The sequence below is a fragment of the Lytechinus pictus genome, chromosome 14, assembly GCF_037042905.1.
Source record: "Lytechinus pictus isolate F3 Inbred chromosome 14, Lp3.0, whole genome shotgun sequence".
NCBI classification, from domain to species: Eukaryota; Metazoa; Echinodermata; class Echinoidea; order Temnopleuroida; family Toxopneustidae; genus Lytechinus; species Lytechinus pictus.
The window spans coordinates 15246764-15390942 of record NC_087258.1 but is presented as its reverse complement, the minus strand read 5'-3'; the positions used below and the strand labels follow the sequence as shown (position 1 = coordinate 15390942).

Genomic DNA, 144179 nt, shown 5'->3' with positions numbered 1-144179 from the left:
CTATTGAGATTTCATTTCGAACAATAAAAAAGTTCATTAAATTTAAATTGAAATACTTTAGGGAATAATTGATATGAAATGGGAGGGACGAGACCAAATGGAAAATAGTAATAATAATATGGTCCAAGACCATCCATTTATACTGCGCAGTTTCTGTATACATGTACAGTATATTCATACTGCACTTGAAATGTTTTTTATACCATATAACTACCCCAGCTCTCACTGAGCCGCCTTATAGGCGCTCGTGCATTCAAGGAATTTCTTGCTACCAGGTACCCATTCACCTCACCTGGGTTAAGTGCAACACCAGGTGGGTTAATTTCTTGCTGATCTGGAAAACATGCCATGGCTGGGAATCGAACCCACATCCCTCACATTGCAAGACAAGTGTCTTAATAACCTCTAGACCACAGTGCCCCCATGGAGAATATACACAGCGGGCTAGTGTAGATCAAGTAACATTGTACCTATCCAGGATACAGTACTGAGTTTAAGTACATACACCGAATGGCAAACCTTTGCCTTTGAAATGTCAATAAGGCCGTTTTAAAACGTTAAAAATGTGAAGTACCATCCCTAACAGCTCAATCAATAGCATTTATTTACAAATCCTGCACGCCTTGCTTCTTGCTGTGAAAGAAGAGATAGGGAACATGAGATATTTCCTCCTCCCGCAGAGCAATCTTGGAGATTAAACAGCCGATCAATTAATGCTTTTAAATTCAAATTTATATGTGCTGGTGAGACTGAGAAGTGTGTTATATGTTGGCTTGCTGCTAGACGCCTGTGTTGACTCAAACCTGGTTGAAATTTGACTTGTATTTTATTCGGTTTTGTTTTGATGTGTCGTGAGAGAAACTGTATGGAGCAATAGAACTGGGTCTGAATCAAATAGAATGATGTATTTATAACAAAAAAAAGATAGAACAAGAGAGAGAGAGAAGGGGGGGGGGAGAAAGAAAGTGATTACCCGTCGAAAAGGTTATGTACAAAAGAGAAAACAAGAGTTGATAGATACATGTAGGTTATGATGTTATTTTCAAAATATCATATTTTGATGGGGGGGGGGAGGAATAAAGGTGGCATTTTTTTCAATTAAGTGAACCTGGTTATATACGGTTTAACATAGTTCTTTTTGATGCTTTTCTTTCTTCCCAGATGTTGTCTTGATATTTATTTTCCTGAAAAAAACAACAACACAGTAACCCTGCCCCCCCTGTAGCGCCCTCTGCCTGAATTGAATTCCTCTGTTCCATATTCTTTTGTGATGATGTGTAGAGATCATTGAGGGGAAGGGAAAGTGCCCTTTTATTTCTTTTAGATGTTCAGAATGATTGATATTTCCTGACCAATAAAACTATTTAGATGTAAAATTGATTGTCAAAATATTATTCAGTGTGGACTGGACGAATATTCTCTAGGAGCTGTTGAAACTGTCTAAAAACTACAATATTAAATCCTTGTACAAGCCCCTACACGTTGGTGGAATGTCATTGCTTTTAATTCTTTGGTAATAAGTGCTTTCAGTTTGATTGGCACCCTCTTTTACGGGTCTACGTAGTTGAAAAGAGAGAGCTCTCGTCAAGAGAACATCACTGCGTCACTGGCCTCGATGGATGGATATATAATGAAGAATACGTAGCATTCTCCAAGCTCCTGCATTGAGATCATTCATTTACTATGAACCCCCTACTCTGTTGATATTGTGTAATCTCATCATTGGTGATAACTGACAGCTATTGATGCTGACAGTAAACATTTTGTGATTTTCTATTTCCTAGTGGATGCTACGCGACAACGACTGAGTTGGAGAGTGAGTACATAATGTAGATTGCATTCATGCCGGTTTTTGCTATTCTCTCTTCCTCATCGTTGACGGCAAGGGGGATGAAAGACTTTAGGATGCACCTTTGTATGTATAATATACATGTATGTGTGTGTGTGATGTGCCATGTGTGGTTGTAATACATGGGTGCACATGTGGATCGAACCGTCAACAAGAGGAAATGGGTTCCTTTTTGAAGGCTTTCGTCTTCTGCTTTAGATGTAATCAAAAGGGATTCTTGCATGTGGCATGCCTCGGTGGCAAGTTTTGTTTACATTTTCGCATGCCTTGAAAGCACCAGGGATGATGTTTTATTGCCCTTAAATATATATAGGAGCCTACACTGTATCCTTATGACCCAGATATATGTAATGCATTGCGGAGAAGAAAACAACCAGTGGACCACTGTTCTAGATTTTGTAAAGTGCAAAGAAATTCTGGAAACCAAATTTGAAATCTTATCAATGTATTATGATAATACTGTCATATACATATATCTGTCTTTTATTGTTTATTACTAAATTATTACATCAGGGTGTTTTCATGGTTTTTAATTATATTTTTACTGATTCAGTTGCATGCATCTTCGTACTACCAATATAATTACAGACAAAATTGATTTATTGGTCTAATATTGATTGATCAAACACGTCCATACATGTAGATAGAATGTCATTGTGTGATGTTTATATTTAATGACCAAAATGATCTAAATGAAATAGCTTTCTCTCTCAGTTTAAGATATTAACTAATTGTTACTTGATTACACTGTACCTGAAGTTCTTGATCTACATGTAGCTAGTTTATCCTGTCATTTTACATATACATACTGGGCAATGTCTTATAATTTCAATTTAGAGACGTGAATGTCTAGTATTAAAAACTGTGAAATCCCTATTAGTAAATTTATAATATTTTTAATTTTTATGACTAATTTATTGAAGTGATAACCTAGATATACATGAAGGTTACTTTGTCTTCAAGTTGTATTACATGTTTTTAATTTCATTTTTTGTTTAAACAACTACTGTGGGATTCACATAGTAAACAGCGTTGTTATAAATTATTTATAACTCAACTGTATGTTTGAAATGGTCTGAACATCATTTTCTCAAGCTAGAATTGTTTAGGTGGGCGTTTCATATACATGTAGCTGTTTGTTGATTACCAGCGACTTTAGGAACGACTGGTGATCCTTTCTTAAGAACTAATCAACACCAATCAACACCAAAGAAAGGATCACCAGTTTTTAAAGTTGCTTGTAACTTAAGAACAGCTTTTATGAAACACCCACCAGATATATATTAATTTATCAAAGTTTGAATAATTAATCCTTGATTTGAGCACTTCATACCCCGTCAACCCATGATTATCTCATTACCATTGGATTGATGAATACTACAAAAATGCTCCCTATAAAATCGGCTAATGATAATTGCAATTTGTGTTCACATGATTATTTTAGCATTAAAAAATGCAACTTGCTATCATTGTATGTGCATCGTGATTAGATGGGCAACTGAATTATTAATCATTAAAAAAAATTACACAGAAACATATATCCATCATACTAACAGTATTACTAATAAACTCATAATTCTCTTTCTCTCTCCCTCTAACTTCTCTCCCTCTATTTCTATCATCCTTTCTTGCCTCTCCCTTACCCCTCTCTCTATCTGTTTAATACCTCATTGCCCCTCTCTTACTCAACTACTATATCTTTTTCTCTTATTCTGATTTTTCCCCTCTCTTGCTCTCTTTTATATTTCACTCTCTTTGTTTCTTTGTTTCTTTCTTTGTTTCTTTGTTTCTTTCTTTGTTTCTTTCGTTCGTTCGTTTTTTCTTTCTTTCTTTCTTTCTTTCTTTCTTTCTTTCTTTCTTTCTTTCTTTCTTTCTTTCTTTCTTTCTTTCTTTCTTTCTTTCTTTCTTTCTTTCTTTCTTTCTTTCTTCCTTTCTTTCTTTCTTCCTTTCTTTCTATCTTTCTTTCTTTCTTTCTTTCTTTCTTTCTTTCTTTCTTTCTTTCTTTCTTTCTTTCTTTCTTTCTTTCTTTCTTTCTTTCTTTCTTTCTTTCTTTCTTTCTTTCTTCCTTCCTTCCTTCCTTCCTTCCTTCCTTCCTTCCTTCCTTCCTTCCTTCCTTCCTTCCTTCCTTCCTTCCTTCCTTCCTTCCTTCCTTCCTTCCTTCCTTCCTTCCTTCCTTCCTTCCTTCCTTCCTTCCTTCCTTCCTTCCTTCCTTCCTTCCTTCCTTCCTTCCTTCCTTCCTTCCTTCCTTCCTTCCTTCCTTCCTTCCTTCCTTCCTTCCTTCCTTCTCTCTTTCTTTCTCTCTCTCTCATGAATCCCCTTGTTCCCCTCTTACTTTTTTTCTCCCTTTCACCCTCTTTCTCTCTATCCTAATCTCTTTCTCTCTGTCCCACTCTCTCTGTCTTTCTCTCTCTCTCTTTCTTTCCATTCCCATCTCCCTTCAATCTTCTTGGTTTTTCCGAAGGTCTTCCCCGTTTCGTTTTCACACTCTTTCATACTGCGTGGATCAGAGCGATCAATGGCTAAGTCAATGGCAGTGTCCATGTTCAAGCACTTTAACGACTACAAGGCAAGCCGAATGTGAACCTCCCTCATTCTCCTCTCTGTTTTTCTCTCACGCACATTGATGTCTTCCCATTATGCCCATCAAACTGCACGATTCAATGGTGTGTTTCCATTTAAAATCGCTTTCGATTTTCATTTTAATTTCATCCTAAGCTCATTTATGTACACATGCTATTCCGGGAAGTCGCAGAACTCCACGTGCCTTTTTATGGCTAATGGGGTGTTGCAAGAAAATATTTGCGATTAATTGCAAATGTTCTGTTGGAACTTTACAACTGAAAGATCAACGCTAGCTGTAGCAAATCAGATTAAACTTCTTGTTTTCAAGGAGCAGTTCAGTAATCAATCACTGATTTGCAATTAACTGCAAGACATATGATTGATTTAGGGACCAAAAATAGACTTGCAATTGATCGCAAAATTGATCGCAAGTTTCTTGCAACACCCCATTAGTGGCTGCCTTGCAAATTCCGTCCAAAGAAAATTGAAGTAAATTTTACTAAAAGAAAATTAGAAAAAATATGAATGATGGTGATGACAAGATTGAAAAATTCCTGGATTAAATGGTCCAAATTTAATTTCAAAGCAACATTTTCATTTAGTTGTTCAGCGAATGGATTTTTTTTCAATTTTACAAAAACAGTGTTTTCTAGCAAAAAATGTAATTCAAGTTAGATTCAACTTATTATTATTGTTGCAGGTGGAAGGTAAGGGAATGGTTAATTTAAATCTGCTCATACATTTGTTTTTGCTGGAACACACTGTACATTTAGTGGTACATATTATACAAAAATGATATGTTATGTCAACACTAGTGGCATGAGTGGTGATAAAAAAAATGATTCTTTTAATGTGAAGTTTTCAAAATACTTGTGTGTGTGTCTATTTGATTTATTAAAAAAACTTTATTGCTGCTCATTTTTGATAGTGATATGTGGTGCCTACGTGTAATTTCAAACTTGGAAACGATACATATATGTTTTTGTGTTTCTAGTGAATTTTGAGAATGTATATTTTGTACAAAAGGCAATCTCATTGTGAGAAAGTGTTCCTTACATTGAGCCATGGGCGTTCATTTATCATATGAATTCAACTGACATGTGTTTGGACATACATGTATAAGCCCTCCATACACTGCATAATCTGATACGATGCGATTTTTGAACAAATTACATTTTGCATTAAGGTTGAAAGTTCCAAGAAGTAAAATATTTTAAATTTGAAGTTCAGCATAATGCTCTGAATTAATACTAAAATGACAATTTACTGCAAGCCTTGTGGCTGGAGAAAAAGTCCAGATCTGCTTCAATTAAGATTTGGAATTTAGTTTGTTGTTATTCCTACAGGGAGTCTTGATTTGATTTCAGTATTCATCAGCTATTTAGAAATTTGATTTTAAGATTTTATAGATTGGAATGTCCATAATTATCAAATGCATTATATCACATTTTCTTTGAAAATCGGTTAGCAACGGATTGTGTAGTGTGCTCTGGGCTTTACTCTATTAAGAGAAAGGGAAAAAAAAGAAGCGAAGTTGAAATATTAATTCTGTTGTTTGTTTGCCTTTAGTTATTTTGATTTATTCAAAACGATATTATCAGCAAGAGCAATCACATTTGATATTTGCTATGATTAACTCATACATGTTCATGCTAGCTCTGTGGACTAGTTTCGTTAAGTTAGATCTCCATCAGCAACTCCAACGTCATTTTGTAGATTAACCCAATGCATGCCTCATAAAGCGAAATAGTCATTATTCAACAGTAATTATTTTGTTTAAAAATTCATTCTTTGCATGCAGTTGCCTGCCCTCATTTGCAACTCATATAAAATATTCATTATCATTGCATTTTTTTTCTGTATCAACACCTCTCTGCTCTGCATGGTTCATGTATGTTGATGGCTTTATGTAGCGTTTGACTTAAAACTGTGTGTTCCTTTTTGAAATAATTTAATAATGCATGTATTGCATGGGTCTAGTTTTCATGCTGTAGAAATGCTTCTTTTGGAGGGAGGGGCTGCTTAAAAACTTGCACGCAAGGATAGAATACATGTATTCCTATAGATTAAAATTATAGTCAATTTTGCAGATTAAATCTAATGTATTATGGGAGAAATGCTGCTACATTTCTTGATAAAACTTGCATGAAATTTTTATTTTTTGAATGCATGAAATGCAACTTTCAGTTTTTGCTTGTAGTTTTTCGCACATTGTGCTTTTGATTTTGTTAGTGTTTTGCGGTAGTGTTATATTTCATGTTTATACTGTGATATTTAGAAAGTTATTCTTTTTTAGTTTTTATATATTTCTTCCAATGTGCTTAAAAAAAAATTATAATCCTAATCTGGTCATTGTCGTGTTGACCACAAGATTCTGAAAAAATGAATATCACATTATTTTTCTGCTGATTTAACCTGGGCATTTATAGAATGATATATAATCCATCTTCAATTTAGCATTCCTAATTGCTTAACGTCTTATACAGGTGTGCAAATGAATCTATACAATTATTTAATCATTTATCTCCGTGGTTTAATAATTGCACCGATGCAATTGTGTTGTTTAACATATGGAGTTGTTATGAAGAAAAACAGAGTCTACTACATGTATTAGCACATTGTGGGACTATTGAAATCCATCCCTGCATCTTGCCTTCTGCGTTTCAAATTGAAAGTCTTCATGGTCTGATATGTCAATCTATGACGGTATCCTGGCACATGTGGGTGTGAGAATTAGATTAGCATTCATAGATCTTGACCGTAATGAATTCACGCTGAAAACGGGCATGAACTTGTGCGGCATTCAACGTGCATGATTAATGTGATCAGGGTCTCCCCAAGGAACTATGTTCTTCTCATTTTGATAATATTTTGTAGGTCTTGCATAGGTATAGGTGATTCCTGATAGGGAATGTAAAACTATTGTGTATTTTGGAAAAGAGGAGGTAAAGGATATGATTTGGGGGGGGGGGTTTACTATGGGATGCAATGAAAATTGAAAAAAGAAAAGTTATTAGGCAGAAATAAGAGAAATATAGGAATACAGAAAAGAAAAGACAAAAGGAGGGCAGTGAGGGAGAAATAAATTTGTTTACAGAATAGTGAGAGAAAAAAAAAATCGAGAGAGAAAGGGGGGGGGGGGCAGACAGAAGGGGGATGAAGAAAGAAGAGGACTATGTGAGAATTATTAAGATAATCTTTTTTACAGCATTAAACAAAGTTGAACAATGCCATTTTCAGAACAAATTTTTAAACAATTTGATGGAGGGTTGTCCATATTAAATTTGTGCATCACATTTTAGGAGATCAATATTAAAGACCCTGACCGGTGTAAAAACAATCATATATCAAAATAAAGGTAATGATTCATACAATACAAATATACCAAAAATATTACATATATCTCCTTCCAATAGTTAAAAATATAAAATAAAAATCAAAGAAACTGCTCCTCCAAAGTACGCTTCGATTGAGCACCCCCACGTCGCCTGGAAATGATGACATCACGTTGTGTCAGGAGGGTTGTGATTCCATAGGTTTGTGTACAAAAGCATTGGGTATTTTATTCCATTTCCATGTTATGAATCCATTATTTTTTTTCGTTTTCAGATGAAAATGGCACTCAAAATTATTCACTGTTCAAATTTTTGTAAACCTGCAACTATTCACTACCTTTTTTGTGATTTCTTTGTTTGGCTCTTATTGGGCCTAAATTGCTATGTCAGGAAAAGTTGTTATACATAATCTAAATGCAGATAGAATTGAAATCTGCGCCAAATAAGCAGGAAATAAAATATGGCAAAAACTAGTTTAAAACTGTAGATTTCATAAATTCAAGCTTGTGGGTAAAAATATATGTGATATCCCTCTGTGATAGAAGTGAAGAGAATGAAATGCGTTATCTGGAAAGCAAAAAAATCACCCACTTTTTCTGTGTACAAACCTATGGAATCACGACGCTTCTTACACAACGTGACGTCACGGTCTCGAGGCAGGTGAAAAGCACAATAAAGCCTATTTTCTAAGCGGGGTTCGAAGCCCGATAATTGGAATATTCTTAAGCAAAATACTCAGCTGGGAAGCGGTGAAAATGCATAAAGCATACCTTGCTGTATTTAGTAGCTTATAAGCTTTCGATTGGTATATAATTTATCAATTTCATTTTCGGGTCCGGTCTGGATCTTTAAAGAACAGACAAATACATGCATGCCAGACAGTGATTAAGGGGGGGGGGAGGGGTGGCCACATGATATCCATCGTCTCTTCAGGGAAATTATAGATGACTTTGTGGAGGTTGAAAAAATGGGCCGGGGAGATGAAGAAGGATTAAGCCTCTCTTGGCATACATCCACAGATATGGGCAACAATGAAACCTTAATCATTGGTGGATATGATGGAATAGATGCATAATTGCCAACAATCCATATTTTACAGGAGAAGTCCTATGGGGAAAACTTACGAAAGAGCATATCCCGTGCTTGATTATTTTGTGTTCCGATGTAGTTAAATCTGATAAATCTGATGGTATCTACTAAAGAGTAATTTTAATAAACATATTTTTTGTGTGGAGATTTCGTAACCACCTGTCCCTATTTTATGTGTTCAGGGGCCCAGGGCACATAAGGAAAACTTTGAATACCTATGGAGATTCAGAATTAATGAATAGAATTAGCAGGAGAAACAAGTGGGAAGAAGTTGGTCATATTTGATGAACAGCTGCTACAAATAGCTCATTAGAGAATGTAAACATGTCATGACCTGGTTTCATGGCACATGTTATCAATCATAAACAAAGGCACAAAGACTGAATTCTATGACAATATGGTTATCAGCCAATCAAATTGAATAATTTCTAGAGCTTGGTACAGATACTATGATTTTATTCTAGGAAGGGTAGGAAGAGTTCCCTAGATAGTTCACTAGATAGATGGTGCATAATAAATAAAAAAAATCAAAGCCTATTGTAAAACTCTTGAATGTGAGTCATGAAAGACTTGTTCAGATAGGGTGAGAAATAAAAAAATAAAGATGATAATTAAAGGTTGTTGCAAAAACTCTTGAAAATAAAGTCATTAAAGACTTTTATATACGGTGAAAAAAAAAAAAAAAGAATGAAAGTTAAAGGCCACTGCAAAACCCTTGAAACAGACTCTAAAAGACCTGGGGTCCGTTGCAGAAAGAGTTGCGTTTAAACGCAAGTACAAAAATCAATCGCAAGTCCAAAATGCACGCTGTTGATTGGTTGAAAATAAAGTTGCGCATGATTTTTAGAGTTGCGTTTGAATGCAACTCTTTCTGCAACGGGCCCCTGTTCAGATATGGTGAGATATAAAAAAAAAAGAATGAAAATTAAAGGCCATTGCAAAAGTCTTGAAGGTGAGTCATTAGAAGACTTCTTCAGATACGGTGAGAAATAAGAAAAAAAAAAGGATGAGAATGAAAGGCCTTTGCAAAACTCTTGAAAATTAGTCTTTAAAAGGCTTGTTCAGATACGGTGAAAAATGAAAAAAAGAAAGAAAATTAAAGGCCATTGCAAAACTCTTGAATGAGAGTCATTAGAAGACTTGTTCAGATATGGTGAGATATTATAAGAAAAGGATAGAAATGAAAGGCTGTTGCAAGACTCTTAAAAGGCATTAAAGACTTGTTCAGATACAGTGAGAAATTAAAGGCCATTGCAAAACTCTTGAAGGAGAGCCATTAAAGACTTGTTCACATATAATGAGAACAACTCCCTGGTGAGAAGTAATGCAGCATTATTGTTCACAGTGTTCATGTAATGATGCAACCAATTTTCCAACAGCGGGTAATGCTAAGAATGAATACTCACATTATTACTCATTGGTCCAAATTCACAAAAAGAGGTTTAAACAGGAATAGGTTTTTTTTACTGTACAGATTTCATGGATCTATTGCACAAAGCATTATTTGACCTTTTGTACACACTAGATAAAGCGTAATTATATGAAACTCTACTGTCTAAGACTACACTGTGAGAACACACTTGCAGCATTATAATGATATTCATGTATATTGTCATAAGGATTTCATCTATAGTTTTGAGGTTTAAAAAGGGCCAATTGTTCTTGTAACACAGGAATCAATTGAAATTGCACTATTTAAACTGTGATTGGAATGCAGTTTTCTGTAGCCAGACTTCAACAATATGTTTCTTGCATCTGTAACTGTTTGTTGGATGCCTCATATCCCATTGGTTAGGAATGTTGTTGAGCTTGTCACTGAGAGTTTTTGCTGAAATTTGTTGCTGTGAATCGTTGCTGAGAGTTGTTGCTGTGAATTGTTGCTGAGAGTTGTTACTGTGATTCATTGCACGCTTTGTTGCATCATATGTGAATGAGCCTTTGGGATCTTCAGAAGATATGAAGTAAGGGTGTAGACAAGTGTGTCGGTATCCAAGACTATGTCCTGCAGGAAAGTACACACAGTTACACAGTGTGTTCGCAGTGTGTTAACACATAAAAGTATGTTCACAGTGTGTTTACAGTGTGTTCACAATGTGTTCGCAGTGTGTTCGCACAGACCTGCCAACCAGTACGTTTTAGGCGTATTTAGTACGTTTTTGCAACCAAAATACGGCAGTACGTTTTTTCTTTCAAAAAAGGTTTTTGTAAAAAAATAAAATAATTTTATAATTTTTTTTTTTTTACAAAATCGTAATTTATTGAGAAAAATCATCTCTATATATCTCTATTTCATAAAACAAATATGGTTATTAGATCAATGTTATTTCAGGTGACTTGTTTTTTTTTCAATCATTTTGTTAAAACCATGGTGAAGATACATGTATACACATGTTTCAATGTCTTTTTTTCATCTGCAAGAGCATTGCGCATTTTAGCTTGCATGCAGCTTGAGCGCCGCGATGAGCGAGTGCGCCAAGCATTTTATTAAGAAATACACTTTTTTTGGGAAAAATACAGTTTTTGTCTCACCTGCATAGCAGAGTGAGACTATAGGCGCCGCTTTTCCGGCGGCGGCGGCGTCAACACCAAATATTAACCGAAGGTTAAGTTTGTGAAATGACAACTTAACTTAGAAAGTATATGGACCTAGTTCATGAAACTTGACCATAATGTTAATCAAGTATTACTGAACATCCTGCATGAGTTTCATGTCACATGACCAAGGTCAAAGGTCATTTAGGGTCAATGAACTTAGACCATGTTGGGGGTATCTGTTGAATTACATTATGACTTTGAAAGTATATTGGTCTAGTTCATAAAACTTGGTCATAAGAGTAATCAAGTATCACTGAACATCCTGTGCGCATTTCAGGTCACATGACCAAGGTCAAAGGTCAATGAACTTTGGCCATAATGGGGGTATCTGTTGAATGACCATCATAACTTTGAAAGTTTATGGATCTGACTCATGAAACTTGGACATGACTCATGAAACTTGGACATAAGAGTAATCAAGTATCACTGAACATCCTGCATGAGTTTCATGTCACATGACCAAGGTCAAAGGTCATGTAAGGTCAATGAACTTGGCCATGTTGGGGGTATTTGTTGAATTACCATCATATCTCTGTAAGTGTATTGGTCTAGTTCATAAAACGTGTACATAAGAGTAACCAAGTATCACTGAACATCTTGTGAAAGTTATAGTAGTTTTCAAAGTCAGCACTGCTGCTATATTGAATCGCGTGATGCAGGTGAGACCGCCAGAGGCATTCCACTTGTTTTTATCACAGAATACAGTTTTTCATTCCCAGAGTTGGCAGGTCTGTTTGCAGTGTTTTTACAGTGTCTTTACAGTGTGTTTACAGTGTGTTTAAAGTGTGTTCATAGTGTGTTCACATTCACATTGTGTTTACAGTGTGTTTGCAGTGTGTTTACAGTGTGTTTGCAGTGTGTTTGCAGAGTGTTCACAGTGCATTCAGTGTGTTTACAGTGTGTTCACAGTGTGTTTGTACTGTGTTTGCAGTGTGTCTACAGTAGTTGTAGTATAATTTCACACTGTGGATACCTCTTCAGTGAGACATCTTTACATTGTGTTCATATAGTGGACTGTGTGAATATGAGATTGGAAATGCCCAAATTCAACACTGAGTTATAAATTCACACTGTGGCTATCTTACAGTGTGAAGTGTTCAAAGTGTGTTCACATTATTGACTCAGTGAATAAGAGAGTCACAGTGTTAATTTAAGCCAGGGGTTCTCAAACTACGGCCCGCGGGCCGGATCCGGCCCGCACAGCTTCTCAATCCGGCCCGCGAGACTCTGCTGTTTTTTTTAATCACTTTTAAGTCACTATATATATGAAACATAGCTCAATATGATTACATTGTGTATCCATGAATCCGTTATAAAAGCAATGGCAGTCAAATTAATTTGACTTTTAAACGAAGTTTGGTGGAGTCTTTTCTGTCTATTCGATCTACTTTTTAGATGACCAGCGCTGTTCTCACCATGTTTGGATCTACATAATTATGGGTGCGAAAGTGCATTTTCCACAATGAACATTTTAAAGAACTAACTCATACCGAAGTACCTTAACAGGGGCCACGGAACGGTTTTCAAAGTGGGGGGGGGGGGGGGGGGGGAGGGTGGCCATGCAAAATATCACAATCATATGGTCATTTTTACGTTCCGCGGCCCCTGCTTGACAGGTGAACATTGCCTTCGTCTGGCAATTAGGCCTACATCTTTTGTGCCAAAGTTCAAGCAACTTGTTGCTGACAGACTGTCACTTTTCCCATATTGAAAGTGAACATCCTTGTTAGAGTCTACTACAGACATGCTCTATTATTCATTCTTCTTTGACTACAAAAATATATTGATACTTCAAGACATTATCTGTCTCCCCAATACCAGGTATGTATAGGTACAATCTAGATTCCTTTTAACAAAGTACGACAGTTTTGTTATCATTAATATTGACTCTCGCTGTATTTTGAAATCTTTTCTAATTTTGCCTGCGTTCCATATGAAACTGTTATAAATTTGTTGGATTAAATGCTCCCAAAATAAGGGTCAGATTGCACAAGAGAACATCTAAGCCTGGGGGGGGGGGTACTCACCAAAAAATTGGTAGGTGTGTGCCGCGGGCGAGAAAAAAACCGGGGGCCTTGGAGCGGACTTATTGTAAAAAGGAGGGTCCTCGGAACGGGCTTCGGATCTACAAATGTTTGTGGAAACGGGGGTCCTTGGAACGGGTCGCTTGCGTGTGCACTCCTATAGAACGGGCATACGTGTATGCAGCTAGCCAAGCGGCACGGCGGGCGCCGGATTCGCTCGCGCAGAGGCGATGGTCGGACAGCGCTCAGCGGCGCCGGCCGCTTTTCACCAAAATTGCAGCTCATTCTGGCGGATCAATGCGACCGGAACGGCGTAACGAAAAATATGCGAAGCTTTGGAGCGGATTTCTTTCTTCTTTTCTCTCGATAAGAAGAAAATGCTATGCTTCGGAGCGGCTTTCTTATAGTTCTTTTTCTTAATAAGATGAAAATGCTATGCCCTGGAACGGAAATTTGAGTGTAAAAATGGGGGTCCCCTCCGCGGCACATACCCACTATACATTATATACTGAGTGCCCCCCCCCCCGGCATCTAAGACCCCAACGCAAGGGTATTTGCGCTTCGCGCACACTTTTTTTTTAAGTATCCACTTCACCCTGGCCCTTTCAGGTTTACTTGGAGTCTCATCTGGCCCTTCAAAGAAAAAGTTTGAGAACCCCTGATTTAAGCAATAAAAACCTTTGACATCGTTATGCATTTTTCTCCACACAGTGAACAGTTCATTGTGAGCTCACAGTGCGCCCACTGAACACACATCGCCATTATTAAGAGACTACTACAAAGATGGACAACCCGTCACAATGGAATAATGTTTAAGCATTTATTCAACATCCTCACGCAACGCAAGCTGCCGGCCGGAAGGGGCGAATACTCTACCCGAATGAACAATAATAACATGCCTATAAAACATAGGCCGCAAGTGGGCGGCATACAACATAACACTATGGCGCATGATTTCACACCATTCTCCACACTCTGAGCACACTGAGCTAACATGGTTTCACATCGTGTTCACACATCAAACACACTGTTAACACACTGTGGAATACACTATGAGCACACAAAAACTGTGGAACACAATGGCCCAAATTCACAAAGGTGGTTTTGAAAACCCATTGTTGAGTCTATGGTTTATGCAGATTTCGTGTATTAATAAGCTTAATTTACCGTGTATATTAAAAAATGTCCAATGCTGATGTGCGCTTTTGTCACAGTGCGCCAAATTGATGCCTGTTGCCGTGGTTATCCACGCTATTTTATTCATGAGTCCACTGTTTCGAATTAATGAGTCCACTCTTCAAACAGTAGACTCATGAATAAAATAGCATATCTAACCATGATAACAGGCATCAATTTGGCGCACTGTGACAAAAGCGGGCATCAGAATTGGACATTTTTTATACACGCGCTCGATACGCGCTAAATTAAGCATAATTTATACAGGAAATCTGCATAAATCATGGATTCAACCATGGGTTTTGAAAACCTACTTTGTGAATTTGGGCCAATGTGAGAGAATGTATTCTTACAGCAGGGTAACCTCTTCTAGATAACATGGTTCATCATCGGCATCAGTTTGCTCAACCTTGGTGTTAATTTCATTATGGTTAATGGTGTTTGGTGTTAATTTCAGATTGTAGAAACTCCATCTCCATCAGCCCATGTGGGGATACTCTGTTGAGCAGGGAATATATTCTTAGGATACAGAAATTCCAACTTTAAGTTCCTTGTTTGTATAGAGTAGGTTGGTATGGTAAGTTATCATTAGCCCAAAACCAAATGCATTCCATGTACATTTCTTAGAAAAAAAAAAAAAATTCTGGGGCTACTTTTTGAGCCGCCTACTGATCGGTGAAAATTAATTACTATTAATTAATGTAAATTTCCAGGACTCATTTGGGCATTTCAGGGCCGATTCACTCCGACCCCCTGTGTAATTTTTTCCCTGGGAAATATTGCGAATTTGCAGATAATACAAAAGTTTAGTACAATATTTTACAAACTAGTGCATTGCATTAATTGCATCTTTATTTATAACAAATATTTTTCATGATTGTTTCTGATTGGGATAAATTAATGGATCAGAAATATATTTACTTTTTTTGCAGTTTTCCTCTTTGTAACAATTTGACACTTGCGTTCCAAGTGACATGTCTTAAATGTAAGTTGCATTAAAGGTATTATAATTTGTCCGACCTTATCCACTACCCATGTTAATGGGACAAATTTCTCTTGCCCCATCGACCCAATTATATACATGGCCTCATAACTGAAGCTTGTCTTTGATGAGAAGGCCATAAAGAAATAGAATTGCTAGCATACCCATGTCAGAGCAGTGTAACTCTAATTGTTTCTTGATTTGTGGGGCAATGCGGCGACTGCGACAGCGTGACATGTTCTCACATTTTTGGCATAGGATTCATTATGCCTCTTGCTCGATTTATTTATTGCATTTGCTGTTTCTAAACGACAACAACGCTTTACAGTGTACACGTATGTAGGCTTTTCTTGTAATTAAAGGTTAGGTTTCTTTTGTGGTGTGTGTGGGTGAGGGTGTGGGTGTGATATTAAGGTTGCTTTGAAGTGGGGTGTGAAGAAAGAACTGATGATAAAGAATGTATGTGAAAGAAATGCATACAATAATTTGTTATGGAATGCATGTACATGTAAAAGATCTGTTTGTTCTCTAGAATAAAAAGGAAAGTAAAAACATGAGAGAGAGAGAGAGATGGAATGAAGAAGAGAGAAATAGAGTGAAATCAAGGGAGGGACAGAAGGAGAGAGACAGAGGGAGAGGGGGATATTGAAATCATCAATTCATCTATTATAGAGATGGAAAAGAAAATGATTAAATAATAATTCTTTTACAGGAATAGAAGAAATGACAAAAACCTTTGAAATAGATGGAAGATAAAATGCTGTATAATTAAAGTAGCAAAAGAAGCAGGGTGGAGGCTTCCTTTGAATATTTGAGTAGTGGAATTGAAGAAATTATGGTTAAATGAAGCAGATAACAGTTTCACATGGCATTATATTCCTTGTATAATCAATCAATGAATTTTACCACTCATCCAATTTGCGTTGGGTGTTGTTTTGGACAGCCCCGGGTGACAGACGTCGATGGTGGTCTCAAGTTACTGATGACATTTGGAAATTTATTTTGCTTTGGCTGCGATGTATGCCGGCATCGACAATATTGTTCAGGATAATATCTTCAGAAACCTCACTGATCATCTAAGAAATAGCATGTCTTCGTCGTGAAACCTCAATGTTTTTAAAGGGATATGCCACCGATATATCTGCAAAGGTTTTCAACAATCATGACGAAACTAAATTATTATGAAGACTATACTGGGTAAATGATGTTGGCGGTGATGTTGGTGATGGTGGAGGTCTCAAGTTACATTGGATTTGACTTGGATATATGATGACATAATAATAATAATAATAATAATGATAGCGGCATATTTACCCAGGGTAGCCACTTCAGTTCCGAAAACTGTTCTCCCAGCGGGCCCTGCTATTATTAGACAATATTGTCAACAATAACATTTTCTAAACAGCTCACTTGAAACTCCAATATTTTTAAAAGGATTTGCTACCAAAATAATCATGACAAAAATAATTATGAAGACTGTTGTATATAAATGATTGATTGATTGATTGATTTTATTTGGCAAGTCACCATAACATATATACAGTAGCATTAAAACAACAGGCTTGCACAGGATGACCCACGAAAGCTCGAAAGCTTATTTCCAGTGGGGTCCTCGACAAACAGAATTAAGATAATAAAATGGTAAAATTATACTATTTACATATTAAAAAAGTGAAGAAAAATCAGAATATACTATTACCAATAAATAAGATATATAGATAATATATACAAGAATATAACGAAGAAGAAGAAGAAAAGAAGGAGAAGAAGGAGGAGGAATAAAAGAAGAAAGGGGAGGAGGAGGAGAAGGAGGAGACGGAAGAAAAGGATGAGGAAGAAAAATAATAAGGAGAACAACAGCAAAAACGTCGACAACAATAACAACACGAAGAGGAGAATAGAAGGAAGAGATCAAAGAAATATAAAGAATAGAAGAAATGACATATCGAAGCTTCAATCAAACTATGTAAAATAAATAATAATACCTGGTAGAGAAGAGAAAAGAACGTGGTCAGTATTCAGGCTAAATCAATCGTATAACATATCATTTGCATCTTCTCTTTGACTCTCAAGTGAAAGATATTCTTTCAATTTCCTCTTAAAATGCAAAAAGTTTCTTATTTCCTTTATATCATTGGGAAGGGAATTCCAATGTTTTATAGCATTGTAATAAAAGGAGTTACCAATACTACCTACCCTTTCTGGTAAGCAAAAGTTGAAATGACTTTTTCTTGTATTATAGTTACATGTATGTAATTCGGTAACTAGATTAAAGTTTGATCCAATGTAATGATTCGATCTATTGTGATAGATTTTATGCAAGTGGTGCAAAATAAGCTGTTTTGATGGGGATCATGGTGAAATGTCAGAATTGTTAAGGAAATCCCCAGAAACGATGGTTATTCCTGTCTAGGTAAGCATAGTCAAATAAACTCTGAATAAGAGCAAAACAGAGAATACGCCTTGCTTTTGATCCATACAACTTTGATGCCTGTACAGAAATTTCAAACGGGCATTCGCCTTTTTCACGATTGATTCTACTAAAGATGAAAATGAAAGGGATCTAGTCAATTCAATGCCTAAATACTTTACAGATTCTTTCCTCTGAATTATCTTATTATTGTATGATACTTCAAATTCAAATGAAGTTTTATAATTACTTTTAGAACAAAACAGAATGCTCTCGGTTTTGCCTAAGTGTAACGATAATCTATTATCAGTCATCCAATCGACACATGTAGACAGCTGTTCGCTATGTGTTTCCTCTTTGGGTTGGAATTTGAACAAAGTAGTACGCTATCATCTGCATACAATAATAATTTACAGTCAGCTTTTATACAAATAGACATGTCATTGATATAAGTTGAATATAGAATTGGGCCTAAAATACTTCCCTGTGGAACTCCACACGTTATAGGCATAATTTTGGAACGAATATCGCGAATAGCCACTACTTGATGTCGACTCGACAAGTAGGATTTGAACCATGCTACAGTAGCCTGGTTAAAACCCATTATTTGTAATTTTTTCAATAAGATGCCATGATTAACTATCAAATGCCTTTTGAAGATCTAGGAGTACCATCCCAACAAGTCAAATTGTCCCTTTATAGAAATATTAGTTCTCAGATAATCAGTCAAGTGAATAAGGCATGTCTCAGTCGAATAGTCATGTCGAAAACCAGACTGATATTCGTAAATCATATCATTTTCTTTAAAATATTTTTCGATCTGAACACATACCGCCTTTTCTAGAATTTTGGATACTATGCTTAAAACACTGATAGGTCTATAGTTTTCAACAGCAGTTTTATCTTTCTTCCTATGAATAGGAGTTACTTTTGCAATTTTCATATCCTCTGGGAAAGTGCTAGTAAAGATAGATAGATTTATCAAAAAATTTAATGGTTTGTACAAACTCTTTGCTCCTTCTTTTAGAAATTTAGCAGGGATCAAATCTAACCCAGTGCTTTTTGATACATTTAATTTACGTAGCTCATTAAAAATGAATTGATCACTAACAGGTAATAATTCAATAATAATGTTGATAGTGGTGGTGGTCTCGAGTTATATTAGGAAATATTTTTTTATTTGACTGGGATATTAGATGCCATTAGATAACTAGAATATCTTCTCAAAGCTTAGTGATCATGTCAGAAATAACAGCATTTACATCTTGAAGCCCTTATATTGTTTGATGAGAAATGCTATCAATATTTGATAAAAATAAAAAAAAAATGTCAAAACTAATTATGAGGACAATGATGTATATGATCAGATGATGATCATTGACGATAGTGATGATGATGACTTTGATGGTGATGATGATGACTTTGATGGTGATGATGATGACTTTGATGATGATGACTTTGATGATGATGATGATGACTTTGATGATGATGACTTTGATGGTGATGACTTTGATGATGATGATGATGACTTTGATGGTGATGACTTTGACGGTGATGATGATGATGATGATGAGGAGGAGGAGGAGGAGGATGATGATGACTTTGATGGTGATGACTTTGATGATGATGATGATGACTTTGATGATGATGACTTTGATGGTGATGATGATGATGATGAGGAGGAGGATGATGATGACTTTGATGGTGATGACTTTGATGATGATGACTTTGATGATGATGATGATGACTTTGATGATGATGACTTTGATGGTGATGATGATGATGATGATGAGGAGGATGATGATGATGATGATGGTAATCACTATCATTGCTTTTTTCAGAGTGACTTGACATTTCTTAGACACATTCCAAACCAAACAAATTATAAGAAACCTCTCAGTTTTTACAAGTCCTTGCAATACCTTTTCTTTGGTACTCTCAAAATCGAAATCTCTAGTAATACCCCTCTAGTCTGAACCCTTCACTCGAGTTAAGGGTCTGAATGTGCAGCCTACTCATGCCTAGTGTACAGAAGGCCCTCTCGCACACAGCAAGTTTTGTATGTGCTAGTCTTCGCATGGAGACACACTTGCTGATCAAAGTTTCAATCAGGGTCTGAGCCTGCAGACTAATCCCCCTCCCCATTGTCTGCCTCACTTTTGACAAGCATTTAAAAATAATCCAGATTTTTCTATGTGAAATGTCAGCTTGCACTTTTCCCTAGATTTAAAGCTTTTGTTTGTGCACTTTTCAATCCAGCCATATATCACTTCAGATCGGTGTGAAATCTAATTTGCTTTAGTCGCTTGTCTAGCGTGATTGATCTCGTGTACTTTCTTGATTGATAACCATACCTTGAATATTAAACCAAAGTTGTGTTTTCATATCTTTGAGGGTGTCACAAAAGCATCTTTGGTTTGTGAGTGCTTAAGAGTTGCGTAAATATTCAAGCTGAAAATTATTTGATTTGTTTTGTGACTGCCTAATTGTTGCATAAATTGTTACCCAGGCTGAAAATTATTTGATTTGAATAGATAAATATAACAAAATTATTTCATCAAAATCTTATGAAAAACATTTAGTTGAATTTTTAAGTTTTGCACTGTTATGGTCAAAGTGATTTTGCTAGTCTTCATATATGTAGATGAAGCATGTCATTTTCCCTTTTTCTTTTGTATAATTAAATTTACATGTAGAAATTATGACATTTCAAAGTTTTATATACAGTATCTAGGTGAATCAATTTGGTGCAAGTATATATGAATATGCAATGAGCAAGCATGTAATTACCCATCCCTTTAAATTTTTATTTGATTAAATTTTTTTTTTGTTATTGAATTTTAAAATTCATTTATTAATTTTTCAATTATTTCTGCCCAAAGAATTTTCTACCCAAAGCAAACATGTAATCACCCACTCTTTCAATTTGAAAATTTGATTTATAATTTATTATTGAATTTTAGAATTCATTCATTGAATTTGCTAAATTTTTTGCCCAAAGAATAAAACAAAATTGAATTGACTATTGACATTAGAAAATTGTGACTGACTGGTGTTTCATGTACAACAATTGTTCAACCTGTAAATTTTATTGTTATGATGACACCTATAATACTCCATTATGTATTTATAGTCCAAGGTATTTCTAGCATAATGCACAATTTACCTATTCTCATCAAACTGAGCAAGAGGCAGCCAGGCTTAATTTTTTTTTTAAATAATGGCAAATCTTTGAAAATCAGGTCATTTTCATCTGTAACAATTTTTTTTACTCAATTTTATACTTTCTTTTTTACTCAACTTATATATTGTAAATCTAACACAGGAGGTATAATTGACGGAACTCACAATCTGTAATAACTTCCATTCTCATGAGTGGTTACCAGATTTGCAAACAGAGCTCTCCAAATCCCACAAGTTTATGTCAACCTCAGAGTTTTTCATCTTTCAAAGCAGAGTGAAATGCAAACAAATTGTGATTTGCAATTTGTTGTTTACTACTAGTTAGTGTACATAATTATCAATGTATCATATAAATATGTATAGTATTATAATTCTCTAATTTTTTTAATGTCTTGTTTTTTTTCTCCATGTATTCATGTGGGGCCCCATTGTTAGTGCTCTGGTTCTTTTTATAATATATCCGAGTTTCAATTACTAGCTTGCATACAAATAGGATTGAAAATCTATGTTGATGCAATTGTTATTCAATTCCATAATGAGATACTGCCCTATTAGATGCATGATTTATTAATCCTCTTAAATCCGAGACGTATAGAGCTTTGAGACCATGCACTATGAAAACAATCATTGAGCACGAAGAAGTATGATCACCTTGAACACTCCGTCCTGTAAATTAGTTATGCAAGCACAGACGGCATTGTCGATCCGTGCTTGGCGATGAAAGTGACCCTGTCTTGTTTTACGGTGGCTGAGGAGCGAAGTTTCATCTCCCGATTCTGTTTGCGGACAACAATTATGCGCTCTACTTAATCTTCAGCGTTTGGTGTTGTGTTACCCATCTAGTTTAAAGGCCCAGACCACAAGAGTATCCGTTTGGTGATGGGAGGTGCAATGCTGTGAAAACCTGGCTGCATTATTCATGAATGCAGAATGCGAACAGGACTCTGTCTTTAAAGTAAGGAAATGGAAAAACAATCAAAGTTGTAAAAAATGTATTATAATTAGAATTGATATGTAAATATGCAAAAAAAATTGAGGGATGCAGTTTGTCTGAAAATTCAAAGTAAGTCTAATTGTAACTTCTTTCTATTGAATTCAGAATTGTTGTAAATAGAAGCAGCTCCCTTGACCTATTACAAAATCATTGAAATTGTTAGTTATTTTATTCATTGGCCTTATTGATGGAAGTAAGGCATTTCTTATTAATTTTTCTTGACTGATTTCATTCATTTTGTGAATTGTTGGTAATGCTAATTGATGTACTTTTTTTTTACTGGTCTAAAGAGAGTTTTGGGTTGTTGGAAGGGATGTGTTTTTTGTTATTTCTATGGTACCACACTGAAAATATAGTGGGTAGTATGGGGACCCTCTCTTGCAATTACCAGACACCTTAAAGTCTCATGAATTCTGTCATCAGTCAGTATCCATACAGCTTCGTAAAGATGGGTTTCTGTACTTCTTCTACAATCATGGGTGCTTACAGAGACTTCTCTGTCCTTTATACCATTCAAATGCCCCAGTTTTCCATTAAAATCTTATTGCTGCTTCCCAATCCTTTAAATCCAGTGTTGGATGAAGCCCTATCCATCATAGAGGGCAGGTATTTTATGTGTGCTTCTGTTACCTGATCAGTGCGATCTAGGTTCCCTAATACCTTGTCTGTGGTGGTGTTACCCATGGCAGGTGCACTCTCTTTTATACCCAATACAGTCTTCATCCTCAGCAGAGGGGGGGGGGGGGGGGAGGGGAGGGAGCATTTGGGATGGGGAAGAGGTTGAGGAGTAAAAGGCAGGGGGGGGGGCGGGGGATAGAAAGGAAGAGAAGGAATAGACAAAGAAGAGAGAGAGAAAGAGAAAGTATAGAGGAAGAATAGGGAGAGAAGAAGGGAGACAGAGAGAAAGATGGAAGAAGGGAGAGAGAAAGTGGTTAAAAATGAAGGAAGAGCTGTCGATGGAGTGAAATCCTGAAGTATTTTACGTTTACGTTCATGGTAACTCCCGTAGGAACTCGACAGGACAGCTTTTTGCTGGTAAACACCAGTAAATTTTCCTTTTGTAATACCCCAGGGGTTGTTGCCACTCACCACCACTAAAAACTGTTATAAGCTACTGACATCTTTGCATCTGATTGGCTGTTCAAAAATTTGTCTCTGGAATCTAACGACAAGACTCTTGGATCATGGAAAGCTCCCCAGATGTTGTACTATGTTACTATCTACTGTAGATCACAGTTCATAGTTCAATTTATTTATCAATTTTTTTTTACTTATACTATTCCAAAATGAAATAATTATTATTCATTTATTTAAATGGGGTAAAAATGATACTGTGATTCAATTTGAAATATGCGTATTTGGCAGAATTTGTATACTCATGTTATAACTTATATTTAGGATAAACGTCAAACATCATATATTTCATACTACATGAATGTGATAAATAGCAATTTACAATTTTAGAAGGAGCTAAAAATTGAAAAAAAAAGAGGAATAGTTAAGAGAAGAAAGTAACAGTTACAGTTAAAAAAAATTACTAAAGCGAAGAGGATAATAAAAATGAAACTGAATCAAGGAGTAGGAATGAAAAGATAATAATAACAATAATGATAATAATGATAATAGTGATGATGATGATGATAATGATGATGTGACTTATAAAGCGCCAAATCCACTCTGTGGAGTGCTCAAGGTGCATAAAGAGCTAAGTGTTAAATAAAAAAGTTTTTAGATTTTTGAAAGTCTCGACAGAGGTACATTTTTTATGTCTTCAGGAAGGCTATTCCACAAAGTGTCCCAGAAGATACAAGGAAGATACAACGAGATGCAAGGAAGATACAAGGAGATGAAAAATTAGTTTGACAGGTTGTTTACAGAAATGCTAAAATAAGCACGCAGAACATTAGCAAATGAACATGAAATATTACCCTTGAAATATTTCAGCTGTAAAGCGTCGATCATTAGGGGAAAAACAATCTAAAAGCATATCCTTGCATGGAGCTTATAAGAAAAGCCTCACGCTCAAGCTTTCTTACAGCGATGTGCATACATGTACCCATATTGAATGTTCACATCATTAATATGTAGAAGAACATGACTTGGCTCATGTGCGGAATTGCAAAGTAGGCGCAAGACATTCAACCACGAATCTAATCTGAGCCTTCAAGGGATTTCTACTTGCAACTGCAAGCAGGGTGAACCCTCGCATACATCAGATTTGTATCGATTTTTCCTCATGTTTTGTTCCTTTATTTTCCTCCATTTTATCCCCCTTGGCGTTTTGTAACTCTGTAGTGGATTTATTCAATAAATTCTGTTTAAATAGACCATGTAAGTATCATGCTATAAGGCAGACGATCATTGATTTGTTGGTCTTTTTTTTTTTCAGCCCCTTTTCTATTAGGATTTTGAAAAACAATTTGTGGTGGTTGATTGCTTATAAATTGCTAAAAAGTTATGTTGTACTCCAAAGCTGTTTTCAAATAGATAATCAAAACCTCCGGCATTTCCAGGAATACTTTTATGGATTTGATAGACCAGCTAGCATGGAATATCATTTCAAGCTGGATTCTGTGCCACAATTTCAATTTTATTTGGCATTTAAAATCATACTGTACTCCACAATACTACTACACTTAATCATTATTACATGCATTATTACATGCTCATCCAGTGTACTCAAGTATCAATGAAATAATTTACACTCCACCAATGTGTACAATAGCTAGTATTCTGTCCATTGAACGAATGAACAGAACATTCATTATTTGCTTTGTTTGACAGATAATAGATCCTTGTTATTTGACATTTATAAATTTGAATGTAAAAAATGCATTATCAGTGTGTGCGTGGTCTGTAGATTGTCGCATACACTGTACATACATCATGCGTACTACAATCACAAATGGTTATACGTGTAGCGCCTGTGGTGTTGGCGCGTGTGTGCAACGGTCAAAATTGTATGGAATCAAAAATTGCACGGATGATGATCTCATTGTAAAATGGGCTGAATGATTGATATCAATCAACCAAGCAAATGACAAGGATCTATTTAGGTGTCAAATAAATCTTTGATTGTAGAAATATGACATTACTGCAGGAGGGCCCACTAACCATTAAATATGAATTCCAATGACTGAAAAATCCAATTACCACTTTAAATGATTCACGTTTACCAATCCTTCACCAAAGATTTAGATAGGCTTTAGTTTAAGATTCATATTGACTTATTAAAATCTGATACTGTTTGACTAGCTCACTGTAAATACTTTAATGGGCTTTCGATGAGATTATTAAAACTTGGTTTCAGTTTCCCAGCAAAGTAGTAAAACCAATTTACATATTATTGCATCAAACACAATTGGTCGTACATACATGTATTTCTGGATAATACTGTTTTGATGAGTTTTGATATCGTTGATAATTGCTGTAAAATGATTTATGGTGAAGGACCTAGTAGCTTTGGTTTTGAGAAAGCCAAGCAATGACTTCATGAGGATTATATTAAGGAGGTATTTAATGCAATTGCTTGGCTTTAACAGTCTTTGGTATAATTTTTACATATTAAAACCCATTGATGGGTGATCATGCAACAATATATTACTTGGGGCCCTTTATGTGGATTTGAATTTGATCCATTCAGTTCCTACTGAATATTACTATAAAGTAATAAATGCCCGTGAATAAAGAGAAGAAGGAACTAAATTTACTTCCATAAGGAAGTAATTCTTTATGTCTCCACCCACTGCTTTCAAGTCATCCATATAAACATGTATATAATATCAGCCCTAATCAGTAAAGAGTAAAGTCTCGCTCATCCCCCCCCCCCCCCCCCGAGTTTACAATTGTCTTTATTTGAGATGAATTACAATTTTGATTTCACACTGTTGTCAAGTAGGCAATGCCATGAACAAAGAACTTTACAGACAGCAGGCTTTAAAAAAATGGCTGACGTGAAAGTCATATGTGATTTATTTGTTAAAATCTTGATATTAATGTCTATAATGTTGCATTTTATTCTATTGCAAAATCTATCTCTTGGACAAATTTTGCTTGGATAAAACGGTAATTCTGGTATGTTTTTTTTAATAGATTTTATTATAAATCTAGTTGTTGCTGGGAGGGATTTCAAGGAATAAAAAAAATTATTCATGTAATAATATTTTTTCAATATGCTTCTAAACGTAGTTGTGTGAAAAATTGGTCCGTTTTGCACGTACATCCAGTTTACAATTCGTACCGTAGCTTATGTCTTGCACTAGCTCTGATTCACCACTCATGTTTACTCAGCAATATAATGCACATTGTAATGATGATGCTGCTGATGATGTGCACTTCCTTTATCTCCAAACCACTGTAGCATGCTAGTGTGTACCGATAGACTCTCTTTCAATGTTGAAATATTTCAGAGTCTTGAGTATCTTTAACTCCCAATTTCAGGCTAGAATTTCAAAGAGTTGTTGATGTATTGTGTGCATGGATGAAGGAAAAAAGTAACAATGTATGTGATCAGTGAATGCAGAGGGCTGTGTACATGTAGTCTATATTTTGTAATCATCCAGACCCTTTGCTTTTGATTAAAGCTGACATGTGGACAGTTTATTTCTAGACTAATCATATCTCCGTCCAGATGTCAACGCAAATTAAGTATGGATCGAACTCCAGACTGCCCCAGAGTTAGATTTATTCTGCACGCATCAAAGACAATCAAGTATCGTTATATCCCCCGGGCTTTGTCTCCTTATTAAGCGAGGAAGCGCAAGGAATCACGTCTGCATGAATAACCTCCTTTCAGACCACCTTTATAGTTCATTGTGCACCTATGTATATGCACATGGACTTTATACATACTGTACAAATATTGTAAGTTTAAAAATAAAGATTGATCAAGAGCTGTGAAAAGTGAATTTCACTTTAAATTCCTATTACATATGCAGGTTACTCTGCCTATTAAAAGTCAAATCTTTTTGGACCACAGAAATCTGTTTGACTTAGGAGTTGACTTAAACAATCTGGTCTGAAAAATTGCTTCGATTTAGGTAATTATTTGACTTGTGGCAGATTGACTTTAATAGTCAGAGTTACCACCTGTATGTTCAGTGTACAGTAATTTTGAAAATCAGACTTGCATTATAATATTGACCCACTGTTTCCCCTATACAAGTATTAATACATACATTTATACATATTAAGAATGAAATAATATCTATTTTGTATGAATATGCATATTTTTTTTTTTTTTTGGGGGGGAGGGATGTCACATTTAGTATTCAACCATTAACAGGTTTGATTTCAATATTTATTTTCCATAGGGTCACGTCAAGTGAAAATATGATTTTTACCCAAAGAAATCAGAGTTGCACTAAAATTTAGGGAATATTTCTCTCCATATGAACCAGACAGTAGTCTATTGGGGTTCTCCTATGTTTGCTGTTGGAGGCAGTGGATACTAGTGGAAGCTGGGGGAGGGATGGGGCTCAGTGAAGATGGCAAGCTTTTAGAAATGCATTTACGTGCTCACTGTGATGGTCGAATCGATGATTAATTCTGACAAATGCTGTGATTTATTGGATTCACATTTAGGATGTCAATATTTGAAATGTTGCCTTATCTCTGATAATGTGGGCGGTGTGCTGATAGAATAAAGTAGAGTTTATACTTACATGTACATCTTTAACTGCAGACTGATTTATTATCATGCAGTGTGGCTCCCGACTTGTTTTTGCTTTATTGCTTCCATTTGTGGAGGATTTTCGCTTGAGTATGATGTACATTTAGTGTTGATAAAGGTATGTTTGACATTGGAAGTCTATGAACGTAATCAGTTGAATTTTAGAATCTGTGGCTATACAGATTTGAAATGTCATTTACAGTCGATACACATGTCTTCAACTCTTTAACTTTTTCATGAAGACTCGATAAAGGAAATATGATTGGAAATGTCATTTGCAGTTTATGCACAATCTTCATGAAAATGCAATTTTAAGAAAACTCTATTATGATTTTATTTGATGTATACTTAGTGGTCTGGGCTTCATATGAAACAAAATAATTCGATTTGAAGAGATCATAGTTTTCCTTTTCCAAAGTGTTAATGATAAGTTAATATAGTAATCCAAAATGAATTAGGGTATTAAAAATGGTCTTCTTTAGATGTTGAAGAAGTAGTAAAATAAAGATATGGTGATCACAATTATTGCTTATCATGCTACATGTATATCACTTGCTATCATTACAGGTGATTGTATAAGAAGTGAGGACAAATGATTTGTGGAATTCTCAAATTCAAAATTATTTTAAGACCTAGAGAGAATATATCATGAGAAGATGTATTTCTGTGTACATTTGAGACAATGAAATCGATTATAGATCTTCAAGAATATCGCTAATGTGGAAAGTGATTATTTAAAAAACTATTTCATTTTACAAAATGTAAGATTTAAAAATAACTTTAAATACAAATCGAATTCTTAATTTCTCAGATTCATGGAATAAAACGGTTTTGTATTATTTAGATCCATTCCTTTCTTGTTAATGTATACAAAAATATGAAAGTTGCAGTTTATCTCTTGAAGCTGCTGTAAGCCAGAATCAAGTAGGGATTTAGTTATTGTCGAGTTGGAAGACAAGGACTAAGTAGATGAGATAACAAGGTGATGGCCATTGCTTGATCCCCAGGGATATGGCAAATCAGTGGGTATGTCGCCATTAGCCCAATTCACTCTGTTTAGTTATTCATAACAGGCTTAGCAGGAGTCCCATTAAATGTATGGTGAATCAGTGGTTGTATCGCCATAAGCCAAATTTAATCTGTGAAAGTTATCCTGAGCAGATGAGAGTGGGATGCCTAACAAGGAGGTATTGCTTGTTTTCAAATAGGGATTTATTTATTACCAAGATGTAGGACAAGAAATGATTTGTAAACCATCATCATCACCATCATCATCACCATCATCACCATCATCATCACTATCATCATCATCACCATCATCATCACCATCATCATCATCATCATCACCATCATTGCCATCATCATCATTATCATCAGCTTCATAATTTTGACCATGAATTTTATTATGCTTTCATAAAAGTTAATCATTTGTTACTTTTAACTTATTAGCATCCCACGAAGATGGAATTGGATCTATTTCTTTTAAGAAGAACGATTGGTACCGCATTTTGGAAAACCTGTGTAATTAGAACTGACTTGAGAAGAAAGAGTTGATTGATGCAGGGTCTGGGTGTAGGTGTTGCATGAAGCTATATCTAGCATCGTGTAAAGGTCAAGGTTCTTAATGTCCATACTGCCTGTTTGTGTAGCTCATGTAGGAGGGCTGTACAATCAAGAGAACTGCTCTAGATGGATGATCTCCGAAGGAGTAGGGGCAAGGAAGGGTTGGGAGACGGGACAGGATAAACATGAAATGGGACGAAAAAATATTTGTAATTATCATTGTTGTCATTGTCATCATCATCGTCACTATCATGAACATTAAACACCATCCTAAGTATTAGCTTTCGTCATTGTCACCATCAATTTAAATACAGTAATATCATAATCATATTCATCATTAACACCATCATCATCATTATCACCATAATCCTTGTTATCATCGTTATCATCATCATCTTCATCATCATCATCATCATCACCACCATCCTCATCATCATCATCATCACCATCCTCATCATCATTATAATCATCATCATCAACATCATCATCATCTTCATCACCGACATCTTCATCACCACCATCATCGTCATAACCAGCATGTCAAGCATCTTCCACATTTTTTCCCACCATATTGAGACTTCTTTAACATCTAAGCAAGATAAATCTGACTCTGTCTTAGAAGATGTGGAAAGTAGAATGCTGCCATCTTGTGGTTGGATCATTTTATTTTTATCATGTAGAGTAATGATTTTATTTTCTGTTCAGAGAAGCTCTATTCTAATGAGGAAATGTTTAGTGACTGGCTTTGAGGAAGACACCATACTGGATATTTCCTGAAGTCATTTAGCCCGAGTCTTGGAAGAGGGCAATATAGGTCTACTGAGGGAAAGATAGTGTGGTATCTCCCTAAGTCATATTGCCCGAGTCTTCGAAGAGGGCAATAAAGGTCTACTGAGAAAAATATAATGTGATATCTCCCGAAAATTAAAGCCAGTCAATATTATTGTTATTGCCTATAGGCCTACACCTGTATTATGTGTAATTCAAGTTGTTCTACTTTTTTGTAACATTGTATCTGTTTGCCTTTTGGTACTTCTCATTTGAAGTTATTCCTGAACTTGATGAAGTAATCCTGGGCCCCGTCTTACAAAGGGGTTGCAATTGATCCGATCAATCGCAACTATGGAAAGCCAGCAACGTCGACATCTATTATGCATGTTTGTTCAAATAATTATCTTCTAGCTATGATGTATATTCATGCATTCATTGTTTTCTTGAAAATTCACTTCGATTCTCTTTGCATACAAAGGACATTGTGCAAGTTTTTCGTAGATAAAAATTATGGCACTGATGGATTTCCATAGAGTTACGATTGATTGGATCAATCGTAACTCTTTGTAAGATGGGGCCCTGGCTAACTAATTGTGGCTTAAAGTGTGCAATGCAAATTGTGTGCATCATGCTTGGCATTTACATACACTTAAAGCGTACGCAAAACTTGCACTTGGGTTTGATGAAATGGGAATACATGCGCACAATATAGGAACATGACATATTCGCGAAGGAAGGGTGTATGAATAATATGGTCCCCAGTCATTCAGCTGAACCCCGGCAGGACCATTGTGACGCATTTTGTGTCAAGTTAAATCAATCAGACAGACAAAATAAGTGTTTTTATAGTGTCTCCAAAATGCTTCATTCAGGTAATAATCATGGTCCAGTCTTTTGAGAAGATTCCTTTTTGTTATTGAGAATGGCTTCATACCAAAATTGTTGTCATCTTTGCAAATTTGATAATTTACTTCCCAACAACTACATAAACATGCGCAACTAGCATCAATAAATCAATGGCTCTTTGAGAAAGATGGTCACAGCGCCATCTCTAGTTTAACATCTGCGCAACTTATGAAACCTCCGACAATTACAACCTTGAATGCCCTGGATGAGTGAAACTTGAAATTTGCAGCTGTTTGTAGCCCTGCATTGCCGTGAGCCCTTTTGACCATTACACTCAAAGTCAGTTGGTAGTGATTCCAACCAGCTATCATGGAGCTCTGACATTTATACCCCTTTCATAAACCCAATAAAACCCAATTATGCGGCTAATAGCAGCATAATTTGGTCGTAAAATCAGAGGAGGACAAGAGTTATCCGCATTATTCTGATGCTGCTATTATCCGCATAATAGCGGCATCGGGACAAGATTTTGAGTTTATGAACGTATTTCCAAATAATGCGGATAATTGCCATGGTGCGGTCACAAGGTCACCCTTTTCCAACACAACCGCATCGGAGGGGGCGTGTCCAGTTGTCATGACGATTATCCGCCTTTTTCAGGACGGGCGCTCGTAAAAATAATGCGGATAATTTTTGGAGTTTGTGAACGCAATTTTTATTGAATTATCCGCATTACTCTTAGGCGGTTAATTGGAGGATAGATTTTATTGGGTTTATGAAAGGGGTATTATTGGATCAGATTGAGGATCCTTTCACTTTGGCGGTTGAAGGAGGAATGAGATAAAAAGCAATTGAATTGTAGGCCAGGGATCCTGTGTATGGGTGTTAATATATCATATAGGCCTACTGAATGTTAGATTTAGATCAATTTTATTATTATAGAATGAGAGGTACCCCAAGATTTTTTTCCTACTGTATGAAGGGGAGCACACCTTACAATTGAACTTCAGATTAAACGTGACTTTCATTAGTTCCCATATAATTTTTTTCTGCATGTACTATATGAAGAGGGGGGGGGGGGGTATCCAATGTCTGCACACCTTTTGAACTTTAACTTTGAAAATTACTTATATTGATTTTCTATAAAATTTTCAGTTAATATTGTTCCTCATATATATGTTTTCCTAAAAGTAAGTTTGCCACTAATCTGAGAATTTTCAGCCAAAATCAGTTGTAAATATTTAATCATATCTCTTTTGGGGTGTACATCTGGGGGTTCATTTCTCTGCAGCAGTGAATATGAATAAGGCATATCACATATAAATTTCAATAGGTGGTTTCAGACCGCCTCGAAGTTCGTCAGTTCCAGGTATTCTCTGATCTGGAAATTTACCCCAATCAGAAAATACCAGGTATTTTGGTAATGTGAAAGCAAACTATGCGTAATTTCCCCGAAAGAAAATACCCGCTAAATAGTATGTACTTGGCGAAATTACGAGAACTTTCGCGGGGATTTTTCCAAGGTCGCAGGTATTTTGGCAATGTGAAAGCAATTTACGGGAACTTTGAGCCCAGCGTGTAGTTGGGCGCGGACGCCGTGGGTGGCTGCTGGGCTGGTGATTTTGAATCTCGCGCCTTGCCTGCTTATACAGACCATACTGCGCATGCTCGTAACTTCAGGAACTTATCCCGAAGGGTGTGTTTCGGGGCGGTGTGAATGCAGGAATAATTAATGGGTATTTTTTAGCCTAAAAAAGTTCTCATAATTTAACGGGGATTCTTATGATCGAGGCGGTTTGAAACCACCTAAAGTTGCCCAGCAAGGTTCAGATTTTGAACAGACTTAACAGCGACCACAAAACTCATGTGTGGATAGCGAATCAGCTCCCCTAAGGGTCGGAGGTTGGGGGACAATCTGTTGAGGGATGAGGTGCAAAGCCAAGGGCAGCATTTGACAGTGTGGGAGTTTGCTGGGGTGACACACATTCTCTCTCTGTCAGGCTCTCTCTTTTTCAAATTTTCTGTTTCACTTTCTCCATGTTGGGTTCATTCTGTTGCATGTGTATATCTCTCCCTATTCTGCCCCTCTATCCATGACAGTGGCTAGTCTGCAGGCACAGACCCTGATTGAAACTTTGATCAGCAAGTGTGTCTCCACGCAAAGACTAGCATATACAAAACTTGCTGTTTCAATTCAACCCTGAGCAAGAGGGCCTTCAGTACACAAGGCATGAGTAGGCTGCACATTCAGACCCTTACTCGAGTGGAGGGTTTGCACAGCAGACTAGACAGTGGCAGAGCAGGGGGGGGGGGCATTTCCGTCCCCCTCCCCCCTTTTGAGAGTCATAGTCAATATTTTTAATGTAAATATGTTGTTCATACACAAGTGTGCCCCCGTTTTGAGAGTCATAAGTCAATATTTATTCATACAATAGTGTGCCCCCCTTTTGAGAGTCATAAGTCAATGTTTTTAATGTAAATATGTCGTTCATACACAAGTGTGCCCCCCCTTGATAGTCATGGTCAATATTTTCAATGTAAATATGTCGTTTATACACAAGTGTGCCTCCCTCCAAGTGAGAGTCACAGCAAATATTTTTAATGGGAAAATATGTTGATACCTTTTTTTATTTGCTTGTTAAATTTTACGTGGGACATAATGACCTTCATTTATTGTGACAACCTTTTTGTTTTTGGTGGGGGGGGGGGGGGCTCGTCAAATTTTCCTTGGGAAAATTTGCCTCCCCTCCTTTTTGGAAAATCCTGGATCTGCCCCTGATCCATGGACCTGCTTAATATCTCTCTCTCTCTCTGTTTGCCCCCTTCTCCCCCATCCCCTCTCTTCATCTTTCTCATTCTACCCCCTCTCTCTTTACAAATATTGTCCTCTATCTATTAAAACATAAAAGTATTTTGTTTTTTGTTCTCCCTTGTTTTGTAGAATTCTTTTGTACTCCAATTATTTAAACTGATCTAGGTTTACAATCGTATGATTTGGGTATAAGAAATTGAAATCTCTTTCTTTTTTTTGTTTAGGGGGGGGGGGAGGAGAATGAAAAATGTTCTTTCCTCATTTTTGTCTCACCTGCATAGCAGAGTGAGACTATAGGCACCGCTTTTCCTACGGCGGCGGCGGCGTCAAAGCCAAATCTTAACTGAAGGTTAAGTTTTTGAAATGACAGCATAACTTAAAAGTATATGGACCTAGTTCATGAAACTTGGCCATAAGGTTAATCAAGTATTACTTAACATCCTGCTTGAGTTCCATGTCACATGACCAAGGTCAAAGGTCATTTAGGGTCAATGAACTTAGACCATGTTGGGGGAATCAACATCAAATCTTAACCTAAGGTTAAGTTTTTGAAATGTCATCATAACTTATGAAAATATATGGACCTAGTTCATGAAACTTGGACATAAGGTTAATCAAGTATTACTGAATATACTGCATGAGTTTCACCTCATACATGTATGACCAAGGTCAAAGGTCATTTAGGGTCAATGAACTTTGGCCAAATTGGGGGTATCTGTTGAATTACCATCATAACTTTGCAAGTACATGTAGATTGCTCTAGTTCATAAAACTTGGACATAAGAGTAATCAAGTATCACTGAACATCTTGTGCGCATTTCAGGTCACATGACCAAGGTCAAAGGTCAATGAACTTTGGCCATAATGGGGGTATCTGTTGAATTACCATCATAACTTTGAAAGTTTATGGATCTGACTCATGTAACTGGGACATAAGAGTAATCAAGTATCACTGAACATCCTGTGCGAGTTTCAGGTCACATGGTTGCGGTCAAAGGTCATGTAAGGTCAATGAACTTTGGCCATGTTGGAGGTATTTTTTTTAAATTACCATCATATCTCAGTATTAGTGTATTGGTCTAGTTCATAAAACGTGGACATAAGAGTAACCAAGTATCACTGAACATCTCATGCGAGGTTCGGGTCACATGACCAGAGTCAAAGGTCATTTAAGGTCATTGAACTTTGGCCATTTTAGAGGTAATTATTAGATTGCTGTCATAACTTTCAAAGTTTATAGATATAGTGTATAAAATGTGGATATAGGGGTAATCAAGTATCACTGACAAGTTTTAGGTCACATGATCAAGGTCAAATGTCAATGAACATAGTATTGTATCATTATATGAATGGTGTTTTTTGTGAATAATTATGTTATAGTAGTTTTCAAAGTCAGCACTGCTGCTATATTGAATCGCGTGATGCAGGTGAGACCGTCAGAGGCATTCCACTTGTTCTTAAACAAATACTAAAACCCAATCTACCCCCTCCATCAGTTTCGTCTCACCTCCCTTCTGAGTACTTTTTTTATTTTATTTTTTTCCCTCTCTATCCATCTCCTTGCTTTGATAGGTAAATCGCTTTCATGAATATATTGATTTAATACTTTACAGTCTACAAAGATATATATATATGTATATCATGGTTATGTTGCAATAAGGAAAGACATGGAATCCTGCAAGGGATTTTCTTCTTTTATCTGTAAAGGTTTCTTTTTTTAACCACAAAACCTTCATAATTTCTTTTCGATATGGAATTGAGGCAATTTCACCACAAATTGTCCCTTATATAGTTTCTTCTTCATTATCAAGTATGAGAAGGCTTAACCACAAGATCTGTAAGTTCTGTATTACAGTTTATTTTTAGTTTATAAAGCAATAACTGAAATCAGACTTGTGTATTTTTATTTTTAAAGTATTTTTCCATACAGAGGATCAATCGGAATAGATCTTCATTTTGAGTTTTCATCTATTTACTTTGAAATATTATTAGAGTACCTAAAATTTCAATTTGATTACATAAAAAGGTTTTTGTAATTTTGTTTTATAGGGACGTTTCCCCACAATGTTTTGGTGTATAGAGCATCTTGGGATAAAAAAGACCCCCCTGTATACCTTTTGGTCCAGGGGGGGGTGGGGGTGGGGGGAGGGGTCTATGACAGCACAAGGAAACAGAAATCAATATAGTTAATGAGCCCATGACTCTGTATTTTCCCTCCAAGGTGACTTGATTATTCAACATGTTTACCATTTTAACTAGCATGAAGATGTTCTTGCAATTAATGTCTTTTTTTTTAGTTTTCCACAAAATGTCCCTTATTAGAAAAAAGCCAATCATAGGCCTAGTGTGAGCTTGTTTCCAATTTTCTTGAGAGAGAAAAAAAAAGATTCTTAAAGGCCAAGTCCACCCCAACAAAAAGTTGATTTGAATAAAAAGAGAAAAATCCAACAAGAATAACACTGAAAAGTTTATCAAAATCGGATGTAAAATAAGAAAGTTATGACATTTAAAAGTTTTGCTTAATTTCACAAAACAGTTAAATGCACATCCTGTTGAATATGCAAATGAAGAGACTGATGACGTTATCCACCCACTATTTCTTTTGTATTTTATTATATAAAATAGGGAATATCCTATTTTTCTCCTCATTGTCAAGTGAAACAATGATTAATTCCTCCCTGAACAATTGGAAGGAACATTGTTTAATACTATATGATTCAGTCCAGTTGGTCCTTATTGTCAAATCTATAAAAAATGAAATATTGTATAATTCAAACAATAAAAAACTAAACAAATAGTGAGTGAGGGACATCATCAACTGTCTCATTTGAGTTATGCATATCACTGTTTTGTGAAAAATAAGCAAAACTTTAAAATGTCATAACTTTCTTATTTTACATCCGATTTTGATGAACTTTTTAGCATTTTGCTAGTTTGATTTATCTCTATATTTATTCAAATCAAAATTTTTGTGAGCTGTACATGATGTATTTATTTTACACATTTCAGAATGCATATTTTGACCCATGGGCCCGTATTCTGAAGTCAGGTTTAACTTAAGGCGACCGCACACCTTACGATTGGTCTGCGACCCGATTTCAGAATAGAATGTAGTAGAGTTTGATGCTAACATTGAGACTTGGAATATCTTACTGTGTAATGTTCTAAATCATCGTATGAATACCTATGTTCAAATCTGTGACTATGCTATCATCCTTCTTAGAATAAAAGCGAATTTAATATCTAGTCGTAATGACGTCATAGCAGTCGTACGAATGGTCACGATTTGAAACTAATTTGGCCTTTACTCCGAAATAAAGGCTTGCAATCTTTCCAAATGGTTATATTAGTATTCTTTCAATTTATTTAAACCTCAAGTAAAATGATATGTTCCATTCACATTTTCAGAAAATTAGCAAAATGCGATATATTCTAAAATCGGATCGTGAACAGTCGTAAGGTGTGCGGTGGCCTTTAGACCATGGTCTATTTCTGTGCTAAAATTATGGGAAACCAAAAGTGTCAAAATTTGTATGAAGTTGTATGTTCCTTATGTTTACATGTGCTCTTTCCTGATTCATGATGGTGAAGACAATCATCTATTTATACTTCCTTGACATTTATGAATGATTTGAGAGTCAAATGAGCTGAAATATAATATCTCTACTGTTAGTGATTTATTTAACAATTGGCTGTCCATACTTAAACTACAACTTTAAAACTGAGTTTAAGTTAAACCGACTTCAGAACACGGGCCATGAAGTTCAGCATATATTTCAAGAAACCAAAAATCAGTATCAATGCTTGGACAAGGGAATGATTTGTGAGACCATGATACACGTTGAAAAAGTAAGCAACCATGGTTGGAATCAAAGTCTGAACTAACCAATGATTACCAGCTGAAATCGTTTCAACCAGGAAACGATAGAGGAAGTTTTTTGAGTTGTGTTTAAGAGGCCGTTCTCATTACGCTTTCTAAAACTAGTTTACTGGAAACCGATTCAGGAAACCACTTTGGAAGATAGCTTCGCTAGCGTTCCCACTTGATCACACGAAAGTGGTTTTCAAAATCACTTCACGTAAAGCGCTCTTGTTGCTATGGAAACGCTCTCGCGCGAAATTCGAAACCGCAGCATAGGCATTCTACACCTGTCGTGTGGAGTAGCGCGCTCATAATGTGCGAAGATCGCTTCCCGAAGAACGGTTGTGTCCTCACTTACGCTAAAACCAGTTTAACGAGGCAAAGCGATCTTGAAAACTACATCGCGAGGTGGTTTTTCAAACTGGTTCGGAAGATCGCTTCCAAGACCGCTTTGACCGTTCTCACTACGCGTTAAACTAGTTTCCACTTAACTAGTTTCCAGTAAACTAGTTTTAGGAACGTAGTGAGAACAGCCTCTAAGAGAGACTTTTCCAAATAAAAGTCTTGGCAAGAAAAACCCCGGAATAGCTCCTGCATGTATTTTGCAAGGTCAGTGGGCGGTTCACCAAATTTTCCTCTTGAATAAACTGTTGTTTTCTTGAGATCGAAGTACAACCTGCTTTATGACACCAAGGATTTAGATGTTCATGTAGATGCTGGTAATTATTTATGAAATCAAATCTCTGTTGTAAGAAGTGGAGTCATGTTTTCGTGCAGGAGACCATGTTGATGTGTTTGTGATTTCCACTTGCTGCATGCTGTTGTACCAACTTAAAGTATTGGATATCATATGGACATTGAAATACGATCTGATATAAAATCTGTTTCTTCAAAAAAGTCAAGGTATGTTTTCTTGCATCCCATTCTTATTACCATCCTAAAACTAGTTTAGTGGAAACAACGTGTAATGAGAACGTTCGAAGCGGCCTGGGAAGCGATCTTCCAAACTGGTTAGGAAAACTACCTCGCGATGTAGTTTCAAGATTGCTTTGACCCATTAAACTGGTTTAAGCATTAGATAGGACACAACCTTTCTTCAAGAAGTGATCTTCACACATTTTGAGTGTACTACTCCACACAATAGGCGGTGCTGCACCAGCCCGAGTTTGCTCAATCTCGAGATTTTAGCCCGATCGGCCTTCGCGATTAATCTGGAGATTCAAGAAGCCCCGTCTCCACCATCGCAAGAAAAGCGATTCCTGCTCGAGCGAGGCGTCGATGCATTATCGTCTGATGCCGTGAATAAATAATCCCGAGTGCGTCTGCACTTGCGTATTAGCGGGATAATTTGTAAAATAGCGCGCTATTTTGCAAATAATCCTAAGTTGACTTGGGATTGCAATCTCAAGATTAATCCTACGAACTAGCGCGATAATTGCGTCTCCATTACAAATAATCTCGAGATTGTTCAGATCGGGATAATTTGCCGGATCAGAAATAACGCGCTAATTTGAAAACTCGGGCAGACGGCCCTGATGTGTGTAGAATGCAATGTCTACGCTGTGGTTACAAATCTTGCGCGAAACATGGCTGTGAGCATTCCCTTAGCAACAGAAATGCGTTATGTGAAGTGGTTTTGAAAACCAATTTTGGGTGATGAGGTGGGAACACTAGCAAAACGATCTTTCAAACTGGTTTCTGAACCGGTTTCCAGTAATCTGGTTTTAGAATGTATAACGAGAACGGGTCGAAAAGAGATCTTTTATTGAAGAGTTTTTTTTCATCTTGATTTCCTTGTTGATGGAGAATCATTTCTTGAAGCAAATGTCAGTGTTCAGAACTGGCTATCGTTATAAGCTACTGCAAATCCTTACATATGATTGGCTCAGAGCAACATAGCCTCTGAATATCACTTGCAGAAGTTACAATGTAACATTATCTTTTTTCAGAAAAAAGATAAGGGTATGCTTTCTAGGCAAAGATCCTTGTGTTGGGTTTTCCCATGTTGTTGGAGGATCAAATAGTCCAATGTCAAATCTTTCTTTTAAAAGATTATGTTTTCACATACTGAGACTGAGAGTCTTTGTGTTGGCTTATCCTCTTGTTGCTTGCTCATTCAATGTTGATGATCACAGGAAAAAAGAGATAAGAAGAGGAAGTTTGTTTTCAGTAATCAAGGTAAGAAGTTGTTGTTTCTCTTCGAACTGTCAGGCCCACAGTACGAAGATATAATAATGTATGCATGTGTGTGAAGCATCAATGTTTTTTTTTCCTTTCAGAAAATTTGTAAATATTTGAACCACATACTAGTGTACTATAGGGCACACTTTACCCCTGGGGGGTATTCTTACATTTTATGTATTTCTCTTAAATTCTTCTTGTTGAACTTTGCAAATTTTAAGAATAAAAAAATGTCAAGAACCAATGCTTATCAATAAAACACTTTGAATGTATGAACTGGTCAGAGATTGCTCCTAAATATTAGTAAAAATCTTGAAATCAATAATTTTGATATCATTGTCTATTATTATCTAGATCATTTCACTTGTAAAGGAAGCTGTTATACCAATGCCTTTAGTGTGTAATTTCACTCCATGGTTTATGTTAGAGCACTCAGTAATTAATCTACATTTTAAACAGCTATATCAGTTTTATTGAGGTTGTGCATTGGCGAAAAATAACCAAGGAATTAATCTAATTGAACGTATTAACAGACCAGTGGCCCGTAACAAAAAGCTTAGCAATGATCGTAGAACATTTTTCTATGATTGATTGCATTGACTACAATGTACAATCAATCGTAGAAATCAAGCGTAAGATTAATCGCTAACCTTTGTATTACGGGACCCTGGAAATGATATCTCGGCCCCATCTTTCAAAGAGCTGCGATTGATTAAAATCAAACTCAAATTGCAATTGATCTAAGTTTATGTAGTTAAGATCTTCAAGCTCATTCACAATTCAAATCTATCGTAACTCTTTGTATTAAAGGAGAATGAAACCCTTGAAACCAGCTGAATCCATATCAAAGAGAAAAATCAAAGAAACATATTGTTGAAAGTTTGAGGAAGATTGAATGAATAATAAGAAAGTTATGAGCATTTGAATATTGAGATCACTAATGCCATGTAGATCCTCCCATTGGCAATGCGACCAAGATCTGTGATGTCACACACGTACAACTCCCTCATTACTTTAGTACTTATTTCACTTATATTCTCACTTTTATAGAGTCTATCACAAGGTGAGGTGTTCTCTTTATGAGAGGACAAGTACAGAGGTTTCACAACATTATATCATTGATGAATCGTTTGTCATATGATTAGAATGAGCAAAAAGAGATGAGATGTTTTGGGATATATTTTCAGTGTCCAAAAGGGGAGAGTTGTTCATCTGTGACATCATAGATCTTGGTCGCATTGCCAATGGGTGGATCTCCATAGCATTAGTGATCTCGACATTCAAATGCTCATAACTCTTCTATTGCTAGTCCTATTTTACTCAAACTTTTGTTGATCTTATTCTTTGATTTTTCTGCTTTCACAAAAGCTAACTTGCTCCAAGAGTTTCATTCTCCTTTTAAGCCAGGGCCCTGATTTGTTTTTATCGCAAAATCAATACACGGATGAAAAGACTTGTGTGGGTGTAATGTTCATTTGATCATGCCATCTTAGACGGAGATCTATTCCCTAAACAAGTGTTAACAGACAGAGACAAATAGAACCCCCCTTAAACTTATTCATTGAGTGGAAGAGGAATCGCCATGGCAACCATTTGGACCCACGCAAATTCCTTTACTCTACTGAAGCCTTGCTGGATTACGATTAAAGTTCACTCGAAAGGGGATTTGTGTTTCTCTCCAAGGCCCAGCGACATCTGCATGTCCTGCAATGTTGCTGATACTTTGGTTTCTTCAGTGTATTATTCGCTCCCTGTTTATCAAGCATCTCAACGTTGCCCGCCATATTGCTTAAACTGTTTTAAGATCATTTGGAATTTCGTAGGCGGTTGCGCCTTATTTCTTTGAGGAAGCAGTTTTGGGGTGGAAAGCTTTATTATTTTCTTGTTCTCTATTGAGTGAGGAAGAAATCAACCTACAAATTGTGAGTATACAAGACAGCCTATGTTGTAATTGTAATGTGATGCGAGATGTGTTAAAGTGTACCTTTGCACAAGTTCAATGATGGGTATGTGTATCTCTCTCAGAGACAGTTGGTTCTTTTATTAGAATTGAGATTAGTGCCATTTGTGGACTTGTGTATCATAAATTCAATGCCATCAAAGTCCTTTATTTCTTTTCCATTAGTATTGGTGTGCATAGTCCGAACCCTAATCGGCAACAGGTTTATTTATTGGTGGCCCTCTATTGTTGTGTATATTGTGATTGAGTATCTTCGACCCTGATTCATTCATAGCTGCGGCTGTTTTGCCTATGCAGCTGTTATAGGGGGGGGGGCATCTTTCCATCCCTAGAAATTTGAATGTTTAAAATCTACCCATTGTTTTCTAATTTTCAAAACAAAAAAACAAAACAAAACAACTGGGCACCAGGTTCTTTTAATTTGTAAACTGAACATCCGAAAAACCTTTGTATAATCGACTCAAACGTTGTGGTCTTTTCATTGTGCGCATTTGAAAATTTTCTTTCAGATTTCTTCAGATTTTCTTTCAGATTTGAAACATAGGGCCTCTAATTTTATTTCTAACATACAAATACTTTGCTGGTCATTTAATTTGATTCTGTTCTAACTCATCGTAATGACCGCGTTTACTTTCAATATAGAGGAGAGCTTTATGTCTAGCTTTAGAATCTGTAAACGGTGCGAAAGGTGTATTCAGACCAACTCAATCACCAGAATACCTGTTATATTACAAGAACTTGTTCAGGCTAAAGTTCTTGAAGTTACAAGCAACCGCAGTATGGTCTGATTAGCAGGCAAGGCACAAGCACCCCACAGTGCCAGCACCCAACTTGGCCCACACCCTACCTCTCACTTGGTTGAGATAGGGCTGGCAATTTGCTCTCACACTTCCAAAATACCAAAGATCTTGGCAATCTCCCTGCAAAAGTTTAGTCATTTTGGCTAGTACTGACTCTATGTAGGAATTTCTTTGGGGATGTAACAAGTATTTTGCTTTCACATTGGAGAAATTTCCTGGTATTTTCAAACTTTGAGGTGGTCTGAATACACCTTATCTTGCATGGGTTGATAAAAACTACCTGCTAAGGTTCAACCGCCCGTCACTCATAATAAACATTCCACTATTATACTTTTCACACTGCATTTTCTTAACCCCACACTATCCTTAACCCCAGACCATCCTTAACCCCATACTATCTTATTTTGGTTTCACACTGTCTTTCTAAACCCCATACTATTTTCTTAGCTGGGGTTTACGCCTTAACCCTGGAGTACTGCACACCACAGGAATATTAATGATCTTGCCACACAGCGTGTGATTAACGTGCAATTTCACCTTCTGTGATTGGCTAATGCTTATAGCCCCACTTTTCCTTAGCCCGGTTTCGTTTCACACTGCATCTCTTACTCTTAGTACCACAATAAGCTGGCTTACCCTGCTTTTTAGCAGGGCCAGATAGTACCGTACTATTTACCGTGCTAGCCCAAGTGACCTAGTGTGAAACCAAAGTAGGATTAGCTAAGACTCCCCCCCTTAGCCCCACCTAAGGAAAAAAAGTACAGTGTGAAACCAAAGTAGGCTAAGCTAAGACTCTCCCCCCCCCCTTAGCCCCACCTAAGGAAAAAAAGTACAGTGTGAAACCAAAGTAGGCTAAGCTAAGACTCTCCCCCCCTTAGCCCCACCTAAGGAAAAAAAGTACAGTGTGAAAAGCATATAGTGGGCCTATTACTGACACTTTGTCAGTTCTGTGTTCACTCTTTCAATATGTAATCAGATGGTGTGGTGAGATCAGCCGTAACACACTGTCAAATCAGCAGCAATGCTATCAGGCGAAGAAGAATAGAAAATCGGAGGGAAGTGTATGAAACAAAGCAATGTGCATTGATTATAGCTTTCATGCCTCCACCCTCTACATTTTTGTTATTACCTGAGGTATTAGCAATTAAATTCAATTGTTTTATTTTCCTCTTTCAATTTGTCATTATTATACAGTTGAAAATCGTTTGAAGTACATATACAAGATTAACCTAATATTACAATAAATATTTACCAAAATAAAATATAGGTTGAAAGGGGGGGGAGGGCCAACTGAAAAGCAGAGCTTGTATAATGTAGCCATGGTAAGAGTAATTTCACGTGTCTGTAGTATCTGAATTGTTGTTTTATTTAAAAAAAGGCCAAATAATATTTACAGATCTTTTGGAGTATAAACATGTAATACAAATCATTGATGTGGAATAATGATATGAATATGATGAGGGTTGAAATTGGAATAATATGAAATAAGTGCATTGAAATCTAATCATTTTCCCCAAATTTTATACATCTGGATAGGGAAGGTCATGTTCATGCATGTGTAAAAAAAACCTTTTTATAAGAGATCTGAATATATTGAATTGTATTCCTCTGTAGAAGATGGGGAGAGAGTAGAGAAGAAAGGGGAGAGAAGAGAAAAGAGGAGGAGGGGGGGGGGGGGGTGGGAGGCGAGGAGAAAAGGATAAAGGTAAAGCAGATACTAGAAGAAGAGAGGAGAGAACAGAATAGAAAGGAAGATATAGAACAAAGGAAGAGGAGAAATAGGTGAAAGAAGAGAGAAGAGTAGAGGGGGAGGGGACAGGCAGGGAGACAGAGTGAGAGAGGAAGAGAGAGAGAGACATGGTGAGAGACGAAAGAGAAAGGATGATAGGTACTTGACATCTCTTGCCTTGTTTGTTATGATACCAGGCTCCGTACTCTCTAGCTTCCCTTGGTTTGCATTTACTCCAGCACTTCACTAGCGTATTTAACATCACTTTACTGGATTGATCCATTTCTCCCAGGGGGGAAACCCCGTCTAACAAGCTATCCAGAGGGAAATCATCTTGCAAATAGTACCGCCATCTCCCCTGCTACTCCACAGAAACGACGCGTTTGTTTGATTACAACCACAAAATGCATGACCCCGTAGTTGAAGTGATAAGATGCAGGGACCCTTAGGATGTTTTCACATGTGGAGACCAGGTAGAGATCATTAAAATCTTGATTGGTGTCTAAAGCTCGAGCTGCTTGAATCCCCGCTAAACAATGTATCGTCTCCTCTCTATCTCCCCTTTCCTGCCCTGTACAGATGGTGAAGTATGAGCGCTCATCGCTCAGCGGTGGGGACGATGTCTTTGAGGAAGATCCGTCGTCACAGACGCACGCAGCCAACAACGGGTCGGCGGCGAACGCTACCAACAATTCTTCCACCACTCACAATCCATCAGGAAAAATGGAGGTAGCTTCAAACGCCCCTCCCGAGGTCCGCTTCAAGCATCTTAAAGGGAGAGGGGTAAATGAGACGAAATGGAAGGGGCAGTCGGTGAGCGTCAAACTCTGGTGGGAAAGGAGCACGTTAGAAAGGATACTTCTTGTCGTATGTCTTCTTCTCTTACTCACAGTCGTTATCGTCGCCATCGTCTTGGCTACCACAAGAAAACACGGTAAGTTAATTACTCTCGATATCTTCTTATTTTGTTTAAAGTTAAAGGGAGCTGTCAGGAGTGACATATTGCAATATGCTTACATAATGAGATGTTTATTGAATGTGCACAATACAGCAAGTCCATGATGTGTGGTGATTTTGCCTGTTAGTTTTTAAAGGGATCCATCAAAATGTTGAAAAAAAAGAGCAATATGTTTTTCATATGTGTCCTCTGATTATCATACATTTTTTTTCTAGCAAAAACTTAACCCCATTATTTTCATTTACTTTGATTTATGTAACAGTTTGAATTAGAAGCAAACATGCATGTTTGTACACATGCTTTAACATGAATATATTCTCTGCTAATTTCTGTGCTGAGAGATTCCATTAACCATTGGTAAAAAAGCTTACTATATTCTTAAAATAGAAACAAATTTCTAACAATGTATTTTCATATGGCAATAATATCTGACAAAATATCTCGACCTCCCTAGACTTTTGTCCAAATCAATTTCCGTTAATTCACCACTGGTCTTTTAATTTTCTGATGATGGTCAAATCCAGCCCAGAGATTGATGAATTGTATTCTTTAATACTTAATCAGCCATCAAGCTCTCTGAGAGCCCTTAGTGAAGGTTTCATATTCTTAGAGAGGATATATACAGACCTTAAGAAGTGCCTTGAGGTTTAGGCATCATGATTTCTTGTATTCAATCGTCTTCCTGTTGCTATTATTCTTTGAATTTTAAAGCTACTCTCTACTTTCAATAAAGAGTTGTGATATTGATTTTAAAACTCGACATACAAAAGTATTCTCAAATCAGGCAGTGTAATAATAATTTTTTTTAAAATCAAACAGTAAGATCATATTTAGTGACCATGCTCTCTCTGTCTCTGTCTCTTTCTCTCTCTTTCTTTCTATGCCATGTTATTTTTTTCTTCACTTTTTCCTTCTGTAGTTTCTGATATTAAATCAATATATATTCAGCTAATAATGTCACAAAGCTCAAGAAGATTTTATCTTGACATTTTCTGCTTTTGGAGTAGTTTTAAACATAAATAAAAGAGCTTAAAAGATCTGCGGGATATGAATAAAAATCTCAATTTTTTACATGGACCCCTCAGCTTTATCGAAAAATTTATCAGCCTTATGACAGGAAATGAATCGATAAATTTAGTAATATTGTGTAAACTGCCTATTTTTATTATTACTTGGAATATGCAATATTCAATTTTTGATAAGATGTTTCATTTTATTTTAAAATAGACATTGGGAACAGGGGCCCGTTTCGTAAAGCTGTTCGTAAGTTACGAATAACTTTACGCACGACTGGTGACCCTTTCTTGTGCTATATGATATATCCATATGTAGCTGACGTATGTAATAAGAACAGGTTCCAGTCGCTCGTAAAGTTGATCCTAACTTACGAACAGCTTTATGAAACACAACCCAGGTCATATTTGTCGAGTCCACCAAAGGTGAGGGGAGATTAAATAAATCACAGTTGTCCGTCCATCTATCACTCTTAGTTGAATGACTATTCTTTAAATCTGAAGAATGATGATACAGATATCCAAAGTTAGTCGAAAAAAATTATAGGTCACCTCAAGGTCAAAGGTCACCAGCAGAGGTTAATGACCTTTACAACCCAATGTTAAGTTTTTATTACCCCCCCCCATTTTTATTTTCTGTATTATGACAAAATTTGGGTAGCAAATATAGAAGATGAAGGTTTGTATATGTAGGCATATTCGGCTTTTTATAAATGGCCGTGTGAGTTGTGTGTAACTTTCAGGTAAATTACTATGGGCAGCTGTAAGGGCCAAAATTAAATGGCCGAGTAAGTGGAGTGTAAGCTAGGCAGTTGGTCAATTTTTCCTATGGTTTCTTTTGAAGTACAAAGCTACCAAGAATTTACACAAGTGATAGAGATCCATAAAAGATAAGATACTGTATAAATATTGAAACTGATTATTTGAATCAGAGTAAGATCAGGGCCCCGTCTTACAAAGAGTTGCGATTGATCCGATCAACCACAACTATGAAAAGCCAGCAACGTCATCATCTAGAATGATTGTTTGTTAAAAATGTTTTCTACATAGAAGTATATTAATAAATTCTTTGTTTTCTTGACAATTCGGTATCCTTTTTCCTTTTTACAACAGGACATGCGCACATTTCTTGTTGGAAAATTATGACATTGATGGATTTCCATATACTTGAGGTTGATCGCATCAATCAAAACTCTTTGTAAGACGGGGCCCAGATACTCTATTTAAGAGTTAGATTAAAAAAACAACTTTTGGCCTTTATGGCTGCCCTTAAAAATTCACCCGAAACTTACGTGCAACGCCGCAACTCTACACGGCCTTTTACAATAAGCCACCTATTCTTAGCGAGTACAACCTAACCTAAAAATTTGTAGACAGAGTCATGGTGAAAGGGCTAACCCAGATTTGAATGCTGCGGTATATTTTGATATAACGTTGGTGGAAGAGCCGTGGTGTAGTGGTTCTGACTCTCGCCTTGTAAACAGAGGGTTGTGTGTTTGAACCCCACCGCGGTCTAGCGTCCTTTGGCAAGGCGTTAATCCACACTTTGCCACTCTCGACCCAGGTGCTAAATGGGTACCCGGTAGGATGCGAAAGATATTGTATGTTTGATTTTGCCAGCGCCATAATGAGGCTGCGATGAATGCAAGGAATGCTCCCCAGGGAGTGGAAATTGTGCACTTTTCGTGGGGGATAGAAATGAATCCAATGACCGGGGTAATATGCTGTAACGCGCTTTGAGCCATTCTGGGAAAAGCGCTTTATAAAAATTGGCTATTGTTATTATTATTATTATATAACGCCATGGCCAAGCCCAGTGTCTACATGTATTTCTAACAATGTATGCCTAATGAAATTACAGTATTAGTGAGAGAGAGATAAAAAAAAACACTTTGCAATTATGAATTTTCATTTTTTTCTTTACTTAAAATAATTACTTTCATTTATCAACAAAATCCCAGGCCCAAGAATTCTTTCAAATGATGTACTTTCCATAAGATGAATTATAATTTTTTTGCGCATATGAAACTCAACAGGGTATATCGGGTCAGTGTACTTTGAAAAACACAAGTCCCCTTGCTCTTGGGACTGGGTAACTTGGAAGTGGCTTTTGTTGTCATGTTAAATGCTTTCTCGGATGGGGAGGGCCTTGCTGTTTGTGTACGTCAGAAAAATATTATCTTCTTATTCAACCAGCCTCCTTGATGACGTCAGTGCTTAAAAATTCCAAATGTCATCCTGGGTCTGTCTAATTTGGGCTATTTCTGGGTGTTTTGATTAGAAATAAAAATCTAAGATCTGGGTTTCTGCTTTGTATTGGTTGATGTAGGGCTCCATCCATTTCCTATTATCTAGTATTGAGAATGGATTATCGTAGACTTGGATTTGAACTTTTGAAAGGACATTGTCGCTTTAAAGGAACAATTTGTTGTAGAGTCAGAGTGAATGAACTGAGACCTATAATATTCATGATCTCGGTAAATTTCATTCTGTGATAGGAATAGCATTAGATTGGTATAAGTGAACATAAATTATATGTAATTTCCCAATGGTTTGGGCAAGTTGTTTTGATTTTATGGTGAGTAAATAATTTAACAGGTATATGCCAAATCAAGATGAAATACAATAGCATGCTAAAAATTCCTTTAACCTGAAACCACCCCCCCAAAAAAAACAGAGTAAGGAGAAGAATTATGATACCAGGTGAGTGTTTCATAAAAGCTGTTCGTATTAAGATAAAAGCAACTTTAAGAATAAATGGTGAACCTTTCTTACACGCTAAATAATCACCAATGAACATTTAATGGTGAATATCAGGGCCCTCTGCACCAGCCCGAGTTTTCAAATTAGCTGCTATTTCTGATTGAACAATCTCAAAATTATTTGTAATGGAGACACAATTATCGCACTATTTCACTGGATTAATCTCGAGATTGCATTCCCAAGTCAACTTGGGATTGTTTGCAAAATAGCACGCTTTTTACAAATTATCCAGCTAATTTGCAGGTGCAGATGCACCTAGGATTATTTATTCAGACCATAGTGCATCGATGCCTCGCTCGAGCAGGAATCGCTCTTCTTGCGATAGTGGAGACAGGGTTTCTTGAATCTCGAGTTCAATCGTGAAGAGGGCCGATCGGGCTAAAATCTCGAGATTGAGCATACTCAGGCTGGTGCAGCACCGCCGACTGTACACGAGTACACGACAACAATGAATATGCTTAGACCAAGTGGCAGCTCAACACATTGACTAGTGGCATTGGCAGAAATATGTACCTTTAATCATTAACTGAAAACATATTACTTTTAAGATTGGGGATAATTGATAGGGGATCAGTTTTTCTGTAAGAAGTAATCAATCATGTACATCTACTTGCTTATAAGAGTTTCACGATTTCCCTTGCCAGAAGGCTCTTTAAAATATTGATGAATGAAGTTGAGATTTAAAAAAAAAGTTTATTCTGTGCAGTTACTGGAATATGATAGGATATTATTGGATCAGTTGATATGGAACAGTTAATATTTTACATTATTTTTAGTACTTCTTTCTTGGATAACAATATATAGCTACATGGTACATGTAGGATACAATCGGACCAATAAGGACCAATTAATGTTTGAAAAATTACATGTATATTAAATCTAAAACTAATAATTTTATGGTGATCAACTTTTTTGTGACATATAAGGCAAAGTAGGAGTAAAAAAAGGTAGATTTGCAATTTAAGTATGTACAAAGGTGTTTATCTCTCTGAATACTATCGCAATTCAGCTTATTTCATAAAACATGACTAGCAAATGAATAGGGTGTTCTATGCATAAAAGACCCATAAAAAAACCATAACCACATCTCTTACAAAAGTGAAGAATAATAGGTCAATTAAGTTTTGGGGCAAGGGGGGATGCGCCCTAGCCTAGATCCAAGCCTGGTTTAAAAAATCATCTTCGAAAAATTGGAATACTGGAAAATTATATTAGGAGAATGAAAAAATGCACACTTTATTACAGTACCAGAATGGATCTTTCATCACCCACACGTCTTGTAATGTGTAGGACTGTACTTAATTCCATCAAGTTGAGTAAAACCTAACCACAATAGAGATTCATGTTTTTTTTTCTTTCTGTATATACCTACATCCAGTAAGGTGTGATTTATGTCTAAGACAAATCCGGCTTAATCTTTCATCGTCTCGAATTAGTGCCGCTCAAATACATATTGATTTCTTTATACCCTACCCCTGCATCAAATAATCTACATCAAACATCTAAACAACATCAGTTAGATATCCGGGGGGGGGGGGGGTGACAGGGCAGACGTTACCAAGGGCTTGGGGTGATTTCGCCCCCCAAAAAAAAATTCACAAGAGCCCTGGCAAGTCCTTATTCCCTGCAATGTTGAAGCTTATCTAATTTTGCAGATACAATCCGTAGGCAGATTTGATAGCCCCCCCCAAAAAATGTCTTCAACTGAAAACTTGGGTGACAAATGATGATCTGAATCATGATAAGTTTTGGCTATTGAGGTCAAAGTTTAAGGACATAGAAGCATTTATTTCAACTGCATAGTTAAGAATCTACACGTAATGCATAGTTTTTTTTCTCCCTATTTCACTCGTTTCACACCAATAGTGTCAGGGTAACCTTCCCCTTTAACTTTCAGATGCACTTGTATGAAGCTAATGTCCTAGAAGTAATTTCAACAAATGCTTGGTATTGTGACATTTCCACTGGTGGTAGGTGTGAAATTTGATTTGCTCTATTGGAAGTTGGAGCTCGGTTATAAAGTAGTATTGTGAGAAAATTGATGTACATGAAGAATATCATACATGTATAGACCTACATGTACATTTCTTATATATTATGGCTTTAGCATGATACCATATTGCTCGCATTCCCTTTTCATTGTGCATTTAACATTAAATTTAACATAAAAATGAATTCAAAGAGAGTCAAATTTTAAAAAGCCACATTTATTAAAGCTTTACTACTTTTTTTCAACAATATAGATTTGTTGTTGGTTTTATAGGCTACTTTAATGTGCACTTGTACCTTACTTCATTCTATTAAGGACCCAGGCTTCTCTTTATTACAAGTATATTCCAATTTCCTGCTTCCTTTCTTTTGTCATCTTCCCTTTTTTTTTGGTACTACCTGAAATATCATGGGGGGGGGGGGGGGGTCAGTTGCCCCCTCCCAGTCCTCTTGTAGATAAAAACCAAATCCTTGGTCGCAGCATTTCATAAGCCATTGTCCTCAGCTCTCTCCGCATTCTTTTGACTTTTGCTTATTTTTATACCTTGTATTTTTGTAATCGTTTTTATTTTGAATAAAACAAAAGCAAATGAATGGAATTGAATTGGAATCAAGGATTTCACATAATTTGTAGATATTTCTTGATTCCTGTCTTGTAGTAACACCTTTCGGATAATTGCTGGTCTAGACCTGGGCAGCGCTTTAATGTTGTAAAATTTTATTGAATGACGCAAGCCAAATATTCGAGAATATTTGACGTGCAGTTCTGGTTTTACAATGTAAGAGCACCAGGTTGGGCAAAGTATCCCTTTTCTTTGCGTGAAAGTGTTTAAAGCCAATCAGGCAAGAGTACACACAAATAGACATTTGTTTTATGATATACATGTACTTGTGGTTGTTCATTTTTAGGTACCTACAATGTATTTGTCAAACGTAGCATGTGTGGTTTACAGCGCTATTTTTAGTGGATTGGATGTGATGATTAGAAACAAGATCTCAAAAGTACAAGTACATCAAGGTTCATGAAGAATATAGATGTACTATCTAGATGAATTAATGTGCATTGTTTACCATGCAACCCACCGGTATTCCCAGATCGATGCACCAGGCATACCTCTTACAAGTGCTTCAGTATTGCAAGAGAATTATTCATAGATCTTATGAAGGACAAGGCTGTGTACTTTGCATCAGTGCTATTGTGTACAGAAATGTTATGCATTAAAGGCCGTGTTTACCGGTATGCTTCCACTTTTCAGGCCAGAATCAGCGTTTCCATACGTGATTAGTGCAAAACACGGTTGCATCCATGCTTACTCTCATTTAAACGACGTTTCAGAACGCCGATCATAAATTCACAGAAAGGTACGTTTGTAAGTATCTTGACCAGAATCAGGCATTCTGGGGAAGTATAAACAGCACTCCCTGAACCACGTTTACGATCGGCGATCTGAAACAACGTTTGGAAACACTGATTCTGTCTACGCAAAGGAAGCATAAACACACCCAAAGAACCCTAGAATCACGAACTGACTAGCATTGCTTCTGTGATAGCTTGAATGAAGATTTAGTATTAAACAGTGATTGTACTGGATGCCAACACAGTGATCATGATTCAAAGCACTGTTACGTACTTGACCATTTCCGTACGTGATTCTGCAAAAACATGCTTTAAAACGCCTCTTTATTCTAAGTTTCATATGTCTATGATTTGAGACTTTTACTCTCATGTAAATGGAATGTTAACGTGTTTCAAATCATGATTCTAGAGCCTTTTGACATGGCCTTGTGACTTGGCTTCATTCTTCGTCAAGTATAGTGGCTGAAACAAGACAAACTGTCAAAGAGACCTGGCGAAACCCGGGTAAACACAAGATCGAATGACGAGGCCTATTGGAACCTGGCTTTCATTGCTTGATATTAATTATTCATGAGCTTGCCGATGCGCCAATCCGCACTTTCGATGCCTGATGATGTCGTTGGTTCATTGATGCGAATGATGCGTTCCGTGATTGGTTACTACCTCTCAGGTAGCGGATTCAAGCCTGAAACAATAATTAAAGATAAACCAGTTGTGGTAACAAACTAAAAATGAGTTCGAACAGAAATGACCACCCAATTGTTTGTATGTATAAATAAAAGATATGTGCCAAATGGCTCTGAAAAAAAAATTGTAATTACTGAGAAACAAGCAAAATAAGCACAGAATTCCATAATATGTCGGGTATTTTTCCAGACAATATTAATACATTGTCCCACATATGCCTTTTTGTATTAATTAGTGATCATCAGAATTATCGATTTTCGGCTAATATTTCATGATTTCACAAAGATAAGTTTATTTCAATGTACCAGAACTAGATCAATGATAATATGGTAGCATTTTATCTTGATTTTAAAGACTTTCTCATGAAAGAATTGTTTGCTGCAACTACTTTCTTTAATACCTAATAAACATAACATATTTAAGTTAGATTCCAAGGCCCAGTGGATGGCTTGTTCGCCCTGGGTTGAGCGATTAGTCTTTTCTTTATACTAGTCGCTTGGTATCTGCTAAACATGCCATATCAGACCCCCGGGGGGGGGGGGCACTCGACCAAAAAAGTAGTGGGTATGTGCCGCGGGCGAGACAAAAAACGGGGGCCTTGGAGCGGGCTTTTTGTAAAAAGGAGGGTCCTCGGAACGGGCTTCGGAACAACAAATGTTTGTGAAAACGGGGGTCCTTGGAACGGGTCGCCTCCGTGGGGTTGCGTATTCATCCCTATGGAACGGGCATACATGCATGCAGCTAGCACGGCGGCACGGGCGTCGGGTGCGGTAGCGCAGATGCCATGGTCGGACAGCGCTCTCCGGCCGCTTTTCACCAAAATTGCGGCTCATTGTATAGCAGATCAATACGGCTGGAACGTCGTGACGGAAAATCTGCGAAGCTTTGGAGCGGTTTTCTTTCTTCTTTTTTCTCGATAAGAAGAAAATGCTATGCTTTGGAGCGGCTTTCTTTGTTCTTTTTCTCAATAAGACAAAAATGCTATGCCTTGGAACGGAAATTTGAGTGTAAAAATGGGGGTCCCCTCCGCGGCACATACCCACTATGCATTATATACTGAGTGCCCCCCCCCCCCCCCCCCCCCCCGGGATCAGACCCGGCCTTGTCTAAAGGCTAAATGAGGTGTGGTAATTTTTTGTGATTCTTCATCACAAGGGGAGGCAAGATGGCCCTCTCCAATGGGTTATGGCCAATTCATCATTAGCCCACAGTTTATTATTAATATCATAATTTGCTGTGCTTTCTTGTTGGTTCATTAATAGTTTAAAGTGCTCATCAAATTTTATCTTCTTTGTTATGGCTACGAATAACCCATTCTCATAGGTACATGTACTGGTTTAGAATAATTGTATCTAAAAAAATAAAATCACTGAGCAAAATGCTGTCAAATTCATTAAAATCTGATACTAGATAGAGAAGTTATTGAATTTTAGAGCTTGGCAATATTTTGTGAAAACAGTTAAATGCACATTGTCATGAATATTCATTAGATGGGCTGATGACATCACATCCCCACTTTCCCTTTTCATATGTTATTACATGAAATCTTAATAATTTCATATTTTCATAGACCTGTGTAAGACATGTCTCCCTTATAATAAAATAAGATACAGCAATTAATTAATGCATTAAATCAGTTGTCGATCCAAGTTTTTTAGTTCTTGGGGGACAAAATTTGAACAAGCATAATTTCATGTAATAAAATACAAAAGAACAAGATGGGATATGATGTCATCAGTTTGCTCATTGAATATTCATGAATTCTGACACATGCTTGTGTATGCTTCAACTGCAAGAAAAAATTTAAAGACTTTAAAACTTAATCTTGTTCAGTGTCGCATTCACGATTCTGGAGGTCGTAAAAATCACATCTCCGAACCTACCCTTTTCAGCTTTTAAATTTTCCTCTGAATCGTGATCTAAAAGACGTTTAATAGGGGACATTGAACACACCCTTTGTTTCTCATTATTTATATCCACTTTTGTAATTTCATTTTCAATCATGATTCATGTTGCTGTTTAAATTTGAAAATCGACATTGAACACATCCTTTGATGGTCAGATATAGGAAATGACATATTTTTTGTGGAGTTGCACTTCACAGCGTTACAGTCAATGGCCGCTAAAGAGCATTTAATGTCTATAGATGTTAACAATCATCAAAACTGAAATGCCAGAGTTACTTGCATTGTTGTGCAATTCTCTAGTCTTTACAAACGTCGCATTTCCGGATTGATTCCACTTAATGATGTTTCTGTACAGCCTGTTTCTGTATGTAAGAGCCATCTTGGGAAAGAACGTCTTTTAACTCAATTAATGCGGGATTGGAAATGTCACTTCCTTCCAACCGTTCTCTTTGAGGATTGATTTTATTCAATTAATGCAATGGAGGGAAAAACATCATGGTAGATCCATTTGTGGTCTCACCTCTATCTCAATCTGGTCTCTGATTTAAGTCTGCTTTCTAAAACCTTAAATGTTAAATTACCATTAAAAGGCTGCGAAATTACCACCTCTTCAATTACAGGGATTGATTGAATTCTGACCATGTCCTTTACCACTTTTGTTTTCTTTTTGGTGCCCGATGCAAAGCTGTCTCTGAATCTTAAATATGATGATGATGCACAGCATTTGTATAGTGCCATATATCTGTCAAAGACATTCAAAGGCGCATTGGAGGAGCCAGCCAATCTGGGTCGCCTAGAAGGGCGCGCATACAGAACTGTGACCAGCAGGTCTCTCCTCCCGATATGATAATGATTTAATATGACCTGCAGTCTTATTGACCATCAATACGTCACTCAAAAATAATCATGAGATTTTTATCGAGCTTGAGAAGGCACATCCCAAGCTTTCAAAATGACATATAACTTGTCCAAATTGATCACCAAAACCCCTAATTGAATGAAGAAGAAATTCAGAGAGAGATTTATGAAAGGAATAGGGAGAAAACAAGTTTAGGGTTCACTCAAGCATGACATGCGCATCCTACAATCTCAGTGAAATGTCGAAGGCTGCGTTTATGCGACCTCAAGCCAGAATCATGATTTGAATCATGATTCAAAACACAAACATGAATCACAATACCACAGAATCAGCGTTTTGACGACCTTCATTCCAACGCTGTTTCTCCTCGGATTTGGGCCGATCTAGTACGCATCACAGTGGACAGTTTGATAGCGGAAGTATAGGTCAACTTTTATAGCACGCGCCTTGAGCTTGGCAAGAGTCAAAACAAAAGTAGCCGGACACAGTGACATCATAGAATCATTCAAATCACGATTGCGTTTATACGACCTTATCGTTCGTGATTCTACAGAAACGTCTTTCCAAACGCCCCTTTTTCCGTATTTCATGTTTGTGATTTGAAAGACGTTTATTTTCAATTTTGACTAAACGCAATCGTGATTCTGCAGAATCATATAAACGCACCCTAAGAAGTCTAGAAAAAGTGGCTTCAAAGAAACTCTTGTATCTCATACTTTATTTTACAACTTCAAATGCTTACAGTATGAAGAAGAAAAATCATTTTTTTTAGATATCAAAAGCTGATTTTCTAATATTCATTTTTGGTAGACCAAATCAATATTTTAACAATTTACCGAACCTTTCCAGTGACTTTATTGTTGGTTTGGAGGGGGGGGGGGGTGGCCAGTCACAAATACATGTAAGGTTTATAGTCTGAAGTGAAAAAATTATATCACCCTATGATTCTACTTTTTATGGTATTGTGGGGAATTAACTTTTTTCAAAAACAATAATCAATATTGGAAATTAGTCAAAAAATCTACCAGGGGCCTAGAGAGTATCCCACTCATTATTTTTTAATAAATAATGCAGCTATTAGAGATCGCCATCTGTAAAATCCCTTCTCTCTTTTTAATCATCGTCTCTCTTAAGCTGATGCAGATCTTTCGTTGGATGAACAGATTTATATTATAGATTAGTCCTGTCAGTGCCGAGTGTACTATGCATTTAATATGCAGCCATTCTCGAGTGTTGATTTGAGTTTTGTAGAGGGGATGGGGGGGGGGGTAGTTGAAAAATTGCCAGAAATAGATGAGCAATGATCAGTGAAAGAAGTGGAAGCCAGCCACAGGACAGATGCTATGTTACAAGAACAGATGGGAAAGTAGCAGGAGTTGGGGAATGGGACAGAGACAGGGTATGGGGGGGGGGGGGGGACACTTGCTATTATTACCCTGACTCTAGCTTGAGCTACCATCAACATTTGATGGAATTCCATGCTTTGCTCATTATTTCTCAGCAATTACATATTTTTCTTCAAGAGCCATTTCTCACATATTTTTTTAATTTTATGCACTTATACTTTTTGGTGGTAATTTTATTGGATTCTGTTAGAACTCAGTTTGAGATCGTTACCACAAGTGGTATTTATCTTTAAGTTCTAAAGCAACCTGGCAATGATGAGGTCTGTGTTCCTCACATATATTCACGAACTATTGCCATGATCTTTTGTGCAATCACTTTTACAAAATCAATTGTTTCATCAATCTTTGAGCTTGTTGTTACAGGTTTTAGATATTTTTTAAACTGTACATGTATATAGGCCTCTAAATTGGTAGATACATATAACATGCACAAAAGGAATTTTCTTCTTTTTTGATAACTTAACAAAGTTGGGTGTGATACATTAAAAAAAGTAATGAGTAAGAATTATGAATATGAGTCACCGAGGGATTTATTCCCAGTCTTGTTTCCTATACAATTCTAGATAAAAGACAATTGAAATGGTGTCTGAAAACTAGAGCAGGATATGATCTCATAAATACAGCCAGCTCAAGGTAGTATGACGTAATGTATTGAGAGTGATGTAATCATGAAACCAGTGGCATTGGGTGTCCATTAGGGTTGGTCATAGGGAGGTCAAAATATGAGGTTAAAATGGAGATATAGAATCGAAATTGATTGAAATATTATATTTCTGGAAAATAAGATTATTGACTATCCAAATTAAAGGGATAGGGGTAGGAGGATGATAAGGCTTAAAAATAAATAAGATTGTATGAAAATGAAGAAGTCTAAAACAGCTAGACAGCTTCAATAAATCATGCAGAATAAGAGGAATACAGAGTAAATTAAATGGGAACTTAACCCTGACAAAAAATTTGCCATAAAAATAGCAGGAAAAATAATTAAAAATATTTCTGAAGGTTTAAGAAAAATCCATCAAAGAATAAAAAAGTTATTAGAATTTTGATTATTTGATTTGTGACATTATATATGAGCAGCATTCCTACATGTCGAATGATAAAAAGTCAATGAAATGTCATTTTCTAAGAAAATTGAAAATGGTTTTTACTGGACATTCAGTGTATCAATAGACAAATCATTTCACACCCGTTCCTAAAAAGAAAACAAAAACAAGTCATCACGAACCATTTCATAATTTGAATTTATGCATTTTATATTACATAACATATTAGGCAGCTGCTCATTTATGATGTCACAAATCACAAACTTAAAATTTGAATAATTTTCTTAATCTTTGATGGATTTCCTTAAACCTTCACCAATATTTTTTGATTATTTTTTCTGCTACTTTTCAACAAACTTTCCTTCAGGGTGAACTTCCCCTTGAAAGACATAACACAGAATAAAAAAAAAGCTAAATAAGTTAGGAATTTCATTAAAGTATGATTTACAAACTTGTACTGCATGTATATATTCTTTCTGTTTTCAATGCCATTCTTTTGCGCACTGAACAATTATGTTATGATTGAGATTTTAACTTTTGTTTTAAAATCACTCTACAGTGCTTCCCACAAACAACGAAACCAAGATTTAGCGATGATTTATCATAACTTAATAATCATAAATACAATAGACAAATGACCTACCAATGTAAACCTTAGAATCTCCTCTTTCATCTGAAGTTATGTAGATTATTCCTCATTCATGCATGATTTGAAGAAAGGATACCAAAAACTCATTTGGCAGGGGGTATCTGAATTTCAAAAAGAAAATCATGTGCCTAAAAAGTTCAATATCTGCTCTTTTATTTGATACCTTAAATGGTCAAGAAATAAAAAAGTTCTGTTCCCTTGAAACAATGCTTGTATTTCCATAATTTCATTAAATAGACATGTTTTCACCGGTTTTCCACAGAAGCTATCGCACGGTTAACAAAATAATAATGATAATAATAATAGCTGGATTTATAAAGCGCTTTTTGCCTGAGGATACAAATACTTTAATGCATGGCTGATCGTCAACAAATCGGAGTGTCGAGTGACTCAGAACGCTACGGTAGCCTGTAAAACCTCTTCATTGTATGAAATTATTGAAATTCAATCCTTATTTCAAATAACCAGAACTTTGTTATTTCTTGACCATTTTCTTAAATTGAGGTATCAAATTAAAGAGCAGATATTGAACTTCATAAAAATGTGGTTTTCTTTTTGAAACCCAGATATAGCCTGCCAAGTGACTTTTTGATATCCCCTCTTCAAATTGTTTTGCTCACTCATGCGTGCATAAGAAATAATCTAAGTAATTTTAGATGAAAGAGGAAATTCTAAGCTTTACAATGGTAGGTCAATTGTCTATTGTATTTGTGATAAATCTTGGTTTCGTTTTTTGTGGGACGTACGAGATTTACAAGAGAATTGCAGAACCATTAGCTTCATCAAATTTCCAGATTTTTTGTGGGACGTACGAGATTTACAAGAGAATTGCAGAACCATTAGCTTCATCAAATTTCCAGATTTTGAGAAAAATACAGTGAAGTTCCCAAATGGTCTTTAATTATATGGAACAATTTCCCTGTCTTCTCTTTTCAGAGTTTTGTCTAACGGAAGCCTGCATAACAGTAGCGAGTAGTCTTCTGATGTCAATGGACAAATCAGCAGATCCTTGTGAAGATTTCTACGAGTACTCATGTGGGACATGGGACAAACATAACCCTTTACCAGAAGGAAATAACAGATGGAGCACGTTCGGTCTGCTATGGCAAGAGAACAGGCTCGTTCTAAAGAATGTTTTAGGTAAGTATTCTTTGAATGGTCATGGTATATGTATGTAGTGTAATTTAAATTAATAGAAACAACTTTCAGTCAAGAGTTGTGTTACCCTTAACATATCTGAGCTTAAACCACCTTTCCATCACGATTAAGATTTGAGCCGGTCTGGGGCAGACCTTTTTTTTTGTATTTATGAAAAGTTTGTTGGCTTTATTAAAACCAGTTTGCTATATTCTTTAATAAATAAATAAGAAATGATATGGGATTTGTATAGCACATGTTTGCTATATTCTTTAATAAACCAGTTTGCTATATTCTTTAATAAATGAATAATATATGATAAGATATGGGATTTGTATAGCACACCTTGCCTAGGTGCTCAAGGCACTCCTATATTGCCCCGGCTAAGCTATAGTCTACCGATTCCGGTGTGCACAGCTTTTTGAGGAATTACTTCCTCTCAGTACCCATTTACCTCACCTGGGTTGAGAGCAGCACAATATGGGTAAATTTCTAGCTGACAGAAAACACGCAATGGCATGGAATCAAACCCACGTCCTTCAGATTGAAAGATGAGTCTTAACCACTAGGCCACGACGCCCTGGTCCTCAAATTCTGGTCCTTGTGCAAATAAAATATACTGGTATGTGTCTTCAGCAAATAAGACGAAGGACAAAAGAGAGGAAGATTCAATAATGTCAATAATATAGAATAAAATAAAAGTGGGCTTAAAATTGAACCTTGAGGAACACCACCCTAAACTGAGTCTCAGAGTCATAATTGTTAAAAATGACATATTGCCTTGGATTATTTAAGTAATGTTTATTACCATCAGAGGGATGACCTTGTATTCCATAAATACCTTTACATTTTCCAGGGTAGCTATGGCTTGTTAATGGTTGTAAAATGTTCAAAATGGTTGTTGGATGCAAAAAATTGGCACCAAGCATATTTATTTATCTATTGATAATTAATTAATCTATTCATTGATGTATTTATTTATTCATGCATTATTATATCATGTGGGGGCACCGTGGTCTAGTGGTTAAGACTTTTGCTTTTCAATCTGAGGGACGTGTTTTCGATTCCAAGCCATGACGTGTTTTCCTTCAGCAAGAAATTTACCCACACTGTGCTGCACTCAACCCAGGTGAGGTATATGGGTACCGGCAGGAAGTAAGTCCGCAAGAACCTGTGAGCACCAAAATCGGTAGACTAGCTTAGCTGGGGTAATATAGGATGGATACGTGTGCTATACAAATCCTACATTATTATTATTAGTACATGTATCTGTATATTCAAGAATGTAAAAGATCAACCAAATGTTGTTTTTCATCAATATATAAAGGATATTTCATATCTCTTTATTCTGAGTTGCCACCATTGCGTTGTTAAAAAAAAACCCGGATCCATTACAATTTCTTAAACATGTAAACTTGAACCCACTTTTATGACCTACATTCCTGTGCCTCTTTCACATTCGGGTGCATATAGTAGCTGAGCAAATCTGCTATTTTGGAAAATGGTATTAAGTTTGTATCTTAATCTCAATATACTTTCTAAAACTGGTTTACTAGAAAATGGTTCAGGAACCGATTCAGGAAACCAGTTTCGCTAGCATTCCCATGTGATCACCCGAAAGTGGTTTTCAAAACCACTTCATGTAAAGCGGTCTTATTGCTATGGGAACACTCTCAGTGGGTTGACATGTTTCATGGGAAATTTGAAACCGTAGCGTAGGCATTCCACATACAGTGTGTGGAGTAGCGCACTGGAAATTGTTATGATTGGGAAATCATAGTAATACTAAAGTGGAAGGACTTTAGATGATTTCTGTGAAACTTCTTTGTGTGAGACATCACAAGATGATGACTCAGGTAACCACACATTCCAATGAGATGAAGTACTCTGTACTACTCTCTCTATCCATGCTAAAATGAAAGTTAATTGTACAAATGAATTTAGTTCCAATAAAGTAGTCAAACTATACACACGTGTCTCTCAAGCCTCCTAAATATTGTGTAACTGGAACTCTACATGGTGTCAGAAGATAAAAAACTGACTGTTATCTAGTGAAAATGGATGGCATGCGACCACCAGAAGCCTTTTCTCTACAGGGCAACATCACAGATAACTGGAAGAGGTGGAAACAGCGTTTTGAGCTGTATTTAACAGCTAGTGGACTTGACAAAAAGGACTCAAAAGTACAAACAGCGACACTGCTTCACATTATTGGTGAAGAGGCGTTAGAAATTTACAACACATTTTCTTTCGAGCAGGTAATTTCATCGTCAGGACAACCTGTAGCACCGACATTAAAAGACTTGCTGGAGAAATTCACTGTACATTTTGAGCCACAGTCCAACGTGACTTTTGAGAGACATGTATTCAACACAAGATTCCAACATGAAAACGAGTCATTTGACCAGTTCGTCACAGACTTGAAGAAAAAAGCTAAATCATGTGAATTTGAGCATCTTCGAGACAGTCTGATAAAAGACAGAATTGTTGTTGGAATACGTGATGATGGTACCAGAGCACGACTACTCAGAGAAAAAGACTTGTCTTTGGAGAAAGCAATAGACATTTGCAAGGCAACTGAGATAACGTCACAACATATTGCAGAGCTGAAGCCCAAACAGAACATTCATGCAATGCAGGCGACATCGATGAATAGGAAGACATGCCCGAAGTGTGGAAATAAGCATCCACCCAGAAAATGCCCTGCATATGGCAAAGAATGCCATACCTGCAAAAAGAAAAACCATTTCAGCTCCATTTGTAGAGATCAGGATCGAGATAATGACAGAGACCGATTATCAAGGAAGGTTCCATTTGGAGGACAAACTCGCAACAAAAAGGGTCATCGCCCCAGCAAAAGAGGGATCCATGACATCAAACAGGACAGTGAATACAGTGATGCCGACAGTGAAGAGTTCCACGTCGACGCCATCAATGGAGTCCAGCAGAAAGAGGAGAAATCGAAAAAAGAATGGTATGTCAATCTCACATTTCTTTCTGACAAAAACAGGCATAAAGAAAAAGCAACAACCAACAGTGCTCAATTCAAAATTGATACAGGTGCTCAATGCAATATACTGGCTGCTAAGGCTTATAAAAAGCTAGGGATGCCAAAATTTGGCAAGTCAAAAGCAAGATTGATGTCATATACAGAACACGTTGAAAAATCACATTTGGGAAAATGTACCCTAACATGTGTGAGGAAGAACAAATTCCATAACATTGAGTTTGAGGTGATTGATAGAGATGCCCAATCCATACTTGGACTTGAGTCATCTGAATTACTAGGCTTTGTAAAGAGGGCAGATTCAATCAAAGATGATAATTTGGCAAACCAATACACAGACGTGTTTGAAGGCCTTGGATGTATGGGGGAACCACAGCATTTAGATGTTGATAAATCAATCAGTCCAACAATCCATCCTCCAAGGAAAGTCCCAGTAGCAATAAAACAAGGTGTGAAAAATGAGCTCAATAGAATGGAAGAAATGGGTGTGATAGTAAAGCAAACAGAACCAACACAATGGGTAAGTTCGATGGTCACAGTAGCAAAGAAAGGGAAAAATAAGGTAAGAATATGTCTAGACCCTAGGGACTTAAATAAAGCAATAAAAAGACCACACTACCCGATGAAGACAATTGATGACATTACCGATAATCTAGCCGGCGCACAGATCTTTAGTACATTAGATGCTAATTGCGGTTTCTGGCAGATTCCTCTTGATGATGAGAGTTCAAAACTTCTCACATTTAATACGCCCTACGGCAGATATAGATTTCTTAGATTACCATTTGGAATCAACTCTGCCAGTGAGATATTTCAAAGAATTATGACCGATATGTTTAGCGACATAGAAGGTGTAGAGGTTCTGGTAGATGACATTCTAATATATGGCCCCTCAGAAAGTGTCCATGATCAAAGGTTGAAGCAAGTACTAGAAAGGTGCAGAGAAAAATGCATCAAACTCAACCCAGACAAATGCCATATCAGGCAAACACAGGTCACATACATGGGACACATAGTATCTACAGAAGGACTAAAACCAGACCCAAAGAAAATAGAGGCAATCACAAAGATGCCTACCCCACAGAGTAAAAAGGGTGTTCAACAATTCCTAGGAATGGTAAACTACTTAGGCAAGTTTATCCCTAACTTGACAGAGAAATCAGCACCAATTAGAGTACTGCTAGAAAAAGATGTGGCATGGCACTGGGATGACAAAAAAGAAGCAAGTTTCAAAGCGCTTAAAGAAGCGGTAACAAATGCTCCAGTGTTAAAGTACTACGATGTAAGTAAACCAGTCAAGTTAAGTGTAGATGCATCGCAAGCAGGCACGGGCGCAGTCCTACTACAAAATGGACATCCAGTGGCATATGCGTCAAAAGCATTTACCGATGCTCAGACACGATATGCCCAAATTGAGAAGGAGCTAGCCGCGATTGTATTTGGTTGTAAGAAATTTCACCAATATATATTTGGACGCACAGTGGATGTCGAAACGGATCATAAACCACTTGAAACGATATTCAAGAAACCACTGCATGCTTCCCCACCGCGACTCCAAAAAATGCTCCTCAATCTGCAAAAATATGATCTGCGCGTAACATATGAAAAGGGCGTCAACCTTTTCATATCCGACTGCCTCAGTAGAAATTTCCTAGCCAATCAAAGTGATGATGTTGATGTGGAAGAGATACCCATATGCATCATTGACAAACTTCCCATCGCAGACGAACGAATGAAAGAAATAAAAGATGAAACTAAAAAGGATGAAACGCTACAAAAGCTCCGTAAAGCAATCCTAACTGGATGGCCAAATGAAAAAAGGGAAGTCAGTGAAGAAATTCGACAATACTGGGAGTATAGAGAACTACTAACAGTAGAAGATGAATTAATATGCAAAGATGCGCGAGTGATAATACCAAAATCACTTCGAAAAAAGATGATCGGAAAAGTACATGGTCATGCACACCAAGGAATAGAAAAGACTAAGAAATTGGCACGCGACATCATGTACTGGCCCGGCATGTCAGCGCAAATTGCAGACATAGTTGCTTCATGTGAAATATGCAACACATATAAGCAAAACAATGCAAATGAACCAATGATTGGTCACACAAAACCAGACCAACCATGGCAAAAAATAGGCTCAGATATCTTGGAATTAAATGGAAAGTACCACTTAATACTTGTAGACTATTACTCTAGTTTCTTTGAACTTTGCGAACTAAAAAACATGACAACATCAACAGTCATAAAGCACTGCAAAGAACATTTTGCTAGATATGGGATACCGAGCGAATTCGTATCAGATAATGGGCCATGTTATGCTTCGAGCGAATTTAAGAAATTCAGCGAGGAGTATAAATTCAAACATGTAACAAGTTCCCCTGGATATCCCAAATCCAATGGGAAAGCTGAAAGCGCTGTCAAAATAGCAAAAAATTTGCTGCGCAAATCTAGCGATATACATCTAGCACTGCTACAATATCGCAACACACCTCTGGAAGGTTTAGATGCTTCTCCTGCCCAACTACTAATGGGACGAAGGACAAGAACACCCCTTCCAACAAACAAGAGGTTACTTAAACCTAAAACGCAACAGAACATTAACACAAAGCTCAAGAAACAACAAGAGAAACAGAAAATGTTCTATGACAAAACAACACATACTCTCCCCAACCTGGTTATTGGAGATGTTGTTAGGATGCGAAGTACAAGAAATCCTAAAATTTGGCAAAAAGCAATCGTTGTGAGGATTTGTAAAGAGCCACGCTCATACATTGTACAAGCTGAAGGCGTAGACTACCGTCGAAATCGTAAAGATCTCAACAAAACAAAAGAAAGTCTGAATCCATTACATCAAAATGATGAATACAATAATCAGACTCAAACTTCTCATGACAACCCACCAAATACCCCTCAAAACACATCTCAACGCACAACCCAGCCGAAACAAGGTTACACTACCAAATATGGCAGACATATCAAACCACCAGAGAGATATGGGACATAAACTAAAAAAAAAAAAAAAAAAAAAAACATGAAGAGAGAAGGGAAAGTAAAGTGATTAAAATCATTCAATGAAAGTTTAAGTTCTGCCTGACCCAGCCAAGTTGAGCATTGTTTACTTTGCAGTTCTTAATATTTTATGTAATGTAGTATTAGACTATTATTATTTTGTTTCTTAGTTTGGAAATTATTTTGTTGTAAAAATAATGCCTAAATATGTCTGGAAGGAAGTCTGAGTATGACATATTATTATTATCTGAATAGTTTAAATGGACACTGAATTCAGCCATGAAGAACCCTATGGACGATATACAGAAGTTGAAGAAATTTGAACAATAATTATTAAGAAGAATAAATTGGACACTGATTAACAAACTTCATCTCAGGATAAATGTATGCATGTTTATGTTTTACCAATGCTATGTTTATATGATTCTTTGTATTATTATATTGAAGAATAATCTTTTATTGTATGCTCTTTTATTCATCTTGAGTGTACAATCATACAAAATCAAATTTGTTGAAATGAAATGAAATGTTAATAATCACAGCATCAAATTTCTTTGAAGAAGATTTAACAAATCGTTTCTAAAAACCTTATTGATAATTCTGAATTTTTTAGTTGTGAAAATTCATAACTGAAAAGGGGGATGTTATGATTGGGAAATCATAGTAATACTAAAGTGGAAGGACTTTAGATGATTTCTGTGAAACTTCTTTGTGTGAGACATCACAAGATGATGACTCAGGTAACCACACATTCCAATGAGATGAAGTACTCTGTACTACTCTCTCTATCCATGCTAAAATGAAAGTTAATTGTACAAATGAATTTAGTTCCAATAAAGTAGTCAAACTATACACACGTGTCTCTCAAGCCTCCTAAATATTGTGTAACTGGAACTCTACAGAAATGTGCAAAGATCGCTTCTTTAACTCTTAATGTGCCATTCACTGTAATCAGTGAGTGCCATTTTTTTCAAAGAGTCTATATTTAATTGAACATTATATTTATTGAAAAAAGGGAATCACTCCTGAGACAATGTTAAACCTCTTGACCATAAGCTGAACTGAACAATGGAATCACTCATGCATGCAATGCACTCCTCAAATTGCAATTGGCATAACAATAGCTGTATGACCATTGCACGAAAATTTGTTCGTGGCACTCCAGTGGATGCACAGATACATGTATGTGTTCATGGCACGTTAAGGGTTAAGAACGGTTGTGTCCTCACTTCGCTAAAACCAGTTTAATGAGGCAAAGCGATCTTCAAAACTACATCGCGAAGTGGTTTTCTGAACCGGTTTGGAAGATTGCTTCCAAGACCGCTTCGACAGTTCTCATTACACGTTAAACTAGTTTCCAGTAAACTAGTTTTAGGAAGGTAGTGAGAACGGTTTCTAGGACCCAGTTGTTTCAATCTTGAAGGGCCTATATGTAGATGGCCTTATCCTGTTGGAATCTTGTTTTCAAATTGATCGCAACATGGCACTCTGGTCTTTGTTTTTATGACTGCAAAGTAAGTTTTTATTTCCACAATATGACTTACATACCAACCAAATTGATCATTATATCATCCGTCGTATAAGCATCATCATCATCATCTGATACAGGAAGAAGGCGGTGGCCTGTAATTCCCGGTCACTCCATCTATGGTTTTAGTCTGGTGAATTTATTACTACACGCATGCAGAGGAGCGGTAGTCATGGTAGATCAAAGCGATGATCCCACCAATATTTATCTACATGCCTTTTAAATGATTCTGTTGTTGGCAAGAGACTATACTTTCAGGTAGGCTATTCCAATCATCTATCACTCTTCTGTTTAAAGACTTGCTGCGAACGTCCAATCTACACTATTTCTGAAGCTTCATTTTTATTTCATTGTATTATCACCAGCAATATATCGCTGATAATACAATATATCGTCTCGTGTGAAAACTCATATACATTCATTATTTATCAGCTGCCATTCTGTGAGAACATGAAAGGGGGAAAGAAAGCAAGGCGTCCATCGGCTGTCTGAAAAGCGGGCATTTGAGTACTAACTTATAAAGTTCTGAGTTGGTCTTGAAGCAATACAGGGCAGGAATAGTAGTTAACTTTTCATCCTCAACAATATTTTCGTCATCTCCTGTTCCCGCACCATGTAAACATAATCATAAAACCATTTTGAATCATTCAATATTTTTCAATATGGCATAATTTCTATGATAATCAAAATCTCGCCCAGCGGCCAGCACTGTACGTGTCACTTACGTATTATTAACATATATGTGAACAAGCCTTGCCCTGGGTTTTGACCATATTTTGACCCACACCAAATGGAGTACCTGGGACCCTTGTACATGTCAAGGTACTTGATTTGTAGGACTTACGTGAACGTGTTTGATTTGCGAGCTAAGTGAAATAGGACGCTACTTTCCATCAGGGAGAAGAGCTTGTTGTCACCGTCTCGGAGAAGCTAGAGTGAAAAAGATGACTCCACGGAACAAGGCAGACAGTCAGTTTACTGGAGAAGGGTCTTTATGGTGATCTAATCTGAGGCATGAATGAAGACCGCAGAGATACACCACGTCTGGTGTATCACGCTCTGGCGAAATGAGAAAGAAGTGTCGGGTGATCGATGGTTGCGCTAATCAAAGCATTCACTTTGCGATCACGTTTAATTGGAAAATACTTCCAAGGGAACAACACTGAGATGAAGACAACTGTCTAACTCAAGAGATTACATTGGAACTTAAAGGGAATCTATCTCTGGTGGAAATGATATCCCCCAGTATGTGTTTGAGCATTCTCGTTTGTATTACTTTCACCTTTAATATTCCACATGTAATTGCATTATATCATATCTTGGAGATGGTATTGACAAAATTCAGACAATACAGGGCTTCATGCTTCTGTAAATCTCATTTGCTATTTAAAATATTGTGCTTTTCAATTTTGAATTAAAAAGAATGGAACTAAGAAAACACACAATGTATCAAGAAACAAATCAGTCTTTTTATTACATACGTGTAGGCACATGTTATATCCTATAAACTTAAAAAAAGTTTATTGGGGAAAAATGAGAAATGGGATAATCTTCTAAAATTACAGGAGAGGTAACACAAGTCGTGGTTCAGTTCCTATGCCATAAATATGAGCATACCATTTAAGATATTACATCTTGATCATACACTGCAAAAACTCCGGTGTTGATTTAACACCAGCCCGGAATCTATACCTGTATGTCCACACCAGAGAAGTATTGAAACAACACGAGTTTGGAATCAAACCGATGCTGTTTTAATACTAATTGGTGTTGTATAAACACCTATCTGGTGTTAGACCAAAACGAAACTGGTGTTGTTTAACACTTCTCTGGTGTGGACGTATATAGATTCTGGGCTGGTGTTAAATCAACACCAGAGTTTATGCAGTGTATTGATACATCATTCAGTATGAAATATGGCATTGAAAGGAGAATTTTTGTTTGTTGTAATTGTCTGACGCCCTTTTTAACAAGTTGATATATCGGTGTTAAAAAGAGTAAATTGGCTTGGAATAAATCAAAGGGAATATTATGTGAGAGATAACTTTGGAATTCATTATCAGATAATTGTGCACTTTTTCCTTTGTTGAATTTTATATGTAAACCTGTCTTTGAAACACCCTTTTGGATAAAAGGCATTCACACCTCTTTATTTACCTGACTTTTCGTTTGGATGATTGATTGAGAATAAAAGTTACGGTTGGGTAGATGGGTAGGAAAGGGGGCGCCAATCATTGCTGCTAAAAAAGAAACAGAATTTTTGAAGATATATTGGGTACTATCGGAAGGAAGAAATGGTAAGGAACGGGACAACTTGTTTGGATTTGTCAATTTTTTGAGAATCCTTATCTCAATGATTGTGTGCTTTCCTTTTCCATGGAATGTAAATTACAGCTGTTTAGAGTATCCTAATGCAAGCTTTCAAGATCAAGATCACGTTGAAGCAGAATAAATCACCACTTTGAAAGATATAGCCTTGTCCAGAGTAATGCTTCTCTCTTTGATTGATTATATCTTTGTCCCTTATTTAGAAATGTCTAAGGTTCTTCAAAGGAGCAGAAATTGTTCTCAACATTACTCTAGAACCAGTTTTATTTATTTCATTTTTTTATTTTATTGATATATTCATGTTCCACAAATCCTCAAAGTACATTTCATAATAAATCATTTTTACAATGAAAAGATGCATCAACTGCATAACATACATGTATGCAGGGTAGAACGTACCAATGAAATGAAAAAAACGTGGAGGGGTCTACTGATAAGCTAAGCTTACAAGTAAGATGTAGACCCCCTATCAAAATTTTATACAAGGGTAATATGATATTAGTAGAGTAAAATAATCGGCAAAATTCTATAAATATGTATAGATATGAACACTGTAAAACGAATGTATATACACTATATACAAATTTATAGATTGACTTTAAAATAATCAACATTACCGTGGATAAGTATGAAGTTCACAAAATATTTCATTGAATCATTTAGAATTCAGAAGATTTTTTTAAATTCTATATGGAACTCTTTCTTAAAGCCGAAGTTCACCTTGACAAAAAGTTTATTGTAAAAATAGCAGGCAAAATAATAGAAATTATTGGTGAAGGTGTGAGGAAAATCCATCAAAGAATTAAAAAGTTATTATATTCAATATTTTTATTTGTGATGTCATGTGCGAGCAGCTTAACGTGTAACATGAATCTTAGAAATCAGTTAAATGTCATTTTCTCAAAAAAAGGAAAATTGGTTTTGCCTTAAAAGACAAGTCCACCCAAACAAAAAGTTGAATCGAATAAAAAGAGAAAAATCCAACAAGCATAACACTGAAAATTTCATCGAAATCGGATGTAAAATAAGAAAGTTAAGACATTTTTCACAAAATAGTTATATTCACATCCTTGTCAGTATGCAAATGAGGAGACTGATGACATCGCTCACTCACTATTTCTTTTGTATTTTATTACATGAAATATTCAAATTTTCTCCCTGTTCTCATGTGAAACAACGATAAATTTCTCCCTGAATATGTGCAATTAGCATTGTTTAACACTATGGTTAAATCAAGTTGGTCCTTATTGTCAAATCTGTAAAAAGTGAAATCAAACAATAAAAAAAAAAAAATATATAGTGAGTGAGGGACATCATCGAATGTCTCACTTGCATTTCACTTAGTTGTGCATATCACTGTTTTGAGAAAACTCATAACTTTCTTATTTTCCATCCGATTTTGATGAAATTGTCAGTATAATGTTTGTTTGATTTTTCTCTATTTATTCAAATCAACATTTTCTGGGATGGACTTGACCTTTAAATTTATCAACAGAGAAATTATTTCACATCTGCTCCTGAAAGAAGAAAAAATTTAGTCATCATTAAACCATTAAAACAACTTAAAATTTATGCATTATATTACATAACATGAGGCTGCTACTCATTTATGATGTCACAAATCAAAAACTTAACATTTTAATAACCTTCTTTATCTTTAATCTATTTTCCTTAAACCTTCAACAATATATTTTATTATCTTTTCTACTATTTTGACTTTATTTTGACAATATACTTTTCATCAGGGTGAACTTCCCATTTAAAGTTCTTTATACAACTCATGGTGTTTCTTGATGTTATAAAGCATATTGTAGGGTCCCATTATTGTTAAAAACCTCTTAAAAGGTCCCTTGTAAAACCCTTCATGATATTTTTGTCCTCCTTCACATTGCTCAAAATCATTTCTAATTTAAAGTTTGAATGTTTATTGTGCACCTTTAGATCAGAAATAAAAGCCCACGATTATTCATTTGTTGCGTGAACAAAATGTATGAAAATATTAGGGCTGTCCTCACAATACTATGAGATGATCAGACATCCGTAGAAAAATTTATTACCAAAACCATCCAGTCGTGTCTCCTCTCCCTAGATTGGTGTCACAGCGCATCAAGTTTGATCTTGTTTTCAGGAATTATAGAGTCATGTGACCAAAAAGATTTGGTGGCGCTGTGCTTGGGTTACCAATTTAAAGAAATCCTGCCTCTTATCCATTCTACCCCCAATTTTCTCAGAAAAAGGCTAGAATTGCAGGTTTTGGTTGTTGAAATACTGTACATTCCTATAGACTGTATTTTTCCTGCTCTTGAGCATATGTTTATAATTAGAAAGTCCATTCCTAGAGTTAGTTTTAAAGATAAATACCAGTTATGGTAACGATCTCAAAATGAGTTTGAACGAAATGCAATTAAATGACCACCCAAGTGTTTGTATCTATAAATAAAAAAAAAATTGTGGCAAATAGCTCGGAAAGAAGATGTGTATTTGCTGAGAAATTAGCAAAATAAGCATGGAATTCCGTCAAAGGTCAGGCATTTTTCCAAGCAATATTAATAGACTGTCTCAATCCCACATATGCTTTTCTGTGTTAGTGATCATTCGAATTATCAGGTTTTGAGCTAAGATTTCATGATTTCACAAAGATAAGTTTAGATCAATGTACCAGATCTAGATAATATGGTGACACTTTACCTGGATTTAAGACTTTCTCATGAAATAATTGTATGCTGCAACAACTTTCTTTTACCTTTAAACCTGATTTGTGTAATTATTATGTGGAAAAAATATCTTTATGTGTACCTTGTAGAAATTATTGTGTATTCTTAAAATATTCAGATTCGTTTTTGGGGGGTTTTAATAACCAAATGATTTCAGAAATGTGAATGGTTGGTATACTGTACAAGTAATATTTAGAAATACTATATATTTATTAAATTTTACAATCAGTCATACTCATTACATTTAATAGCCAATAGGCTGCCATTGACCCGTGGGTGATATCAATATTAATCAGATATATCACAGTACACAAGGCAAAGAGGATGTTTCACTTTGCAAAATTGTAGATCATGGTGAAAAAGAAAAATTACATCCTGTATATATTAAATCATTTGTGACTATGATTTGCCATTAAGACTGATATTGAGGGTGAACAAAGGGCATTGATGGCCTGCCATAATTGAGAGCAAGTCCAGTTAATCTTTAGTATTAGTGAAATGCTGCATTGCTTTGTGTCAGAAATTCATGGTTGAGTACTTACTACTAGAGCATATCGGGTCATTATGGAATCTTCATGTCTGACCTTGGCCTCATTAAACAGTGTTGTCCACAATTACTTGTATGAACAATCTGTTCTTTACGGTCTATACCAATTATAATTTACCCTTGTATATTGCGATGTAAACATAGCCTACATGTACATGTACTATTTTGTCATATAAATGGCTTATAAGGTATCCCATGTTATCTTTATCTGATGTGAACATAGTGGATCATATTCTGAAGTCGGGTTTAATCTAAACTCTGGTCCAAAGCTGTGGTTTAACTATGGATAGCCAATTTAGTTGCATAAATACCTAACAGTAGAGGTTCAACGTATCAGCTCATATGAATCTCAGATCATTCTCAATAGTTTATGAAGGGTAAATAGGAAAGTTGTCTTCACAATCCAAGACTTAGGAAAGGGCACAGTAAACATAAAGCCCCCATCAGACTTATTCCGAATCAAGCAGGATTGGCCGGAATGAAAGGACTTCTGTCCGACCACCAGTTGGTCATTTAAATCTACTTCGAACACTGTTTGAAAATACCCCTCAAATGTTTTGAACGTGACCAAAACCTTCGGGAAAGAAATGACAAAAATATTTCGAATGCACTCAGAATTTCAAGAATGCGCCTAGAATGTCCAAGAATGTAGCAAGGATTATCAATCTGACTCCATTGCAGTTCATTTTGACTAGTTTATGATGATTCACCTGGTCAATTTACTGAATTTCAACTCCAGTTTGGTGAGTTCATAAGTTCCTCCAAAATTTTTATAGATTTTTTGAATATTTTTTTCGTTCCAGCTTCTGCTTGATTCCTGATAAGTGTGATGGGGCTTAAGACATGTACAATGTAAACAAAATTTTGACATATTTGGCTTCCCATAATTTAAGCATGGTCTAAGTTGAACCTGACTTCGGAATACGGACCAGTGTCTTCTCCCCAATCCATCTCCTTACCCTGTTTTGCTGAGTTTTATTTTTTAAATTAATTTATGATAGGAATGATGAGTACTTGAAGACTTTGTTTGCTCAGCTTTCTTTTCATCAGATTGGCTACAGTTGCATTTTCATTATCATGTACATGTACATGTCTAATTATGTAGGCCCGAAATGACTGTACATGTACAAGTAATAGTAATCAAGTTTATTTTTTAATTACATATCCAAACACAAAGGATTACAATCAAAGAAAATATAAAAAAAAATACAAATGATTGAAAAAAAGAGTTACATTGATAAAATAACATTTTTTTTAACAATGAAAAAAAAATCACAATTTAAACAAAACAAAACAAAACAAACAAACCAAAATAAAAACATTACTAAGTGCTGTCAAAAGCTGTAATAATGAACATTGACAATTCGACATTAAAAAATCAAGAAGACAAGAATTTGCTCAATTTGCCAATTTCAGAAAGTCATTGCAATTCTTCCATTTTATTCTCAGTTTTGTCATATCACAATCCTTATTTCATGTATTTGTAAAGTTTAGAAAATAATGAGAAAAAGGGAAATTGGTGATTGGTAGGCCAGAACCTGGCATTTTACTATCATAGTTTGCTATTCTTGCTTGGGTTGATTTCTTTTATTTCCATTTTTCATCACACCAAATCCTAAGTGCTCAAAAAGAAAGGAATAATTTATAAAGGCCATATCCCTTGTTCCTTTGGACTTAAAGGGCACAAAATCTCCTGTGAAATATGTGAACTTTCCAAAAATACTGCAAGTTTTATGGAAATGCAGATTTTCTCAAAAATTATACAATCCATTTCCAACAATCAAAATATTGTAGAGGCATTAGAAGTAGGTTACTTGTAATAAAAGCAATAATGATGATGATAATAATGACAATAATAATGATAATAATGATAATATGCAACAATTACATGTAAGATTGGCATTACTTGATACAAGCAGATTACAACATATTGTAATAGGGTGAATGTACAAGTCGTTTAAGTCCGCAGAATGCTCTAAAGCAAGTACATGGAGTATTGGCTTCTATGATGTGCATTTATAATTGCAGTTGCCAACTCCGACATCCAATTTGCCTATAAAGTTAATGATTATTATTTTTTTATCTTTATGAACAGAAAGTGAGCTGAACACGACGAGCAGTGCGGAGTTAAAAGCCCAAGACTTCTTTATATCATGTATGGACGAGGATAGTGTAATAGAAAAACTTGGTGCCAAGCCTCTAGTGGACATCATTAATTTACAGGTCAGTTCAAACCATTAGGTGGTGTAACAAGATTTAGGGATTAATTATACAGGATGGCCGCCTGGCAGAATCTGACAGGAGGGTGTGCATACTGTGTCGCCGAAAGCAGGGCAAACATCGGCAAGTTTTGTAGTGAATATTTTGTGAAACGGCACCTGTGCATCCATACATGTATGCAGTGGTGTAGTGAGCCCCAAAAATTGAGGGGGCTAGACATGGCGTATCGGAAAAAAAAATTGTGAGCGGGAAAAAAATTGAAGATTTGAATACAAAAATCTAATGTCATGATAGATTTTGACATTATATTTAGACAATCACCCTTTTTCCCTTTCCTTTCTTTTTTTTACTTCATCATCATCATCATCGTCATCATCATCCTCCTTCTCCTCATCCTCAGAATCATCATTCTCCTCCTCCTCCTCATCATCATCAAACCACACAAATATCACCACCACCACCACCACCATCATCATCATCATCATCATCATCATCATCATCATCATCACCACCACCACCATCATCAACACCCCACCATCATCAACTAATGCCTCAATAAAGGGGTGAACATGAATGTCAGATTACCACCAAACTTGTCCGATCCCCAAAATGAACTCAGCGGGTAAATATCAAAGCACTTCCCATCATGCTGTTCAACCTATTAATGTCTGCAGATCACATGAGAGGCTTTACATAATACACTCATGCCATGCCATCACCTCTCCCTCCTATCCAGTAATCAAATTTGATGTCCAACTGGGTCATTCGCGTAGCTAGCAGGCAGGTGGCCAGAGGTGAAAAACAACAATTAGGATTGACTTATGGACCAGAAATACCAACTTGACAGCATAATTGGTGTCATTCCATTGATCGTTTAATTTTCTCCTATCAGGAATCTGGGTCCTGTTTCATAATAATAATGATAATGATGATGATGATGATGATGATGATGATGATGATGATGATGATGATGATGATGATGATGATGATGATGATGATGATGATGATAATGATAATGATGATAATAATAATAATAATTGTACATTTATGTTGCACAATTTCTATATGTGCATGTATATACCCAAAGCGCATTACAATACTTAAAAGGTAAAATAGTTAACAACATAAATACACAAAATTACTGGAAAAGGGAAGCCTACTGTCTCTACAAATGAATAAAAAGTGACTTATTTATTGAAACTCTCTTAAAATAGGTAGGTTTTTTGTACCCCTGCCAAACGAAGTTTGAAGGGATATATAGGAATCAGCGTTTGGTCGGTCGGTCCGTTGCAGATTTGCGCGTCGAACTACTTCCTCAGTTTTTAACTGATTTTCATGAAACTTGGAACACCTATTGGTGTTGGGGTGAAGATATGCATGACTTGCTTTTCGCATGTGTCAGAAATTGTGTTGCCATGGTAATGGTAGGCCTATATTTTGACAAAAATAAAGTACAAATCTTGCAGTCCAAATTACTTCCTCAGTTTTTAACCATTTCTCATGAAATTTGGCTCACACAGTGGTCTTGAGGTAACGATGTAAAGGACATATTTTTGCATGTGTCGGAAGTCATGTTTCCATGGTAATTATATTTTATATGTAAAAAATTAGGCAACAATCTTGCGGTTCGAACTACTTCATCAGTCTTTAACCAATTCTCATGATATTTTGCTCACACATAGGTCTTGGGGTAAAGATGGGCAAGACATATTTTTTTCCATGTGTTGGGAACTGTTGCCATGGTAACGGCATAGGGCGGGGGTATTAATCACCTTCAGTGATAGTTCTACTTTAGTTTAGTTTTGAACAAGGTACTAGATCTATGTGTTTCTTGCTATAAGGAAGGGAGACTATTCCAGAGTTTGGGTGCAGCAAAACAAAGGCACGATCACCGAGGGTAATTATTGTTTAAAAAGTTGGGTGACTGAGGAGTATGGTGTCATGACAACTTCAGAGTCTGTAAGACTGGTTAATGACTTGTCATGATAACAAGTGCACAATTTCTAAAACAAGTTAATTATCAGCCAATGAAATTGAATGATTTTGATAGCTTTAACTTGCAAATTTGTTATTATATCACGTTTTATTAAAAAGGTCCCTGTGTATGTGGCACTTTTGTGGTGGTGTTATCCAGTGGACAAATATCAGGACTTTGAACTGCGATGCACTGTGTTCAAATCCCAATACTTTACCACACTCAACCGTGCGGAAGTAAAATGTGTTTTTCACTTGATTGCTAAGAAATTAAGCATGAATGCTTGTAAGGACTTAAGGTCCTCTCCGAGGGACCTGGTAATAAGGATTATTGCCTTACCAAAGGGCACTAGCCCACCAAGTGGGAATCAAACCCGGGTCATCGGAATCCAAAACCCCTGCTCTACCAACTGAGCTATTGCGCCTCCACAATAGGTAATATAGCTAGAATAATTCCTCGAAATGCTTTGGTATTGCACAGAAGACTTGCCAGTCTAAAGCCAGGGTAATGATATCCAGAGAGACTGAATATTGTCATTATACAGTGAACAAAAAAACTGAGAATTAGTAATGATTATTAATGTTATGGTTTTTTTTTTTGGCATCACCTGTTCCTGGGAGTTGAAAGCGAATTGAATCACTATGACCTGCAGGCCTCTTCTCCCGATAAAACTGTCTAAATGTCTAAAAAGTTCAATATCTGTTCTTTAATTGGATACCTCAATCACAGAAAATGGTCAAGAAATAACAAAGTTCTGATTATTTAAAATAATGCTTGAATTTCAATTAAATTTATAAAATGGAAGATGTTTTACAGGCTAGCTGTCGAACAGTCTGTTTTGTTGACAATCGGCCTCGCATCAAGTCTTTTTAAAATCATGTCGTACCTGTGATAGGGATTCTGAGAATACATATTTGTTTTTAATAAATTATGCAAATACAAGCATTATTTCAAAGAGACAGAATTATGATAGGATCAATAAAGTCTTTGTAGTTTGTAAGACAGAGCCCAGATATCGAGAAAAGCATGTACATGTATGCATCCTTGATGGTATCCATAATGGTGTGGACGTGACATAGAATGTGAGAGTTCATGTTGATATGTATTTTTGAGGACAAGAAATCAAGGTTAACACATGTGCTACGTAGCCTGCTATTCTATCAAACATTCATTATAAGGAGATTACCTCTGAATCAAACACAGCTGGATGAATGGGAAACCTATAAATGTGACATTGAAAGTGAAGTAGCCCAATCCTGACCTCAAATCATCAACAGCAACTCAAATACATACAATTCTACACACTTAAAATGATGTTTATTTAATTTTTTGATAATAATAATAATACCAACATGCTTTATAGTGCATATCACTGCCAAATGCGTCCCGATGCGCTTAATTGGATATTATTACCCTGGCTTTAGCCCCGCAGCCTTTTACAGTGCGGTGGCATTTTAAAGAATAAATTCCTGCCAGGGACCCATTTACCTCACCTGGGTCGAGTGCAGCACAAGGCAAGGTGGATAAATTTCTTGCCGAAGGAAATTACGCCATGGCGGGGATTCGAACCCACGACCCTCTGTTTCAAAGTCTGAAGACTAATCCACAGGGCCACAATGCTCCACGTTGTTTTTTACGCAAGTGTTTACTATAGGAACCTTACAGTCATTGTTTGAACAGTTCAAACTGTTAAACAACTTTTACACAAACTTTAATTTTTTATATTATTTCAATAAATGACGCTTGGTCTTTTTAACGGTTAAAGGTCAAGTCCACCCAAGCAAAATGTTGATTTGAATACATAGAGAAAAATCAAACTAGCATAACACTGAAAATTTAATCAAAATTTGATGTTAAATAAGAAAGTTATGGCATTTTGAAGTTTCGCTTATTTTTCACAAAATAGTGTTATGCACAACTCAGTGACATGCAAAGGAGTCAATCGATGATGTCCATCACTCACTGTTTCTTTTGTTTTTTATTACTTGAATTATACAATATTTCATTTTTTACAGATTTTACCATGTAGGAACTGACTTGACTGAATCATATAGTATTAGACAATGCTAATTCCATATGTTCAGGGAGGAATTAATCACTGTTTCACTTGACAATGAGGAGAAAATTAGAATATTTTCATATTTCCTATAATAAAATACAAAAGAAATAGTGAGTGGATGACATCATCAGTTTCTTCATTTGCATACCAACCAGGATGTTCATATAACTGTTTTGTGAAATTGAGCAAAACTTTAAAATGTCATAACTTTCTTATTTTACATCCGATTTTGATGAAATTTTCAGTGTTATGCTTCTTCGATTTTTCTCTTTTTATTCAAATCAATTTTTTTGTTGGTGTGGACTTGTCCTTTAAACAATTACTGCAAGGTCCATAGTGGTGTATAAAAATTGTAAACATTATTTTTACTCTGTATACACATTCTTAATTGGTGAAAGGATGTGTGTGTGTGTGTGGGGGGGGGGGTGTCACGTCTCCTTGAGTCCTGTACATTTTCTTCTGTGTTATGAGCATGACATGACTTTTAAAAATTAAAGATGTGTATCATGTCTTGCATTATTACACCCTAGATAACAAGGCGATGAAGATACATACGCCTTTTGATAGATGGTCTTGCCCCTCCCCTATGAAAATGTTTACCTCAGGACTATCAATGTATTTTGTAAACAAACCCACTTTGGTATTCACTTTCCTTATCCCCCTCAAAAAAAAAATTCTCAGCTGAGAAACCGATAATTCATTGCATCCGTAAGGTCAGAAATATAATTCAGAAAACAGTTGCAAATTTGACAAGCTTTTCCTTGATTGGAAAAGCTAAAGATCATCCCAAAATGGTAATTCTTGATTAGAAAACCAGCATTCCGAAATTGGATGATAGCTGAATGGTGTACAGCGAGGGCTGCCAATTTACTTGATTGGTTATTTTTGTTGGATTCTCAGAAAAAAAAGTATTTTGTCATAGTGGATACCATGTGCCTGGGTTAGCCATTGAGTATTTGACATTTCATGTGCTAGGAACCGGGAGGACGTAAACTCTTTAAAGTCGTTTACCAAGTTGCTATCAGAATTCAGGCAAAACTCAGTTACTATACTTGATAGTTTGTGAAGTAGAAAATTAGCCAATCCCATATTTTTTTCCTTCATATTTCATATTTTGTATCTCTTTATATTTTTAGTCAAGAGTAAGGATATCAAGTTAATTTATTTAATGATAATGATAACAATAATAATGATGATAATAGTGATAATAGTAATGGTGATAACAATACAGGCAATAATGATAAAAATGATAATGATATTAATATCGATGTCGAAATTGATGATGGTACTGATAAAGATAATGTAATGATTGATAATGACAAGAATAATTAAAATGGTATTAATAAAATGTGATGTAACATACGTTTTAAATATTTTTTCACTTTATAAACAATGACCTATTTTCTTAACATTAACTCTTTTAAAAAAGTCTCACCAAATAGTAATATTCACAATTAACCAACAATTACAACCTGTCTCAGATAATATTTCTGTAAATAATCATTTGTGTTTACAGTTATGTACATTTCAAACCTTTTAGTGTTCAGTTTGGTAAAGTACAGTAGGTTTTAGTGCGCAATCATTAATGGACATCTTCTATACATCATATATGTGGTCAATTATGAAACCAAGATCATACGCAATTCATAATAGAGATGAATCTGGGACTTATTGATTTTTATTCCCATCTCCTTCCCATCACAAAATACCGAACTTAACTCATTTCAATGAATTGACTTCACACCTGAATTACTTGTGCTGGGCCCGAGCACCTGCTAAGCTTTTATGCTTATACAGGCTTCTACAACTTGATTCGTGCCAAGTCATTTTTGGTTTTAATCCAAGTCTAATAAATTAACAGCAAGGGGGGGGGGGTGGCACAAAAGACTTACAGTTTCATAAAGAATTCTTTAAAGATAAATACCAGTTGTGGTAACAAGCTCAAAATGAGTTCGAAGTTTCGAACATAACCCAATAAAATGACCACCCAAGAGTTTGTATATACATGTAAATAAAAAATATGTGCCTGGAATGGCTCTGGAAAAAAAGTGTAATTGCTGAGAAATGAGCAAAATAAGCACGGAATTTCATAATATGTTGGTATTTTTCCAAAGAATATCAATACTTTGTCCCGCATATGCCTTTTTTTAGAATTATCGGTTTTCAGCGACGATTTCATGAATTCACAAAGATAAGTTTATTTCAGTGTCCTAGAACTAGATCTATGATAATATGGTAGCATTTAACCTTGATTTTAAAGACTTTCTCATGAAATAATTGTTTGTTGCAACTACTATCTTTTACATGTACCTTTAATGACAAATGCATAATTTCTATATTCTCTGTTAGTAAATCAAATCAAATTATTTCAGTAGCTTAAAATTGTTATAGCAAATTTGTTATAACAAGTTTTACTAAATAAATGGGCCCCAAGTACGTAGTTGACTGTCCGCAATAAATTGACATTTTGTGTGGGATGTTGTGTTTACAATGAGATAAGACTTGATTTGAAAAACCTGATTAAAGCGATACCTGGCTGGGCCCCATCTTACAAAGAGTGACGATTGATCAGATCAATCGTAACTCTATGGAAATCCATCAGTGTCATAATTTTTCTATGAAAAATTTGCACAATGTCCTTTGTATGCAAAGAGAATGTATGCGGTGAATTTTCAAGAAAACAATGCATGAATATACATAATAGCTAGAAAATATTTTGAACAAACATGCATAATAGATGTTGACATTGCTGGCCGTCCATAGTTGCGATTGATCAGATCACTCGTAACTCTTTGTAAGACGGGGCCCTGATTGAAATTTGTGATAAATGTCAGTAGAGGCCACATTTTTGTCTCACCTGCAGAGCAGAGTGAGACTATAGGCGCCGCTTTTCCGACAGCGACGGCGGCGGCGACGGCGGCGGCGGCGGCGACGGCGGCGGCGGCGTCAACACCAAATCTTAACCTGAGGTTAAGTTTTTGAAATGACAGCATAACTTAGAAAGTATATGGACCTAGTTCATGAAACTTGGCCATAAGGTTAATCAAGTATTACTGAACATCCTGCCTGAGTTTCATGTCACATGACCAAGGTCAAAGGTCATTTAGGGTCAATGAACTTAGACCATGTTGGGGGAATCAACATCAAAATCTTAACCTAAGGTTAAGTTTTTGAAATGTCATCATAACTTAGAAAATATATGGACCTAGTTCACGAAACTTATACATAAGGTTAATCAAGTATCAATGAACATCCTGCTTGAGTTTCACATCACATGACCAAGGTCAAAGGTCATTTAGGGTCAATGAACTTTGGCCGAATTGGGGGTATCTGTTGAATTACCATCATAACTTTGAAAGTTTATGGATCTGATTCATGAAACTTGGACATAATAGTAATCAAGTATTACTGAACATCCTGTGCAAGTTTCAGGTCACATGATCAAGGTCAAAGGTCATTTAGGGTCAATGAACTTTGGCCAAATTGGGGTATTTGTTGAATTACAGCCATAAATTTGAAAGTGTGTTGGTCTAGTTCATAAAACTTGGACATAATAGTAATCAAGTATCACTGAACATCCTGTGCAAGTTTCAGGTCACATGATCAAGGTCAAAGGTCATGTTAAGGTCAAAGAACTTTGGCCACGTTGGGGGTATTTGTTGAATTGCCATCATATCTCTATAAGTGTATTGGTCTAGTTCATAAAACGTGGAAATAAGAGTAACCAAGTATCACTGAACATCTTGTGCGAGTTATAGTAGTTTTCAAAATCAGCACTGCTGCTATATTGAATCGCGTGATGCAGGTGAGACGGCCAGAGGCATTCCACTTGTTTCTATTAGGGTTTGTTTTCTTGGTTTTTTTAAAAGCTCACAATCATTTCTTTAAAGGGAAAGTCCACCCCAGCAATATTCAAAGATATTTTCAAGTTTTTTTTCATTTCACAAAACAGTTTATGTATATCCTGGCCAGTATGCAAATTAGGGACCAATTTAGGTCACCAACTCACTATTATGTATTTTATTATATTAAATATTTCAATTTCATCTTATAAGTGTAATGTAAAACAAAGTTTTATACCTTCCTGAACACGTTGAATTAATTTGAAATTTTGTAGTTAAGAGGGTCGTTATTGTCAAATATGTAAAATTCTAAATATTATCATAATTTATACCATAAAAAACAGAAAAGAAAATAGTGAGTGACATCAATTCTCTCATTTGCATATCATTGAGTTGTGCATCCAACTTTTTTTCTATATAACTGTTTTGTGAAAAATTTGAGAGCAAAGTTTTAAAAGAAAAAATTAGAATGTAATAAATTTCTCATTTTATGTTGGATATTGATGAAATTGTCAGGTTATGGTTGCTTGATTTTTCTTTATTGATCCAAATCACTTTTTTTTCTGGGTTGGGCTTGACCTTTAAGCTCTTACTTTTTCCTAAATGGTTGAAATTCTTAAAATTCAAAAGTTTTTTTAATGAATTCCCCCCTTTATCTTTATTAATGCTTGATGTATTTTTTGTCTTATTTTTAGCTAGGAGGTTGGAACGCCACAGGAACATTCAACCTAAGCACATACGATTTCAACCAGACGATAAGAGTACTGGGAACGTCATACAGCGAACAGCCTTTCTTTAGTTTGTTTATTGCTGGAGATGACAAAAATTCATCGAGAAACATATTGCAAGTGAGTACATCTGCAACAATATACAATTGAATTTCTGATGATGTGTGTGTTGGAGATCTTTCCATCCATTGCTGGCTTCGCTCTATCATTCTCCCTCTCTCATCTCTGTCATCTCTGTCTCTTTAACCCCCTCCCCTATCACTATTTATCTTTGTCTCTATGTAGTTCTCACTTCATTTCTCCGTCCTGGAAAAAAAGGAAAGATAAAGTGAAATGACAAAAATCTGTCAAAATTTCTTAAGCCTGATCATTTTATTTATCTTGTATATATGTTTTTGTTCTTTTGTTGTAATTATATCGTTTTGTAAGCCTTTATTCTGTCTATAATTTCCCATTGAATTTCCCCTTTTCTTTATATTAATTTCTCTTCATTCCAGATTGCTCAGTCAGGGTTATTACTCCCAGATTCAAGTTACCTCATCAACAAAACTGAGGATGATCCGGTAAGCCACTTTCAAATGTTTTGAATTATGAATATCTAATAGGCGAAAGATCATCAAACTGTATATTTATGTACATTCCTTTTATAGCAAGAAGGGGCCATTTAGTCACAAGCAACTTAAAACATTCCCCCCCCCCCAAAAAAAAAAAAAAAAATTGGGAAAAATAGACTCTTGACCCTTAGATTATCACTAAGTAATTGGTTTAAATCTGGCTGTTTGAATTTGAATTAAAAAGAATTATGTTGAGTTTTTAAATATGAGGGGGTGGGGGAGGGGACAATTTTACCAGAAAAGATCAAGGGGGCATGAGCATTATCCCCCTCCTTCCCCCAGGATCTCTGCCTATGATTCTGCCCCCCATAAGTGACTATAACTATTGCGAGACAGGGGCATGATCATTTCCCCCCCCCCCCCGATATCTGCCAATAAATCCTCCCTGTGAGATCTAAGAGAACTATTGTGAGAAGGGGCGATAAACATCGCCCCTTTGATGTCTGCCCATGAATACCCCCCCCCTCCTCTAAGTGCTTATTGGACCAAAGATAACTGTTGCGAGAGGGGGTATAAACATTACCCCAGGTCCGCCCATGAGTCTCCCCCCATAAGTGCCTGTGGGACCAAACATAAAGTGTAGATAGCTATAAGGTGTAATTGTGATGACAAGTGTTACATGTTAATCATTGCGATGCTCCATTAGCGAATCGGTCAAATCCAGGGTAGGTTAACCATGGAGGAGACCATGACTCCATCAGGATGATTTGCGGCTGGTGAAACAAGAGAGATAGAAGCTGAATTGTCTCAGAATATGTCTATAATCTCTTTAAAGCCTTAATTACATTCTGATTGATGGAAAATACCCTTAGTTTAGAATACAAGCATGATCAAGTTCATTGTACTATACATGTATTTAGTACATGTAATTCAATATGATAATGCTGATTTTGACAAGAAAATATTTTACCAGTGGGTATGCAGAAATGGGCAACATTTCTTTTTTGCATGATAATTATTTTTTTGCGAAAAAAAATGCAGGGCCATTAGAACAAAAAAAATTCCCCCAATGTTTTTTTTTTTCAATGAACAATGTCTATTGGAAAAAAAATTATGACATTGTTTTCTACCCAAAATACTTTTTTTTTCTCCATTTTCAAATTTCAATTTCAAAATTGAGGTCCTCAGTGGGGTTCCCAGACTAATATTTAGATCATTATAGGCCTAACGCAACTGGCTATGGTTTAAGTGCAGTGAGTTATAGCATGGACCTATTACGAATGGACATTCAACGAGAGCTCTTTATGACCACCACCTGTTTCCAGCTGTCAAAATCGCTGTCTAACCCTTAACTTTCTCTTTACGCGGTTTTTACGACGACCACCCGGGGCGATTGTTTACACAAGCTCCTTTCGGCCAATGATCGTCACCGATCGATCACTGGCCCTCTTTCGACCAAAGACGGTCATGTTTTAGCCCCGATTGCCAATAGGGAAAGTCCCTACATTACCTAGAATGCTTTGCGCGATTCATATCTGGTTTTTCAGTACATTATTTTAGGCTGTCTTTAATGTGCGATTGTCGTCTGACCATCTAAAAAATCCCGTTAAATTTCATCAATCCTGTGGAATTTTATGCCCAAATGAAAATCAACTTCTGACCGAAGGTAAGCGCTACTATCGACATCAATACTGTCCGAAAAAGATGCATTTTTAACGTTTTTCCACACATTTCTCCGTCAAATTTCAACTGCTTTTTTGCCGTAGATATACGGATCTGCAAGGTGATGTCAATGCATTTCATGTACGGTTGTTTGCGATGTACGTAAAAAATACATGCCTGTTTTCTTGTTTCTGCTATCATTTTCATAGCGCTAACATTCGCTGCTGTGCGTTGCTTTTGATAAAGTGAACGAACAACATCGCAACGGGTAGGAGCAGCGTACAATTGATTTCTGCTGTCCATCAGTGAGAGCGTCTTTTACGACCGGCTTGATGGGCGTCAGCTGCCAGCGCTCTGTTTATAAAAGGATTAGCGGCAACGGTCTTTGTCCCAAAGGCGGGGGTTCGTTGAATGTCCATTCGTAATAGGTCCATGGTTATAGAGACCCTTGTAGCAGTGAGTGAGCAGTCAAAGTGTTTTGGATTGACCACTAAAGAGATGCTCTGTGGCTTCCGGTCCCTCACCAAACATCTCCCAGAGGAAGCCTTAACATCCCATCACCAAGATGCAATCTCGACCATTATCTAGCAGTTGTTATTAATAATAAGAGAGAGAGAGAAAGTTTTGTTGTGTTCATACATGATTTTTGGAGGTCAAACAGTTGTAATTTTTTCAGAGAAGAGCAGCTTATACTTGAAACCTATTGATGCTTTAACATCCCATTACCGAGATGCAACCTCGACCATAAGAAGAGAGAGAGATAGAAAGTTCTGTTGTGTTCATACATTATTTTTGGAGGTTAAATAGAGTTATAATTATTTCAGAGAAGTACTGCTTATACCTGAAACCTATGGATGCCTTAACATCCCATTACCGAGATGCAACCTCGACCATTATCTAGCAGTCGTTATTAATAAGAAGAGAGAGAGAGAAAGTTTTGTTGTGTTAATACATGATTTTTGGAGGTCAAACAGTTATAATTATTTCAGAGAAGTACTGCTTATACTTGAAACCTATGGATGCCTTAACATCCCATTACCGAGATGCAACCTCGACCATAAGAAGAGAGAGAGATAGAAAGTTCTGTTGTGTTCATACATTATTTTTGGAGGTTAAATAGAGTTATAATTATTTCAGAGAAGTACTGCTTATACCTGAAACCTATGGATGCCTTAACATCCCATTACCGAGATGCAACCTCGACCAATATCTAGCAGTCGTTATTAATAAGAAGAGAGAGAGAGAAAGTTTTGTTGTGTTCATACATGATTTTTGGAGGTCAAACAGTTATAATTATTTCAGAGGAGTGCAGCGTATACTTGAAACATATGGATGCCTTAATATCCCATTTCCAAGATGCAACCTTACTATTATCTATCTGACTTTATTTAAAAAAAAAAGGAGAAAGACTTTGGTTGTGTTTATACATGAGGTTTAAAAACGGAAAGAGGTGTTTGGACATATTTGTTCTACCAGTCAGAATTGTTTGTCTGTCTGTTTGTCTGTCCGTCCGTCTGACCATCTGTTTCTTCTTGTTCGTTCATTTGTTTGTTTAGTGGAGGGGCGAGCTTGAAGAATTCTTGGTCTACTATGGAAGAAGTTGAGAATGTGTGTAATTTGATTGATAAACAGACGTGTATCAATCAGAAATGACTATTTATGTCTGGGATCAACCTATGGCATGACTTGTGCATCAATCGCCGTGTAGCTTGGATCACAGGCCATACCACAATACTCATTTGTGCCATAGTTGAGACTGCTCATATCAAAGCAATATTCCTTTAGCATTTGTGGTTTGTATTGTTTTGTAGTTACATGTACATGTATATATTTCACATGTAAATGCAAAGTAATTATATTCAATTATTAACCAGAAATAGGAAAGGCTAATTAAGCCTGCTGCCTCAAATGCTCTTTTTGTATTGTAATTTATTGATTTGAGTGCCACGTCATGCGAAGAGTAGATGTTACACAACCAGTTTTGAACAGCCTGTAAACATGTTTCGAAAATGCCTAATGGCGCTCAGAAAGCTGGCATAAAGACACCCCAAGAGGAATTCAAAAGAAATCAAGCGAAAGATGGAAGACCAAACAAATAAAAAAAAGCTTTTTATTAGAGCGATATGAAGAGCCTTGTTCCATTATCACTATCCACCGGAAGGAAGCTTGTTCCGATGATGTAGCATCTCTACTTACTTTCATTTTTTTCATTTGTCCCCTTCTCTCTCGCTCTCTCCATCTCTCTTTCTCCCCCTCTTTGCAGGGCTATGATCAAATTTCAATTTTCACGCTGTAATTTGATCCCTACTCGGTCCGAATAGTATCATTCATCGTCCGTCCGTCCGTGAGATGGTTAAAATGAACAAAGAAATGGATGAAGCTGCCCTGGGAAGGAAGGGGTTTCCAACTAGAAAGAAACAAGAAATTGATCTATATCTCACAGCTTTATAGATTTCAATATGACACCCTGGAATGAGAGATGTATTCATTTAGTGTTATTGCTTTCCAACTGCAATTTTGCATTGTTACTTATTTTCCATGTTGTTCTTGCAATGATCTTTTAATGACCAGTGAAAAACAATTGTCAGCCGATATTCTGCCGATATTCTAACAGTTAAATCCCATACATGTGCATCGCTATAATTTCTAACCTATTGGCCCGTATTCTGAAGTCAGGTTTAACTTAGACCATGGTCTAACTCTGTGCTAAAATTATGGGAAGCCAAAAGTGTCAAAATTTCTATTAAGTTGTATGTTTCTTATGTTTACTGTGCTCTTTCCTGATTCATCGATGGTGAAGACAATTATCAATTTATACTTCCTAGACAATTACGAATGATTTGAGAGTCAAATGAGCTGAAATATGATACCTCTACTGTTAGTGATTTATGTAACAATTGGCTATCCATACTTAAAACCACAACTTTAAACCTGAGTTTAAGTTAAACCCGACTTCAGAATACGGGCCATTTAGTCCAGCTATGAGATGTTCAGGCCATCTGAATTTTATAGGTGATAAAGGTCGTATTCTCTATTACTACTATTAGTGTAATATGAAGGTGCCCCCCTCCCAAAATGCACATTTAAGCTGCAAGGGGAATTTTCGGCCATTTACTATTGGTAATAATAACATTCAGAGCGAGATAGTTGAAGCCTAGTCTGCAGGCACAGACTCTTGGTTTTCGTTATTCGCATTGTGCATAATGCAGAGTCTGGAGTCATGAGACTAGATTCACTATGTACTGTTACTGGCTGGACTGAGAGTTTGAAGTCTGGGGAGTCTAGTCTTCACTCTAGACCTGTTATTGTGGAGTGTTGTAGCCCAGTGGATTAGTCTTCGGACTTTGAAACGGGGTCGTGGTTTCGAATCCCAGCCATGACGTGATTTCTTTTGGCAAGAAATTTACCAACATTGTGCTGCACTCGACCCAGGTGAGGTAAATGGGTACCTGGCAGGAATTTATTCCTTGAAATGCCACTGCGTTGTAAGAGGCTGTGGGGCTAAAGCCAGGGTAATAGTATCCAATTAAGTGCATAGGGACGCATTTGGCTGTGATATTATTATTATTATTTGGTCAGTGTCAAATATAAGTCTGTGCTTGCACACTAGGTGAAGCCAAAGGCCATGCAGTTTCCTGTAATATTTTTGAAGGGTTTTTCAATTTTTTTTCAATGCTACAAGTTTAATTGACATTGGTCTAGCTAGCTAGCTTGGGAAACCCCTCTCTCGCCCTCTGAGCGCATGTACGGACGTACACAAGCGATCGCGCCAGCTGAGTCTCGAGCTAGATCGCGCTGAGTGCATGCAAGCTTTCGGACTGACTCGGCCAGGACCAGACGTCCCGTATTTTATTCATTTCTAAAACATTTTTTTTTTTTTTTAATATATAAAAGAAACACCAAATATCATTAGGATTTTTGTTATATGATTGGATTGTTTTTATTTGCTTGAAGTTTGAACTTTTTCCTCTTTCTTTCTTTTCTATCCTTCTATCTTTCCTTCTTTCCCTTTTTTGTTACATATCTATTTTTATTTCCTGATCCTTTCTCTCTCTCTCTCTCTGTTCATTTTCTTTCTTTCCTTCTTTCTCTTACTTGCCTTCTTTATTACATTTCCTTTTTTTATTTCCTTCATTCCTTCTCCCTTCCACTTGTTTTTATTTTCGTTCTATCTCTCCTTCCATTATTTTCTTTCTTTTTTTCATTCTGGCCTCCCTTTATTCTTTCCTCCCTCTCTTTCCTCCTTTCTTTCTTTCATTATTTATTTCATTTTGTCCTTATTCTTTTCCCTTATACTTTCTTTCCCTTTCTTCCTTCCTTCCTGTTTTCCTCTTTCTTTCCAAGAATGAAGGCCAGAACAACTTGAACAAGAGTCAAGAAAAAGAAATGCCAAGCGCAGCGCCAGTAAATCAAGTTCAGCCAGGACAGAAAAGAATAATTAAGAGCAAAATAATTTTTGAAAAAAAATCGGGCAAGCATTTTTTTTTATCGGGCAAGCAAATTTTTTTATCACTTGCCCGACAGGGCAAGTGATTAATTTTTTTTTTGTAGAGGCCTGATGTGCTTTTGAGCTGTGAAATCCTGCATCAATATTCAGCATGAAATATTTTAAAAATGCGGACCAAATAGAGAAAGAGCTTTAAAAAAGCGAGTATTTGAGTGTTTCATATTGCGCAAAATTTTTCACAAGTGATTGTTTTTTTTTATCCAGTTAGAGAGTGCTAATTGCAATTCTGATTGATATAAATGTTAAATGTACCTTGGAGGCGATTTGCCTGAAGTCAACCCCAATTATTCCTGGAGAGAAAATTAATCATTTTTCCACGGGTATTTGCTTGAGGCTTCTAATCTCATACAGGATTGATACTGTCTCTGTCTCCCATTCTAATCTCAATGTTGAAAATTGATATCTCTGAGAAATTAAAGGGGAACTATTACTCCATGGAGCTCTACAAGTACAAGACATTGAATCTCATTCTTGGCTCATGTTTTTTTAAATTAGTCTAAAGCCAACTTGTCCAATTACTAACTCATCTGCTATCATTTGGTCTACCAAATGTGCTGTGCTCAACCCAGGTGAGGTGAATGGGTACCTGGCAGGTATTTACTCATTGAAATGCGTGTGGGCTGTAATCTTAGTAATTACGGCTGCCAAGCTACAGCTGGGATAATAATATCCAAGTCCTTTGGAAGTGCATAGAGACATTATTCATAATGTGATATATGCATTATACAAGAACTGTATATTATTATTATTACTATCAGTTTGTCCACTATCCACGTGGTCTAATTGCTATTTCATCCACTCACCATTTCATCTAATAATCAGTTGGTCCAATAGCCACTCATATACCATTTGGTCTAATTCCATTTTCCAAGTGTTTACTGGGAGAATAGAATGGAAATAAAAATGGATATTAGACCATCTGGTTATGAGACGAAATGGTCATAGATGAACTGGTGATTAGACAAAGTGATGAGTGGACCAAATGGTTATTGGACCAAGTGGTTGTTGATGGACGGAATGGCATTAGACTAAATGAAGATAGACCATGTGATGAGTGGACGAGCTGGAATTGGCAATTTACCTGCTCATGCACACTTTGATAGTCTTGGTAAACAAACCCTATCATAAAATAATTGGAAATCATTCATGATTTTTCTTGTGGAAGAAATATGGCAATTTGATGTTTATTAAAAATAATGAATGCTTGGAAGCATACTATAAGCATATTTCTTTGCAAATACAGTGGCATGAATATCTTAAAGAGCAAACAATGACTGGGTTCATCTCAAATGACCATATGGTCATAAATAATGTTGCATCATGGGTATAAATCTAACAGGGATTGGGGTCTCTGGAAAGTCAGGGAATTCAAAAGTAATTTTCCAGAAGCAAAAAGTCAGCCCAGGAACTATGATATGTTTAATATGGAATTGTTTTTTTACAGGGTAAGTTAACCTTGATGGTGAGTTTGTTTGATAAAATCTGACCAATTAGAGTACAATATTGGTGAAAAATTGATTATAATCCAATAAAGAATAAGAAACTTATGAAACTTTCAAATTGTTAGTTTGTGAAGTCATGTGCAAGCAGTCCTTGTAATATACATGTATGTAGATTCCATAAATTCCTTTTTTTAATACAGAAGGGGGTATAAGATGATGTGTCTGAGGATATATTTACTGTACAAACAAAATCACTTCGAAATTTTTGAGAAAATAGCATTTTGGGGAATTTATATCCAAACGTATGAAGAAGCTGCTCGTCTATGATGTTACAAAATCAAAACTTAAAAAAAAATCAAAATCTGTTATTTGACGGATATTCATCAAACCATCACTGAGGTTTTCTCTATTTTTTTCTACTTTTATTCAAACCAACTTGTCATCTGGGTGAATATCCCCTTTAAATGAACAGGGTTTTGTCCCCTATCTACCTTTTGGGCATACTTAGTGTTGAGATGCCAGCGCTGGATAAAGTCAAATACCTAGTAATAGCTTGCTTTGTCCCCCTTCGGCGATTGCCAACCCCCGGAAGACAAAATCTGTTGGCTTCTTCTTAATCATGGCTATTGAACTTCCCTTGGATAGCTACCCTTGTAATTCAGTACAGTTAACATTTGTCATTTATCTTTCCTAGACTTCTAGAATCAAAACTAATCCCGATGAAGGAAATGTTTAAAGGGTGGGTGAAAGAGAAATTTTTGTTTGCTTACATCACAGATATTCATTGCTGCTTTGTGAGACGTGTTATAGCAGGACAGTGTGCAAAAAAAGTGTTTTCCCGCTCATAAAAAGAAGCACCTGCAAATCTGTTAGAAAGTTATCCCTTCTAAATCTTCCCATTTTAATTGTGCTAGGTGATGTGGGACACCTCCATATATGCGGATATAACTAGTTTTACAGGTAATCCTGTAAATCAGGAATCTAAGAAATTCGCACCTCTGTATCAGGTTGTATGTGATCTGACCATATTGCCAAGCTGTACAAGATATAAATTAACATAGTGATGACATTAGCCTGCATCATTTCGAAGCCTGTATGCCTATGTCATATAAAATGAATTTGTTAACTTTAATTGCTAATTCAATGTAAATAATCTCTTGCTCCCATGAGAAACTCCCTCCTATTTTCCATTTTTGGTATTGAGTGTTTCAACAAATATCCATTAATGTGCATCCATAGATTTACAGTAGAATTGCACTTTTGGATTAAGTATCAACCTGGAGTACAGCCTCTTTATACATAAAAATCACCATCTGATTGTGATTTTTTTTTTTGCATGGTCGCCCCCCTAAACTTTCAAAACCGTTCCGCAGCCCCTGGTATAAAGTAACATAACATACAAGCAGTGGCATTTCACAGAGAATTTTTATGAAGATTTGTCTGTCATGTTGTCATTCATACATATTATCTTGAAGTATCAAGCACTCTTTTGTTTCCTCTTGCAGGTTTTAGCAGCTTATATCAAGATGATGGTGACCGTGGCAACGCTAATGGGAGCAGACGAAGATGAGGCCAACAGACAAATGAGGGCAGTCTTAGAGTTTGGCCAAGATATCGCAAATGTAAGTTCCTACTTTTCCTAATCTAAATTTAACATACATTAAAGGGGAAGTTCACCCTGACAAAAAGTTTATGGTAAAATAGCAGAAAGAATAGTGAAAAATTATGGCTAAGTTTTAAGGAAAATCCATCAAAGAATGAAAAAGTTATTAGAATTGTAATCATTTGATTTGTGACGTCATATGCGAGCAGCTTTCCAACTTAGCATATTGTAAAAAAATCAGTGAAATGTCATGTTTCAGAAAATTGAAAATAGCTTTTATTGTACCTTCACTATATCAATACACAAATCATTTCACACCCACTCCTAGAAGGAAAATAAAAAATTAGTCATTAAAATGAAATGAAATTTTATATTGCATAACATATGGGGCAGCTGCTTGTTTATGACGTTATAGATCAAAAACTTAAAATTGTAATAACTTTTAAAATCCTTAATGGATTTTTCTTAAACCTTCACCTATGTTTTTTAAAATTATTTTTCTGTTATTTTTACAACAAACTTTTTGTCAGGGTGAACTTTCCCTTTAACTTTACAGATACTTATGTATATGAAACATTATGTTGGTAGTGTTGTTAAACCACAATCAATCAATCAATATTCTATACCATACACTCCATCTTTCTCCTCTTCTGCTTTCTATCCCCCCTCTGCCTCCTCCTCCTCTTCCCCCTCATCATTCTCCTATTCCTCTTCCACATCCTTTCCCTCCTCTTTCTCTTCCTCTTCCCCCTCTTTCTCCTCCTCTTCCCCTCCTCTTCCCCCTCCTCTTTCTCCTCCTTTCCCCTCCTTTCCCCTCCTCTTTCTCCTCCTCTTCCCCCTCCTCTTTCTCTTCCTCTTCCCCCTCCTCTTTCTCTTCCTCTTCCCCCTCCTCTTTCTCTTCCTCTTCCCCCTCTTTCTCCTCCTCTTCCCCTCCTCTTCCCCCTCCTCTTTCTCCTCCTTTCCCCTCTTTCTCCTCCTCTTCCCCTCCTCTTCCCCCTCCTCTTTCTCCTTCTCTTCCCCCTCTTTCTCCTCCTCTTCCCCCTCTTTCTCCTCCTCTTCCCCTCTTCCCCCTCATCATTCTCCTTTTCCTTTTCCTCTTCCACATCCTTTCCCTCCTCTTCCCCCTCCTCTTTCTCCTCTTCCCCTCCTCTTCCCCTCCTCTTCCCCCTCTTTCTCCTCTTCCCCCTCCTCTTTCTCCTCCTCTTCCCCTCCTCTTCCCCCTCCTCTTTCTCCTCCTCTTCCCCCTCCTCTTTCTCCTCTTCCCCTCCTCTTCCCCTCCTCTTCCCCCTCCTCTCCCTGCTCCTCTTCCTCCTCCTCTTTTTCCTCCTCCTCTTCTTCTTCCTCTTCCTCTTCCTCCTCCTCTTCTTCCTCCTCCTCTTCTTCCTCTTCCTCCTCTTCCTCCTGCTCTTCATCACCCTTTTTTCTATCAAAATGATTGTGATAAATCATCAATAATTAAATCAATTCATTTTTTAATAACAAAATATTACTTGACAAATGTTGGTTTGAGCAACGTAACTATTTATTCATATTTTTTCTTCCCTATCCTTCCACGTCTAATATGCCTCTCGGTGTATTATACATTGATGTTTGTTTTGATTTTCATTCTAATTAGATTTCAGTAAGAGATACTAACAACGAGGATCAAGACCCGGAGATGCTATACCACCTCAAGACGATAGACGACCTACAAGAAATCATGCCTGCTGTAAGCACACATCACCATCTTTTCATTCTTATTAGTATAATAATGATAATAGTAATAACGATAGGCATTTAGGTAGTACTGTATACACTATCAAGGAATATTCTGAGGTGGTGCACAAGAAAAATAGAAAGAATAGTCTTATTTCAGTAAGTAGCATAATACATGTACATGTATCTAAGGAGAGGGGGGAAGAATTCCCAGGCCCCCTTGGAATTCCCCGCCGAATCTAGAATCTGAACGATGGCCGATGAACTTAGCAGGGGAGGGGGGAGTCACCTTGTGTGCAGATTGATGGGATACACCTCTGTTTTTAAAGAAATTACCCATGCGCTCAAAATGTGGTACAAGGATGGCGTTCGATTCACCACTGTTTTATACTGCCATATTGTATGTAATTTGGACATTCTCTCTGAAGCTTGGTGTCTGCGTATGAGCCTATCTGCTCCTGATAGGACATTACCCACAGACACAGAACTATATTCCACTCCAACACCTTGAAAAATCATACTCATGGTGCATTAAGACTATATTTGCCCTTTCGGACATACCCTTTTCTCACCATTTTATCGTCCTATCCTCAGGCTATCAAGCCCTAAACATCTTATGGTTAAATGCCAAGGTTGTACCGGCGTGTCTCCCCTTGTGTAAATAGATGAAGGTATATAAAGGGCAATTAGACGTTGTTTATTTCCCATCCTCAATTTATTAATTGACAAACAGGGTGCTCTAATGAGAACGATCCCTGAGGTAAAACTTTCAGTTTTTACTGTTAAAAACATATATTTTTAAATCTTTCTCTTTGTTTTCCCCCGCTTCTCCTTCTGTATGGCTTCTCTTCTGTTTTTTGTATTTCTTTTCTTGTACGGTTTCTCTCCTCTCCTCCTGCCCTGTTTTCTCAAAATTTATATGTTTTCCATTGTCACCCCCCCCCTTGATTGGTTTTTTTCTCTTTATTTTACCACATCCTTCATATTTCACTCCTTATTCTCCACCTCTCTCTCTCTCTCCCTTTTCTCTTGATGCCTCCTTATCTCTGTCTCTTTCTTTCCCCTTTCCTATCTTTTCTCTTCTAAAAATGTATTTGTTTGCTGCCATTTTTTATTGACTGTAATAATCTCTCATGCTCTCATTATCCATCTTTCTTCTTTTTTTACTCTCTTTCTTTTCACTTTTCTTCATCTTCGTCATTCCCTCCCCCACACTTCTCCAATTGTTTTTCTTTTTTTTACATTGGCTGTATTGTCCTCCCCATACTCTCCCTGTTCCAATATGTCTCCATCTCTTTTCAATCTTCTCTCTATACCTCTCTATCCTCTTCTTCTTTTTTCTTCTTATCATTCTTCTCTCCTTCTCCACCTCCTTCTTCTCCTTCTCCTTATTCTTTTCCTTCTACTCATCCTCCTCTTCTCATCGTCCTACTTCTACTTCTACTTCTAATCCTTTCTCTCCCTCCACCCTTTCCTCCCATTCCTCCTCCTGTTCCTCTTCCATATCCTCCTCCTTCTCTTCTCCTTTTATTTCTCCTTCTTCTTTCCCTTTCCTCTTTCTCCTGCTTGTTCTTGTTCTTCTCTTTCTTCTCCACCTTCTCCTACTCTTCCTCCTCCTCTTCTCTTTCTTCTTCTCCTCCCCCTCCTCCTCCTTCTTCTTTTCATCCACCTCATCCTCCGCCTCCTTGTCTTTTCCTCCCCCTCTTTCCCTCTCACTCTTATCTATCTATATCTCTCCTATATCTCTCTCCTTCTCTTGCTTCTTCCTTTCTTATTACAGATAGACTGGTTGAGTTATCTCCAGTTCCTCTTCAACGGTACAGACATTCAGATCACCAAGGATGAGCCCATTGTTGTCTATGCACCGGATTTCCTCCAAGACATGGCCAATCTCATTCTTTCTTCAGATCCAATGTGAGTTTAAGATTGAAAATGAATGAGTAAGTGGAGGGATGGATGATGAATGTATGAAAGACCAATCTCATTCTCTCTTCAGATCCAATGTGAGTTTTTAGATTGTACATATAATTAATAGATAGACGGGTGGATGAGTAGGTGAAGTAGTGGATGGATGGATGAAGAATTTATGAAAGACCAATCTCATTCTCTCTTCAGATCCAATGTGAGTTTCAAATAAAAAAATAAGAAGATTTAAATTAACAGATAAAGACAATTAGATAAATAATTGGTAAGATGAATAACAAACTAGAAGAAATAACAATGAATGAAAAGTTAGATTACAATTTAATAAAGAAATGACTGAATTTTGAATTAATGATTAGTTGACAGAAAGGCAAATTAGTGATAACATCTAAACAATCCAATTAAATCAACTCTCTCTTTCTATCTTTATTACAGAGTGGTTCACAACTACATGATCTGGCGTCTTGTCACGTCTTTGATGAACCTACTCAGTGCAGACTTCAGGCAAGCCGACCATGACTTTGATCAGGTACTCTCTGGCAAACGCAGCATACCAGCAAAGTGGAGATTCTGTGTTTCGGACACAGACGCCAGTGTGGGCTTTGCCTTGGGGGCGCTGTTCGTGAAACACGCCTTTGAGGGACATAGTAAAGCAAAGGTGAGCACAAATGAGGGTTCCTTTATTTGAGAGAAACAAAAGGGTTGAACCAATAGAGATACCCGAAACTACACTTCGTGAAAATATCTAACATTATTAGCAAAAGGTAAAAAACGATTTGCATACATTTATATCACTTAAAGGGGAATCCAGCCTTGGCCATAAAAGTTGTGCTGGGAAGGAGAAAAATACATTAAACTGAATGGTGAAAGTTTGAAAGAAATCGGACAAGCAATAAGAAAGTTATAGCTGCTTTAAAATTGAGATCGCTAATACTATGTAGATTTCAAATTGGCAACTGGGTAAGTAAATGATGACAAGGGGCAAGGACAACTTTCCCATAGGCCATGTACTTTATTATCAGGGATATGTGGTTTTCTCCTAAGCACCCATTCCCCTGGGGCAGTAATCTAAATATAACCCAGGTAGTATATTGTTTTATGTCCTCATGAAGGAAAAATATTATTTGAAATAAAAATTTTAGCCATAATATGTATTGAGTACATGGAAGAGTAGTCCTTGCCTTACATCACTATGACATCCCATATGCGGCCAATTTGAAGTCTCCATGTGTATAGTGATTATTAATATATATAACTTTAAAAAATTCATAACTTTCTTGTTGTTTGTCCAATATTGTTCAAACTTTCACCTATCAACTTGTCTGATCTTTCTTTTCCTTATAAAAACAAGTTTTTATTTGGGTTGGATTCCCCTTTAACACTTACTTTATCTGTAGGCTCTCCATGCTCCACAAATAATGTAGCACAATTACCTTGGCTCTGGTAGAGCAGCTGTTATGCAAAAAAATAAATTTCTGCCAAGGCCCCATTTACCTCATGATTGAGTGCAGCAAAATATGGAGACAGTTCCTGCTGAAGGAAATTAAAGCACGGAGTAGGATTTGAACCTACATGTATTACCTGATGATTAAGAGACAGAAATCAGAACTAACGTACCATGAAGCATTAGTAGGTCCAATAACCCGTCCCTTTATAAAATCATCCGGCAAATATCTGAAGAGTAGCGTCCTTCATTCAATTTCAATTCAATTTATTTTTCATTCTTCAACATAATACAAATAATTACATGATAAATCAATTCAATTTAAATAAAAGCATGAACAAAATTCTACATTGAATAAATAATATACATATTCAATAAGTGATTCAAATATAAATTAACATGCATGTCAAATTTAAATCAATATAATCAATATAATTAAATATAATTAAATCAATATAATCATATATCATGAGAAGAATGGAGAATGGAGTCCTTCATGAAGTGACTTGATTTTAATGGTTATTATTGATTTATAAGTGTTACAACCACATTTTACCTCGCCTTCATTTGTTGATAGGCGGATGAAATGGTCGATGAAGTCAAGTCAGCTTTTAAAAGGAATCTTCCAGATCTACCATGGATGGATGAAGAAACAAGGGTAGCAGCTAAACAAAAGGTACATAATCCATTATATCACCCATTCTGAAGGGCGTTATTCCTTTATATCATACGCATACTGCTGTGAGAGTTTAACAGATTACTCTACTGCCTAAGATGACATCTACTATTGCACAAGATGACTGTACTATGATTGGATGAAGAACAGCAGTCAAAACATGACATGCCATCTCATATACCATCTCTTCAGAAAGGCATTATTTATTTATATCATACACATATCGACTGCTTTAAGGGTTACAGGTTCAGCTATTGCCCCGAAAGATAAGAGCACTATGAATGGATGAAGACACGAGAATAGAAAAAAAACAAAAGGAACATCATCCATTGTATTATCCATTTTGAAGGGTGTTATTCTTTTATATCTTACACTTATTGACTGCTTGGAGGTTGCCAAGCAAAAAAAAAAAGGGGGGGGGGGTTTGTCCAACCCCTTCCCCCTTCGATCCGTCCCTGAACGCAAGTGCCAATCTAGTAATTGCTTGGGACTTAGATGAGAGAGTCATTTTAGCATAACCTGCCCACACATATGTAGCATTTGTGTATGCCACAATAGATTGTTGCATGCATTACTAGTATATCGAGTTAGACCAAAATATTAATTTCATAAAGTGTCTGGAAATGTCATCAAATTAGAATCGTCGGGCACAGCTGGATATTCAAGTGAATAACTTAATTTGCGGACAGCCAATTAATGAGGGGAGGGGATGTATACATACATACATGTATAACTATTTTGTTAGGCAGTTCAATTAAAAATGTATGTCAGAACCCGAGTGTGTTGGAATATCTTGGGAAGGTTTCTTCTTGCTTTCTTGCACTTATGAAATGTACAATTTCAAATTATCTTGGTTTGAGCGTTTCCCATCAAAAGTGGAGGAAAATTTAGAAAAATAGTGGTAAAATGAACAAAATGATTATGTTATGGAATTGCCCTGAGACAAAAATGATCATAAACATGATCATGCCATTATTTTATAATAATAGAATATTTCTAAAGCGCCAAATCCACATTGATTATGTGCTCAATTGTCATTATACCCTGAATTGTCATTATTAATGTTTGATTGTTAGAAATAGAATACATGTAGAAAAATCATCAAAGATAATATAAGTGAGTGGTCATTCTCCCTTCTCTCCCGTTTCTTCTGTCCATCTCTTATTTATTCCTCTGTACTTCAGGGTCTTTGCCATTTCACACCTCACACTACTTGACCATTTATAATACTGCTCCTGACTGATCTTACCATTGATACCAACTGCTTACCACAACTCATCTCCAATAACCATGTTCCCAAGAAACTGATAAGTGATGAGACTGATTGATCTCATAATAAGAAAGTTAAGCCCCCCCCCCCATTCTCTACTTATTTAAAGGGATACCCCGGGCTGAATTTTTTTATATGTATTAAATAGAGCAAAATTCACAGAGCAAAACACAGAAAATTCCATCAAAATCTGATAATAAATAACGAAGTTATTGAATTTTAATGTTAAGCAATATATTGTGAAAACAGTTATATGCACGTCGTCATGAATATTCATTAGATGGGCTGATGATGTTCTTGGAGGAAATCTTTTTTATTTCATATGATAAAATACAAAAGAACAAGTGGGGATATGACATCATCAGTTTGCTCATTGAATATTCATGAAGACATGCCTAGAACTGTTTCACCGGAAAACTGCAAATCTTTAAAATACAATAACTTTGTTGTTCCTTGTCCGATTTTGATCAAATTTCCAGTGTTTTGTTTGTCTGATTTTTTTTTATCTGTTCAAATCATACATTTCAGGCCTGAGCATCCCTTTAATCCAATTATCTATACTTTCTTCAAAGTCCGTCCCATTTCACACTTCACAGTCATCCACTCGACCACTCGATACCAGATTTGATTTACACCTGTATTATACCTTTGGTAACTGCCGCTGACCTCTATCTATCTGCAATAATTGTGTTTCCAGGGGGTTGTTTCATGAAACAAAAAGTCATTGATTTCCACTGACTTTTGTTATAAGCTACTGAAATCCTTGCATCTGATTGGCTGAGAGCAAGTTTGTAAATAAAAATCACTAACAAGATGCTTCGTGAATCACTACCCAGAACTAAAAAAGAGACTAAGCGGTGTCATTACTCAACCACTTAACCGTTTTACATGTACCGCTTCTGACATATCAAAGCTTTGATACCCACCGCTGACCGCAATTTAACTGCAATAATTGCATTTCAAGAACTAATAAACAAAACTGATTGACCTCATTTGATTATCATTCTGTCAGGCCAACGCCATCATAGATTTGATTGGTTTCCCAGACTACATCTTGGACCCTGAGAAACTGGACGCATCATATGATGAGGTAGGTACCAAATCTTTGTGTCCTGTTCTGTGAATAGTTGCGATTGATCCAATCAATCTTAAAACTGGACGCTTCATATGATGAGGTAAGTACCAAATCTTTGTGTCCTGTCCAGTAAATAGTTGCAATTGATCCAATCAATCTTAAAACTGGACGCATCATATGATGAGGTAAGTACCAAATCTTTGTGTCCTGTCCAGTAAATAGTTAAGATTGATCCAATCAATCTTAAATATGGAAAGCCACCAATGCCATCATAGATTTAATTGGTTTCCCAGATTACATCCTAGACCCTGAGCAATTAGAAGCAATCATTTTCTGAGGTAAGTCAGTGTTTCCACTTCTCCCAAAATTTAGAAAATTTCAACTTTTTCCAGAAATGATTCAGGAAAAGAAAAATTTTGGAAATTCAAAGAAATTTGATCAATCTGTTTATTGAATTCATTTCATGCATTTAATTCATTCAAATTGCAAAACTCATCTTTAATTGGCCCTATGTAGCGCCACATCAATTTTAAAAGGCACATTTCAAATTTCAGGAAAATTGAAATGTGAAAATTTCAGTTGTTTCTACACTGAGGTATTAAAGCACCAATCTCTATGCTTCTGCCCAGCTAGGTGCTGGAGGCAGCATATTCTTTAGGCAGTCTGTCACAGGTCCCTTCTTACGAAGAATTGTGACTAATTCAATCAATCACGACTATGGAAAGCCACCAACACCATCCTCAAGATCCTTCAAATCTTTTCCTAATGTAAGGCGGGGCCAAGATGTAGCTCCATCTGTCCCAATTTATTTCTTTCGACAACATAAGATCTGCTGGAGGGATCAATTTGAAATTGCCCCGTGCTTGTACAGGAGTGAAGACCATCAGGTTAGATTTTGGGGTCACACACTGTCCCAGAGGTACATAGTCGACTTGAAAATTGCTTTATATTCATTTCCAGAAAGGAGATCTCACATTCTCTTTTTGGATAATTCCACCAAGAAGTTGTCCCTGAACGTAAAATCATCACTTTATGGGCAAATCTTCACATTAGAGGGGAATGAAACCTTTGGAACAAGTTGGCTTTTGTGGAAACAGAAAAATCAAAGAATAAGATCAAAGCAAGTTTGAGAAAAATCTGACAAATAATGAGGAAGTTATGAGCATTTGAATATTGCGATAACTAATGCTATGGAGATCCTCCTATTGGCATTGCGACAAATATTTGTGATGTCACATGTGAACAACTTTCCCTTTGATGGACTATAAAATACCCTGAAAATGTCTAATTTTTCTCTTTTTTAGGGTTATATGAACTTTTTATCCATAATTTATTCTTTGAAAATCTGTATTTCATGCCCTTCTATAGAAAGAATACATGATCTACTGATAGATGTGATAAAAAGAGGCATTTTAAGTGAAACATATAGAAAAGTAATGGGAAAGTTTTTCACATGTGACGTCACACATCTATGATGCATTGCCAATGTGAGGATCTACATTACAATAACGATCTAAACTTCAAATGCTCATAACTTTCTTATTATTCTTTCAAATTTTCCTCAAACTTCCGTTGATCTGTTGTTTGATTTTTCTGATTTTGCACAAGCTATCCTGTTTCAAGGGTTTCATTTTCCTTTAAAGGAAATGATACAATACACTTAGGACACTTCTCTTTTGAGGAGAAAATGCAGGGCAATAAAATTCAATACGGAAAAAAAAAATCTTAGAATAAAACACAATAATTATCAAAATATCACATTGACTTTGCTTGTGACAGAAGAAAGAAAAAAAGTTGCAACCAGCGATGCTATCAGCTAGAAACACCAGCCATTGCTGTGAGAGGACCGCATCAGGCACAGTGCACGCCCAAAAGCCGCAGATGCCTGTATATACGATTCTCTGTGTTACATCAACACCATGTGGCGCTAAAATAACCCCCGATGGGGAAAAGCCAATTAAAAAGAACAGATAATACCAAGTAACGTGTGAATTATGTAATTCTCACATAGGGTTCCCCTGCATTTAGAGTGGCAAAGTATGACGTCTCTTGAACACTGCGTAAGCATGAAAGCTCAGTCGAACAGTTTTCTCGTAATTCAGTGCACTCCGTTCAAAGCCAAGTCATAACCTGGGGGTGTTTTTACAAAGATTTAAGTATGGTTAGAGTCAGACAAAATTCCCAGTTGCGTTTAAAGGCATCACCGCATACATGTAGGTCAAATCATGCCAAGTGGACACGCGCTACTGCATATTAATCAATTAAATTGTGTGTTATATATCATAAGTGCATCAGCATTTAAGACTGATTAAGTTCCACTCAACTCTTTGTGAAACACCCCCAGGTCCTTTAGAAAGGATTAAAAGCCATTCCTCCTGGTTTCTAAACAGTCACTGCTAAACATTGAACTATATTTTCCCCCCTCTTCATTCCCTTTCAGTTGGAGCTCAATTCGAGTGAGTACTTCATGAATAACATCCGGGTGCTGCAATTCCATGTCAAACGTCAACTGCAGCAGCTGAGAAAGACAGTAGACAGAGGACAATGGGAGATGACCCCACCACAGGTCAACGCTTACTACGCCCCGCAGAAGAATGAAATCGGTAAGAACTACTCTCATTACCAAAAGATACACTACCTTCCATCCTTGGCTTTCTCCCCTCTCCATTTTACTTCTACCTCTATCCACTTTTCTAAGTCCTTCTAATACTCACCAAATGGTCTTCCGTAAACCTCCTCCACAAACAACAATAAAAATTGCTTTGGACTTCTTGTCTCTCCAACTACTCAAGCCTTTCAACTTTTCTAGTTTACAGTCCTTTTCAAGGACTGCACTCATCTCAGAAAGGAATACTTTACTTTCCAACCTTCTACCTTTTCACTTCTACCTCTATCCATTTTCTTAGTCCTTCTAGGACTCACCACACGGTGTTCCCTAAACCACTTTTGCGAAGAACAAAGCGTAGAAATTGTATCTTACTACATGTGCACCCTGCAGAAGAGCGAAATTTATAAGAACCAGGCAAAACCCTTTTTTTATTTTCAGGGTAACTTTTTCCCAACCTACTGGCTGAATCTGCAACATGACAAAGCTTTAACATTCCAGTGAACGATAATTTTTGAGGGCTCTTTTTTATTTTCCTGGGCTCTTTGAGCGTTTGGGGATTGAAATAATCCTGAGCCCCAGTGTAATATTTTTTCTCTCGGGTAAGAACAAGATGTTGAAATTTTATCCAGGGGAGCATTTCATAAGCTACTGAAATCCTTGTATCTCATTGGCTCAGAAAAAAAATTACCAAGTTAAAATTGTTGCTTGCTTCTTGAAACGCACCCATGAATTTATACATGTACAGCGCGTCCCAAAAAAAATGTCCCTCTGATATGCGGCTGAATTACTTCAAAAAATAAAAATAATTCTCAATGAAATGTATGGAACTAGTAAGCTCATATCATGTTCTAACTTCTATAAAAATTTCATTGGTCTCGCTTCAGTGGTTTTTGATACACAGTCTATTATGTAACAGTGGTGCTTTTCAGCCCATTCCAAGTTTGCATGCATGCAACACTGCTGTATGTTCTGCACTTTCTAGCATATCAACCCCCTTTGAACATTCTTACCAAGAATTTTCCTGATCTGACCAGGAAAATCTCCATGACCTACCCAGACTCATCAAATCACAACCTTGAGCATGTTCAGAAGGGCAAAAACAATATTTGACAGTTCACTTCATGTTTGATAACAGGAGATGCATAATGATTAGGACAACTGGTTATGTCTGTTTAATGCCTAATTCATGCCTAATATTCTGCATTTTTGTTTTCATTACTTTTTTCAAGTTAATAAGCTACTGTGGTTAAGTTAATTCAATGTAACTTTTTAAAAGAAAAAAAGTAAAACATTTCTCTGGTAAAGTTCCTTTCGCAAAGGGTGATTAACTTGCGGATTCCCCTTTATTTTTCAGCTTATTTTACTCATCCATCATTCACATTTTCTTTCCACATTGGTGCACTGATTCCCCTTATCAATCATGAAACAGACTTAATTCTTATGTTTCTTGTCCTTCTGAACATGCCCAAGTTTATGATTTGATGAACCTGGATATGATTAGGGAAATGTCCCTGCTCAGATCCTAGATGTAAAACTGGGGGTTAATATGCCATAGACAATGCAAAAATGCATCAATGCTGCAAACTTGGAATGGGCTTAAATGCACCACTGTTACGTAACAGAGTGTTTATACAAAACCGCTGAAGCGTGATCAATGAAATTTTCATAGAAGCTAGATCATGAAATGAGCTTTCTACTCATGAACATTTATTTGAGAATACTATCACATTTTAGAATTAATTTAGCCCTATGTCAGAGGGACATTTTTTTTGGGACGCGCTGTATATTAATCATTTTTTCAACACTTACAAACAAATGCAAGTAACAAAATGAAATATCAATTTGAATTCAAAATACAAAAATTGTAAAAATGATACAAATACAGTCTAGGAGCTGTCTACCCAGTACATGAGGGATGAGGAGATTTGTTCATGGGTGCACGACTTGGGTACGATTGAGACATTATCCTTTTTTACTTAAAAAACATATCATTGTTATGCAATAATAAAGTGCTATATAAACGGCATTGTTTTGTGTAACAAAGTCAATGGATTAAAAATAATTTGTGATTTGGTTGGATAAATATCTGTCTGGAATCCCATCTGTGTGCTTGAATTGGATTGAGTTTTTTTTTTTTGTGGGGGGGGGGGGGCGTGCAGCCTGTTTATCAAATTCAATGTCACTGTTTTTGTTGCGAACATTGGAAAGAAATGTGGCCTCTGGCAGGAGAGGGAGAATAGAGAAATCATTAATGTTGAAATTGTTATGATCACCTGCCTGAACCAAAGTACAGCTAAAAAATGTAGGATATGTCGTTATCTAAGTTTGATGGTCCATGCAATATCTGGTATGGGAACTCCACTAAGAGCGGAAGTTATGCCAGTGTTTGTGTAACCTTAGACCCCCATCCCAGCTGGGGTAGTAGTGATGTCACACTCGACAGTTAAGTGGGGAACCCTCACCTGCATTGTACTGCTTTGCTATGGCAGAAGGAATGAAAAGACAAGAGTGACATTTCCTGTAACTTAAAATTTGTTTGTCATCGACCCTAGCACCAAATTAATTCCAGGGTGTCTTGCCTGACATGTCATCTAGCAGGATGATTATTCATCTATAAATGTGACCCAGAAGAGGAGAATACTAGGTTACAAACATGCATGATTTGTATTTTTTGTGATGTCACTTGCTACCTTTTACCATTGCTAGGCATGATAACAGAAGGAGCTTGCACTGTGCTGAAAGACAAGTTTTATGAATCTGAACAAGTAGTCTGCAGGCACAGACTCAGTTTTGACACTTTAATAAATTACATTGTACCCCTGGTATAACATGTCTAGGTTGGAAACTAGTAAGGTCTGTGGTTCAAGTCCCACTTTGGAAAGGCTTTATATACATAGGCCGCAGTCCATTTAAGTGTAGAAAATGGCAACAAGAAGGAAGGAATTCCTAGAATGCTCTTGAAACGTACTCTCTCTCTGGAGTTTTATAATGTATAGTGTGTACTATTATGGTGAATAGATTTGAAATTCCCAGCCAATAATCATGTTACTTGGATTACTGATTGGAGACAGAAAATAATTAAAGACAGCATAATTCTATTTTTGTACAGAATAATATTAAACAACATATGTTTCCAATGATTTATAGCTTCATTTAAGGTCATTAAATGGGAGCCATGTTGCGTTAATGTCTTGAGATAATGTTTGGGGCTTCGGGTTTGGTCCTTATGATATGATAGACAGGTACTCTGTCTTTGTTTATAATGCCTTTAATGATGATTCGATAACATAACTTGTATGTTCAATGTTTACGTTTTATTAGAACATGATCTAAACATATTCCTTATCAAATGTGTTCTGCTTTTGCTTTGTAAACAGTATTCCCAGCTGGTATTCTTCAAGCGCCGTTTTATGACAAAGATTATCCAAAGTGAGTATGTCTTATCTTTATTTGTATTGCGTTCAATAGCAAGTAATAACTCAGCGAATTTCTAACAATAACTTTGGAGCAGGATCTTATTCGTTTGCCAATCTGATATTGATGATTGGACAAGTTTTTTTCCTGTAGAATTTTTATAGCAATTAAGTTTGGAAAATTTCCACCCGGTCTACTCTGCCTTCTAAGCTTTATGAACCAAGGTTTCATTTGACAAAATGCAAGGCTTAAATTATAAAATTTGGATAGATAGATAGATAGATAGATACATGTAGATAGATAGATAGATAGATAGATGATAGATGGATAGATGGATAGATAAATGGTATTTAATAAAATCAAATCCAATTCGGAGCCAAAGGCTGAATTACATAAATTAGAACAGAGTCAAATTACACTATATACAAATAGATAATAAAAAATATGTATCAATGCATAGTATAGGGAAGGGGTTATAGAGAGAAAGGTATACAAAAAAGTAGTAATGTCGGAAAGAAGAATGAGAAGGAGGAAAATAGATTTATATTTAATAACATTTCAACATAATGAACATTTTGAATGTACGATGTATATATAGTTCAGCAATGAATAAATCAGTAATTTCGGTTGGGACAATTATCACTATGCTTGATAATAATAATAAATATTGAAAAAAAACCCCAAGATATCATGTTCTAAAGAATATTCATTTTCTTTCCATAGATCTCTGAACTTTGGTGGTATGGGCGTGGTGATGGGTCACGAGATCACCCATGCTTTCGACGACGCCGGGAGAGAGTACGATAAAAACGGCAACCTCCATCAATGGTGGAAGAATGATACCATCCAGAAGTTTAACGATCAAACGGAATGCATGGTGGATCAGTACTCCACATATGAAATTTTAGGAAATAAGGTCTGTCCCTGTTTCTTTCATAGACTGATAATGTTGAGTTTGTGTTCGGGATTTGATTGGTGTAGGGGAGGGAGGGGGGCGGCAGGGGTGACCGCCCCACCCCCATTATTCTTTTACAGTTGTAGAAAGTAGTGAAATAATGAGAAAAAAGAAGAAACAGAGAAAGAAAAAGAAGCGGAACATTACAAAAAATAGAATTTTAACTCTATAATACCTCTTTTATTCAATTTCTAGGATAAAAGGAGGCAATTTCAATCCCCACCTCCTCACAATATGTTTTTTTTTTTTAAATCGGTCCAAAGAATATAGATCTGACCATATCAAGTAGATATATTTTTTTTATACTTCTTTTATTGGGGATTATATTTCAATGCCAGATAAAGAGTGTATTATTCTGTAATACCTTTATACTTGTACTTGTGATTGTATTTCAGTGCAAGATAGAGTATAGTATTCTGTGTTAACTCATTTACATCTTGTGTTCCTACAGGTTAATGGCAGAAGGACGTTAGGAGAAAATATAGCGGACAACGGTGGATTAAAGTCTGCATATCATGTAAGCGTCTACTTTCTCTGAGACTTTTGTTTTACTTTTTTTTAGAGATTTGTGAATGTTTGTTGTGGATCAGGCGATTGGTCGCCAAATGGGTCACAAGGTTTTTAAGGTCAGCAACACTTTAAAGATTTAGATATGGCGAGAACATTCAAATCACTTAAATATTGTAAATGCTGGGAAGTACAGGGAGGTATAGGGAAGTGCTAGAATGCGCTTCAGAAACACCTGTACTGGCCGCACAGAAACGTTGTTAGTGCTAACAATGCGCTAAACAGAGGCCCTGTTACAACCAGAAATGTGGCAGCGATGCCTATTGTTTCAACAGTGCATTACTTACACATTGAAATGAATGTTTTGATTTCACAATCTGAAAGATGTGACTGGGCTTACTGTTAGCGCTCTGTTATGCTAACAATGTTTCTGTGCGGCTGGCTCTGGGCAATACCCGAAAATAATTCGAAAATATATTTTGTAGTTTTTCCCTGCATATATGTAACCATTTTCCATTTTCTTCAAAACTTATATTGAGGCAGTATTTACATGTACCAGTGTTTGCCACTTGTACTAGTACATGTATTTCCCACTCCGGCAAACCCTTGTTCGTATGTCATAAATCATGTTGAATGATGGTACATAAAGTTTTTCAGTACATCTCTGGAAAGTTTGTTTTGCCCATGCTTCATTTGTGCTAAAGTGAAAGTGCAGATTTACTGTACAACACTGAATAGGATGGATGTATAGTGAAAAAAAAACCACATGAAATAAATCATGAGGAGATAAATTACTGAATCTGAATCATATAAAGCACTCCTGAAATAAAATCCTGATCCTGATCACTTTTATTTTTGCAGGCTTATATTGAATGGATACGAGAACACGGGGAAGAACAAGAGCTTCCTGCGTTAGGGTTAACGCATAAACAGCTCTTCTTCCTGGGATTCGCACAGGTGAGTCAGGGTCGAATAGAGCTGCACAGCTTTCGTAAGATCACTATTATTAATCTGTTGATCCTCAACGTGGCAACACGATTAATCATCCATTCATTTTCATTCTTTGAAAAAAATAGTTATAGATATTGTGAGTCTAACTGAGTGATAAAAGCAAAACTGTGACATAAAGTTGCCAATTTGAATTTTTACAAGTTGAATTTGTTGTCTCATTGCATTGCCAATGTGTTCCTCCTTAAATTGGCAACAATGATTAATCATACATTCATTTTCATTCTTTGAAACAAATATTATCATAATATCTATAACTATTTTTGTTTCAGAGAATGAAAATGGATGGATGATTAATCATTGTTGCCATGAGTCAAACTGAGTGATTATAGCAAAACTGTAACAAAGAGTTGCCAGTTTGCAATTTTACAAGTTGAATTTGTTGTCTTACTGCATTGCCAATGTGTACCTCCTCAAATTGACGACAATTATTAAATATCTATTCATTTTCATACTTATCATTTAATACAATTAATTTTCAAAGCCCTTTTTAATCCCATAATGCATTGCAGTCTGAGTTTATGAACAATGAACAAGTTTTTGATAACATAGAATTAGAATGTGTAACTTTTACATTGAGTAGCTGAAATTATGAAAACAAAAGAACATAGTGTTTTTATTATTTTCTGCAGACTAGTTGATTATTTATTTCATGTATAATCTGATTCTTATATTAGGTTTGGTGCTCAACCTCAACTCCACAAGCAGCAAGGTTACAACTCCTTACAGATGAACACACACCACCAAGATATAGGTAAGTGTTAAAATTACCTTCCTGGAAATGAGGTTGTCCCCATAACACTCCAGTGTAGTATGATGGATGGATTGAATTGATTGAGTATTATAGGAGCTATAACATAAAGGTTAGTAATCGATCATAGGACCAACTTTTTTATGATTAATTGCATTGATTACTATGTTCAATCACAGACACAAATCAAACCTACTGTATGATTAATTTCTAAGGAGTTTTCTCTGCGGCCCGAGGAAGGGTCATGTAGGAAATATAATTATTTGACGGGACAGGCCACTCTGATTATGGTTATAAAGTAAAAAATTTTCCACTACATTGATTGCAGCTCCAGTCAATTATTATTAATAATATTATAATATATGTTGATGATTATGATGATGAGGATGATGACGATGGTGACGATGATGAGGATGATGATGGTGATGGTGATGATGATGATAAGGATGATGAGGATGATGATGATTATAATGGTAATGGTGGTGATGATGATGATGATGCAAATGATGATGGTGACAATGACGATAGTGGTGATGAAAAGGAGGATGATTATGATGATGTTGATTGTGATGATGATGATGATTACTTCAATAATAAGGTGCACTATCGTTGCTTATCCTGTTAGTATCATATCTTTGAGTCAAAATATACAGTGGAGAATGATTTAGTTGGGCTTTTTTATCTGTTTTTTTTATTCCAGTGGACTTCTTTTTGGGGTGGATTGGGCCTTAAAGTAATCTTTCTGATATTACTGGGTGGATGCTTCTGTTTAAAAGGATAGCAAGTTGTATGCTGCCATCTTGTGATATAAAGTGGAAGGGGAAGCAATTTTGGGGTTTGTTTTGTTTTTTAATGGAAACCTCATAATGATTTTATTTGACCAGCCAAAGTTTTGGCAACAGTTCAGCAAAATGATCGCAATATTCGCTAAACAGTGAAGTGAACGCAACCAAAGCACTGCGGGTTACTCTTACGATTTATCGTTCACTAACCATTTTTTTGCGAACTACATGTATGTTCCTCCAACCAACAACAAACAAATTACCCGCAGTGCTAAAATGAGGTTGAAAACTGCGACTCTGCTGGAGTGCCAGTACCTTAGGGTGCGAGTGTACTAACAGTCAATTACTGTAACAAAAGTCCAAGATACAATTCAATAATATAATTCAATTCAAGGTTTATTAAAAACATGAGTCGCAGCCAAATGGCTGAATTGGTCATGTATACAAAGTACAAACAATTAAAAGACTCATTACATATTTCAAACATTAAAAAGCAGTAACCTTTGTAAAAACTGACATGAGAAATATGTGTATAGGCAAGAATACTTAGGCAATGAAAATTTATAAACATGTACATAAGATGATGAAGTGGTAAATTAAGAATAATAAAAACAAAATAAGTTGTAAAAGATCACTAAAAATATATGGATATTAAATAAAAGTGTTGATTTCCTCATTCATTAAAAAAACTTGGTATTGCAAGTAGGCTTTGAGCATCAATGACAAAATATCAGGGGAGTAGATTAGCCATTCTGCATATATGAAATATGAAACATGAAACATTTATAATAATGAATAATAATTTATGTAGCGCTTAATGCTTTGCTTCTAAGTGCTTTACATTGTACTTATTATTACCCTAGTATTCTCCACTTTCTCCACTCCCTGGGGAGCACTCTAACAATAATAATAATAATCCGCATTTATATATTGCTTAAACTTCGGAACAACGTCTCTGAGCGCTTTACAGATATATTATTACCCCTGTCATCAGATCCTTGCATGCCGTATACAATGTATGCACCTTCTCCACTCCCTGGGGAGCATTCAAACAAGAGTTCCAAGACTCGATTGCTAGGCATACTACATAGGCTTTTGCATCCTACCGGGTACCCATTTAACACCTGGGTGGAGAGTGGCAAATTGTGGATTGATGCCTTGCCAAAGGACGCTAGGCCATGGTAGGATTCGAACACACGACCTTCTGATTACAAGGCGAGAGTCAGAACCGCTACACCACGGCGCTTCCACAATAACAAGAGTTCCAAGACTCAACTGCTGCATTTTGTATTACACTGTACCACACTTATATTAGGCATAGAAAGTACATAATTATGTTGAATGTGATAGCATACATGTATGTACAGTATATACATGTTGAGTAGAAGAAATTAACCAGTTGTCTCACGATGTAGCAAACGTAGTGTGAAGGCGACGTTTCGTCTGCAAGCTGCTAGACTTCGTCAGGCAATGAGCAAAGACGCTGCTGCGCACGGGTTATATAGCGTCGGGAGCTATTGTCTGGCTCCACTCGGGCGTGAGCCGCGCTGTGATTGGCCGAAGCCGCTGGCCAATCAGGGTCCGCGCTGGTGCTTGGTGCCCGCTGGAGCGTGCACCGTGCGCTGTGATTGGCCGATGCGGCCGGCCAATCAGCATCTGCGCTGGTGTCAGGCACCTGCTGGTGCGGGCGCCGTGCGCTCTGAACGGTGGATGCAGTATGCCGTCGGATGGCCGGTAACCATGCATCAGGGATCTCAATGCCGCTGTCCCTATTGATATTGCTCGGGTGCAAACGGATCTGAATCGCTTCCTTAACGCGCCGCGTATACCAATGTTTATCATGATATATACATGTTGTGTAAATAATCTGTAAGAATTTCACAAAATTTTATTACAAATTTCTTACATCAAAATTAGGTCTCAATTCTTTTTCCTCCGTAATTTGATGATGTGTGACTTTGTAACTTAAATGTTTGGGTATCTGTCAATATACTAACATTGCCAACCAGTGTCAATGTTTGTGTTCAAAAACTTGATACCGAAACTTGACCTGCAGTTGAAATGTTTTGTTGTACGTATTCACAGTTTAAAGTAAGGTAAAAATTAATAGCTTAGAACTTCGTGTGTGAGAGAGAGAGAAACAATATCTCACAAATTTGAGCAGTATTATAGGTCCCCAAAGACGGTACCTCAAACACACCTCAAACACGCCCCACCAAGTTTGCCATGAAAACCATTACTGGAGTGCATGGGTTAATAGGCAATTGGAAGTATTTCAAGACCAAAACGTTTGCTTCTTTCAGACCGCCTCAAAGTTTGAGAAAACCAGGTATTCTCTGATCGGGATCTACCCTGATCAGAAAATACCAGGAATTTTGGCCAATGTGAAAGCAAAAAATGTGTAATATCCCTGAAATAAAAACCCGCTAAAAAGGAAGGTAGTTGTTTATATCATGAGATCATTTGCATAGATTGTTTCAAGGTTGTGGATGTTCTTGCAGTGTGAAAGCAAAGTACAGGAACTTTAACAACCCAGGGAGTCGTATGCCATCAATGTGGGCTGATTGCACCTTGCCTGCTAATCAGACAATACTGCCATACTGTGCATGCTCATAACGTCAACTACTCACCCCAAAGCAGTCTGCTTTTAGGTGGTGTGAATGCAGAATAACATTTTCAGGAATTTTTATGGCCTGAATAAGTTCTCATAATTTAACAGGTATTCTGGTGATTGAGTTGGTCTGAATACACCTGATGAAACTAGGTGATTTGTTTTACCATCTATGGCAATCTGTGAATTCCCTTACCAGAGTAGTTTTATTGATGTCATAAAAATGGAAAGTTCGTTCACCACTTGGTTCTGGAAAGGAGAGGGGAAAAAATCTTGAAGCCCCTACCCCCACAAAAAAAAATGCCAGGGCCTGTTAAACAAATTTTGCAATAACAGATACAAGCTACTGAAATCATTCGATGTGATTGGCTGATTGTATACTTGTAATAGGAATTGTGCATTAGTTTATGAGTCTTTGTGACATGAGACCTAGTACTTTTTCAAATGAAGCACAGAGTAGCAGCAATGAATCAATTCAGGAAGGTCCTGGACATGGGGGGTCACATATTTTCTTGAATTGCCATTTTCTGAATGTTGTTCTGACAAGAGTTTTTAGCTTAGTGCGTCTTGTCCCTATAGGCTATAGGTCAAGTAAATTATGAGGTCAAACAAAGTACACTTTCTCTATTTAATTGTATTTCATTGCAGTGTTTATTTGAAATATACCCTATAAGGGACACGCCCCCTAGCGCACTTGTTCATGCTTTCAGTCTGTTCTAATTTTTGTTTTCATATCTAATTCATCATTCATGATGTTTCTCCACTTAAAAGATTGATTGAGAATGTCTCTTTTAATGAAAAAAATGCAAAGTATGTGTATGAAAAACAGGGATAGTTAATATTTCAATCACATTGCCAATTTATTGAATTTTGTGATTATTTTTATAAAGAAGATGCTAATGTATTTTGAATTTAAAGACAGAGTCATTTTTTGTCAGCTTATTTCTTCTGACTTACTTTATGATGTGAAGTATGTGGACAATATGCCTACCAATTGAGTTTGCGAAGTCTTGCTGGAGGAGAAAAAAAGTGCATACTTTACGTGCGGGCAAGCCAGAATACGAGGACTGGGGTAATGATATAGGTCTATCTGTAAAGTGGTTTAGAAGGCTGTTGCAAAGTACTATATAAAAGCAAAACGTTATTTTATCATTGTTATTTGCATAAATTTTTGAGTTAAGCATCCAAAATTATTGGGCCAAACCCAAATTTGGTCTAAAATGGATTTTTGTTATCAATTAATTGAATAAAAATGATTTGTTTGTAGGTCTCAAAATTAAAGAAGAACAGATCTTACCCCCCCAAAACGGATCCATATATATTAAAAATAGATAGGCTTAATATTGTTTAATGATCCTCTATCGTGTTGTCATTTCTGCAGGGTGATTGGAACGTTATCAAATTCAGAAGAGTTTGCTGAGCAGTTCAAGTGCCCCGTAGGGTCGCGGATGAACCCCAAAGATAAGTGCGAGGTCTGGTGAGGTCAAAGGCCAGAGTTCAAAGATTAGAGGTGAATCGAGGCAGATGCCCTGTACATAAATCTGTATATAGCTGTACACATGTTCAGAGTATACATGGTCCTAGCACTGTACATTGTAGGTATTTTCTGCAAGATTCCTGTCCCCCACACTTTATAATTTGACAAAGACAAGACGAAAATGCATTTTCTTCCTGTTATCATGAAGAAAGAAACTTTGAAAATCTGCTTGTAGATGTGTTTCAGGTGCTTTGATTTTAATTGAAAAGTTTTTATTTTGCAAGTTATGTGATCATGGTGCTGGATCCCCCCCCCCCCCGTAAAAGTTTTGTTTTGTTTTTTATGCCTTACTGCACAAACTACACAAAATCTGTGATCCAAGGAAAACGTTAAAAAAGTTCTACATTTATCTGTACTACAGTGTACTGCTGTCCTCAAAAGTTTCTTTTTTAAATCATTCAAATGATACATAAGATAAACTGTTTCTTGATGAAAATTATTACTTTTTCCCCTAATGAACAAACGGAATATGATGTGGTCCAAAGTACTTTACCTCAAATTTATAATCTCTTTTGTATTATTAGTTCTGTGTGAATGTTTAACAATACATGTGTACCTCTGCTTTGGTAAGCCTTGTGCTGCAGTCACATTTCCCCTACAGTGTCTGCACGGTGAGTCGAAGATGGCCGTTTTACGGATTTTTGTATGAGCCACATACAGGAAGCTGGTAAAAATTATAAAAGCGTTTGTTTTTTACTCGCCGCACTGCCGTCGTAAGGGAAATGCGACTGCGCCATTAGTTTGTGCCTACCACAAAATAAGGCAGAGAGAAAAAAAAAGTTCCAGTTATGAAAGAATTCAATCTAGCCTACATTCCTCAATTACATTGAATAACATCCACTTTTTGATATTGATTGTTGGCTTATGAATTAAGTTTATTATTGTACGGGTGCAAAAAAATATAAAATACTTATAGAATTTTTAGTCATTCACTTCCTATTTCCTTTCCCCCTCTATTGCTCATATTACTTTAAGTTTTCCCCATAAGCATTTTCAGATTTTTTTCCATCATGACTAATCAATGATTTCTATGGAATATATTAAGTTGCTTTTACAGTTTGATTACTTTAAAATCAAATGAACGTTTGATATGTATGAAGATGATCTCCACCATGTTTCATTTAGGATGATGTTGCAAGTGACACTTATAAGCTACTTAAACTGCCATTTGATTTGGCAATCACAATCAATTACATGTATCACCAAATATAAAAGTAGAAACCAAATTAGACAAATCTTCCTCATTTTTGTATAAATTGTACATAGTTACTAACTTGTAAATACCATGCACAAAATATGAGTTATAATTGAATTTCTCAATTCAGTATAAGAATGCTGACTATTGCAATTATCGCGTTATGCCACTACATGAAAATCTCATGTAGGCCTAACTATGACTATGACATTGCATTTTTTCTTGTATCTGCGTCCAAAAATGTTGTGTCCTTGATTTCAAATTGTATAAGCAATTTCTCTGACCTTGCAGTATATTCTGTAATTTTGATTTAATGGTGAAACAAGTGATTGTCCTTGCTTGCTCTTCTTAGCAATGTCATCTTGAAGTTCTTGAAGTTTTTGATGAAATTACATTAATGTTTAACTGGTTACCAAATGGTATGTCGGAACCATGTGTGTACTGTACTGGCCAATGTACTTTTTAAGATAGGACCTGTACATGTATTTTCTCAGATTTGAAAGGAATTTCTACATTCTGACCATCTAATTCATTCATAAAAAGTAAAGTAATTACTAAGTATAGTGATTCACATTCCAATATACTGAAGTGATTTGATATACTTCCGTTTGCAAATGTGAGTAAAGAAAAAAAAATTGCTCCTGGACCCCTTTACACAAAGCATAGCAATCGATCGCGAGGCTGGTGTCTATGATTGTTGCATTGGTTATTGTGCATGATCAATCGTTAAAATCAATCCCACGATCGATGGCTAAGCTTTTTGTGCCAGGGTCCTGGAAGGGTTTAAGTTCGCGAGGAATAATTCCTGAAATATATCAAGGCTGAATAAGATATCAAGATATTCTACTAGTGTAAAAGTTCTTTGATTTGACACAAACGAATAGCGCCATCTGTTGATGAGATTGGGGAAAAGTGGGGCCAAGTCTCATACCCATAGTGCACCTTTTGCTACAGTGTAAACTTAAAATCTATCTTCAGGCATTTTGTACATTTTTGTGAGGAATCTTGGCACTCCCTTTCCAATAATGTTCTTTACACAGCGCTACTTACTATTGTCAATGTACATTTAGTAAGCCAATGATTATTATTCCACTTATCATTGAGTCTGATGATACCTTTGATAATGTGATGTATGTACACATACTTACCCAATACCCTTACAAGGTTATAGCCCAAGCAGTAAATCTACATGTATATTATGTCATCGTCTTTATGCATTGTTTAATTCATAGTTCTATAATGACATATAACTGTAGGTTGTCAGGGGCGTAGGCTGGTTTGAGCATGGGGAGTTGCACATCCTTGAGAGATGGAACTAAAGTGGTATGTAGGGCGCACATCTCGGGGAGGCGGAACTAAAGATTGGAAAATCAGCTGTTGAAAGCAGAAGAAGGGGTGCAAATTTTGTTTTGCTTGCCAGTGTGAGAACTCCTCTGCCTACGCCCTTGGTGGTATTGAGGAAAAGGATTTTTTTGCAATAGGAAAACTTTTTTCTCTTTTTTTTTTGCAATTTGGGAGTATGGAAACACAGCTTTGATGCAAAGATAAGATGTGATGTAACAATGAGACATTTGTGAAAAAATGTAAATTTTGTACAGAGTTGTGTAAAATTTTTATTATATACATGTTTCCAGTGAAGGTTTTATATAGTACTAGTATTATTGTAGAAGAGTTTTAAGTATTAAACAGAAAAAAAAAGTGTCTCATGTTTTATCGTGTAGATAAGACACACAAGTATTATGTTTTAAATACTTTATAACAGAAATGTGTATCTCACCTGTTGAATGGCAGAAGGAATCCTATGAGAGTGGAGTTAAGTCTGTCTGCCTCTCAAGTCAACTGATGCTATCCATTGTTTCTATTGATTATGGAATGCTATGTACGTGCATGTGAAGTGAAGATAGAATTATATACATATTATATATCTCAAAGAATATATCGTTATATGGACAAAAAATGTTTATATTATTGTTGTAACGCTTATAACCCAGTTTACTATCTTTTTATGTGTGACGAAAGTATGTAAGCATGAGTATATTTTATTAAGAAATTCCATATATTGTATTGTATGTGTCACAGCTGAACATTTAAAACTTGACAGATGTAGAACTGTTATTGGTACATCTTTAGAATTTTACAGATATGCCTTTAATATGTGATATTAATTTGCAACGGTAAAATGATGGAACTCACTTTTAGGTAAATTAATGAACTTTTATGTGTGTAAGAATATGTGCAAGAAAAGTACATTAGGTTGGTATGGCAGGGATATAGTCTATGTCTTAAAATGTGTGTAATATAAAAATTGTTATGATTTTTATTTTTCATTCATTTATTTATTTCATTATTTTGTTATTCATTACATGATGAATCTACTTATTAAAACAAAGCGCGTGCATGCTCTACAAAGGCCTGACATAGATGTAGGATATCAATTCCAGTAGTATTCATCAGATCTGGACCCCGTCTTACAAAGAGTTACAATTGATCAAGTCAAACACAACAATGGAAAGCCAGCAACATCAGCATCTAAAATGCATGATTGTTCAAAATATTTTCTAGGTATGATGTATATTCATACATTCATATTTTTCTTGAAAATTCAGTGTGCTTCTCTTTGTTTACAAAGGACATTGTGCAAATTTCCTAAAGATAAAATAATGACATTGATGGATTTCCATAGAGTTGAGATTGATTGGATCAATCATAAATCTTTGTAAGACGGGCTCAGATCTACATACAAAGCGACACTGTTTGTGTGGCTAATTAGAAGTATGCCTGTATGCATTCAAGCAATGTCAACTCTGCCTTCAGAATAATATCTATTTTTGTGCACTTTGCTGCCATCTTTCCCTTTTACTATTATTATATATTTTTAATACTTTTTTGTTGCATAATTTCTGTACGAACAAGAATTAATGGAGTAATTGGATGGAAACCTTAAAAATAATAACATGTTATTCAATGATGATAACTGGTTAGAATCAACCTTGTCATGAATCCTCACACTTACAACTCTCACTTAAAGTTTGTTCTGGCAGTATTCATTAATCGTTCATATCTTGTTTATCGCTTGATTTTACACCAGAGTTCGACTCCCTCGTGCAAATGTCATTCCTACTTTAATAATAATCTCCATGTCACATGTGACTAAGGGAAGATGCTCTACCTAAACCATCTCAACGTTCATTAAACATTTAAACGCGGATGACATAGCTTTAGAAAGCTCCCCATCTCTGAAAGGTCACAAGCAGTTAAAAGTCAGACATGTATGTAAATGGTATCATATTTGCTTGGCACCCTTTACGCGTCATACTCATCATTTCACATGTCCAATTTGCCCCTGAGCTTCGCGCTACCTCTAAAATCACCCCTCGGGCTAACTGGTGGGTGCCAGTATATATCTTCGGAATGAAATTGACGTAGTATCTTTGTCTCTACGGGTAGTGGTTCTGTTTTTAGTGGTTGTGCTGTAAAGGACTGTTGAGGGGGACTTTCTGGGCAGCTCCGCAGGGATAGACATTTTTGGTTGCACGTCAACAGGGTGATGCCAGGACCAGGTCTCACAAAGAGTTATGATTGATCTAATCAATCTCAACTATATATGGAAACCATCAACTGTATAATGCTTCATGTAAAAAATGTACACAATGCCCCCTTTTGAACGAAGAGGAGCCGACCGCCTGGTCTAAACAATGATGAGTGCATGTCATAATTAGAACACTTTAATGGACTTATGCATTCTGGATTTTTGCGCTGTTGGCTTTCCATAGTTACGATTGGTAGGTTCAATCAAAACTATTTCTAAAGTGGGGCTCAGATGATTCTTAACGTAATATGATAGGTGTGATGTTAGTTTTTGTCTTGCTTGAAATAATGCTAGGATCTGTAACTAACAAAACAACATGAAGTGTGCGTTCCAGGGGGCCGTTTCATAAAGCTGTTCGTAAGTTAAGAACAACTATAAGAATGACTGGCGATCCTTACATGTATGGTTAATGATTTTCACCATTAAATATTAATTGGGAATATTTAGCGCATAAGAAAGGGTTACCAGTCGTGCGTTAAGTCATTCATATCTTACGAACAGCGTTATGTGTGTATTTGAGTTTGTCAGACGTGTATCAATCAGATATGATTATTTACGTCTGGGACCGACCTTTAACGTCACCATCCGAAAGACGTGACCAGGGCTCGAACCTCTGCATCAATTTGTAACTTCCCCACAGTTTGGATTACAGGCGCACGCCACAACGCCCAGTTGAAACGTGCCCCAGGACTTATGAACTGATATGAATTAAAATTTATAGTTCGTTCAAAATGTATGTACCTTTATCTTGCCAAATTCAAACCAAGGATATATTACACACGATATATCATGTTCAAACAATTGCTTTTAGATTTAAGCTATACTTACTTTCTCAATTTACACCAAATATTTTGCCGAAAATACTTAGATCTTTGTAGAATTGTTGAAAGTACTAAACAGTTTTTAATATGTTATGTGAATCAACTTAATTGTTTTACGTATAAAAAGGTTTTATATTGCTTTTGGTTTGATGAAGATATTAGAATATTAATGCCATCCATCCACTTCAACGTAGTACTAAATCGTGGTGAGTCATGGCCGCAAGTAACATCAGTAGCTTTTTTGTACTTTTTTGTGACATTCCTATTTCATTCTGTCAGCTTTTACGATGTGACTTTGTCTGAATGCAGTTGTTTCTTATTGTAATCGATTGTATACTTGTTTTAATAAATTATTGATGTGCAAAAAAAAAAATATAATGATCAATTGTGTTTTCCTGGTTTCTGTATATAGAGGTATATTACATATTATCTGATTTTGTTCTACCCCTCTCCTACCCCCCCCCCCCCACCTCATTGCCCAGCAATTTTCTTTCCTTTTTTTTCTACATCAAACTGCAAAAAACGCCCGGTTGAATTCAACACCAGCCTGGTATCTATATCGGAAAGACACCAGAGAGGTGTTGAAAAAACACCGGTTTTGGCGTTGGGCTAGCACCAGCTTAGCATGTAAGCAACACCAATTAGTGTTAAACCAATATCGGTTTGATTCTATACTGGTGCAGCTGTTTCAACACTATTCTCTGGCGTTTTCTGATATAGATACCATGCTGGTGTTAAATTAACACCGGTGTTTTTGCAGTACACCTTATTATCATTCTCTGAGTTTCTAGTGTGACACGATTTCCATCTCTTCACGCAAGCTTTTCTTCCACGGAGGACATGTCCCCTTTCCATCTCCATTCCCCCTATCCCCCACCCGACACCCCCACCCTCTCAATAGACCCATTTTCTCCACACCGCATATAACTCGCGTAGGCGGCTAAATCAGCCCCTCAAGGAGAGATAAGCGTGATGGTTTTTAAACCGTTTCTTATCAAATCTATTTCAATTGACGGCCCTCTTTCCTTGGGCATTCCGACACCCTGCTCAGTTAACCGGAGTGAAATCGTAAGCGGATCTTTCATCTTCTACTTGTCATATTAAATAAATCATAATCACTTTGAAACAATCCCATCTAGATGCCCCCATCCGCGCGACCAGAGAGCCAAGTATTTTTCATGCGATGAAGAAAATTATGAATTTAACTCGACACACATGCCGTTCATTCGTGGACATGAGTATCTTCCCCCGGAATACTAGGGAGTACAACATAACTGTTCTAACAAGTGACTTTCATATTTTTTCACAATAAAGACGGGTATCACGTCTCCTTATATTACCCATGACAATATGCGTTGGTAACTGCCTTTAGGTAATTGAAAATGATACATATATCTCTTTTTTTTAGGCCGGGGTCGAAATTTGACGAAATGGATATCATTTAGGTGGAAAGCGGCAAGGTATAAAATAACTTTATTGTCCATAAAGGAAATAGAGTTGGTGACCGAATAAAGACATAAGTTAGAATTCCTCTCCACAACTTTCATGAGGATTAACCCATTCCTAATTGACCGCTGCTTTTCATTTGGAAACAATAAATTACATATATATATATATATATATACATACATACTTGTATATATACATGTATATATATATACACAACAAAAAAAGTAAGTCCCCCCTTAAACAAACATCAATACTTTCCGAACCAATGCGAGTTTTTAATATATTTTTACATGAGCGTGTAGGTAATTTTATAGGCTACCCTCTGAGTAAATGTTATGGACGTATTTTACGTCATGCTTCAGTGATTACCGTCAGAAGGCAAAAATGTCACTTTTCAAAAGTCACAAGCCAAATATCATGACTTTGATTCCATTTTTATTGGAACTAATTCCACATTCTCATCATGAAAAATAGTCAGAAGGCTTGTAAAAGGTACTTTCTAAAAGACGATACAACTTTTCTGGCTAAATTTCACGGTTGAATGAACACAAGTCCAAATTTGCTATAATTTGATTTTTTACACATTTCTATCAATAAAAATGATAGAATATGATGACAGTTATTTTTGGGAAGAGTATCTTCAACAATATTCATTGTTTCACGGTTCAATGAACATTTATTGAAAACAAAAGATACGATTTTCAAATATCATAGGCAAGTATTGTTTCATTTTGGTAACTGAAAATGATCTTTTCTCAACTTTTTTGTTATGTTCATGACCAATTAACATGCTTCAATGATTCAAAGGCGTTTAATTAAACATTCACGCTTGAATGAACATGTGGAATGTGATAAGCTCTTTTTTACGTTATTTGTTAAAAATGCAATTTGTAAATATGGATATCTATCACAAACCTCCTTGCATGGTTCATTTGATTTGATTTTTATGAAAATCCCGATGCCTAATGCGTCAGTGAGCACACAATATTCGAAAATTACGCAAATGAGAAGAAAGTTCAAGGCCCTGGCCCCACTCTGTGCCGTATCAAATGGTTATTTTGGTGTGCGCACATTTTGGATAGTGTTACACTGAAGCCATGTGCGAAGTTTCATGAAATAACTGTTGGCAGAAGTAACAAAAACCGTCCATGAAACAAACCCTCATTTTATATTTGTTAAAATGTTGACTTCCTCTCTCATAGAGTTGTGTACATTATGGGTGCATATGTTTAAGAATAAGTAACCCCCTATTCAATGTGGTGGAACTTTTTTTCAATGCTGTCTTTAGCATTGTCATTTGGCAGTAATGTTTATCAACCTATGGGCAGAATTCTGTGCAAAAATGAAATCGATTTGTTTATTTATGGATGAGTGAGCACACATCAAAGTGGGAAATTGGGTATTTTCAATGTCACAGACCCATTTTAAATGGTAATAAAGTGCATATTGGGGGCAAATTCGGTTTCAAATGTGACTTTAATTGCTGTTGTTTTTATCATCCATCATTTCTATCACCACACACTTTCCGAAGTTTTAAAATTTTCATGGTTGAGCGAGCACATTCGAAAACTTAGGAATGAATACTCTTTATACTGCATAAATGTATTTTTTCTTACAAATTCTCATGATCAGTTTAATTTATGGACAAATCAGTGGTGGATCCAGAATTTTAAAATGGGGGAGGGGCCTATAATCGGGGGAGCCACCAACATTTTCAAATTTTAACATGATCTTACAAGTTGTAGAGGATACTACCATAAACCCCTTTGATAATACGTCACTATACAGGGGCCGGGAAACGGTTTTCAAAGTGGGGGGGGGGGGGGGCTGACCATGCAAAAAAATCACAATCGTATGGTCATTTTTACATTTTTGTACATGCTTTTGGAAAAAAGTGGGGGGCTGAGTCCCCCCCCCCCCGCGGCTCCTGCATTATTGTGCTCACTCAACCATGAACATACGATATCAAAATTGTGTGTGGAGTGGCTAAAAGATGGATAGTAAAACAGCATTAGCACCATAAAATTCACATAAAAACAACTTTTGCCCAGCTTTGTATTTGCACAATCTAAAAAACGACTCTTGTGAATTTCAAAAATGGTAATTTTTAATTCAATCTTTAATTACTCATGCATGACTCAACCGATCAATCTCATTTTCCCCCAGAGGTTGCTTAATGAGTGTAGAAAACCACCTACGAAATATCATATCTCAAAATAATTCCGTTCAAAAGTTACAGCAATTTGATTTAGGGGGGACTTACTTTTTTTGTTGTGTATATATATATATATATGACGTAATGAATAGTGATATGTGGAGGTAAAATACTTGTATTATTTTATTTTTCAGGTTGTAAAAAACAATCTTTACAAATGCTGAGATATGACATATAAACTTTACAGTAGCGACATAATTATGTACAATTCAATTCGTTAAATTATTGATGTTCACGTCTAGAACTTCCTCACTGAAAGGGAGCGTGTGAACGATGAGAGAGAGGGGAAAAAGAAGGATAGAAAAATAGATTTATGGGTCAGGTAGAAAATAAAAGCGAAATGTCGACTTCAAAGCGACCATTGTTAATTTAATGTTTTCAAATTGATGGTGACACTAAAATAGACCGTTATCAATGTTGTAAACAAAAAATGAAAAGCAGGATGAAGATAATAGTGATAATGAGATGATGATGATGATGCTGCTGCTGCTGCTGCTGCTGCTGCTGATGATGATGATGATGACGATGATGATGGTGGATTGGTGGTGATGGAGGAAAAACAAGAGGAGGAGGGGGATAAAAAGGGAGTCAACATCATTCTAAAGATACATTCAGAATAGATAGTGGGGAAGTTTAACAAGACGGATAGTTAGTATCATGAATTAAAAAGAAACACATGTAATTTATCATTTTGCAGATGGAACGTAACATAATATACAAAAAATACAGACAGCACGAAGGCAATAGACTCTAATACTGGGGGCGATGCGATAGCTGCTCTATCGTTTAACAACTACTAAATAATAAAACTAATCGATATTTGATAGAGGGATATCCAGTTTCGATTGTCCAGGGCAGTGTGGAGACAATTAAAATCATGATATTCTATATTTTCGTGTTTTCGGGCGTTCTTTGAATTGCTGCTCCCTTTTCCCTGATAAATGGTTCTCCACTTCACTTTAATAGTTCTTCTATGGCTGTTAATGTTTATTTTTCTTCGTGTTTTTTAAAATAGTTTTTATTAATTTATGTGGATTTGTTTTTCTTCCCTCCGTCTATAATATCATCTTCGAGGAGATATCATGGTTCGATTGTTTCTGAAAAGTGGGCAAGATGGTTGGAGGATCGAGTCCCTCTTGGATGTTAACCGAAATATAATTGTGAGATATTATAGTGGAAGCCAAGTTTGCGAGTGCATTACTAGTTGGGAGTGTTTAGGCATACGACCGTGTGCATACAATTCATATTTTGCTTATTTTCATAACATATTTTTGTGGTCAATTGAAAAAAAGTAGCTTGAAAAAAAATAATACTCTTGTTCGCCTGTGATGGACACTCACATTATGATCATGTTGTATTCGCAATGGCGTGACTGCTATAATAAATTGTTGAAACAAAGTCATAATATGCTACCTCAAGGTAAGATGTACACATTATTAATAAGCTTCATTTTGCAAGCATTACCTTTGCTCGCGCCTTTTAATCGACACGTTCAAAGAGGGGGGGGGGGGTACCAAAGGGGTTGCCCCCTTCCTTGAATTTTGTACAGCAGCCCAAGGGAGAGAAAACGCCTCGCGTGCTGGTCGCATCTTCGTGATCATGATGAGCAACAACAGCTCTTAGCCTGTATACTCAAATATGGCTCTGACCTCCATATCAAGAAAAAAGTAAAAATATTTATAGATAAAAGTCTGTGCAATGTCCGAATATTATTGATGTAACCAAAAAAACAAACAAATATGCATCATCGAAGTTCTGCACTGGAGAACAAGCTCTTCAGGTCTGGGGGTCCATTTCAAGTGCCTAAGAACCAATAAAGATTGATAACAGTGTTTTCAACTGATGTTTCGATATCAGTATTTGAAATGGAGCCAACGTTCGAAGAGATGAAATCAGAATGATTTATAGCTAATGTAAACGTAATACAGAAGGTTTTATTTCTAAATCTAGCCCCTGGCGGCTTCTTTTTGCTTCGAGTACACGCCACCGACGTGTGTCTTCCTGGAGTTTGTGTTTGATCTTTATGGTTGTCTTTCATCTTCGGTTATGTTTTATCTTTAGTTTGTATTTATCTTCCTTCCATCTTTATGATTAATGCACCTTTAAGGGCCCTTGTAAAAAAAAAAAAAAAAAGCATGCGCAACCAAAGCTTTTGCGGCGCATCGCGAGGCCTGGCCTGGAAAGCATTTCATCGGTTGATACAGTATACCAGTGACTGTCAACTAAAATTGTTACAAGGTTCGGAAATCCTTGAATCTGATTGGCCGAGCGCATTTTATTTCAAGCAGAGTACTGACAAGACGCTTCGTGAAAGGCTCCCTGGCTATTAGGATTATGAGTTGATAATTATGCCCTTGGAGGTAAGAAACTGCGAAGATATATATCTTCCGGTTATAAGAGTGATTTCTTGTTCTTTTTTATTTCGTGATTAATGAAACGATATTAAACAATCGTGAAAATATAAACAATACAAGCAACAAGCACCGATTAAATACCAATAATATACATCCAATACTGTTCGGCTCATCTTATTGTTCGTCATGTTCGTGTTGCAGACGTGCCTGGAAAACCTCTTCAAGAAAGGCAAAGGATTTCTTACAACTATAGAAAATCAAGTCAAAGGTCACCTACCTTTTCCGGAATCAGTATAGGGTCATTTTGTTTTATAATATCAAGCAAAGCCAATTTCTCTCCGGGATGGGGGTCGGCACTTTGTCCCCTGCCCCCCCCCCCACCCAAGTACGTATAGTGGGGGGTAACCATTTATTGTTCAAATTTTTAATTATTTATTTATTAATTTATTTACTTACTTATTTATTTATTCATTTATCCATTTATTTATTCATTTTTTATGCATTTACTTACTCATTCATTTATTTATTTTGGATGGGGATTCAGGGCTTATTCATTCCATTTCATACTAAATTCATACCCAATTGTAGATCTTGATGTCATTGAAAATGGTGTCCACCCAGCGGCGTACCCAGGATTTTCCAAAAGGGGGGCAATTTTTTTGGAGGATATTTCGTCCGCGAAAAAATATGACAAGCAAAAAAAAAAAGGTCTTCAACCACAAATAAAGGATTTCTTACCAGGAAAAAATTGACAAGTTCACAAGAGGGGGCACACGTCTGTTACATTGCATTTTTACATAAATTACAAATTATTAATTTTGCTTCTCAAAGGGGGGGGGGGGGCACGTCCCCTGGATCAGTTGTGACTCGTCAGGGGGCAGTCTGCCCCCTTGCCCCCCCCCCTTAGGTACGCTATTGTGTCCACCCTGTTGTGATACCATACAACGCAATAATAAGGAGCCCCCCCCCCCCATATAAGGCATCCTCTTCCATTTACGATATATATAAATGCCATTAGCCCGTATTCCGAAGTCAGGACCCCGTCTAACAAAGAGTTGCGATTGATCCAATCAACCACAACTATGGAAAGCCAGCAACGTCAACATCTGAAATGCATGTTTGTTTAAAATATTCTCTAACTATGATGTATTCATACGTCCATTGTGTTCTTGAAAATTCAGTGTGCTTTTTTTTTTTTTTTACAAAAGACAGTTTTCAAATTGCTTGTAGAAAATATTATGACAATACTGGATTTCCATAGAATTGCGATTGATCAGATCAATCTCAACTCTTTGTAAGACGGGGTCCAGGTTTATGTTAATTAGACCATGATCTAACTCTGTGCTTAATATCATGGTCACATTTGCTCTACGGCGGCCGTACGGCGAGTCGAAAACAGCCGTTTCAACATTTTTGTACCAACTACATATAGGTGGTTTGAATCAAAATTAATAAAACGGCTGTTTTCGACTCGCCGTACGGCCGCCGTAGAGCAACTGTGACCAAGGTATAACTTATGGGAAACCCCAAAAATGTTTAAAAAAACGTTTTCATTGTTTATTTCACATTATGATTACTGTGCTCTTTCCTAATTCTTAAATGGTGAAAACACATCTCATTTATCCCTCCCAGACAATCAAGAATGATTTGAAGCTCAAATGAGCTGATTAATTGAATCTCTATTGTTAGAGATACCTGTCACGATTGACTATATCCTTAGTTAAACCACAACTTAAAACCCGACTTCAGAAGACGGGTCATTAATGTGTCTGTATTATGCTCCTGCGACATTTGCTCCAGTCTTATTTTCTCAGGGCGTATAGGGTTAGAGTTAGGATTGTGATAGAGTTGTTTGGTTCAGATTACTGAACCAAAGGTTTGATTTTAGAAATGTTCCATCAGGAAAATTGTGACCTGAGCAAATGTCACGGAACCGCACTACATATTGCCCCATCACTAGGCGGCCCCTGCCTCTCTTCATAATTATTCACCAGCAACCGAGTGTACGCACGGCACAAGAGCCCATTTCATAAAACTTGTTATAATAAAAGCTAATGAAATCCTTCAATCTGATTGGTTGATAGTAAATTTGTAATAGAAATCGTGAACTCGTTATCATAACAAGCCTTTGTGAAACGGAACCCTGAGGTTGATGCCAAACCAATGTATGTGGCTATATTCCAAAAACTCGACTGCTCTCTTGGTATGAAACTTTCCTGGATTGAAGACTTCCCTCTGTGCTCCAAACCCTCAGTGGCATATCGATACGGCATTATACATGCCCCGCCCTATATTAACAGGGGTGGATCCAGGATTTTCCAATAAGAGGGGAGGGTGAGGCAATTAAATCCTGGCAAGCAATAAATAAGAGGTAAACGGTGGTAACTACCATCAGAGGCACTTTCCTGTCGGAAAGAATTGTGACAAGCAAAACAGGTCCTGAAGAGGAACGGGGCAAGTGCCCATTTTGCCCTCACCCCCCCCCCCCCATTCAGCGCTGTATTAACACAACTTTAATAGGATTTACAATATACGGGGATGACAAAGAGCTTTGAATAAAACTCCAGAATGAACACAATTAAGAATGCATTGACAAATAAAAACTGACAATAAAGATTTGTGCGAATTCATGAAATTCATGTCATCATCATCATCATCATTATCATCAATCATCATCAGCATCATCATCACCACCATCATCATCATCATCAACATCGCCATCAAAATCATCATCATCAGCAGCAGCAGCATCATCACCACCACCATCTTCATCAGCATTATCATCATCATTGTCGTCACCATCAGCAGCAGCAGAAGCATAATTGTCAGCAACACCATCATCATCACCACCACGACCATCTTCATCATCATCACCACGACCATCTTCATCATCACCATCATCATCTTCATCATCATCACCACCACCACCATCTTCATCATCACCATCACCACCATCATCATCATCACCACCATCATCATCACCAACACCATCTTCATCATCACCATCACCACCACCATCATCATCATCATCATCATCACCACCACCGCCATCACCATCACCACCATCTTTTTCATCATCTTTATCATCGGTTATTAAATTCATATATTGCAAATGGTTTGTCTATCCATTATAACTATTTTTTTCCACACCTTTTAAAGTGATTCCTAAAATTATCTAAAAAGAGTAGCATTAAGCTTTAAGACTCTACCTGATGAAATAAAAAAAGAATAGAGATCGTGAACCCAGAAAATAGTTAAAATAGAAATCAAAGTCAGATGGTGGGTTGCTGTAACTGTTTCAAACATTCCAGGACCCACTTTCCAAGTACCTGGAGGGCGAGATAAATGGGGGTGGGTCAACTTATAAGATACGCCCCTGTGGGCTGGGGTCATTCCATAGTGCTTCAGTCGGTCGATGATTTATAGATCAATGCCCCCATGAGTTCGTGAATCCAGAAGTTGAAATGGTGTCGGTATACAAGCAGTTGGAAAAGAAGATTAAGAAGTTGACATTCATGAATGTTTCAATTAAGAATGCTGACATAATTTACGGTTTTACATTTTATCATGACATGATGAGATAACTTTATTTGCGCAATATTTCAAATTGATGTTTATTCATTTCCATCAGAAAAGAATTTTAAAGTGATCATTTACTGAGAACGGTGAAAACAAAATGCACACATATATATATATAAACGTTGTAAAAAAAGGTCTGAAAATGTTTGTAGTAATAAGGGATCCACTCACATATAAATCACATGTATCTTGTATCATCATGCCCCCCCCCCCCAAAAAAAAGCTTTGATTTGCCGACAGATTTACATTTTGCAAAAAAAAGGACAAAGAAAATAACACGGAACCCCCAAAACAAACAAACAAGCGAAAAAACAAAAATTAAATACCCCAACGAAAAACCCCATCCCCCAAAAGAAGGCTGCTCCTTAAAAAAAAATATGTTTTAAGATTCTACCGCCGTCCCTTTAACATGAATATTCAGAATCAATGGTGTTGCCTTCCCCTAAAAATATATATTTATTAGACAAAGCAGTTGTTTGGAAAACTACACAATAAATAAGGTATCTTAAAGAGATGCGTCTGCTCGAATAAAACTGCATCAATTCTCACCCCTCCCCTGCCCCGCCCTACTGCGGATTGCACCCCTTCCCTGGTACAATAGACGTCCATCATCATGATCATCCTCCTCCTTCGTGGTGAACCCTTAAACCCCCTCTCCGCGCGTCAACCTGATTCTTATACTTAAACAGTGTGTAAACGCTCGACTCCACCACATGCCGCGATAATAGATGCCCTCCAAATCGAATCTTATAAGATGCTGATGCATCGACGAGATGGGGCCATTCTCTTATTGAGGCAGTCGGTGAGAGGAGGAGGAGGAGCTCGCACGATGCCCTCCGTCATCTCTCTTTCTCTGGGAGTGTAACGCTTGGTCGATTTACTCGCTCACAGGGACGATGCTCAGTTTAGGATTTTAGTAACACCGTGTGGGGTATTTATACCAGTTTTGTTACATAATTAGGAGGAGAGGGGTAAAGGGAGCAGTTTCTTTCTTGTTCTGGTGAGTCATTTTTCTGCTTTTTTTTTGCTTGTGTTTACTTTCCTTATGCATTCTTAATAGCTAATAGCTCCGATTAATTGATTCGCACATCTATTACACCCCCACACAATGGTAGACAAGTAAATATTTATTTTCGTCTAATCCCGTACAATTATGGGGCTATAGGTAAGGATGCCGCCCAGTTTCCATGATTTCTCCCTTTTGGATAATGACAACCCCATCAATACTCGGTGTACGAAGAAATCATATTATCTTATTTTGTCTAATTGCTTACTACTTGTAAATTGCATTTCTTCTGCCACGTCCGGCAAGTTGTGATTGTGAATCGATCGCAAGAAATTTGTGAATTTATATTCAATTCAATTTATTTTATTTTCATTTTCAGATAATAAACATAACAACAAACATATATAATAAACTTCACAATAGATACTTCAGTTACAAATAATATTATACAAAAGTGATCGGTAAATAAATAAGTCGTAGTTTCAAACACCTTTCGATAGTGAAATAATTGAAAATAACAGGTCATAATTAACATTTAAAAATGAAAATGTGGGACTTATTAAAAAGCAAAGCTTGTATGGGTATGCCCTTCTGGAAATTAATATGGATATTAACCATAGGCAATTAAAACATCACAAATTAAAAAGAAAGGAAGAAAGATGTAAAACTAAATATGCCAGAAAGTGACACAGCAAGACCAGGGAATGTTCTCTTCTTTTGGCCAGAAAAGTTACTTTTTCACAGCTCCTCTTTTTCATTTTATGCCTTAATGCAGCTATACCATCATTACGAATATTCTATTGGAATAAAAAAGATGAAGTATAAACGAAATAGTGAGCGTGTGACATCATCATCTCTCCCATTTACATACATGTATCTCACGTGGTTGTTTCACAGTTTTGTGGAACTGAGTGAGTCTTCTGAAATGAAGTCCTCCCCATAATAATAATAATGATGGTGATAATGATGGTGATACTACTACTACGTAAATTATTACTGGCGTAATTTCCTTAAGCAAGGAATTCGTCCACAGTGTGCTGCACTCGACCCAGGTGAGGTAAATGGGTACCGGCAGGAAGTAATTCCTCAAAAAGCTGTGTGCACCGAATAGGTAGCCTAGCTTAGCCGGGTAATAATAGCAGGGCCCGCTGGGAGAACAGTTTTCGGAACTGAAGTGGCTACCCTGGGTAAATATACCTATATTATTATTATTATTATTATTATTATTATTATTACTACTACTACTACGACTACTACTAATAATAATAACAATAATAATACTAATAATAAAGAATAATGTTAAAATGGATAAATAAAATAAATGAATAATTATAAAAGTCGTAACTGTAGCATGTGACTGCTAATAAGGCCCTTCAACTCAGCGAGTCTGTAATTTATACTTATTGTATGTACATTAACAATACATACAACCCTTCCTTCTATATACATTTATTTATATTGTAATAATTTTCTTAAAGAAGCAGCGATACGATGGGAAGGTGATGAGACCATGCCCTTATCAAGCGCTATATAATAGGCGAAGGTTACAGTGCGGAAGACAAAAGGAGCAACAACATAAAATAGGCAGAAGAAAAAACTTGAGAGAAGAAGAGTTAAAAAAGATTTGTGATGTATGTATTGCGTAAATCTACTCAACCCCTGTCATTCCTGTTATTTTAAAGAACCCACGTCATATTGAAAGTCGTCTTGCCATCCCTATAAAGTACCCCGTTACCTCCCCTGCACACAGTAATACCTCGGTCACATTTGCTCTATATATACGGCGAGTCGAAAACAGTAGTTTTAACCATTTTTGTACCAGCTACATTAAGGTGGTGTGAATTAAAATAAATAAAACGGCTGTTTTCGACTCGCCGTATACGGCCGCCGTAGAGCAAATGTGACCGAGGTATAACTGATGGTATTCGATTTTAACCCGAATAGGGCATGTTAGTTATTTTTTTCTGTTTGTATATTCTTCTCAAATGTGAAAGAACACGATCTTAAAAATCTGGGGGGGGGGGGTCTTTGAAAATATGTACTATATAAAATCAAATCAAATTGAATAAAAAATCAAAATATACAGTATATAGCAAATGACTATATATTGGCTTGCCTACTGTAATGTACTTATAACGCTCACTAAAATAATGCAGTGCTACTTAAAACGCCGGTGCCATTTCGGCAATCGTTCCTTGGTTTTTGTCTCACCTGCATAGCAGAGTGAGACTATAGGCGCCGCTTTTCCGACGGCGGCGGCGGCGGCGGCGGCGTCAACACCAAATCTTAACCTGAGGTTAAGTTTTTGAAATGACAGCATAACTTAGAAAGTATATGGACCTAGTTCATGAAACTTGGCCATAAGGTTAATCAAGTATTACTGAACATCCTGCCTGAGTTTCATGTCACATGACCATGGTCAATGGTCATTTAGGGTCAATGAACTTAGACCATGTTGGGGGAATCAACATCAAAATCTTAACCTAAGGTTAAGTTTTTGAAATGTCATCATAACTTAGAAAATATATGGACCTAGTTCATGAAACTTATACATAAGGTTAATCAAGTATCACTGAACATCCTGCATGAGTTTCACGTCACATGACCAAGGTCAATGGTCATTTAGGGTCAATGAACTTTGGCCGAATTGGGGGTATCTGTAGATTTACCATCATAACTTTAAAAGTTTATGGATCTGATTCATGAAACTTGGACATAATAGTAATCAAGTATTACTGAACATCCTGTGCAAGTTTCAGGTCACATGATCAAGGTCAAAGGTCATTTAGGGTCAATGAACTTTGGTCAAATTGGGGTATTTGTTGAATTACCGCCATAACTTTGAAAGTGTGTTGGTCTAGTTCATAAAACTTGGACATAAGAGTAATGAAGTATCACTGAACATCCTTTGCGCATTTTAGGTCACATGACCAAGGTCAAAGGTCAATGAACTTTGGCCATAATGGGGGTATCTGTTGAATTACCATCATAACTTGGAAAGTTGATGGATCTTTCTCTTGAAACTTGGACATAAGAGTAATCAAGTATCACTGAACATCCTGTGCGAGTTTCAGGTCACATGATCAAGGTCAAAGGTCATGTAAGGTCAATGAACTTTGGCCACGTTGGGGGTATTTGTTGAATTACCATCATATCTCTATAAGTGTATGGGTCTAGTTCATAAAACGTGGAAATAAGAGTAACCAAGTATCACTGAACATCTTGTGCGAGTTATAGTAGTTTTCAAAATCAGTACTGCTGCTATATTGAATCGCGTGATGCAGGTGAGACGGCCAGAGGCATTCCACTTGTTTTATAATGTGTCTTTATGATGTCATAAAGGGACATAGAAAGCGCGAATCCCTGAACTCATCAGGATTCTGATCCATCACTTTGTCTCTTACGTCATCATCGAGGAACCATTAATAATGGATTATTATGATGACGTCAGATGAGCAGTGGATGATGAAAGAAAACCTGAAACATATTAGCAAACTATGCATAGACAAATATCGTTGACTACTGTAGGATAATGTACTTGTCATGCTTGTGTATATTTATATTTTCAATATATACCGTGGGTTCGATCAGGTAAATCAGTCACCGGTAATATCCGTCTTCCATGGAATCATATTTCGCTTTTTGTTGATATTTTCTAATACCTCATCGGATTTCAGCAATTTCGTTACCCTCTCCCTTTACTTTAGTTTCTTCAATTGTGTGCTAATTTCTGACTTGCAATATCATTATTCCTCTTTTTCACATTTTAACTTTTTTTTTCAGATTATTCTTTTTTTAGTTTATTTTCTATTTCTTTCTATATATTTTTTCTAATAAAAAAATCCTTTCTGTCTTTATTTTTTTCATTCTCCCTTTCTTTCTATCTATTATTCCTATTCCCTTTGTTTCCTTTCTTTCAATCACTTTAAAAAAAAATATTTATATCTATCTCTGTTTCTTCATTGATTTTACACACTCTATAATACGTCAAATTTCAATTTATTTCACCGGCTTCTTTTTCTCCGCCTTATCCCTTTCATAAAAATTTACCTCTCTTTCTTCCTTTTACTTCTCTGTTATTTTTCCTGCTCCTTTCTGCCTCCCTTCTTCTCAAACACGGCAAACGAGTAAATTATTTTTCTTTGCTTCTCCCTCCCCCCCCCCAAAAAAAAGAAGAAAATGAACGAAATATGTGCCAATATGTGTAAAAATGTCAATATTCACCGAATAAATAAACCAATATTAAATGCGAAGCTTTATTCCCCAACTTTTAGTCCGCGGATTAAGCGTTACGACTCTATATGCGTCATCTTTCGTTATAAGGGGGGGGGGGGTCGTGGCACCCTTCTCTCTTCCCCCTTCCCCTCTATTGCTCAATAATAGTGTTGTCCCTTCGTTTGAAGGAATCAAGTTCATGTAAATTGAATGCTCCCATTTCGCTTCCGTTTGAATTGTGTAAACATCAAGAAACCGTTCTGTCCCTTTTTTTCTCTTGTGGCCGCTGTCATTTGGCCACAGTCACACTGCGGCAACAGAAGCTACAACGATCACAGATATGGTACATATCTCCCATGACGTTTCGTCGCTCGGTTTGGAATCGGCTTCAGTGGTGTGACTGCATTGGTATGTCGCACGGACACCAGCCGACACCTGCCGGGCCGGAGGCAACCTTTTCTCCTCTTGCTTACAATGTTGGCTTCTTCCTATGTTTCAATGTTTCGTAACATTATCTTCTCGACTGAACTTGGCTTCGATTTTCCCCTTTTTTCTTTAGGATCGACTCACTGTATAAAACTAGACAGAAGAAAAGGGGAAGAACCGCCGACGTACGATGTTTTGCACATTCAGCTACTCCGTTCAGTGACATTCTATATGTTAAAACACAATTAAATGCGCATGGTTTTTGTAACTCTTGTGTTTCGGGCCAGCGCCCCGATCTCCTCGAAGAGATTGTATACGAGAACCGAGAGAAAATGATATGACAAAAGTTACAAAGAAAATACGGAATAAAGAACTAAGTAAAATCATACTAATTCGAACGATTATAAAGAGCTTCGAATGATATACTATAACCATTAATATGTACATTAGGGCAGAGGGGGGATTAGAACCACGCCCCACAAGTTTCACGGCCTAGAAAAACAAAGAGAGGAAAGTAAAGAAAATAAAGGACATGAATGGGAAAATAATGAATTGAATTGTTTAACCTTTATTATCCCCTTACGGGAAATATGCCTTTCATTTATTTACAAATGAAATGAAGTTTACAAATGAGATGACAAACACAAATCAACACGTCTGCAGAAAAAAAACCTTAATTTAATCACAGGATTAATGTCTTGTAACAGTAATTATAAATTTTGAATAAAGAATAAAGAATCCGGTCAATATACTCGATGACTTATTTATGAATCAAGTTTCATTTACAAAAAAAAAAAACAATAATAAAATATTGGATTGGGATTCCTGGCAGGCATTCGGTCATTATGAGTGATGCTTCGTTTACCGAAGAAATAAGATTTACTTAGGATGACGTAATATATCATTTTTTTAAATATTACTTTCTCTCAAAATCTATTTTTAGAAATTGATTTTCTGTTAAGGTGAAAATGTATGTGTCCTCGCAGATTATAAAAACTTTTTGATCCAGACGCCACGTCTGACCGCCTCAAAATTGTTGGTTTATAACGCCACTGACTATAACGTAGCATGTTGTTGTATTCTATTTAAAATAGGCCCCTATGTATATTTGGATTTGTTTGGTATTTGTTTATACTTATTGACATGGTTATTGAATAAAATTCTTGAATCTAGAAATAGAGATAGAAAACGCTACAATGATTTTCCCTTTTCCTGCTCGCTTTTCAGGTTTATGATTTCAATATCAAATCTAATAACCTAGCACTTCATTGCAATACAAAATTGACTTGGCATCAAAACAGATGAGGTGAAATTTATTGCAATTTGAAGCAAATGAAGAATTTCCTGTGTTTTGATTTTTTTCGGAAATATCTGCAATAATGCATACACCACGGGCTATTATTCAAATTCGCATCGTATTTCATGTTTGTTTTTATGTCTGACTCGTCTTTAGATACACGAAATTCATACCGGGGGGATGGGGTAGGAGTTTTACAGAAATTTACCAAGGAATCAGAAAGGTAAAAATAATGTTATTTCCTGGAAATTAGAGTTCAATTTATATTGCTAATTTAATGAAGAGAGAGAAGGAGAGGGGGGCAGCAATAAGAGTAAAAGCCTCAGACTTGTCAGATAGTCAATACATTTCCCTAAATAGTGCCTATGTTGTTGACAAATATAATGATTCAGTGCCGTCCGGGAGGGGGGCAAATTTTTCACGACCAAGAACAAAAAAAAAGAAAAAGAAGGAAAAGGAAAGAGAGAAGGGTGTGAAATATGATATAATTTTCTGTGTATTATGTCAAAATCTATCACAAAATTAGATTTTTGTCATAATAATGTCGCTTCGCTCGCTTGCAACTAAAAAATAGTTCTGTCCCATACGCCATATATACGCCATTTTTGTACAGGAATACTTGAAATATGTTTTGTTATTTATATGTTAAAATGTACAAAATAAACTGTAATTTTTGAAAATGGAAATGAACGAAATGAAATGAAATAAAAATGAAATATAGCCCCCTCCAAAATGTTGGCTCACTACGCCACTGTGATGATTAAACAGCAATAATAATTCGTCCCCCCTCTCTATATTTATTATTTATTTATTTATTATTTATTTGTTTGTTTGTTTATTTATTTTATTTTATTTTAATTTAATTATTATTATTATTATTATTATTATTATTTATTTTTTTTTTTTTTGGGGGGGGGGGGGGTGTTTGGTATCTAACCCCGGGGTTAAAAATATAGGGTCCACTAACAATATTACGACATCAATTGTCCCCCTTTTCAACATCTAGTTGGCTCTGCCAGTCATTTCATGCTAACGCTTTGAATGGATTCAATTTACGTGTGTGGCAAGCGCGGTATCACGGAAAATTCCGAGGTGCCCTTTCCAATTTTCTTGAAACTCGTCGAAACATTCAGTCGAATTCACCTCTCATTTATGTGAAGTGTAACCGAATCAATGAAAGGTTCATCTTCTGTCTCGGCAGTAACACCTGTCCGGCCGATCATCAGTGCGGCGGCCTTAGGGATGGTGGTGGGGGAGGGGGGGGGGGTCGTGCAAAAATTTGCCTCCGATATTTTCCAGCTCCTCGATACATGGCGTGCTGCGTGCAATATTGACCGCTACACATTATCACTGATTAAACTTGGTTAAAACAACCCATTTTATGGACGAATATGTGTCAAACCAAAGATAATGGTCAAGATCAACCATTTTTTGTAGATTATACCCATTGATTTGGGTAATTTTGACAATGTGGGGTGGGGGCGGGGGTCTGGTGTATCGTGTTCAACATCACAATGGTTATTTTGACCAATCCATTTTTAAAGTGTAAATTTTCATATTTGTGTCTATAATGCATGTAACATACGCCGTGACAGAGTCGAATTTGGAATACGCCCCTCTCCACCAGTCGCCCCGCCGCCCCTATTTACTTCAAAAGCCCCGGATCCGCCGCGTCCGCATGGCATGGTGGCATATTACATGACGTCTAAAGCTAATGTGATTGTTATAATACTCGGCCATGGGTATTATAAATTGTGAGGATGGTGTTCCATTTGATAATGAGTCGTTCTAGATATTGACCCGAATGTGGTTGCCGATTCTAGTTCGAGAGCAAATATTTATGACTTTGTTCGGATAATAACCATAATGCCCACAATCTCTGCCCTAGTTCAGGTTCAGAAAGGGTTTTTTCGTAATGATGCCCGACTTACTGTAATCGCTATATTAAAGAGTGACATGTTAAAGCAAGATGAAGGAAGATAAATATATTGTATTTTCTTCTTATTTCTCTTTTTAATTTCTTATTCTATTATCATCAGTCAGCGGATGAAAGCCTAGAAAGATTAGCTGAAGAACTAGACTAAATACACAACCTAATATTACTGAAATAAACGAATTTTCGGTATATTGATTTAAAGAAAAATTGAGCTTGTGTCGAATGAAATTTTTATTATAATCTGCCACGCTACTCTCTGTAGTCGGCAAATATCAGTAATTTAAACAAATATTTTAGCTCTGTAATATGTTTTCCGTTCTGATAGCATATTTGTTCGATGAAACTAATATCTCTTTGTAAATATTTGGATCTAACCTTATTATATTTGATGTGAACGTTATTACAAAGTGATACAGATGTGAAGTTGAGACTTGATATGCAGAAAGGTAGATTTTGCTCTAACTATGTGAACTGTTGTATCTCCGTGATAACCCACCTCCCTCTGAAATAGAAATCAAACATGCAAGGGGGGGGGGGGGTCGAAAAAGGTTAAAGTAATAAAGTTGTTGTTGGTGTTTTTGCTTACATTTTTTTGCATATTCAATGAGTTCGTCGTGTGGTAATGTCAGTTGTTGTTGTTTTTCATTCCGTAAGATCAAAAATATAGAATTTTACAAATAAAAATGTACAGTATATACAAGCAGGATAAAATTACGGCTGGTAGCCCATATTCAGCTGCAACTATTATTGTTGCTGCTGGTCTTCCATGGGGCCAGTGCAATATAAGACAATTAATATGACAAATCATAACATGAAATAAAATTCATTGATAGTGATATACAGTAACGAATTACAGAACAAAACTAAAATAAAACAAAGTAAAACATATATGAAAATGAAATATATAAACATAAACAAGAGGTACAACTTAATAAAAACTATAGTGTGTAAAGTTCATGAAGGTGATTTCTAAAGTCATCGGCGGATCATGGATTGACCAGTAATAAAGGACTATTTTCATCAAACATTTTCTGACAATCCCCCCCCAAAAAAGTCAGCACTTCAATTGAATCCACTTGACGCCACAGGGGGGGGGGGGGATCCCTGCCCCCCAAAGTAAATAAATGAACTATAATTATTGAAAGAGTTTCACGATTTTCTATTGTCTTTTTCATTTAAACAAACAATTAAAAATTTTCATCGGGGGAGGGTGTTAGATAGAAAGAGAGAGAGAGAGAGAGAGGGAGAGAAGGGGGATGGAGGGGAGAGAGAGGGGGGCAAGATTCAGGGAGAGAGGGGGGTGGAAAGAAATACAGAGGGAAGCGAGTATCTCTTTCCATGCGTACCCAAGATGCGAAATTCAGAGCTCACATGTCAAAGACGGTTTTGCAGTTTTAAAGGGGAAGTTCACCCTGCAGAAAAGATTGTTGTAAAATAGCAGAAAAATAATTAAAAATATTGGTGAAGGTTTGAGGAAAATCCACTAAAGATTACAAAAGTTATACGAATGTAAAGTTTTGGATTTGTGACGTCATAAACGAGCAGCTGCCCCATATGTCATGTATAAAATGCATAAATTTCATTTTTTTTAGGAACGGGTGTGAAATGATTTGTCTATTGATATACTGAAGGTAAAAAAAGGAAATTTTAAATTTTCTCAGAAAATGACATTTCTTTTATTTTTTTACTATACGATATGTAGGATAGCTGTTCGCAAATATGACGTCACATATCAAATGATTAAAAAATCTAATAACTTTTTTATTCTTCGATGGAATATTTTATTCTTCTAAAACCTTCGACAGTATTTTTTATTATTTTTCTCTACTATTTTTACAATAAACTTTTTGTCAGTGTGAACTTCCCCTTTAACCTAGTCATGGGTAACGTACATGTACGTCATACTGACTAATCCTTATAATTCACACAAAAACTGTCAAAAAACGGGGTCACCATCATGTCTCTTTATTAATACAAACCATATTAGTATTTTTGTAATGAGAAGGATTCTATTGATGGGGGGGGGGGGTGTCTTTGTTCACAGAATTCGTCAAATTCTCAATTCTGTTGACAAGCGCCCCAAAGTATATGTATATTATACCCAAATAAAAATAAAAACCCTTTATCATTACCCCCTTTCAAAAGAATCCTCCTAGCGAAAATGGGCTACAAAGAATGATAGGCCTACCACTGAGAAAACGTTCTTAAAAGTATCTGACAAGATACAAATAAACAAATCGGAAATGAAGCTTCTAAGGAGGACCCCTCCCCTGTTTGCTGTCAATGTAATCAAACTATCTTGGTATCTTGCTTATAGGCCTATATTACTGTCATTGAGACAAAATGTACAATAAAAAAATTGTATATTTTGTTAACGATTACAAAGTTTTTAATTTATTGAAAATATTTAATTTTGGGATTAATAGCGCATTTATCCACTATCTTTGAACCTCATTCAACCTTACTCCGACAAACCGATTCACTCTGTCAGTCTGTCGACAGATTTTGCTAAATAAGTCGGGTTATAGTACTGTTAGGCATAATACACCAGTTTCAAATTTATTTTTATTGATTTCAAATCCAAACATAAAGGATTACAATCAAAATAAAATTGACAATTTTTTTGTTACAAATTATCGAACATAAGTTACAATGATAAATTAACATATCTACACATGAACCTGAGGATGCCTCCCACGAGGGAGGGGGGGGGGGGGGGTGGTCCACACCATCAGGGCCCTCTGCACTGTGGAACACAGGCGGTGCTAACACCACCCACTCTGAGATTTGGTAGATCACCACCCGTGATTGCAGTTCCTGAAAGATGCACCACTGCATGGTAAAAATTTATCTGGAATCATAATTGACAGGAATTGGATAAGAAATAGGCAAAATATGGATTTGCACATATTTGAGCTTGTACAATAATCCTAGTTTAATTAAGAAAATGAGAAATTATCATTAATTTTTTTGATGATGCACCATTCGTAATTTGTGTCTCGCCACTTGTATTTTGAATTAGATAACAATATGCTCAATAATGGACTTTTGCACCGCTGGTAAATTTTAGAGTGCCCTGCACATCAAAGTAAGAACAGGTCTATCATTGAAGGGATGCTCCGGGATGAACATATTTATATATAAATAAATAGATTAAAATTCACAGAGCAAAATTCTGAAAATATCATCAAAATTGGATGACAAATAACGAAGTTATTGAATTTTAAAATTTATCAATATTTTGTGACAACAGTTATATACACATCGTCATGAATATTCATTTGGTGGGCTGATGATGTCACATCCCAACTTTCCTTTTTCTTATGCTATTACATGAAATCATAAATATTTATTTTTTTCATACCTGTGTAGATGATGTGTCTCCATTATGATGAAATAAGTTCTGGCAATAAATAACTAATGCACTTAATCGGTTGTCATCCAACTGTTTTTGCTCTTTGTAGAAAATTTAAATAAACCTAATTCCATTTAACAAAATACAAAAGAACAAGTGGGAATATGACATCATTAGCCCACCTAATGAATATTCATAAAGATATGCCTAGAACTGTTTCACCGGAATAATGCAAATCTTTAAAAATTCAATAACTTCGTTATTTGTTATCCGATTTTGATCAAATTTTCAGCATTTTGCTATGTGAATTTTATTCAATTAATTGAGATATAAATATCTCCAGCCTGGACCATCCCTTTAAGACAATGGGATACTAGTATGTGGCAGGTGTAGTGGGCAATGATGACAATCCGCCATATTTCAATGACGTCAAATGTTCAATTCATGCTATTTGGGAAAATATAGCACATGGCAGTGTGCATGTTCATGATGCTTATTTCGTCAGTCATTTTTTTTTTGTCCAAAAGAAAATGGCATAAATGAATTACACTACAGCAAAACGAATTGCTTTGGAGAGATGTTTACTATTG

At 36.4% G+C, this 144179-nt stretch overlaps 2 protein-coding genes and 1 long non-coding RNA gene across 4 annotated transcripts; all 3 read left to right on the top strand.

The window, feature by feature from the left end:
• The first annotated feature begins 1612 nt into the window (after positions 1–1612).
• On the top strand, positions 1613–8124 carry LOC135156678 (uncharacterized). Its single transcript, XR_010295733.1, has 2 exons — positions 1613–1816; positions 4311–8124. It is a non-coding gene; the product is annotated as an uncharacterized LOC135156678 (long non-coding RNA).
• A 54098-nt stretch (positions 8125–62222) lies between these two features.
• On the top strand, positions 62223–66182 carry LOC135156725 (uncharacterized protein K02A2.6-like). The gene has a single exon (XM_064109765.1). The coding sequence runs from the start codon at positions 62223–62225 to the stop codon at positions 66180–66182; it is 3960 nt and encodes a 1319-aa protein (XP_063965835.1).
• A 9221-nt stretch (positions 66183–75403) lies between these two features.
• On the top strand, positions 75404–122133 carry LOC129275799 (endothelin-converting enzyme 1-like). Of its 2 annotated transcripts, XR_010295742.1 has the most exons (17): positions 75404–75527; positions 84096–84248; positions 84626–84691; positions 93799–93915; positions 95512–95604; positions 97372–97505; positions 97950–98172; positions 99536–99634; positions 101917–101994; positions 104420–104582; positions 107965–108016; positions 108725–108917; positions 109408–109473; positions 110325–110420; positions 111149–111225; positions 115997–121259; positions 121625–122133. XR_010295742.1 is itself a non-coding variant. In XM_064109693.1 (16 exons), the coding sequence occupies exons 1-16, from the start codon at positions 75462–75464 to the stop codon at positions 116094–116096; spliced, it is 1776 nt and encodes a 591-aa protein (XP_063965763.1). In that variant the 5' UTR covers positions 75404–75461; the 3' UTR covers positions 116097–122133. The 2 variants fall into 2 exon arrangements, 1 of the variants encoding a protein (XP_063965763.1); XM_064109693.1 differs by having other exon boundaries at positions 115997–122133.
• Positions 122134–144179: the final 22046 nt, after the last annotated feature.

What these genes read in the sequence shown, in the direction of transcription:
- LOC135156725 (XM_064109765.1), top strand. Translation starts at nt 62,223, where the DNA reads ATGGATGGCATGCGACCACCAGAAGCCTTTTCTCTACAGGGCAACATC.
- LOC129275799 (XM_064109693.1), top strand. Translation starts at nt 75,462, where the DNA reads ATGGACGAGGATAGTGTAATAGAAAAACTTGGTGCCAAGCCTCTAGTG. An exon ending in TACAAGAAATCATGCCTGCT is followed by an intron (nt 95,605 to 97,371) that starts GTAAGCACACAT and finishes TTCTTATTACAG; the next exon opens with ATAGACTGGTTGAGTTATCT. An exon ending in AGGGACATAGTAAAGCAAAG is followed by an intron (nt 98,173 to 99,535) that starts GTGAGCACAAAT and finishes ATTTGTTGATAG; the next exon opens with GCGGATGAAATGGTCGATGA.